At 36.6% G+C, this 121,237-nt stretch overlaps 4 protein-coding genes and 1 long non-coding RNA gene across 10 annotated transcripts; 4 read left to right on the top strand and 1 right to left on the bottom strand.

Annotated features, from left to right (window-relative positions):
• Positions 1–17,882: 17,882 nt before the first annotated feature.
• LOC141508639 (uncharacterized) lies at positions 17,883–82,581 on the bottom strand. 2 transcript variants are annotated; one of them, XR_012474469.1, is made up of 6 exons: positions 82,502–82,581; positions 81,880–81,950; positions 28,994–29,155; positions 24,122–24,279; positions 19,580–19,735; positions 17,883–18,491 (listed from the first exon to the last, which is right to left on the bottom strand). It is a non-coding gene; the product is annotated as an uncharacterized LOC141508639 (long non-coding RNA). The 2 variants fall into 2 exon arrangements; XR_012474470.1 differs by lacking the exon at positions 28,994–29,155.
• LOC141490173 (olfactory receptor 52H1-like) lies at positions 22,079–23,026 on the top strand. The gene has a single exon (XM_074190416.1). The coding sequence runs from the start codon at positions 22,079–22,081 to the stop codon at positions 23,024–23,026; it is 948 nt and encodes a 315-aa protein (XP_074046517.1).
• On the top strand, positions 39,616–40,589 carry LOC141508638 (olfactory receptor 52H1). The gene has a single exon (XM_074217433.1). The coding sequence runs from the start codon at positions 39,642–39,644 to the stop codon at positions 40,587–40,589; it is 948 nt and encodes a 315-aa protein (XP_074073534.1). The 5' UTR covers positions 39,616–39,641.
• On the top strand, positions 69,975–90,644 carry LOC141508637 (olfactomedin-4-like). 5 transcript variants are annotated; one of them, XM_074217430.1, is made up of 8 exons: positions 69,975–70,173; positions 71,812–71,979; positions 79,789–79,857; positions 80,307–80,459; positions 81,891–82,142; positions 83,817–83,970; positions 86,552–86,711; positions 89,436–90,642. In XM_074217430.1, exons 2-8 carry the CDS (start codon positions 71,959–71,961, stop codon positions 90,109–90,111), a joined length of 1,485 nt encoding a protein of 494 aa, XP_074073531.1. In that variant the 5' UTR covers positions 69,975–70,173; positions 71,812–71,958; the 3' UTR covers positions 90,112–90,642. The 5 variants fall into 5 exon arrangements, with proteins under 5 accessions (XP_074073531.1, XP_074073532.1, XP_074073530.1 ...); XM_074217431.1 differs by lacking the exon at positions 69,975–70,173 and having other exon boundaries at positions 71,944–72,005; positions 89,436–90,643; XM_074217429.1 differs by lacking the exons at positions 69,975–70,173; positions 71,812–71,979 and adding an exon at positions 73,437–73,596 and having other exon boundaries at positions 89,436–90,643.
• Positions 90,645–100,121: 9,477 nt separating this feature from the next.
• Positions 100,122–102,338, top strand: LOC141490162 (ubiquilin-1-like). Its single transcript, XM_074190411.1, has one exon. The coding sequence runs from the start codon at positions 100,393–100,395 to the stop codon at positions 102,199–102,201; it is 1,809 nt and encodes a 602-aa protein (XP_074046512.1). The 5' UTR covers positions 100,122–100,392; the 3' UTR covers positions 102,202–102,338.
• The last annotated feature ends 18,899 nt before the right edge of the window (positions 102,339–121,237 follow it).

The raw sequence follows: 121,237 nt of genomic DNA, 5'->3' as shown, positions 1-121,237 counted from the left end.
CCTTGACTGTAAAATATGGGCAATGAGAGCATCTACTTCCTATGATTCTAGTGAGAATCAAATGAGAAATTTACAGAACACTTAACACATTGCTTGAGATATATATAGTAGGCACCAGATAAATGCTAGCTAATATTGTTATTTTCATATTTGGCCTTGTGCATTAAAAATGTGAAGTATTAGTCCTTTTATTCTACCTAAACTCCAAATAATGACACATAAGACTTTTTAAAAATTTAGCCAGTATGTTATTTCACTTGGTGGTCTCATCAGCAATTCTGGTCTCATTGATCATCACTATTCAGATTATTGCCAGATCTATTTGTCTAGTGCTAACCACCTCCATATTTGCATCTCCAGCTACATATTGTGCATATCAAACTGGCTGTCCTATAGACATCTTGAACTCAACATGCCCCAGACTAGGGCAAAACCCTCTCTCTTCTCCTCTCCCAGTCATTAAGACTCACAACCTAGGTATACCATTCACTTCTCACTCTCATATCCAATCAGTTAACAAATTCCGCCATATTTAACTTCAAAATATCTTTTGTATATGCACTTCTTTCTTCTGAGTCTGCAATTACCCTGATCATCTTAATCACTTCATTTCAGGACATACTTGTAAAATTCAACTAGTTGTTTGCCCTATCTAGCCTTTCACCATTGACCCTCCACTCAGCTGTGAAGTTGATCTTAAAATTTAGGTATGATCCCATGTCACCTATTTTTAAAAAAAGTCCTAGTGGTTCCCCATTACCTCCAGGTTCAAATATAAAATCTGTTTCTTTTAAAGTCCTTTTTCTTTCCTAACACCACTTTTCTAAATTTTTATACTTTATCCCCAGTCACATAATCTTCAATTTAATAATAACTGTCTCATTGCTAATCCTTGTATATATGACATTCCATCTCTTGATCCTCATCATTTTCCTGTCTGTCTCCCACACCTGAATTATTCTCCCCTCTTATCTCTGCCTTTTAACATTAACATTCCTGGGTTCCTTCCCGTCTCAGTTAAACTCTCAACTTTGAAATCTCTTTTGATTAGAAAAATGTAAATTAAAAATGCTGTGTCACTTTTGATTAGAGAAATGCAAATAAAAACAACTCTAAGTTATCATCTCCCATCTATCAGACTGACTAATATCACACAAAAAAAGGAAAATAATAATTGTTGAATAAGATGTGGGAAAATTTGGCCACTAATGTGTTGTAGCTGGAGTTGTGGAAAACAATTTGAAACTCTGCCCAAAGAGCAACCAAACTGTGTATACACCCTTTAATTCAGCAATAACACTAGTAAGTCTGAATTACAAAGAGATCATACAAAAGGGGAAAGGACTTACAGGTAAAAAAATATTTATCACAACACTTTTCATGATAGAAAAAATATTAAAAATTGAGGGGAAACCTAACAATTCTGGATTGACTGAACAACTTGTGCCAAATTAATGTAATGGAGAACTAATATTCAATAAAGAATGAACAGCAGAGACTTACAGGGTTCAGTCAAGATGGTGGCATGAAACTAACATGCTCTAGCACTTTTCCCTAACAAAGATAAATGAAGCCTTATGTACTGACATTCAAGCTACATTCCTACCAAGAAAAAGAGAAGGTCCAAAGAAGTTATCAAGACTAGATATCGTGGGTGCAGATAGATGGTGCAGTGGATAGAGCACCAGTCCTGGAGTCAGGAGTACCTGAGTTCAAATCTGGCCTCAGACACTTAATAATTACCCAGCTGTGTGGCCTTGGGCAAACCACTTAACCCCATTTGCCTTGCAAAAACATAAAAAAAAAAGACTAGACATCATGAAGGATCTTCAGTGAAGGTCAGTCTCTTTGGGGCAAAAGGGGAAGTAAAGCCCATGAAGTGGGAAAGCCAGTGGGAGGCTTTTAGCCACAGTGCAGGCCAGGTTTTGACAGCTTGACAACAGCAGAGGACCCAGAAGTTAGATAGCAAGTCAATAGGGAGGATCCCAAACCCAAACAAACTAAACCTTGGGAATACCTGGGCAAACGACAAGACTGGGCCAGGAACAAACCACTGCATAAGCAAAACCTCACCATAAAGGAGGAAATAAACCTCTGCAAAGGCAAGGCCTGGACTGCATAGACAACATCTTGGCCAACAATAAGCCATGGATCAGACTCCAGGACCAGCATAAAAAGTTTGGATCTATAGTCCCTAAATCCCAAAAACAGAGTCAAAACAACAAAGATGAGCAAAAAAAAGAGCATTCACTATAGAAAATGACTCTACAGACAAAGTTGATAATAATGAAATGACAGAAGAAGAAATCAGTGAAAAATCACACAGGAGGTCTCAAAAGAGTCTATGAATTGGATTCAAATCTAAAAGCTCATCAAAGAGGTTTAAAAAAGAATTTAAAACCAAAGAGAGGAAGGGAAACAATGGAGTAAAAAAAAAGAAATAAGAGTCATGCAGGAAAATTATGAAAAATTGACCAGAGAATTCAACAACTTTAAAAAGGAACCACAAAAGGTAATTGAAGAAAATAAAATCCTAAAAATTAGAACTGAACAAATAGAAACCAATGAATCTACAAGACTTCAAGATTCCATCAAAAAAAATTTTAAAAGGCTGAAAAAAAAGAAGAAAACATAAAGTAACTTTTAGGAAAAACAAACCATCAGGGAAAAAAGGTCCAAGAGACATAATCTACTAATCATCGGACTACTAGAAAGCCTAGATCAGAAAAGAACCTGGGAAATATCATGCAGGGAGCTAATAAGGGAAAACTGTCCAAATCTACTACATCAAGAAGACAATATAACCATTGAAAGAATACACAGAATTCCTCCCAAAAGAGACCCCCCCAAGATTAAAAACTCCAAAGTCTATTATAGCCAAATTTCAGAACTCTCAAATAAAGGAGAGAATAATACTGCAAGTAGCAAAAAGAAAACAATTTAAATAGGAAGGATGCATAATCAGACTCACACAGGGCCTATCAGTCTCAACACTGAAGGACAAGAAGTTCTGGAATACCATATATTGGAGGGCAAAGGACCTGAGATTACAATCCAGAATTTACTACCCTGCAAAATTCAGCATATACCGTAAGGAGAAAAGATGGATGTTCAACAAAATAGAAGACTTCCAAACTTTCCTGATACAAAGACCAGAGCTGAGCAGAGAATTTAACCACCAAATATATGACTCAAGAGTAGCATAAAATAGGTAAATGAAAAGGGGAAGGAGGAAACAAAACAAAACAAATGTTGGTTTGCCTTAAAAGGGAAGATATAACACTGCTAGTTCTTGAGAACTTTAGTTCTCTTAGGATAATTAAAGGATTAGATATAATTGAAGAGATTGGACTTAAAGGATATGGGTACAATTGGGTCTTGTCACCCCATTTGAAGAGGCCCAAGATGATGACATTACTATGTTTGAAACAAAAAAGCCCTGATGAAAAGCAGGGGTGTTAACTCTAAAATTGTGTCTCATTATTCTTTGATGCACTTTAATTCTTCTGTGCTGACAATGTTTAGCACTTTCTCTGCTGAGGGCATCATGAACTGGGTGGTTCTACATCAGTGTCTCTCGTAACTTATAATCATTTGTAAAGATCTCAAGTGAGACCTTCAGAGACTCCTAGTATTTAGAGCCCTTGGAGATTTTTGTAGTTAATTAAATCATGCTTTTACTTAATCCTTGCTTCACTTAACAAGCAGTTAAGTACCCTGGGTGTGGAAGGGGGGGATAAAGTGTGAGAGAAAATAGAGCTGGGGGGGAAGGTACAAATAGTTCAGGAAATGATCAAGCTTCAGATGATACTTTGCCTCATGAGGAGGATTGGATGTCCTTGGAGGGTACTTGAAAAAGGGGTAAGATAACAAATAATAATAATTATAATTTGATGTAATTTGAAAATGTTGCATATTAAAACAACTATGAGATATTACTTCACACCTATTAAATTGGCTAAGATGAGAATAAAGGGAAAATATCAATGTTGGAATGGTTGTGGGAGGATTAGGACATTGATGAATTGTTGGTGGAGCTGTGAAATGATCCAACCATTCTGGAGAGAAATTTGAAACTATGCCCAAAGAGCAATAAAACTGTTCATTCCCTTTGACCCAGCAATTCCAATTCTAGGCCCATATCCAGAAGAAATTATAAAAAATGGAAAAAGTCCCACATGTTCCAAAATATTCATAGCAGCCCTTATTGTAGTAGCAATGAATTAGAAATTGAGGGGATGTCCATCAATTGGGGAATAGTTTAACATATTATGGTACATGAATATTATGGAATATTATTGTTCTATAAGAAACCATAAATGGTTGGACTCTAGAGAAACATGGAATAAGTTACAGGATCTGATGCTGAGTGAATGGAGCAGAACCAAGAGAGCAATGTACACATTAAGAACAACATTATGAGGTGATAAATCATGATGGAAGCAGCTCCTCTCAGCAGTTCAGGGACTTAAGACAACCATATTAGACCAGCTATGGAAAATGCCATCCCCATCCAGAGGAAGAAAAACAAAACAAAATATAAAACAGAAAAAAATGAAAAAACCCTTCAGAATGTGTTTAACATTTTAAAAATATCTCTTATGTATGTCTTTCCCTTAATCCTAATACCTCATACTGAAATGATTAATCTGGATAAGTGGTTATCAAAAATACGTGTGTACAATGTTAATGTGATTGTCACTAAGAGGAGGGGTTTGGGAAGGAAAAGCGGAAAGAAATTTTGTGACTTAAAACTGTATATATATACATATGGATGAATGTTGAAAAAACTTTCAAAGAATGTATTTGGAAAAATAAGATATCAATTAAAAAATGAATAACAGGAATATTTCAGAAAACACATGGAAAGTTGTATGAACTGATGCAAAGTGAAATGAAGAGAACCAGGAAAATATTTTACACAGAATCAGCACCACTGTGTAATGATCAGCTATGAATGACTCTCCTCAGCAATACAATGATCCAACATAAATACAAAGGATTCATGATAGAAAATACTATCCACATCCAGATAAAGAACTGTTGGACTGAAAGCAGGAAAAGCATCCTTTTTGGGTTTTTTTCCTTTTGATCTGTTTTTTTTTTCTTTCACAACTGTTTCTAATATGGAAATATGTCTTACATAATTATACATATAGCTACTATATCAAATTGCCTACCTTTTAGCAAAAGGGAAAAGAGGGAGAGAGAAAAATTTAGAACTTAAAATTTTGTAAAAGTGAATGATAAAAATTATCTTAACATATCATTGTGGTGGGAAATAAAATATTATTTAAAAAAATAAAATCTTCTGCAAAAACTCATTTTAAATACTACTTAACCTTTTCCTCTAAGACTATTTTCAATTTCCTGTATATTTCTTGTTTTAACAATCGTTTGTATGTTATTGGTGGACTTTCTTTATATCTCCAGTACTTAGCACAGTACCTGACAGAATACACTTAAATATTATTGTACTGAAAATTTATTTTTTAAATAAACAAAAATCTGTTTAATTCTCTTCCATTCCCTTCCTCTAAATTAAGAAACAAAAACAAAAATAAAAATCTCAGAATTGTTCTAACCCAAATTTTTCTATCAATAGTGAGGCCGTACATTTTAAAAAATTTAAATAGATTGCATTAATAACTTCATTTGAAAACTGTTCATATCTCATGATAATTTATCTATTGGGGAATGGCTCTTATTTTTTATAAATTTGTCTCAGTTCTCCATGTTTTAGAAATGAGGTCTTTAGCAGAAAATCTTGTTTCAATATTTTTTCCCACAATTGCTAATGCTAGTTGAATTTCTTTCCATCTGATTCTCCTGAACCTATTTGTTCTACTCTCTCTCCTTTCACCCTCAAAAGTGGATTGCATATGACTACCCTTTCCTACAATCTTCCCACCCTTCTATCACCTACATTCCCCTATCTCCCCAATACTGTCTCCTTTTACCATCCTTTTCCTCTCCTATTTACCTCTAGAGTAAGATAGAGTGCTATGTCCAATTGAGTGTATTTGTTATTCCCTCTGAGTCAATTCTGATGAGAATAAGGCTCACTCACCTTCCACTTTTCCTTTGCACTCAATTGCAAAACCTTTTTCTTGCCTCTTCCATATGAAATAACTTACCCCAGTCTACCTTTCCTTTCCCTTTCTCCCAGTATATTCCTTTCTCCCTATTAATTCCATCCTTTTTAAAAGATGTTTTATACCTTCAAATTCAACTCCCTCCTGTACCTTGTCTTTATATGTTCCTTCTAACTGCCCTAATAAATGAGAAGGTTCATATGAATTATCAGTATTATCTTCTCATGCATGAATACAAGCAGTCCAATATCATTAAGTCCCTCCTGGTTTGCCCTTCCTGTCTACCCACTCCATGCTTCACCTGAGTCCTATACTTGAAGATCTTTCTGTTCAACTTCGGTCTTTTCATCAAGAAAGTTTGAAAGTCCCCTGTTTCAAGGTGACACCATAGATAAATTAATAGATCAAGAAATATTCTATCAGATCTATGGAAAGGGGACAAATTTAAGAACAAACAAGAAATAGAGTACATTACAAGCTGCAGAATGAATGATTTTGACTATATTAAATTAAAACAGGTTTTGCACTAATAAAATCAATACTGCTAAAATTAGCAGGAAAGGCAAAAGTTGGGAAACAATCTTCACAACTAGAAGTTCTGATAAAAGTCTCAGTTCTAAAATATATAGAGAGAATTGCATCAAATTTGTAAGATTTTAAGTCACTCTCCAATTGATAAATGGTCAAAGGATGTGAATGGTTTTCAGATGAAGAAATTAAGGCTATATTAAGTCAAATAAAAAAATGTTCCAAATTAATATTGATTAGAGAAATATAAATTAAAACAACTCTGAGGTGTCACCTCACACTTATCAGATTGATTAAGAAGAAAAAAGGGGGAAAATTACAAATGCTGGAGAGATTGCAGGAGGATTGGAACATTATTGCATTGCTGGTAAAATCATCCCACCATTCTGGAGAGCAATATGGAATTATACCCAAAGAGTAATAAAACTTCATACCCTTTGACCCAGCAATTTCAATTCTAGGCCTAAATTCAGAAGAAATCATAAAAAAAATGGGGAAAGTCCCACATGTTCCAAAATATTCATAGCAGTTCTTTTTATAGTGGAAAAGTATTGGAAATTGAGGGGATGTCCATCAATTGGGGAATAGCTAAACAATTATGGTACATGAGTATATGGAACATTATTGTTCTATAAGAAATCATAAATAGTCGGACTCTAGAGAAGCATGGAATGACTTACAGTATCTGATGCTGAGTGAAGGGACCAGAAAGAAGGGAACAATATACACATTAACAAGAACTCTGTGAGATAGTTAACCTCGATGAATGCAGCTTCTCTCAGCAGCTCAGAGAGCTTGGACAATCATATTAGACCAGCTGTGGACAATGCTATCCCCATCCAGAAGAAAGAAAAAACAAAACAAAACAAAACAAAAAAAAACCTTTCAGAATCTGATAAACACTTTATAAAAGTATCTCTTATGTATCTCTTTCCCATAATCCTAATACTTCACACCAAAAAAACTAATCTGTAAACATGTTTATCAGAAATTTATAATGTACAATGTTAACCTGTTAGCCACCAAGGGGAGGGGGTGGGAAAGGAGGGTAGAAGGAAATATACATATGTATATGGATGAATGTTGAAATACTTTCATAACATTTATTTGTAAAAATAAAATAACAATTTAAAAATAGTCCCCTATTTCATTGAATGTCCATCATTTCCCCTGAAAGAATATGCTCAGTTTTGCTGGATAGTTGATTCTTGGTTTTAATCTAAGCTCTTTTGCTTTTGGAAATATTATATTTTAAAACCTAGGATCCCTTAACATAGAAGTTGTTAAATTTTGTGTTATTCTGACTGTAGTTCCACGATATTTGAATTGTGTCTTTCAGACTGCTTGTAATATTTTTCTCCTGACCTTGGGAGTTCTGAAATTTGGCTATAATATCCCAGGCATTTTTCATTTTGAGATCTCTTTCAGGAGGTGTGTGGTAGATTCTTTCGATTTCTATTTTATTCTCTGCTTCTAGGAATCAGGGCAGTTCAGTTTTCCTGAATTATTTCTTGAAAATGAAATCTAGGCTTCTTTTCTTATGGTCATGACTTTGAGATAGTCCAATAATTTTAAAATTATCTCTCCTGTTTTCCAGGTCAGGTGCTTTTCCAGTGAGATATTTCACATTTTCTTTTGGTTTTTCATTCTTTTGGTTTTGTTTTGTTTTTCTTGGTTTCTCACAAAGTCATCAGCTTCTCTTAGGTCCATTCTACATTTTAAGAAATTGACCAAATGAAAAAGAAGATACAAAAGGAGATTATTTTCTTCATATCTCCTTTTGGGGAATGGCTAAACAAATTATGGTACATGGATATATGGAACATTATTGTTCTATAAGAAATCATAAATAGTCAGATTCTAGAAAAAAATGGAATGACTTATAGGATCTGATGCTGAGTGAAGGGACCAGAACCAACAGAACAATCTACACATTAACAACAACATTGTTTTTTTTTTTCATTTGGTTAATTCTGATGTTTAAGGTATTCTTCTCCTCATTGGCCTTTAGACTACTTTTTTCCATTTGACCCTAACTGGTTTTTAAAATGTAATTTTCTTCAGGACTTTTTTTAATCTCTTTCACCAAGCTGTTGACTCAATTTTCATGATTTTCCTGCATCACTCTTATTTCTCTTCCCAATTTTCCCATTCCCTTACTAGATTTTCAAATTCTTTTTGAGCTCAACCATGTTCTGAGACCTATTCATCTTTTTCTTGAAGGCTTTGGATACAGAATCTTTGTCTTTATTAACTTCTTTTGAGTGTGTATTTTTTATGGTCATATTTTTTTTCTTCTGCTGTTTTTGCTCATTTCCCCATTCTATGACTTGATTTTAACTCTGTGAAATTTGGGCTCTGCTTCCAGGGTATAGGATACACTCCCAAGCTTCTGAGGGGGTTTTGGCAGATTTTTATAGGCATACCACTCAGAGACCTGCAAATTATCAAGTCCTTCAAGGTCTTATGATATGCTATGACTGTTCTTCTGACCTGTGCTCTAGTCTGTGGATGACCACAAACACTCCTTTCTGTCATGGAATCATGAGGAGAGTCCTTGCACCACAGCTGGCTATAAGCTCTGTTGTACCTTTGCTCCTTTTATGAGTCTGGGGCCCCAGAATGAGATTTGGATTTGAGTATGGGCAAACCACAGAGTCCTGTCTCAGGAATAGCAAAGAGACCTCTGCAATTTCCCCCAACCTACTCACCATGGGCTGAGCACTCTGGAAGCAGCTGCCTGGTTCTCTGGGGTTCAGTCTGCCCCAAAACCTACCCTAGACTGGTCTCTCTACTGTCACTCTGATGCAGCAGAGTTTTTGTATTGATCTTGCCAAGTGTTCTTGGCAATACCTGGCCTGAGAGGTCTGGAAACCACCACCACTTATACAAACCCAGTTGCCCCATGACTGTTCCTGGGTGGCTAGAGCTGGTTTGCTCTGCCATGAACTGGGCTATACTGTGGAACTTTTCTAATCTCAGTGCAACAGATCCTTCCCAGGGATCTTCCAATTTGCCTTAGGCTGGAAAATTATTTCACTAAGCCTTTTTGTGGGTTCTATACTTCTACAATTTGGTCAGAATCATTATTTATTTATTTGTTTGTTTGTTTGTTTTTGCAAGGAAAATGGGGTTAAGTGGCTTGCCCAAGGCCACACAGCTAGGTAATTATTAAGTTTCTGAGACTGGATTTGAACCCAGGTACTTCTGACTCCAGGACCAGTGCTTTATCCACTGCGCCACCTAGCTGCCCCTAGAATAGTTATTTAAAGGTATTTGGAGTGGTTTGGGAGCAAACTCATGGGAATTCCTGTCCTACCTTGCCCATCATTCTTATTGGAAAGAAGAGACTCAGTTCTCTGTTGATGTTTTTTTCTAATAGCATTTAATGTTGAAAGATGTGAACCTCAAATTGATTTCTAATAAATTTTAAGTACTGTATCTTAGAGTGAGTAACTTAAATTCCATTACTTAGATTCCATTCATTTTCCTTTTTAATCCATGTTTAATTCAATGTCAATCCAATGACTAGGGTTTTTTGCTTTGGATTTTATTTTGAGGATTATGAAATTCTAGAACAGGTAAGATCACAGAGTTAACCTGAATGTGTATATTTAGGATATTCCTATTAAATAATCTCTGGTTACTATTTGAATATTTTTCTCACTCCCTATTAGGGGAGGGTTGGGTCCTTTTCTATGGATTGATATAAATGGACTCTAACATTAACATGAGGCAACTGTGACAAAACAACATATAAATAAAGCTATTACAATAATAAATTCAACTAATAGAAGCAAAGTATTCAAAATAACAGTATTATGGTAGAGCTGTATCCTTCTCTGACCAGCAGGAAGCAATGAAAAGAATCATAAGAGAGGATTCACAAAGGACATGATTGCTGCCTCTATGTATGTTTAGGATTGTCATCTCAACGAATTAGAATTACCATTCTGGCCTTATCAAGATTTATGCCTTCAAAACCTTCTGAATGGAAGAACAGGAGCAAAAGAAATTTTAGAGGAGATATGGACTATATATAAAGAAGAAAATTCTTAAGAATTAATGCTATCTCTTATTTGAACAGATAGCTTCAGATATAATGAGTTACTCATCGTGGAAATCTCCAAACATGGACTAGATGATGACTTGCTAAGTATATGTTAGAGTCTTTTGTGTGGTTCTATTCTTAGGTATGGTTTGAAATAGATTATCTCTAAAGTTCCTTCTCACTTTGAGATACTATGATTCTTTGAGTACATGTTTTATCTGTAACTTGTGCTCAAAGCACGTTTGCTCAAAGTATATGCTTTTCTTTCTTTCCTTCCCTATTCATAAGATAAATTAAGGGGTTCAATTCACAAGAATTAAGTATTCCTTTAAGAATGGAAGGTCTTTCAGATAAAAAAATAAAAAAAAAGATCTGTCAAGACTGAAAAGTTGAATAAAAATTGATTAGACATCTGATTTTCTTTTCCTTTATTCAACTTTTCTTCCAGGGAATGAAGGGACAATAGACTATAAAATACAGAGTTAAATAGTTGAAGTAAAACTTTTTTCCCCTCATGAAAGGGTAAAGTGGACATCCGTAGGAAGAAATAATTGTTTTCATGTCAAGAAATGTTGAAATTTGGGACCACAGACAACATTATCCATTCTCTTTCATTTGCAATTGTTTCTGTACATATCTTTAAAAAATTATTTATAAGTTTTTTTGCGTATCTACATGGGTCTATTTGGACAATTTTCATTTTTCCTCATCAAGTTTCCATTTTTGTCTTCAGATTTTCACTTTTGAAATTTTCTTAATCCTCCTTAACTGTACTTCTATATAGAATTCTAGATGGGATTCTATCTCCACTTCTCTGAAGCCTTTGAAATCTGCTCTTTCCAAACACAGGTTGCTCTTACATCTGATTTTCTACTCCTTTACCATAAGCTCTTGAAGCACTATGGTAACTTCTTCCCAAGTTTCTCATTATTTCCACACAACAATACATTTTTTTTCAGTTGATGTAAATATGATTCAGTGCATAATTTTATTGTTGATTTCTCCATTTTTTGAAAGATGAAATTATTAACTAGTCTCTTTTGAAAAAAAAGTCATTTTTATCTATATCTTTTAATTTTATTTCACTAGAATTTCTTCTGAAAAGGCTATTCCCTCCCCTTTTAAAGCAAAGGGGGGAAAAAGAAAAGAGCAAGAGGAGAAAAAATAGTGAAGGCAATCAATACATCAATAGAGTCTCAAAATATATTCTATGTGATGCATCTGAGAACCCCTCTTCTTTGGAAAAGGAATGAGGTGAGGACGTTTTCTCATATCTTTTAAGTTGATGCTGTTCTTTGTAATTTTGAAAAGTTCAGTTTTAAATTTTTTGTGATTTGTCTTTTTACTTTCATTGCTTTAGTCATTATGGGTATTATTTCCTTGAGTCTGCTTACCGCATTGTGGACCACAACATCCCAATCTTTTCATAGTTCTCTGTAATCAGCATATCATTTGTTTCTCACAACACAGTAATATTCCATTTCATATAGGGACAATAATTTGTTTAACCATTTCCCAAACAACAGGCATCTACTTTGCCTCCTAATTCTTTGCTACCACAAAATAAATTTTTGTTACAAATATTTTGGAATATGTGGGAATATCCTTCTAATCAATGAATTTTTAAGAGAATTAGCCTAATAGTGAAGTCTCAAAGTAAAAGGGCATTTAAATTTTGGCCACTTTATTTACATAAATCCACTTTTTTTCCGAAGTGGTTTTACTGATTCATAACTCTATCAATAATACACTAGTATCCCTATCTTCCCACAACCTCTCTAAAATTGACAATTCAATCTTAGCGTTGTTTTGATGTATTTCTCTCAATATTAATGATTTGAAGATTTTAATACATAATTTTTTTAAAGAGAATGTAATGGAAGAAGGCTAAGGTGTGTTTTCCAGAGAATCATCAGATGTTTGGATTACTTCTTTATCCCTATCCCCAACACATCCATTCCAACCTTCTACTGGCTTTACAAAACACTTGTTAATTTCTAAACTACTTTCATGTATTGTTGTCTATTGAAGTAAATTGTGCTTATATTCATCCTGGATTAAATTTTGTGTGGCATTTGTATTTGCTTAGATTTATGGAACTTTTCATTCTATCTCCTTAAAGTTTTCAAGTAGAAAAGAAACACATATTAGTGGTTCTCCTTTAGTGAAAACCCTATGGGGGGGGGTTCTTTTTTTTAATTGGAGAATTGCAAATTTTAAATTTTACTTTATTTTTCCAATTCTATGCAAAGGTTGTTTTCAACATTAATCCATTTTTAAGTTTGACTTCCACATTTTTTTTCCTATCATCTTCCCGCCCCTCCCCTTTAGCATGGTGGTGAACAACCTTGTTAAAGTTGCACAGGTACATTCATGTCTAACATATTTCCATATTAGTCATGTTATGAAAGAGGAATTAAGACTAATGAGAAAGAAAGAAAAAATATGAAAGAAGTTTTAAAAAGTGAACATAGTATGCTTTGTTCTGAATTCAGAATTCATGGTTTTTTGTCTGGATGTGAATGGCATTGTTACCTATGGAGGTTATTGAAGATGATCCAAGGTGTTTAACAGCAACAATTCTTTGATGCCTTCTTAGGCAGCAAAAGCTGCCAAATCACATGCAAACATATTTTTTCACTGTGACAACAGGCATAAATATGTTTGCATTATAGGTTTATTTTGGTAATGATTCAAAACCATCATGATCTGACACACACTAATTTTGGCATTTGTGCAGTTACTATATCAGTTTGCTTCTGACTGAGCACATGTTCTTGCAATTTCTCAACATGGCATCAAATTGTTTTGACACATATTTGATAGGTGTATGACCCTGGGTAAGTCACTTTACCCTATTTGCAGTTTCTTCAGTTTTCTCATCTATAAAATTAGCCAGAACAGGAAACTCCACTCTATTAGCTTTGTCAGGAAAATCCCAAATGTAGTCACAAAGAATCAGATGTAACTGAAATGACTGAATAGCAATAATAGATTAATACAGCATTTGTAATAATCTAGTAGAGAAGTAAAAATATCATAACTAACTCTAAATTAGTTAAGTAGCTAAAGTTTTAAAAGTGAATTTTCATATCTCAGCGAGATAGTTTGTAAACTTCAGTCATTTTCCAGCTTTGTGTGAATAAATAAATTAGCTTTAGTTGTATTTTAAATCAAAATATACCAATGAAGAACCATATTTAATATTATTAGATTTGGAGTCAAAAATTGTAAACCTTTGTTCAAATGAAAAATTCACCATGAAAATTAAGTTTATGTCATTATTCCATTATGCGAATATTTTCCAAGTAGTAATTTATTTTATTAAATTTTATTTATATATTCAACATAATTTGTAAAATAAAAAATTAATGTGAAGTCTTGTAGATTATAGCAAACATGTCTTACTGATTGACTTCTTTTAATTCTTATGGAGCATACCACATAAAATATTTGCAATTATTTTATTTTTCTATTTTTAATTTTTATATAGTTTTAATAACCACAAAAAATAACATATAAATTTATAATTGTATGTTTTAAATCTCAATGTGCAAGTTGGGGGAGGAGCAAAAATTTATCATTGCACTTATTGTGAGTATTTAGTAAATGATCTAAAAGGATGTTATTAGTAATGCATTAAATTACCCCTGGGATTCATAACATATTCTTTGTTGTTGCAAGGGAATTGAAGAGCAAAAGCATGGGGAACGACAGAATCAGAGATCAAAATTTTCAAAACTTTTCAGAAATTTAAAGTGCACTATTTGTGTGACAAGAAGGCATTCTACTTAGATTAGAGAATTCAAAATTTCAGGATGTTGCACTATCTTCATTGACCACTAGATGGTAGCCTTACTTTTCTACATGACTCTTCAAAGCCTATTAAGATGTATATTTATGAACAAGTATTATTCCACATAAAGACTCAAATCCCATAACTTACACTGTTACACACTTTCTCAGTTACATACATAAGTATATATATATATTTATACTCTGAAATCCAATGACATAGAACCTGTACATGGGTCTGGGAAGGGATCTAGGAAGTATCTGAGATAACACTTTGTATTTTGGGACACCATGAGGTCTCTTTTTCTGGTACCTGGGACAGTCAGAGTAGTTCAGGTACTCATTCACCCTCAGCATTGCCAATTCTTGAGACTACTTGGGTAAGGAGCATCATATCATTTCCTAAGCAAGAAAGAGTTAACAAAGCTGATTTCATCTTTTCCACCAGGAACCAGGACCCCAGAGACCTTGATTGTTTTGAGATTTTTCCTCCTGAAACTCTAGGGAAAGGAATAAATGTTTTGTACTGTAATTTCTGATCTATTTATGCAATCTCTAACTCCTTTATCCTCTTGCCAAGGCCCTATGCCCATCTCAGAATCAGGGCTTAGTAAGTATTTGACTTCTGGGTGATTAAAGGGTACAGAAGCTGGAAAGAATTAATAGTGAACTTGACTTGTTTGAACTCAACCCTTCTATTCTCCCAGTCTAGGTCGCTATTTACTATACCTTCTAACTACTTCAGATTTACCCTCTGCTCAAAAATCTCCAGATTCCAGTCATTGGGAACCCATTAGGCTCTGGCAGAAAGGCTCCTCATGTTTAGATGATGAAGGAAATGAGACTAAATTACTTCAGAGTCATCGGTATCACTACTTTGTTTAGGAAGATCTAATTTTGCAGTCCAAGTATCTGGAAAGAGAATCCAATAATTAGACTTTAAAAGCAGTCCAAGTATCTGGAAAGAGAATCCAATAATTAGACTTTAAAAGAGTAGAAAAGCAGATGAAAGTTAAGAGATGTTGAAAGTCTGGATTAGAAGAGGGGGATGCTTAGAACATCATCAAAAGTCTGGCAAAGGATCCTGTGTCCACATCTGGATAGTGGCAATATGTGCGTGATCCTCACAAATTATGTCAATGTTATGATGGCTTTATGAATTGGAATAATATTGAGAATTTTAAATAATACACCATGAAGAAACCATAGGTTTTTCCTTTTCTAGTCTTAGAATCACTTCTCTTTTGACCATTGAGGATGTAGGGTGGATTTGATGATAAACCAAAGGCAGGAGGTACACAGGACTGATATGTTTGGACATGTAAACTCAATTATACATATTCATATGCAGACTAAACTAGGAGTCAATAACTTCATTAAAATTCCTGTCCAACTACCACTTCTCATTAGGTAAGTCAATGGCCTTGCTGCATTGATAGATACATAGATTGCTAAACCAGAAAGGAAAAGCAGAAATTTTGATACCCTATATTTTACAAGAGAAGAAAATGAGGTTTCAAATGATAAACTGACTCTTCTAGTGAAGGGAAAAAGAATGTTTGCTACATGCAGAGTTTCTCTCTTTTTTAAGTTTTTGCAGGACATTGGGGTTAAGTGACTTGCCCAAGGTCACATAGCTAAGTAATTACTATATGTCTGATACTGGATTTGAACTCAGACCTGCAGGCAGGAGGACCTCTACTGCATCACCTACCTACCCCAGAGTTCTCTTCTTGGAAAGAACTAATGAAACTGTTCTGCATCCTTCAAGTTTAGTCCCATTTTCCTGGGTTCCATATAAGAATCCCCTTCTATCATAGACATGTGTCAATTTTAGTTGCTCCATGAATGATACTATTCCATAGAAAGGCTGATAGAATAGACCTTGTCTCAACAATTCATTTTCTCATCACTTCTTAGTTGTGTTGAAATTGCAGGAGAAAAAATGATAGAGATAATTATGGGAATGTTAATTAATGCAGATCAGCCACTGAGCTCATTCATTTCAGGATAAGAGAAACTTAGACCTGGAATGGATTTCAGTTCATCTCATCCAACCTATACAAAGACAAGAATCTTTTCTGTAACAACCTTACAACTTACTCTGTAGCATTTGTTTAAAAATGATCTCTTGAGAAGGGGAGTCCACTACTTTCCAAATAGCTCTTTAACTCATTCTCTTGGATGGTTTTAATTATTAGGAAATAATTCTTTACATCAAAACCCAATTCCCACCTGTCTCTCCTAGTTTCATACTTTGGATCAAGCAGAATTAGGCTATTCTCCTTCCTACATGCCATCTATTCTTATAGTAGATGACTTTCATTTCACATTTATGTTCTGGTTTCAGACTAAGAGGGTGACATTTTCTTATGTTTACCCCAAATTCTGGGAAGATAACCTATTTGGAACTTATGAAATCATATATTTTAAGTCTTTTAAGTCATCATTTTACTTAGCAGAAGTGGGCTCTGGGCATCCCAGGTGGGAAGGGAACATTCACTGGTACATAGATGATTATGTTGAATGTATAAAAATGCTTGACCCTTTCAGAAATGAAAAAAAGAGCTCATAAAGACAGAAAGACAAAATACAGGAGAATAGTTAGATTTTTTCTACTGGAATAGAAGTTTGAAAGTTACTAAGAGGGTATTTTTATCTCTAAAAAAATTTCCTAAGTATCAGCACTATTTTTCAAAAAGGTAGAATTATTTGATAATGGGTTCCCCATGATTGGAATCTGGAGATTTTCTAAGCAGAGGGTAAATCTGAAGTAGTTAGAGGGTAACTCTAGATAATAAATAGAGATCTAGACTTAGAGAAAAGAAGGGTTGAGTTCAAATTCTGTTTCAAATACTGACCAACTGCCCAATCTTTGGGCAAGTCACTTAAACTTTCTCAGCCTCAGTTTTCTTATTTGTAACAAGAAATAATCGGGGTGTGCTGGGATCAGTTCAAAATGATCTAGAGACAATTATATGAGCATTTATACCATTCATTTTTGCCTGAACCAAATATATTTCTCTAAAATGAAAAATGCTTCCTTTTTTCTATATAGATAAGCAAAAATAAAGTGACAAATACCTTTCATTTATGTTGACCTTTTTGCATATTAAAAACTTCAAAAGTAAAATAAATTAGTTATTCCCAAATAAAGCTTATATTTTCCAAACAGCCTAGAAAAACCAGAGGGAGCAGAAATTTTAAGTGATTAATAAACAATGGAGAAATTTGACCCTCTCTCAAAAGAAAATAAGAATCATAATGATGATAACCAGCATTTATATAGTACTTTAAAGTTTGCAAAGCTCTATCTGGATATGATCTCAATTGAGCCTTTTTTCCAATAAGAGGAGAGAAGAAATGATTCAATTTAAAACTTCAATAAACATTTATTGTCAGGAACTGTGCAAAATGATATGAGAAAGAAAAAGAAAGTTACTTTCCTCAAGAAGCTTATGTATAGTGGGAGGAGATAGCATGCAAAAAAGGGAGAACAGATCACTGCCTTTTCCTTCCCTCAATCGCCTCCACTCCTCATTGAACTGCCTCTACTGGCTAAAATTCAATTGTCTGCTCTCCATAGTTCCACCATCATCTACCTCTTTTCTCTCTTGTTCCTTTGTTCCTAATTCTTCTGCCCACGAGTTCCTTGTTCAAAGGGTGATGAGAGGTGGATAAGTTTGGAAGTCTGGGTATTGTACAATAGATTATGACTCTCTCCTCAAGTCTCTTTGCCCATTCCATGTGTGAGCAAAGATAAAGTTGATTATGTTGGGGCATGACATGAAAAAAATGTAGAAAGTAAAAGTCAACACTCAGAGAAAGGGTGGCCTTGGAAGGAATCAATTTTTTTTATGCCTCCTCACTTTTCCTGACTCCACCCTGAGATGTCTCATTAGCATCCAAAGATCCAGAGCATGAGGAGCCAAGAAAAAAGTCCTGGAAATTGAGACCTATTTATATCCTGAAATCTTCCTGAAAATAGGTCCATTTGTGAAGTCAAAGAAAGTTTCAAGCTTCTGAGAAATATAAAAGGTGGGTTATTCACTCTTAAGATATAATTCTGCTCTCTCATCTCTAATGTCTCCATGAATTTCATGGCTTCTCATCACACTTGGGACTTTGCTTTACCAACCAATCCTTCTCTTAATAACGTGTGTGCATGTCTCTCTCTCTCTCTCTCTCTCTCTCTCTCTCTCTCTCTCTCTCTCTCTTGCTCTCTCTCCATATGCTGAATTTAAGCTAGTGCTTTAAGCTTTGTAAGGCACTTTATATAAGTAGGGAAACTAGATCTCTGATAGAATTGCTCTTGGAAAATCCTAAACGAGGAACCTCCTTCTCCCAAGGCAATTGGGAACTTTTTCTATAAGTTATTATTCTAAATACTGGCCTACTTAGATAATAAGCAATTTGCCAAAAGTCATATGACAAATTTGCAACTTAGGAAGGACTTGAACCCAAGATTTCCTAGTTTCCAGACTTGCTCTCTAGTCAAATTGCCTAAATTACAAAGATGTTCCTAAAATCTTTTAAAGTACATACTTCGAGTATTATTATGAAATTAAGAAACTGAGGCACATAAAGTGAAAGGATTTCCCTAGTTTTAGAAATGGAATTAGAATAAAAATCTCACTCTTTCCCATATCTAATATTTGTTTTCTTACATCATACTGTGTTTTACAATGATCTCTTCCTCTCTACTTATAAATTTGCTCAGTTTTTTTCTTAGCCTAAATTTTACTTTTCCTTAAACTTGCTTTAATCCATGATCCTATCTCTTCATCTTCACTGAAAAACTTCTAAAAATGTATTACAACCTCACTACTTTCATTTCCTCAACACTCATGTATAAATCTTTTGCAATCTGGTTTCCACTCTTTCTGTCTCTATAGGGTACTCTTTGCAAAGTCATTGTTCATCAATTATTGTCTAATCCAATGATTAGGCTCTCATTTTCCTTAGCCTTTCTAAACTCATCTTCCTTAACCTTTACATACTATTTGTTCCAGTTGGCTATAATCTGATTCTTGAGACTCTCCTATCTTTTGTTTCTTCTTGTGACTATCAGACCATTAGTCTATCTTCCTTTCCCCATATAAGTTTTCACCTTTCTCCTTCCTCCAAAGATCTGTCAACTTTTTGCTCTTCTTTTTCTGCTTGTTCTCATTTGACAATTACATTTATTTCCTTGGGTTCAGTCATCACCATTATTCAAATGACTTGCAAATTTTTATCTGTAGACACATCCTCTCTCACTTGAAGCCTAATTGGAAGGAAAAAGGGAAAAAGAGAGAGAGAGAGAGAGAGAGAGAGAGAGAGAGAGAGAGAGAGAGAGAAAGGATAAAAGAAATTAAGTATTTATTAAATACTGAAGATATTCCAGGGAATGTGCCAAATGATTTACAAATATTATTTTATTTGATCCTCCAAAAAGCATATTGTATTTATTTTGAAAAATATTTCCCTTTATTTTTAAAATTTTAAATTCCAAATTTTCAACTGCCATCACTCTTTCACCCCTTGAGAAGGTAAATATGTTAAATTAATTCTAGCTTCAGTTAGTTCCACCGAAGTACTTTATATTTTGACTAGACCCAAGTATTTAATGTTACTCTAATTTGTCCTGCCCTTTCTCACTTCCCTATTCATGTATACTGTTCCCCTCCCTTTCCTGGAACTCATTCCCTCCACATCACCTCACATAAAAATTCTTTCTTCCAGTTCCAACTCATTAAACTTTCTTTTATGCCCAAATTGCAAGTAATCTCTCTCTGCTCAGCTTTCTCAAAGAACTTTGACAGATCATCCTTATTATTGATCATATAGTAGAAGTTATTTGTGTATATGTCTTAACATTCTAAATTACAAATTCCTTGAAAGCAGGAATTGTGTATTTTTCACATGAGACAAAATATATAAATTGCTTTGTATCCCTCAAAATAGTAGTTTCTAGATATAAACTATTATTATTCATAAACAACACATTAATGTCTTCATTAAAAGAACCCTGTAAATTATTTAGAAATCTTTTGCCTATTTTTCAGAAAAGACATTTAGGTTGTTTGAAATTAAGTGACTTTCAAATGATCATGCTAATCAGTGTCTGAGTTAAGATTGAAGCCCAGCTCTCTTAAATCCAACACTATATCTACTGCCTTTATCTCAGTACTTCCTTTGTGTGGTACTTTGTATGGATTTATTAAATAATGAAATTTTGAATTTTATTGGCAGTAACTAGGCCAGTGAAATACTACATGCGATTAATAAAATATGCAGAAAGTTGTAGTTCACATAAAAATAACATCCTGATTGAATATTTTTATGCTTTTCCTATGTGTAGTCCTGTTGAACAAAAACTATAGACACTTTACTGGGTCATTTGAGTTACCATCACTAAAGGAATAAATATTGTGCCCTTTGGTCTCTCCCACAGTTCACCTCCTTGATGGGCCATAAACACATCTTCTATCCAGTCTTCTATTAAAGTTGCACAAATCTCTATCTACGTAGTGGGAACAAACTGGAAAATACATATAAGTCTTAAATGACTGGGATATAAATATGATCAGATTATGACGCTATAAAGTTCTGTAAGTTATGATTTAGCTAACTCTACAATCCCTTTCCCTTCCCTCATTATAATTTGCCAACTACTGCGTGGTCATACCACTTACTCTCAATCCCACAATCTATGGAATAAACATAAAACAGATAGGAACAAAAGATTCTTTTTGTTCTCTACAAAGAGGTTAGTGATATAGGCCTAGGAATAGGATAAAAGTTAAAACAACTCAATGGCATTATGCAAAAGAGTAAACTTGAAGCTCATGACCAAGAAAGAATAATTTAATGCTTTTAGGCTCTGCATGTATATATATATATATATATATATATATATATATATATATATATATATATACAGCACAACTATGACATTCAGCTATTTCCAGCTTTACAGATAAATATGACTTCTCAGTTCCATTTAGATCTTTTCTTTCAGATTTCTCTGACTTAAGAGTCTCAATTCTGCCTCATATCATCTGGGTAACCTTGGAAAAGTAATTTCATGTCTCTAGGCTTCAATTTTCTCCTCTATAACATGAAGGATTTAGACTAGATGATGTCTAAAGTTTCAGCTTTCAATCTAGGATCTTATAATCCTACACAAATTTAGCTTGAAATCAATGCCTCAGTTAAATTATTGTTAGGTTCCTCCCATCTCTAATATGATGTTATATCTAATAATGCAAAGTAATCTTGAAAAAAGCATCACTGCCTGATCATTATGTGAAATGGTTAAGTATAATGCATACTATCTATCTACAAATCTAACTAATCTATCACAAAATATTTTCGAAGAGCTCATCTGAAAAACCAAGGGGAATGCTAAGGGAAGAGACCCTGTAGTTGCTTTCCTAGGGTTAGTCAAGAGAGTTTATTCAGTGAATTTCTAGCTGATGTGGCAAATAGAATAGGTATAATTTACAGGGAAGGGCTTCTTTGGGAAAGGGAATAATTATGGAGAATGCTTAGTGGCTCAGTACATGCTAATGATCAGTAATCAATTTGTCCTTAGCATTCAAGAACCATCTGATTCCAGAAAACAATGACCCAAATCAACATGAGCAACTTCAATTCAGCCCCCTTCACTTTGATGGGCATTCCAGGGCTAGAAGAGTTTCATTTCTGGATTAGTATCCCTTTCTGTATCATATACCTTGTGGCCATTGCAGGTAACTCCATCTTGCTGTATCTCATCACCATGGAGCATAGCCTGCATGCACCCATGTTCTACTTTCTAGCTATGTTAGCAGTCACAGATCTTGTCTTATCTACCACATGTGTCCCCAAAACCCTCAGTATATTTTGGTTTGGCCCTCAGGAAATTGCCTTCCCCAGCTGCCTCACTCAGCTATTTTTCCTTCACTACAGCTTTGTCCTGGACTCAGCCATCTTGTTGGCAATGGCATTTGACCGCTATGTGGCAATCTGTTCCCCTCTCAGATATACAACTATTCTGACCCCCAAAGTTATTGTCAAGATTATGGTGGGCATCTCCTTCAGGAGCTTCTGTGTTTTTGTCCCATGTGTTTTTCTGGTAAAGAGACTGCCTTTCTGCCGGACACACATTATCCATCACACATACTGTGAACACATAGGGGTGGCCCGACTTTCTTGTGCTGACATCTCCATTAATATCTGGTATGGTTTTTCTGTGCCCATTATGACCGTAATTACAGATGTAGTATTCATTGGCATCTCCTACACACTTATTCTTAAAGCTGTTTTTCATCTCCCATCTCGCAATGCTCGTCAGAAGGCTCTAAGCACCTGTGGCTCCCATGTCTGTGTTATCCTTATGTTCTACATACCAGCCTTCTTCTCTATCCTAGCCCACCGCTTTGGGCACAATGTTTCTCTCACTTTCCACATTATGTTTGCCAACCTCTATGTGGTCATCCCACCTGCTCTCAACCCAATTGTTTATGGAGTGAAGACAAAACAGATAAGGGACAAAATCTTCCTCTTGTTCTCTACAAAGAGTACAGAGTAACATGGAATTGAGGGCAGAGAAAAGGTGGGGGGGAGGGAACGATGGAATCTATGTGTTAAAGTCAAAGACTCAGTTTGTGACTGGGAAATATAGAAGACATGTTTCCATGCTTCAAGAATCTATGATTTCATTGGTATGGTTACGCTTTCCACTCTTGCAGATCACAATTCTTTAGTAACTTAGAAGATGGTCTTTAACAGTGGTTGTGGTTGAAAGAATTGTTGTCTTACAAGCAATCTTCCATGAAATCAGACTGGTCCTAAAATGATAGATCCACAATCTACCATCAGTCTTTGCCCCTTCTTATGAACTCTCAGAAGATGTGCATTGCTAAAATAATCATCATGATCCAAAAGTCACCTCCATTTCATAATATATCATGAGAGTAATAATTTAAGGAGCCTCACAAGGAATGACAACAGAATACTTGATTTAAAATTTTAGATATCCCCTATAATGGACTTTGGGAGCAAGTCCATCTCCCTCATCAAACAAATGAGGAAACTAAGACACAGAGAATTTACGTAGTTTACACAGAGTCACAGAACTGGTAAAAGCATGGATAGATCACGACACTTGGAGTAAGGAAGATGGATTTACTTATTAACAATGGGACTTTAAGTTAATTGTATAATCTCTCTATGCTTTCCTTCTCCCTCCTTAAAAGAAAGACATTGTATTTGATAGTCTGAGAGTTCCCTTTTAACTTCATAACACATCACACACATGCCTCTGGTACATATATTTTGAGTAGTAATTCACTGAAAGGGTGGATATTTCTTAAATCTCTAAAGGAAAAATATTTAGGACTGGTTTCTCAGAAGAAATAAATTAATGGTTTTGATTCAAAAGTATTATACTATAGGAGACCTAATTAGTTCATTTATCTAGTCATTACAACAAAGTGTATAACTCTGTCACAATAGGAAAATATAATTGCGGTTTGCCTCATTTTGAAGACCAATAACATTACAGGATGTTGCCTTGACTTGTGCATTAATTAGATTTAAGGGAGACATAATTGCACAAAATGCTAGTATCACTGTCTCTTTCAGAGTTATCAATATACAATTGAAAGACAAAAAGTCAGGATACCTGGAAAAGGCCTGGGATGCAGTGGATGACCTTAGCATCTTTGATGCCTAGTCAAACTCAAAGCATTCCACAACACCTGCTTAGGAAACCTTGATGGTTGTTAGAATAGATTGTCTTCATTCACCCAATCTGACATCTCATAGTTCTTCATAATCAGTCTGAGAAATATAAAGAGACACAAATCTTGTCACCCAATCTGACATCTCATAGTTCTTCATAATCAGTCTGAGAAATATAAAGAGACACAAATCTTGCTTTAAAATCAACTTTTCTTGTTAATTATCCCCAATATGATACTAGCAAGATGATTTTTTAAATCCAAATATATGATTTTACATTTGATCTTGTCAAATTCACTAATAAATTTGGCTCAATTTTCTAGTTTACTAATATATTTTATGTATCTGATTATGTCTGATATACTAGCTATCCTAGTTTTGGCTGAAATTTTGGATAGGTATGTATCTTTAATAGTTTCATCTAAGTCACTAATTTCAAAAAATAAAAAGAATTAACAACAAAGAGCTACTCATAGATCTCTGGGACACTCCACTAAAGGCCTACATAATGTTGACATAGCCCCATAAGTGACTTACTCTGTGGATCAAACCATTCAATCAGTTCATTATACTGGCCAGATCTCTTCATCTTATTTATAAAGACAACATGAGAGACAATGTAAAAATGATTAACTGAAATCTAGGCAAATATATCTGAGCAGTTTCCTTTCCTACTATTCTGGTAACCATGTCAGAAGAGGAATCATGATTGATTTGTCGTAACTTGGTCTTGATATTTTTAATTTGAACCTCAGTTTTCTGATTCTGTATCTAATACACTTTCCGTCATGTTACATTAGTTCTTCTACATTATTCTCTACTTAGCAGCTTCTCTCTGAAGACATATGTCCTAAGGAAAACTTCCCTATGAAGAGAAATTAACAAAGTTCATTGTCAGACCTGGTTTTTGTACTTGATATTTTCTGAGAGATAAGAATAACACCTTTTTCATTGCATCTCATTATCAAAGAATAAATATGTTGAACTCTGAGACTTTGGTCTTGAATATCTTTTGTTCTTATTAAGCTATCTGACAATTTCTCATGGCCTCTATTCATCAGTGAAATAAGGAAGGAAAACTAGGTGATCTCGAAAGTGATTTTGACCTTCCATCTTGTAAATTTAAGAATCCTATGGGTGGATGACAGCTCTCTGGCATGAAAAAAAAAATTTGCTTTTGACCAACAAGATTCTGGATTTTAACTATTTGGAGTTTCATTCTAGAAGATAGAATTTTTATAAAGGGTTGGGAGTTGGGTTCAGTGCGGGGATGTTGAGGAATGTTATCTCTGATTTTTTTTTTCTGAGGCTACTATCATCCAATTAACCTGATTTGAAAATAAAATCTTCTGGAACCTAGATACAATAGATATCATTTATAACTCAACTCTCTATATAATACCTAAGTTCTACATTCTCCTATTTAGAATATTCATATGATTACAATTGCAGTGCCATATTGCCCAAAAATATTTAGAAAGCTATTTCAGGTTAGAGGCATTTTATAGGTCAGCAGTAATTCGCAACTATAGACCATGAGTTCCCATCACTGTGCTTTCTTTTGTTGCGCCTACTAGAGATCACAGTAATTCTAAGCAAAAGATGCTTAATAAAAATGCTTGATATTTTGGCATAATAGCAAAATAGGTGACAAGAAAGATTCCAGGATGTTACAAAAATGTTACTTCTGTTTTAAATTCTCTAAGTATAGCCAGTACACAAAGTACTAAACCTAAAGGTTTCCATGTTAGTGATCATACATACATGTAGGGAACACATGGCTAAGAAATATATGTGAAGTGATACAACACATAAGAGACAAATGTAGCCAGGGAACATACTACAGAGCTGCTAATATCATTGTATTGTTCTCTGCTGGGCTTTGTTCTCTACTATGCTTCCTTACTATTATTTTCTGTTCTTCAGATATGATATACTGCATAGCTTCCAATTTTATCACTCAATAGAAACTTGTCTCTACTGGGTCATTAAAAATATTTCAATTCACAGATTAGATGATCTTTCCTAAATCTAATCCTTCTCAGTCTCTCTATTTCATTTGACTTCTGTAGGGGACAAGGCATTGGATGAAAATTTAGCAAAAATTATCTTCAAGGCCCATCACAGACATTTCTAATGTTTGTGAAACCTAAACAAGATACTTAACCGTTCTGGGCCTCTATTTCCTTTTCCTTGAAATGAGAAGATTGGACTTGATGGACTATGGTTCCTTATAGGTCTAAAACTATGATTCTATAAGCCTAGAATCTTTTTATCCAGATACTATTTACTGCCTGGGTTTGGAGTTTTATCTGATTTTTGTTTGTTGGTTGGTTGGTTTTGTTTTGCTACTGTTTCTTCCCAACAAGTCATTTATTAGCCCATCAGAGTCTAGGCAGTATGGACATTTGCCATTTACCTTGACCTTATTAACTATACCCATCAGGAACAGCAATTGTTCAGACCTATACATCAACCCAAGGAAGTTAAAACAATTATTAAATTAATATCAAAGGGAATTTGACTTGACTTCAAGCATCTGTTTTCTGATGGTATGACTCCAATGAGAGATAGGGAAGTTTTGGGAATCCTAGATAGATAGCTGAGCCTGGAGTCAGGAGGATCTGAGTTTAAATCTATTCTCAAATGCTTACTGAACTTGTATGATCCTGGACAAGTACAATAATCTCCCTTTGCTTCACTTTTCACATTTACGAAATGAAGATAACAATATCACATGCCGCCCCCCCCCCAGGTTCAAATGAGATAATTGTCAAGTACGTAGAATAATGTATTATTGTTGTTGTCGTTATTGATTAGGATCTTCTTCTACTCTATGGATCAGATAGAAAAGCTTCAAGGATCTTCACCCTTGAGCTAATCATTTCTTTTCAATTTTTGATAAAGGAATTAGAGTCTCAAATCTTGTGAGTTTTGAAAGTTCAGGAGAGAGAGAGCATTCTGGGATTCTAAGAAACTGAGTTTTATAGATTGTTCAGTATCAGTTTTTAAAGGAGCAGGGAATGACTTTCAGTAATGAGTGTTAGGAGTCAGCCCAATAATGGTTGTGACAAGGATTCATCTGGCAACACTGAGGACTAATGTTATGTAGAAATTGAGCTAAGTTTAAGCTCACTCTCTCTAGAGACATAAGGGAGAATATGTTCCTAACATGTTGAGGGAAATTCTTACATCTGCTATTTCTATATTTTCAAAAGAAAAATCTCTTTGTAAAAGTTCATTTAATGCTTAGTTGGAATTAAAAACTGAAAACTAGTCACTGGCACCTAACAATCAACCGAGGCTCCAATTAGTTATGGTCTTTTTTTAAAATTTTATTTAAGGCAATGGAGTTCAGTGAGTTGTCCGAGGTCATACATCTAGGCAATTATTAAGTGTTTGTGCTCACATTTGAACTCAGGTATTCCTGGCTCTAGGGCTGGTGCTCTATCCAGTGCACCACCTAGCTGCCCTTTTTTTATGGTATTTTAGAACTGGGTGGGACAGATGAAAAAGCCTTTGTCTGGGAGAATGGACAAGAGCACATTTACTACATTCCTGCTTTCAAAATATGTACCATGGTGCATGCCGCTGCCCAGAGAAGAACTAGAAAAAATTTGCTATGAAGTGAGAAAAAAGTAAAACAAAAGCAATAAATTTCACAACATTTAGATCTGTCAAAAACTTAAGTGAGGTACCTCAAAGGGTAGTTATTGAAGGTCTTCTATAAAAGTATTATTCCTTATTCTTGAGTCTCCTAGAGGAGGGATATGAGTGATTCTGCTTCAGGTGGGGCTAAAACTAGATACATAATTATGTCTCTTCTCATTCTAGGATTCCATAATTCTAGATCTTTGGCTAGTGGGAGTAGTCAAGGGGAGAGGGCTGCTTCATGAAAGAGGTCAGACTTGAAATTAATTGTGAAGCAATACTCTGATTTAGGAAAATTGGAAAATTAGAGAAGAGAGAAGACTCAGTTTTGGAGAATAGTATCAGGAAAGAATATATATACATATATATATATATATATATATATATATATATACAGAGAGAGAGAGAGAGAGAGAGAGAGAGAGAGAGAGAGAGAGAGAGAGAGAGAGAGAGAAGAAAGAGAGAGAGATCATTTAGGCTAGAAGGTGAATAGAGGGGGTCATGTGGAAATGAAGCCAGAACAGACTCCCTTGGGTTGACTAATATGGAATTTCTTGCTCTCTCTCTAACTTTTGCCTCACAGCTGCCTAGATCAGTACTCAGATGGCCATAACTCACGGTCAATCATCCAAGGGCTCAAGTACGTGTTTTCCATTTTCCAGGAAATAGCTAATAGGGTATGTTTGGCTAAACATGTTTCATTGAATTATCTTTATATGTTTATCTATCTATCTGTGTATATATATATACATTTATATATATATGAATATATGGATGTGGATGTGTATAAGTGTAATTATATGTTCATATATATATATGTGTGTGTGTGTGTGTGTGTGTGTGTGTGTGTGACCTATTGTCCTATAGGATTTACACACGTAAATTTGGATAGTCTACCCCCAAAACATCATCATCATCATCATCATCATCATCATCATCATTATCATCTTATCACATAATCTCCAAACCCCATGAAAAAGAGATTTTCCAAATACAGAGAATTAACTGGTCAGAGCAAAGTGTGGGGGAAAAGAATGAGGTTTCAATAATCTCAGTGTGCCACTGAGGATCTTGAATGAAAGAATGAAACATAAACACTTTACCAAGCATTGAGGACATCGATAGGAAAATGAGATAATCCCTGCTCTTAAGGAGCTCTCACCTTAACCAGGAAGACAAAACACATAGAAGGTGTCAGCTACAAGTCAGATAGAGAAATCCCATGGATCTTGGGCTGCAGCAGCAAAGCAGGCGTGAATTCAGATGTCTTCAGTGAGACCAACTTCTAAAAGCAATTATTTTCTCTACAATAATCCACATAACACTGAATGAAAATAAAAAAATGAAAATAAGAATACCAGCTTTTCCCAGGATTGTTCCTGTCTGAAGGCCACTGAAAAAACTTAAAAGAATAAGATGATGGTGGGAATAATGATGATGACAATGATGAAATAATAATAAAGTGGCTTATATTTATACAGTGCATTAAGGTTTGCAGTGTACTTTTATTTATTACTTTAATTCTCATAGCAACTCTATTAGGCAGGTGCTCATGTACATAAATACATAGAGGAAACATGCAAATGAACACACTAACATAAACATATGCATGGAAATATTTCATTTACATATTGCCACATATAAACTCAAATACAAATCACACACCAGCACATGAAAACATATTACACATACCCTCAAAAACAGGAACGAGCCCTGAGTTTGAAGTCAGAAATACTGAGTTTGAATTATGACTCTTGTGTTATCTGGGACAAGATGTCTTACCTCAGAACACCTAGGTGGCAGAGTGAATAGGGCACTGACTCTGTAGTCAGGAGAATCTGAGTTCAAATACAGACTACGATATTTGACACTTCCTAAGTGTTTGACTCTGGGCAAGTTATATAACTTTATCTTTAAAATGAGAAGATTTGGGGGAATGGCTAAACAGGTTGTAGTATATATGATCATACTGGAAAACTACTGTACTATAAGAAATTCCAAGTAGACTAATTTCAGGAAATCTGGAATGATACATACTGATACGAAAGTTAAGTGAGTAGAATTGAGAGAATGTTATGCATACTAAAAACGATAATATACTATGATCAACTATAAATGATTTAGCTATTCTTAGCAATACAAGGATCCAAGACTTCTAAAGGAATCATAACGAAAAATGCTATCCACTTCCAGAGAAAGAACTGATGAATTTTGAATGTAGATTTGAATGTAGATTTATGCATATCTTTTTTTTCACTTTATTTATGTGGGGGGGTTTGATGTCTTCTTTTACAATATTACTAATGTAGAAATATGTTTTGCATGATGGCACACATAAACGATGTCAAATTGTTCACAATTTCAAGGAAGGAGATGAGGGGAGGGAGAGAATTTGGAACTTAAATTATTAAAAAATGAAGAGTTTTGTGCAAGATGTCAGTTTATTATCTAAATCCTTGACTCTTTTGGAAATATACTGCTATGCTTTCTGATACTGATGCCCAAACATAATTTTGGAGTCTAAGGAAAAGTCAAAATATTTAGTCAGCACCCACAATTTAGGAATATCTAAAGCAGTTTCTTCAGGATGTTGATGACAGATTCTGCTCCAACCAATCCATCTCAGTGATGCAGTTATTTCTACCCTTTGGTTCCTTTAAGCCATAATAGATGTAGCATCTATTTAGGCAACAAAACAGTTAATTTTTTCTGATTTCATATGGTCTAAACTCCCTGGGGTGTCAAGGGACATAATTGACTCTGCACTAATGAATCCATTTTCATATTTCATGGAATAATAAAGGATAAACAGCTCATATCTGCCCACTCATTCAAGTATAGATATCTGCTCCATCCACATACACATTCTCTGAGTTTGTACTACGACTAGGTCCTAGTGGGTAAGTGCTATTAGATAGTACAAAAGTCTAAAAGCAGAGTAAGACAGTTTTAAGAACAACTTTGAGTGACTAAAGTATTTTGACTATTATAAATGCCAAAATGAACTAGAGAGGACATATGAAGGAAGACACTATCTGAATCCAGAGAAAGAATTGATAGTAGTATGAATAGAATGATTTTTGTACTTGTATCAAATGATAGGTTTTTTTTTTTTCTGGAAGGGAAGGAAAGAAGAAAAGGAATAAAAGAAAATCACATGATAACTATTTTATACTTAAAGGGAATAGCAAGTTACACATAATAATTTGCTGTTTCATATAGAATCATCTTTTTTCTTCTATGTTTTTGAAATGTTTTATTTTTTAAGTTCAAAAAAAAATAAACACATTTAAAAAAAGAGCTACCATTTAGGCTAGTTTGGGGGCAAGTCCCTGTGGGGATGAGAGGGAAATGAGAGGAGATAGAACTTGAAGGTTAACTTCAAGTTCAACTGATCTTGACTTCTTTTTTGAGATCAGTATTCCAGAGAAACATCTGTGTCATGAGCAAAGAGAACAGAGAAGAGAACAAGGAAGTCCCACTGAAAGGAGACTCAGACTCTTAACTATATACTAAGAAGGAGCCAGGATTGAACAGGATAAGGAGAGATCCAACTCACTTGGCATTAGTCCAGTGGACTGGGATGACAACTTTATTCTGCTATTAGTTCTCTGCCTAACTTTGAACAAATTTCATCTGTAAAATGAAGCAATTAAATTAATTTTTTTGATCCCTTCTATTAGCTCTAAACTATATATGCATATATATATATATTATATCCGTGTGTTCATATGTGTGTGTATGTATGATGTGTGCAAGGGAATAAGGGAATGCTGGTAAATTTTTAACAGTTCCCAAAGAAAAATAATTGCACATCCAGTACAACTTTAATTTGCACTAATTTTTCCCTCCATGGTTTTCTGAAGTCTAGTAATCAATAAAACAGTAAATCAAGTCCTTCTGATTTCTGAGAATTTTAACCACTGGTTCTCTTAAACAGGTTAGAAGGGCATCCAGTATGCCCTTTCAGATGCCTAACTGACACATTCTAGCTGGGTAACCTCAGATTGGGCACAACCTCTCATGAATCTAGATGATTTTCTCATGAACATAAACCATAGAGTAGGTGACAATGTTGATAGCACTTACTGGGATCTTTCCCATCTCAAAGGTCTAATCCTTCTCCTTTTTGTAACATTATCCCTGAGCAGAGGGTAATGAAAAGAATTTAAAGATCATTTAATCCAATTGTTTTTCCTGTAGGGGCAAAAAGCAAAAAATAAAGAGGAAACCTATGGAGTTGAAATAATTTACTTAAGGTCACTAAGGCATTAATTAGCAGAGCCATGAGTCAAAATGAGTATCTTTTATTCAGGATCAAGTTCTCTTTTTGCTATTTCGTGAGACTCCTTCTAAATCAAGATGTCCTAATTCACCCAAAGAAGAGCAATAAGCATGTTTATCCAGTTCCAAGACCTGGAAAACAAGTCATTATCTTCCTCCAAAATCACTTTCCTTTTCTTAACATCCCTATTACTGCTCAGGGTACTATAATTTTTCCATCACCGAGTATCACAACCTATTGATCCTATCACCCTTATATTATTTCATCCCCCAAAGTATTTTTAATCAGTTGTCATATCATAGAGATCTTTCTTCAGAATTTCTCTTATATCCCCATATTCCTCCTTCTCTCGAATTTTGCCACAACTTTGGTGCAGGCCATCATTGCTTCATGAGCTATTGTACTTCAGTAGTTCTGGTAACCTCTTACTCAAACCCAATTCATGTACATGTCATGACAGCATCTCTCTTATGTCATGATCTTCTTTGAGAACAAAGGACAAACAACTTCAGAACCCTTCATGATGACTTGCCTTTCCTAAATCTCCTGACTCCAGTCCATCCTTCTCCCAGATATCAGAATTAACTTCTTAAAAACCAGGTCTGACCTTATCACTCTCCCCCTCTCAAGCCATTCAATAAGCTCCAGTGTCTCCCTATTATCTATAGGATCAATCATAAACTCCTCCCTTTGTTATTAAAACCCAGACTCTTTCTTTCCTTCTTCCCTTCCATATACTATTCATACAATCTGGTAATACTTTCCTTCCTTGCACAAGACATCACATCTCTAGTTATGCTTCATGACTGTAATGTTTTTTCTTATTTCTACTTCTTATTTTAAAGACATTCTTCAAGACACAGATTAAATTCCACTTTATACAAGAAGTCTTTCCCACTCATCCTTAATAATGCAATATGTTTTCCCTCAGTTGATAATTTTCCATTGATCCTATATATGTATGTGTGAGTGTGTGTGTGTGTGTACATATAATTTCTATTTCAAGGTTGTCTGTATGTTGTCTATTCCATTAGATTTTTGAACTCCTTGAGAGTACATGGGACATAATTGGTCTTTAATAAATACTTACTGAACTGGCTTAAAGGTTGATTGAATGCATCAGAGATATTTAGTCTGGGGAAGAGATTAAGGAGAAATGCTAGAGCTGTGATATTTTAAACACTTGAAGAAATGTCATTAAGAACAACGATTAAATTTGTTCTTCTAGGAACAAGTTGAGGGCAGGAAAAAGAGAGGAGTTAAAGAGACAGAAAGATTAAAATGGGGGGGGGACATCCTATTAAATCATGTTATCCAAAGATGGAATGGATTGCGTAAGGAAATTATGAGTTTCGTATTACTGGAGGGCTGATAGCTATGACTGGATAAGCATTTATTAAGAGCATTTTAATGGGGAGCCTAGATGGTGCAGTGGATAGAACACCAGGTCTGGAGTCAAGAGGACCTGAATTCAAATCCAGCCTCAGATACTTAACAATTACCTAGCTATGTGACCTTGGGCAAGTCACTTAAGCCTCCCAATGCCTTGAAAAGACCAAAAAATGAAAAAACAGAGTATTTTAAGTAGCTTTTCAGGGTTGGATTAAATTACCTCCAAGAAGGCTTCCAACTCTTTAAAAAATGTTTAGCATTTTATTTCTCCCAAATTGTATGTAAAACCAATTTTTACACATTTTAAAAACTTTTAGATCCAGATTCTTGCCCTCCCTCCCTCCCCATCCCTCCCTCCCCATCTCTCTTATTGAGAAGTAAAAAATTCAACATAGGTTATAAATGTGTACTCATGCAAAACTTATTTCTATAATAGTTATGGTTGTGAAAGAAAACAGACAAAAACCAAACAACTCAAGAAAAATAAAGGAATAAAATATGCTTTAATCTGTATACAATCAATAACAGTTCTTTAGGGATGAATAACATTTTTCATAATGATTTCTTCTGGATGAGACTTGGATCACTGTATTACTGAGAACAGATGACATCCCAGCTAATCGTCTTGCTATATTGCTATTACTTTGTACATGATCCATTTCATTTTGCATCATCCCATGGAAGACTTTTCAGGATTTTCTGAGAGAACCTTACTCATAAATCCTTATAAAACAATAGTATTCTATCACAATCAAATAGCATAATTTTTTTCAGCTCAAAATGATGGGCAAAGCCTTAATTGCCAAAGCTTTCCCACTAGAAAATAACTGCTATAAACATTTGTGTGTGTGTGTGTGTGTGTGTGTGTGTGTGTGTGTGTGTGTGTGTGTATGCCTTTTTTTCCTCTTTTTTGGGTACAGAACTAGTAGTGGATTTCCAGATTGCTCAAAAGAATACTTGAATCAATTCACAACTCTACCAATAATGCATTAATCTCTCATTTTTCCTACATTTCATCTAACATTGATTGTTTCTCCTTTCTGTCCTATTGGCCAATCCAATGGGTATGATATAGTACTTCAGAATTGTTTTAATTTGTTTTTCTCTAATCAATAATTATTTAGTGTATTTTTATATGGCTATAGGGAGTTTTGATTGCTTCATGTGAAAACTGTTCATATTTTTGATAATTAATCTGGGAGTTTTCATTTTGAAATGGAAAGGTGGTGATCAGTGGATACTTTATTTTGCCCTCTGGGTCTAATATATCAGGGCAGTTTTCTTTAATAATTTCTTAATATATTTAGTATTAGATTTTTCTTATTATCATGGCTTTCAGGTAATAAAATAATACTTATCTCTTCTGGATCAATTGTCTCAAGTCAGTTGGTTTTCCAAAGGGAAATTTAACATTTTCTTCTATTTTTAAAAAAAAATGTTTTGATTTTGCTTTATAATATCTTATTGTATCATAGTTATTAACTTCAACTTGCACAGCAGCTAGGTGGTGCATTGAATAGAGCACTGACCTTATAGTCAGGAGGACAGGTGTTCAATTTAGTTTCAGACACTTGACATTAGCTCTTTGACCTTAGACAAGTCACTTAACCCTGACTGCCTCCAATCCAGGGTTAACTCCAGTCATCCTGATTCTTATGTGGTCACTGGATCCAGATGGCTCTAGAAGAGAAAGTGAGACTGGTGACTTAGCGTATTATTCTCCTCACTGAAGTCCAATTCAAATGCTTGTAATGTTAGTAATGTTATAAAGTTCTCTGATGTCAAGATCTTTGAGAATGCAGGTCAAACATCATCATTATCATCCACTCACACAATTCCAAATTTTAAGGAATTATTTTCTTCAATAAGTTTTTGTATTTCCTTTTCTTTTGGCAAACTCTTTTTCAGGGAGTTATTTTCCTTAGTAAATATTTATATAAATTTTCCCTACATTTGATGATTTTTTTCATTTCAATTCTTTACTCAATTTTTCTTCTCTGTTTTTTTTTTGTTTTTGCAAGGCAATTGCCCAAGATCACATAGCTAGGTAATTATTAATTGTCTAAGGCAGGATTTGAACTTAGGTCCTTCTGACTCTAGTTTGGTGCTGTATCCACTGCATTACTTAGCTATCCTGTATTCACATTTCTGTTACCTGCTATGACTTACAAAGTACCTTGTATCCATCATTTCCATTGATTTTCCCAATAACCTTGTGAGATAATTAATCCATTTTATTAATGAGCAAATAGAGTGTGAAAGATTTAAAGGGCTTGACAAAGGTCAATGAACTAGTAAATATCTGAGGCAAGATTTGAACCTAGGCCTTAGCTAAGTATTAAGTGTCTGAAACGACACTTGAACTCAGGTCTCCTGACTCCAGGACCAGTGCCCTATCTACTGTGCCACCTAAGTGGACCCTTCTGATTTAGGTTTTAAACTACTTTAAAAAGCTCTTCCAAGAATTCTACTTGAACTTCAGACAAAATTACATTTTTCTTTGAGGTTTCATATAAAGTCATTTTATCATTATTGTCCTCTTCTAAATTTATCCCTTGGTTCTCCTTGTCATTATAGAACCTTTCTGTATTCAGTGTTTTTTTTTTTTTGCAGGTCTGTTTTTTGCTCTTTTTTTAGGTTTTTTTTTTTTTTTTTTTTGCAAGGCAAATGGGGTTAAGTGGCTTGCTCAAGGCCACACAGCTAGGTAATTATTAAGTGTCAGAGACCTGATTTGAACCCCAGGTACTCCTGACTCCAAGGCCAGTGCTTTATCCACTACGCCACCTAGCCGCCCCTCATTTTTTTAACTTTTTTGTGCCATACTTTTTTGTGACTTGCTATTCTTATGTCCTGGTCCTATACTGTTTCAAACTTTTTGTGCTGGGACTCAAGGTCTTAATAGTGACTTTTACTGGGCTTCAAGGCTTAGCTGCTTGTTTTCTCAGGCATGTACTGTAGTGGGAGGTCTCACAGTTGGCTTTTCCTAAGTGTGGGCTTTAACTGCTGCCTTACTCCAGAGATGAGACCTTTCTGTTGGGCTGCTAATGGAAACAGGGCTTTTCTGCTAGCAGACCCTGGAAAAGTAATCTAGTTGCTGATCTGCCCAAGGGTGGGCCCCTGCTGCTTAGTTGCTATGGAAATGGGGTCTCTTTGCTATCAAGGGTCCCCCTATTGGTTAAGCTCAGGGAGGGGCAATGGGGTCAAGGCCTTGCTGGTGACTTGTGCTGAAAGTGGAGTCACTGAAGTGCTATGCTGCCCAGACTGCTCACTTCCCTGGGGGACCTCACTGGTGGGTTACTTTAGGTTTGGAACCTTGCTACTGGCCTCCTGTTGTGAGACTGGTTGCTGATTCTGCTCTTGGGCCTCCCTTCTTCCAACCCCAGTAAGTCAGACTTTTTCTGTGGTACTGGTAAGCTGCCTCACTGCTCTTAATTATGAGGCAGTCTTAAAGTTATTTGGAGGGGGATTTTTGAGGGCTTCAGTGTGTTCCTTCCTCACTCTACCAAACCTGGCATCTGGAAGTCTCAATTCTGCTTCTCTTTAAGGGACTTTTATTTCTTTTTTACCATTTGATCAATTTTGGTTTTTATGGTATTATTTCTTGAGTATTTTTTACCAACTTCTTCACCATTCTTGCATTGCTCTCATTTTCATCTCCAATTTTTCCTCAACTTCTCTGATTTCCAAAATCATTTATTAAACTCTTCCAGGAATTGTTTTTGGGCCTAAGACCAATTCATATTTTTCTTTCAGGTTTTGGACATAATCATTTTGACATTTTGTCCTCTTCTGAATGTTTTTCCCCTTGCCTGTTACCATAGCAACTTACCATGATTTATTTATGTTTTGTTGTGTGCTCATTTTCCTGCCTGTTTTGTGACTTTTATCTATGTTAAAGTTGGGCATTGCTCTTAGGGTGAAAAATTCATGGTCCCTGGGGCCAAGTTTTTCCATAGTTTTTTCAGAGTTTCAGGGTTTATACAAGTTTTCAGTTCTGGAGGTAATATATATGTGTGTGTGTATGTGTGTGTGTGTGTGTGTGTGTGTGTGTGTGTGTATGTATACAGACAGATAGATAGCTATAGATATATCTACTTAAGATATAGATATATCTACTTATCTATCTAAAAGTTTTCAGCTCTTACAAGCTGGTATGAACCAATAAGATATATGATCACTGCTTTCCTCTTCTGTCCTCTGATATATGAGGAACCACAAGTACTTTTTATTTCCTGGCACTGTAACAAGGGTCCTTCCTCCCTGTGTCCTCAATCTCTGGTGTGCTAGTGCTCTTACTCACTCTGGGACTGAGGCCCAGAACTGTGACCCAATTCTACAGATTGGCAATCCATCAGTGCCACTGGTCCCAGTGCTTAGCAGAGAGACTCCTGTAGTCTCTTTCTGACCACTTGTTCCACTCCTTTTACTAGCTGTGGGCTGACACTCCCAAAGCATCTGCTGCTGATTCAGTGACTCCCAAAGCCTGCTTCTGGTTTGCTGGGGCTTGGGGTTGTGCTGGTTCTATCTGTTCTGAACTATGTGTTTGCTTCACTCCTCACTCACATGCTACAGATTTTTCCTGCCAGTTTTCTAAGTTTTCTTTGCCTGGAAAATTTCACCCTTTCTTTTTAGGGTACTGCCATTCTAAAAAGATGCTTATATCATTATTTAATGATACTCAGGGGGATTTTTTTCCTCCAGTTTGACTCTGCCCCACCCTTACAATTTATAAGCAATACTTCCTTGTATATTGAGGTAAAAAAGGTGGTCTGTCATTATCACTTCTCTCTCCAGTGTCTGTCTGTCTTTGTCTCTCTCTCTCTCTCTCTCTCTCTCTCTCTCTCTCTCTCTCTCTCTCTCTCTCTCTCTCTCTCTCTGTGTGTCAATATCCCCCCCCCCAGATATTTAGTATATTTAGTAATGGAAGTGCCATTTGAGGGGGGGGATAAGAAAATTAAATCATTCCCTAGTTGATAAATGGTCAAGGTATGCACAGGCAGTTTTCAGATAAACAAAATAAAGCTATCCATAGCTCATCTAAAAAAGTGCAATAAATCATTATTGATTAGAGCAAGTACAAATTAAAGCAACTCAGAGATACCTCCCTACAAATTAGTCAATATGACTAAAAAGGAAAATGATCAATGTTGAAGGAGGGGATATAGGAAAACTGGGACACTAATGCACTGTTGGTGAAGTTGTAAACTGATTCAATCATTATGGAGAGCAATTTGTAACTATGCCCAAAGGGCAATGAAACTGTGCATAACCTTTGATCCATGCTACTACTAGGTCTGTATCTCAGAGCTCATAAAAAAAGGGGGGCAAAACTCAGATATGCAAAAATATTTATAGCGATTCTTTTTGTAGTGGCAAAGAATTGGAAAATTGGGGGGATGGTGCCCATCCATTCAGGAATTGATGAACAAAATTATGATAAATGGCTGTAATGGAGTACTATTGTTCTATAAGAAATCATGAGTGAGCTGACTTCATAAAAGACTAAAGAATTGTCTGAACTGATGCTGAGTGAAGTGACAGAACACTGTATCTATTAACAGCTACACTACATGATAATCAACTGTGATGGACTTAAGTCCTCTTTTAGCAGTTCAGTGATCAAGGACAATTATAAAAAAACTGACAAAAATACCATCCACAGCCTGGGGGGGAACCCAAAATATGGAATCTGAATGCAGGCAAAAGCATACTATTTTCTCTTTTTTAAACATTTTTATATTTTCTTTCTCATGATTTTCCCAATTTAATTTTAATTCTTCTTTCAGAACATAACTAACATGGAATTATTTTAAACATGATTGTACATGTATAACCTAAAAAATTACTTCTTGAATTAATTCATTATTAATCACATCACCTAATTATTGTGTGATAGCCCTGCCAAATAACAAGCCCCCCCCTTTTTTTCAAGGGCATGGGGAAAAGAAGGTATGGATATCAGGGACATTTTTGTCTTGCTAATGTATTTACAACAACAATAATAATAATAAATAATAATTATAACAAAAAAACTCAAGGTAAATTTGGAGGATTTGGCATTAACAATTAAGTTGGTCCTAATGATTGGTAATCATGTTTGTTTCCAGCACCTCTGATTCAAAATCAAATCACAATGGTCACATTTAATTTGAGTGGATTTAATCCAGACATATTCATCCTAGTGGGCATTCCAGGCCTGGAGCAGTTCCACATATGGATTGGTATTCCTTTCTGCATTATTTACCTTGTGGCTGTAGTGGGAAACTCAGTCTTGCTGTATCTCATCATCACGGAGCGTAGTCTTCATGAGCCCATGTTCTTCTTCCTCTCCTTGTTGGCTTCCACTGACCTGGTGCTGTCCACAGCTGGTGTTCCCAAAACCCTCAGCATCTTCTGGCTGGGAGCCAGGGAGATCACTTTCACTGGCTGTCTCACCCAGATGTTCTTTCTTCACTACAGCTTTGTTTTAGACTCAGCCATTCTGTTAGCTATGGCATTTGATCGCTATGTGGCCATCTGTTCCCCACTGAGATATACCACCATTCTGACTCCACGAGCCATTATCAAGATCATAATAGGCATCTGCTTTCGTAGCTTCTGCATCATTCTTCCTGATGTTTTCTTATTGAAACGTCTGCCTTTCTGTCAAAAAAGGATCATCCCTCACACTTATTGTGAGCATATTGGTGTGGCCCGCCTCTCCTGTGCTGACATCTCTATCAACATCTGGTATGGCTTTGCTGTGCCCATTATGACTGTAATTTCAGATGTACTGTTGATTGCTGTCTCTTACACACTTATCCTCCATGCTGTCTTCCGGCTCCCATCTCGTGATGCCCGTCAGAAGGCACTAGGAACCTGCGGTTCCCATGTCTGTGTCATTCTTATGTTCTACACACCAGCCTTCTTTTCTATCCTTGCCCACCGATTTGGACACAATGTTTCCCGAACCTTCCACATCATGTTTGCCAATCTCTACATAGTCATTCCACCTGCCCTCAATCCCATTGTCTATGGAGTTAAGACAAAGCAAATAAGGGACAAGGTCATAATCTTGTTCTCTCCAAAGGAAACTCAGTGATATGGCACTGAGAATCAGGAAAGTATATGTAAGGAACTACTAATATTCAATTATGATGCAGAATAGTCATTTGTTAGTTGTTTGATCTCACCTGCAGATAATGAGGTTTTAATTTAAACATATTTTAAATCTTCATTTTAACCTGCATTTTCCCTGAAGGAAGGGATTCCATCCAATCCAATTCCCTTAATCCAACAAGCATCTTTTATTCATCTTGGTATCTTCTCCACAGCAGAGTCAATAAATAATAATAATATAATAATCACATAATAAATACCCAATAAATTATGCATTAAAACTTTTGGAGTCAATAAATGATTGAGAAAAATGTGGACCTTCAGAAGTGAAAATTTCATTTCTATGGAATTTCAAATTGATATGACAAACTACAGAGAATCTGGAATTAACCAAACCTTAACATGAAGAGAAATCTGACTGCTTCCTGGGTTCTGCTTCTCCCTCTTCACTATGGCTAATTCCTAGCCCTAGGTTCTTCTCTTTAAATCATATAATCTTTTAGTTAAATATGAATATATGCATAAGTATATATCTATGCATGTCTATTGTGTGTACATATATGTGTATGTCTATATATGTTGTCAGTACCAATCCATTTTGAGGACTTAGATTGATCTTTATAAAAATACCTTTCAATTTGTATCTCTAGCCATATCTCATTTTCATTCCATTACCATTGCTCCATTTTGGACAAGATATAAAATCAAAAGTATGCCTTAATGGGAATCAAACAAATATTGGATTAATGGTTAAGAAACAAACAAAACCACTGAACTTCAGCTCAATGCCTGACTCTGTTAATTATTTTTTAACTTTTCTTAATACTTTATTTTATTTTCCACATTTATATAAAGTTTTAACATTTTTTAAACTTTGGGTTTCAAATTATTTCCCTTCCCATCCCATTCCTCCACATTAAGAAACAAGAAATTTTTTATAGTTAAAAATGTGAGGTAATGCAAAAACTAACCATAATAGTCATAATTTTTGGAAAATTAAACAGCTCCTACCACAGAAAATAAAGAGAAACCTCAAGAAAAATAAATTTTGAAAAGTATTCTTCAATCTGTATTCAGACACAATCAATTCTGTCTTTGGAGATGAATATCATAAGACTTCAGAGTTGCCTTAGGCAACAGCATTGCTGATCTTCCAGAAATGTTGTTATTTTGCATACAATTACATTTCCCATTGCAATTGTTCATTAAACTACTTCTAGGTTTTACTGAGAGCATCCTATTTATCATTTTTTATAATAGAATAGTATTCCACCATAATCATATACCATAATTTGTTCAGCCATTCTCCAACTGATGAATATCCCCTCAAATTCCAATTCCTTGACACCAGAAAAGAGTTGCTATAAACATCCTGATACATATAGTTCATTTTCCTTCCTGTTTTTCATCTCTTCTGGAACATAGTCCTGGAACATAGTGGCATTACTATATCAAAGTGTAGGTATGGATTTATTGCAGCCCTTAGATCATATTTTCAAATTTCTCTACAGAATTGTTGAATTATTTCACAATTCCTCCAACAGTGCATCAATGTCTTATTTTCCCTACATCCTCTCCAATATTTGACATTTTCTCTTTCTCACATACTGACCAATAATCTTCACAGAATTGCTCTAATTTGCATTTCTCCAATCAATAGTAATTTTGGATCATTTTTTAAATTATGACTATAGCTAACATCGATAGCTTCATCTGAAAATTATTCATATCCTTTGATTATCAATTGGGGAATGTTCTTTTTTTCATAAATTTAACTCAATTTTCTATATTTGAGAAATAATGAGAAATAATTGAGAAATATCAACTGTTGAAAAAATATTGAAATAAGTTTCCCTGATAAAGACCTCATTATTTTTCCAACAGTTGATATTGCTAACTGTATTTCCCTCCATCCTATTTCCCCCTATCCCCATTGTTCATCCTGTCCCTCTTCAAAAGTATTTTGCACATAATTTCTCCGTCCCGAATCTATTTTTCTATCACCTCCCCTGACCCTTTCTCCCACTCCCTTCCCCTCCTACTTTTCTCTGGGGTAAGATAGATTTCTATATCCAGTTGAGTGTGTATTATTCTTTCTCTGAATCAATTCCAAGGAAAGGAAGGCTCACTCACTTCCCCTCACCTCCCTCCTCCACTCCTCTGCAAAATCTTTTTCTTAGCTCTCTCTCTCTCTCTCTATCTCTCATCCCTTAACTTCATCTTAATATATTATCACTTCATATTCAACTCGTACATGTGCCTTGTATACAAGCTCCTTCTAATAGCCCTTATAAATGAAAACGTTCATAGAATATAAGCAGTTCAACATCATTAGGTTCCTTATGATTTGTCTTTCCTGTTTACTTTTTTATGATTCACTTAGATTAAATTTTCTATTCAGTTTTACTCTTTTCATCGGAAAAGTTTAAAAGTCCCACCTATGTCATTGAATGTTCATCTTTTTTTCCTGAAAGAAAATGTTCAATTTTGCTGAATTGTTGATTCCTTATTGTAATCCAAGTCCTATGATCCACTAATGTAGAAAATATTAAATCTTGGGTTATCCTGACTGGGGCTTCACAGTGATTATATTGTTTGTTTCTGACTGCTTGCAATATTTTCTAGTCAACCTGGGAGACAACCTAGTATTGGCTTCTGATTGTAAGAGAATGACAATTGGTGGGTTGGTTTGGGTCATTCAGAAAATTCCAGACCTTCTTAGGATACCCAATGAATGCCCACCACCAGATTCTTGTTTATGTGTGAAGCAAAGAAAATGTCTCCTTTTTCATTTAACATATCAGCATTTCAGTTACTATAGACTTCAAAGATTTGGTTTTCTTGACAACAATGAGATCATTCAATTATCATATCACTTCCTTAGAAGGGAAAAGATTAGAGAAAAGTTGAAAGATTTGGTTTATTACCTATTATCCATTTGCTTGGGGGAAGGGATGGGAAAATGTGAAGATGTCAACAATTCTACTTGTCTAAATGATTATATTCAAACTCTAGAGGCTAAGTAGAGACTAAGTGGCATGAATTTAGAGGACCAAAACTACAAAATTTCAGATGAAGAGACTGAGGACTACCTATAGAAAGGAAATGACTTGCTCAAGATTGTAGATATTTTGTTATTAGAATTCTGTTTCAGAAATGACTTTCTTCTACCCTAAAAAACTTTTCTTAATCCCAAAACCAAGTTAAACTTTATTTACTTCCTTTTCTTCCAAGTTGACCTGGGCAATGGCAGGGGAGTAGCTACAGCAGTGGCTAGGTGGTACAGTAGATAGAGTACTGGCCCTGGAGTCAGGAGGACTTGATTTCAAATGTGGCCTCAGATACTTAATAATGACCTAGCTGTGTGACCCTGGGAAAGTCACTTAACTCCACTGCCTTGCAAAAAAATACCCCAACAAACCCCAAAACCAAGTTGACCTGGTGTTCTCTCAATTAATCAAGTAGAATAGGATAAGGTTTGGCTTTTCTCAGATAATTAGACTGAAATCTCCTCTAAAAGGTCTAATTCCACATCTTATCCAAACCTAAGCAAATAGTCTTCTTTACTAATCCAAGGCAGGTCTGAATTTCCCTACATTATTCCATTTTCTAGACGATTATATCAAAGGCCTGTGTCAACATAAATGTGTTCTTGGGGAGAAAAAAATACTATTATCCATTGAAAACTTTTCACCTTAGCTGTCTTTCCTGACAGCAACCCTGAGAGAAAGACGGTACAAGTATTGGTGTTGAATTTTATACATGAAGAAACTAAAGTTTAAAGGGTTAAGGGACTGGCCCAAAATCATGAGGCTCATAATTGTCAGGGTTGGATTCAAACAAACTAACTGGGACAATTCAGAGTCTCTTATATTCCTTAAGAACCTGTTTAAGTATCATATTATAGAGGTAAAAGATTTTCTGTCACACTGTCCTTATTGCTGTGAATGGATATGGATGTGGATGGATGTTCTTATAGCCAGAGTAGACAGTGTTCTATGTAGAATTAAATGAGGGGTTCTGCTACTGCCACCAAATTTCTTTCCTTTTAACTTGGTACAATCTTGAAATTTTCAAATTGTTCAGTCTTTTAGATAAAGGAAGTCAAGGACTATCTTAAAATGGAAATATCACCTTTTTATGCTTACAGTCTGATATTTGAAAGTCAAATTTACAATAGCTCTAGTCTTTTGATCTATTTCATTAAATATCCACATTTCCCCTAAAGTATTGTATCAATATTGCTGGATGGGTGATTCTTGGATGTAATCCTAGTTCCTTTGTCCATTGGCATATCATACTCCAAACCTTCCTTTTCTTTAATAGTAGAAGGTGATAAATCTTGTGTTAGTTATCCTGACTTTGGCTTCATGATATTTGAATTTTTTTCCTGGCTGTTTGCAATATTTTCTCCTTGACCTGGGAGTTCTGGAATTAGCTATAGTACTCCTGGAAATTTTCATTTTGGGATCTCTTTCAGGAAGTGGCCTGTGGATTTTTTTGATTTCTATTTTATACTCTGGTTCTAGAATATCAGAGAACATTTTGCTTGATAATTTCTTGAAAGATCCATTAAAAATCTCTCCTGGATCTAATTTCCAGGTCAGTTGTTTTCCATTGAGACATTTCAGTCTTCTATTTTTCCATTCTTTTTACTTTGTTTTATTTCTCATAAAGTTCTTATCTCCCATTTTGTTCAATTCTAATTTTTAAGGAATTATTTTCTTCAGTGAACTTTGTACTTCATTTTTCATTTGATCATTTCTTCAGGGGAATTTTTAAGCCTCTTTTCCAATTGTTCAATTCTTTTTGAAGCATTCCTCTCTTCACTGGAACCATAAGGAGAGTTTTCCCTCCTCTGCAGCCTCAAGCACTGGTGTTCTACTGTCCCTCCTGGATGAGGGAGTTCCAGGGCAAGGATACTGTGACCAGTATTCATATACAGTCAAAGCACAGAATTCTGCTTCAATGAAAGCAAATAAACTCCTGTAAGCTGCTTCTAACTGGTTTTATCACCACCTCACTGACAGTGAGTTGAGAGCTCTGGAAGCAGCTACTGCAATTGCTGATTCATTCACTCCCGAGCCTGCTTCTGGTTTACTGGATCTGGGACTGCTCCACTTGTCTGGCATCTGTGGGATGAAAGATCTGGAAGCAGCAACTGTTGCCACTGATTCAGTTACCCCAAAATCTGCTCCCAGTTTACTGGGGCTCAGTCTATCCTGGAGAAGCTTCCTCTGGACTGAGTTCCTCTCTTACCCTAGTGCAAGACTAGTCTGGCTTACCTTCTAAGTTATCTTGGGCTAAATAATTCTTTTACTCAGTCTTTTTGTAGGTTCTGTCACTCTATAATTGGCATATAGTCACTATTTAAAGATATTTGGTTTAAAGATATTCAGGTTCTGTCTTTATTTGGTCATCTTGAGCAATCCCTTGAGATGTCTTTTCATATCTTTTATTTGGGGATGAACTTAGTCATCATAACTTCAACATGTTCAGTTTTCATTATTGTTGGATCATTTACAGAATTGTAATCATTATCAATATTGTCCTCCTGGTTCAACTTACCTATTTTCATTCTTTACACTGATTATATTGTTTCATATAATAAAACTTTTATTATAGAGTTGTAGGGAAAATAACATTCCATTATATTTATGTACCACAATTTGATGGGCATTTACTCTGTTTCAAGTTGTTTACTACCACTAAAAGTGCTACCATAAATAGATTAGTTACTTCCTGGGGGTATGGTTAGAATCACTGGGCTAGAATGCATGGACATTTTAATCATTTCATTTGAATAATTCAGACTTTTAAAGTATGGTTGTACCAATTCATAGCTCTACTGTTTTTTGTTGTTAGTAGTGGTGCCTGTCCTTTGTTCTCAAAGAGGATCATGACATTAGGGAGTTGATGGCATGACATGCCCATGAATTGGATTTGAGTGAGGGGCTGCTGTGCTAAGTCACCAGCCTCGCTTTCACCTCTGGAGCAACCCGAGTCCAGTGACCAGATATGAATAAGGATGACTAGAGATAGCCCTGGGTGCAAGGCAATTGGGATTAAGTGACTTGCTCAAGGACATACAACTAGTAAGCATCAAGTATCTGAAGTCACATTTTGAACTCAGCTCCACCTGACTCCAGGGTAAATGCTTTCTTCACTTATCAGTCCACTAATAGACAACTCCACTATAAAACCTTGGTGTGCCTCTTTTTTCCTCCGGTACGATACTGATTATTTCCATCTATTGGCATTTTTTTCCAAATTGTTAGTTGGCACATAAATACACATAAAAAGAATCAGGAGGTTATCTCCTGATTTGGAACATTTTCCTCAATGGTTGTCAATAGCTGCAATGTAATTCTACTTTTGAGAAATGTTTGTTTATATCATTTGATCAGGTTTGTTTATATCATTTGATCACTTATCTATTGTGGGGAAAATATATTTATTGCTTTTCTGTCCTCTTAGTAATTAGGTCCTTATACGTAATATATCACATAAAAATAAGGGAATTTGATATAGAACATAAGAGTTGCATTATATTTGTTTATAATAATTAGTAACTTAATTTTATATAGCACCTACTGCATTCCTGATATTGTGTTGAATACCTAAAAAATATCTCTCTTGATCCTCACACCTGAGGAAGTAGTTATGATTTAACCTACATTTTACAGATGAAGAAACTGAGACAGACTAAATGATGCCCAGGATCACACAGCTTTAACTTCAGGACTTTCATTGTACCACCTAGGTGCTGTTGCAAAAACTCTTCAAATTAATTTATCAAAATCACCTTTAATGTTAAGTCAATATTAAGACTCCAAACTCTTCAACCAACTGTGAGCAGCAGAGTTCTTAGTTTGTTTTATGATCTTACTATTCAGTTACAAATTTATTTTGAGTTTATTGTTGGAATAAGGAATCAGGTGAAACCTAATTTCTACCAAAAGATCTTATAAAATAAAAATTTTTTATCCTAGGCAATTTCTGGTTTGAGATCTATTGAACTTTGTGTTAATTTATTCAGTTTTTCAAGTTTTTCTGGTATGTAGAAGTAGAAAGAGTTCTAGGTACCTCTGTAGTTAGAAAGTTGTTTTGAGGATCTCAATTCAAATCCAGCTTCAGACTTAATTGTGAAATCTTTAGCAAATTTATTTAACTTCTAATTGCCTCAACTGTGAAATTATCAACTGTGAAATACCTATCTTCCACCAGGGTTGTCAGAATTAAAGAATTATAACTGCATTTGTAAATCATTCAATTCAGTACCTAATAAAAGTCATTCCTATCTATATTCTATTGACCTTATTTGTTTTAAACCATGTTGAGTCCCTTCCTGCAGTCTCTTATCCTTTCCCCAGGCGAATATAGAAGGGGCTTGAGGCAAGAGAGACAAGTTCTCCTTGTACACCAAGATCTCAGTTTATTTACCAAAATACAAGTGCTTAAATATCCTCCTTATTTCCTGGTCCATGCTTGCTCTGGTGCTCAAGGACACCAGATGATGAAGATTCACAGCACTCCCACACACAACAGTCCCTAACATATCCCCCATTTGTCTTTTTTGAAGCAAAATTTCTTAATTCAATTACATCTCAGGTATAAGTGGACAGGTTCAGATCCAACTACATGAGCAATTAAATTCAAAATTCAAAGTAACATTTAATTTTACGTATCTCAAACTTATCAAAGTAAGATTGTTGGACAGTTGGCCGAAAATCTCAAAGTTTTCCCACCTCTCCAGGCCAGTGGGGAGATGTAAAAATGTCCTATTGATGATTAAATACACATATACACATAGCATATCAATTAAAACTGGTCAACAAAAAATATGAACTTTAGGCATAGGCTTCATTCAAAAGACAAAATCTAAATTTCCCAATCCCAGAAAAAGGTCTTCCACTTTTTTCTTAACTAATTGATCAAGAAGCTTCCAATCAATAGTCTGTTGCCCAACCCCTCCTCCCCAAACCAGGAAGAAGGCATTGGGGTCCCTTGAGACATAGGTTTGAGTTTCAAAGTTCCAAAAAAGGAAGATTTCTCTTCTCCTTCCCCCCTCCTCTGCAGAGGGGTGGGGACAGCAGAGAATGAGAGAGAGCATCTGCAATTACTCGAGTTGCTGACAACAGTACAATTTGGAGTTATTGCATTTTCTGAACTGTAGTCAACACCATTACAAACTGTCCAATACCATGTGACATTTTTTACTTTCAACACAGGAGGTGCAGTTAGTACACACCTCACAGCTTTCTCCTTGTGGCTTCTGGAGTGAAATTCCTGGTAGGGGTTAGAGTCTGCATGAAGGTCTGCATCAGGGTCTGTGGCAATGAGGAGAAGTCTCTAAAGTTGCCCATAGATTTAAGGGTTTGGGTCATGCTTAACACACAGTGCAATCAGGCCGGCAGTTGCGGCCAAAAGGAATAGTAAGCAGGTCCTCCGCATCCCTTCATGGTGCTGGTATGGACTGCTGCTGAGGAAGAAACTCTGTCCCCTGTGGTTCTGCCTCCGAGATTCCATTTCCCACTGGCTCCTCAATGCCAAATACTTAATTTGTTTCTTCTCACTTTTGCTTTACACATCCTTGTTCCAACTTAAAAATCAGCCTCGTGCAAGAAATCTATTACTTTCTCTGGAGTCCTCTGCTCCAGGTTATCACCTGGATTCTCTTGTTTGTATCTGCTGGTCCTTATTCTGGCCTTCACTCAGATAGCTCTGCTTTTATGTCCCTGTTCAGGTGCCATAGTCCCTTTCTGGACTTGCTCATCCTTTCCCCAGGCAAACATTGTAGGTGTGGGAGACAAGAGAGTAAGTTCTCCTTGTACACCAAGATCTCAGTTTATTTACCAAAATGCAAGTGCTTAAGTATCCTCCCCAGTCCCTGGTCAACTCCCACTCCTAGGGTACTTAGTAAAATAAGGCACCAGTGTTCAAGGATATCAGGTGATGAAGGTTCACAGCACTCCCACATACAACAGTCCCTAACAAAACCATCTTAAGTGTTTATGATAACTGTGGTTTCATAACATAAGTCTGAGATCTGGAAAATGTGATTTATCTTTTTTCCATATTTTCCTGGACATTCTTAGGCTTTTGTTTTTCCTTACAAATTTTGTTATTAAGTTAATATTGGTAGTATTTACATTGGTATGATCCAGTCCAAAACACAGAAAAAAAACTGCACAAAGTTCCTAAGCAGCTTAGGAACTTTGTGCAGTTTTTTTCTCCTTCTATTTGGAGAGTTTCACTACCAGGTATTTTATATATTTCATATTATTTTTGAATCTACCTTCATTTTATTTTTGTTATTATAATAATATAGATATTAATTTAGAGGGGTTGGCTTTATAGTCTGAAATACTACAAAAGCTATTCAGTTTGTCTAAGATTTTCCAAATAAACTAAACTGTCATCAAGGAAATAGGGATGTGTTTGTCTCCTCTGCCTACCAGCATTCCTCTAGCTTCTTTCTTTTATTTTATTGCTAACATTTATAGACCTTTCCCCAATAATAATCAAGAAGGGGGGGTGAAATCCTTATTTTAATTCCTAACTTTAGGAAAGGCAGAGTTTTTACTGCTCAATAAAATGGACTCAACTTTATTATTTACAAATTTTTGAAAAAAATATTTAAAGGGAATCAGAAAACTGGGAAATAATTTTATAGAAAATATTTCTGATAAAGGTCACATTTCTAAAATATATAGAGAACTGAGTCAAATTTATAAGGTACCAAGTCATTTCCCAACTGAAAAATAGTAAAATTAGATTAACAAAACAGTTTTCAGTTAAAGAAATTAAAATTATTTTAGTTAAATAATTCACTATTGATTAGAATATGTAAATTTAAATGAGTCTGAAGTACTATCTCACACCTATCAGATTGGTTATTATGACAGAAAACAAAAATGATCAACATTACAGGGGATATGGGAAAACTGGGGCACTAATTTACTTTTGGTGGAGTTGTACATTGATGCAACATGTACAACTCCACCAAGAGAGCAATTTGGAACTATGCTCAAAGGTTAACTAAACTATGCATACCCTTTGATCTAGCAATGCCACTGCTAGGTCTATATCCCAAAGAAATCATAATAAGGGAAAAGGAACCACATGTACCAAAAATTGTATTTTGTTCAAGTATTTTGTACACTTTTGTATAGCAGTTCTTTTTGTAATGGTGAAAATTGGAATATGAGGGGATGTCTATCAACTGGGGAATGGCTGAACAAGTTGTGATATGAATATAATGGAATATTATTGTTCTTTAAGAAATGATGAGCAGGCAGTTTTCAGAAATAACTGGAAAGATTTACATGAACTAATGATGAATTAAGGGAGCAGAACTCATAAAAAGCAGTGCTGATCAGATCAACTATGGTAGACTTACCTCTTCTCAGCAATACAGTAATTTAAGATATTTCAAAAGACTTCTGACAGAAAATGCTGTCTACATCCATAGAAAGAACTATGGAGTCTGAATACAGATCCAAGCATACTATTCACTTTTTCTTATTCTCATTTTTCAATTTTGTTCTGATTCTTTCATAACATGTATAATCTATATCATATTATTTGATGTCTTGGATGGGGGAAGGAAGGAAAACTTGGAATTCAAAATTTTCATTTTCAAAATCTTCCAAAAATGCACGTTAAAAACTATCTTCACATGCCATTGGGAAAAATAAGACTGGAAAATTTGACTGGAAATTTAAAAATATATATTTAGATAACTATTTCCTATCATGCCTTCTTTTGAATTCAATGGATTCCATTTTATGCATTGTAAAACAACATACTGAAGAGTCCTTAGATTTCACTTACCACCAGAAAAGTTCATGATATGCACACAAAAGAGGATGCATCTTTCTCTATATCTATACTTTCTATTATTTTAGAATATTTGTGTGATGTACTGTCTCAAAGAATTTTTCAAAGAATTTTTCATCATCTCTTAAAACAATCATATTGTTCTGTAAACAATCATATTGTTCCGTATGTTATTGCTCTTAACATAGTTAAATTGCTTATGTGGAATCAACCTTGTATAAATTCAAATAATTTTTTAAAAATTTATTTAGTCACCTGTTCATTTATTTATTGTTAAATTGCTGTTGATATGTCTTTTTTAAAATTTGCTTTGTTTTGGGAAAAGAGAATTTTCTTTAAAAGTATTTAATTTTATTCTTAGGAATCTAGTAGATATTTTCCTTTTTAAAAAATAAAGGTCCTAATTTTTTCATTGAATTCTTGCTGACAAGACTTTTTATGCTATAATTTTTTTTGTCTGGGATTGTATTATTTATGACTAGCAGTAATTATAGTGTTTTCAGTTTTATAAGTTCTGATAATTTTTTTTCACTTTTACTGAGTTTGCTATAATTTAACTGTTCAATTTTAAAATTTGTTAATTTATTTACACTATTTTACATTCTCTTTTTGTGCTTATTTTGGGTTCGCTCATTTCTTGAGTATCTAATTTTTTTAATATTCATTTCATTTCAAATTATATTCATTTCATTAAATTTTATTTTCTATTTTTTACGAATATAATTTTTCTGCTGACACTGCTATGGGTACATTCCTACAATATTTTTTCTTATTCATCTTCTTTGTCTTTCTCATAGTTACTATTTACATAATATGTTCATTGATTGACTTGTTTTTTATAATGGGAGACTACCAATATAAAGTATCTTCAGAGCACTTTACTATCCACTGAAAGGGGTATCTCAGGTTTCATAATTATAGCATCCTTCGATTTTCATTTAAAGAAATTATAATTGGAAGACCTTAGTTATTATCTACTTCAACCTCCTCATTTTAAAGAAGAGGCAACTGAGAATAATTGATTTGCTTTACATTATACAGCTGATTATAATCAGGATTTGGATCCCAGCCTCAGAATCTAATCCTTGTTCTCCTTTTACTTTAGCACTATACAGGTGAGGCCAATAGAAATCAGTGAAAGAACAGTTTTCTCTTCTTTCCAAATATCCTACACAGAATTCCCTTGGAACTGATTACCATATTTCTAGGAAAGAAATATATACATTTTGAAGTCCCTAATTGCTCACAATTATGAGACACACAGCCCACACTTGGAGCATCAAGTCCATGTTCCAAATAGCCTACTCTCTCCAGTTCTCTGGAAAGGTTGTTTTATGCTTCCTAATCGTGGAACATCTCTTTCCTCCAGATATGCCATGTGTTTCCCAATCTATGAAGGAAGGGTTTTTTTTTTTTTTTCCTGGAGATAATTACCCACTTCACAGTATTCAGGTTCTATCATTTCTCTTGGCATATTTTTCATCATAAATTCTTGGCATATTATTCATCATAAATTCTTGAAGGTTCTTTGGATCCTTGTATTTCTGAGACTAGCTAAAATATTCACAGTTGACCATCTTACAATGTTGCTATTGCTGTTTACAATGTATTCTTTTTTCTGCTCATTACACTTTTCATCAGTTCTTATCTTTCCACGCCCAAGAACATCTTAATTACCATTTTCTTATTACTCAATAGTATTTCATGACAATCATAAACCACAAATTGTTCAGTCATTCCCCAATGGATACACATCCCCCTCAAATTCCCTTTCATTCATTCAAATTCCTACAAAATGGTCCTTTTCCTTTCTGTTTTTAATATCTTTTGAGATACAAATCTAGTAACATGTTTCTGAGAAAAGTTCCAAATTGTTTTATGTAATGATTGAATCAGTTCACAGCTCCACCAACAGTGCATTGTCTCAATTTTCCCATACCTCTTACAACATTTGCCATTTTTTTAGTCTATTAGCCAATCTCAGAGATGTGGGATAATACTTCAAAATTCAAATCATGTTAAAGGTTTTTCTCCATTTTTTCTTGTTCCCTTGTCATTACTCTAACACTAAAGCTAACAGAATCTAGACCAATTTTTTTTCTGGCAGCACCATCAGTTAACTAAGAACCACAATTAAAACTGAGAAGGCAACTTGGTATAGCAGATAGAGTCTGGGACTTGGAATCAGAAGAGACATTAGTTTGAATCTTTCTCTACTAGATAATCATGCATAATTCAGGTAATCAACCTGAGTTTCAGTTCCCTCATCCATAAAAGGGCTATAACTCATTTATAACTTACAATTGTTTGGCATTATTGGTTCCAAGCTTATAAGTTTTTAAGAAGCTGTCCTTAGTATACCTAGTCTCACAGAAGACTCAGAGCCAAAATGGGGGCCAAAAGTTAGGAAGCTTCCAGAGTTTTTCCAAAAAAATATAACTTTAAATGAAATCTCTACACAGACTTCAAAGCTACACATCCCACCAAAAAATAGAGTGAAACAAGTTCTCAACTCAAAATATCATGGAAGAATTTCAGTGCCTTCTGAGTAAAAAGGAGCTATAACCTAGTATAGGCAGGAGAGTTGGAAAGTCAGTGGGAAATTTTTAGCCAGAGTGCAACTAAAGTTCAGCAAGTCAATATTGCAAGCAGGTCTTCAGTGAGGGCCCCAACTGTGGGGGTGGCAGGGCAAGATGGCAACAGGAGAAAAGCCTCTCCTAGGTGTTCTTTCCATAATATTTCAAAACTCTTAAAATTATAACTCTAACTAAATTTTTGAGAGACAGTACCCACAGAAAGATCCAGTGAAGCAATTCTCCAGACCAAGGTAACCTGGAAAATAGTGGAAAGGTTCTGCACTACGAGGTTAGAGTGGCAGCCCACCAGAGTAAAAAACTTCAGCCTCCTGGAGGCAGCCCCAGGGCACCTGGGTGCCACAGCTCACAGAAGCAGGGGCAGTTTCCTGATCTACACCCCAGGGAGCACTGGGCACAAATTGGAGGAACAGTGGAGGGGACCTCTGCCAGAGGAGCACACAAAGCCCAGGCCTTCAGGGCAGTTGCAGCAGTCAGCAAGATCAGTACAGCAGCCCAGATCCAGGAAACAGAAGCAGGCCTGGAGCCAATAAGCAGGAGCCCCCAGGCAACTGAGCCTTGAGTGCTCAGCCTACCAAAAGTAGGGGAGTGGAAAAAAACTTCAGAGGTATGTCCTTTGTACTTGGAACAGGACTCTGGGCCTCTGACCACATGCAGATCCTGACTGCAGTCTAGGACCCCCATATAACAGGGCTCCCTCCCCACCTCAGCCCCATGGCAGAGGGGTGCTCTTGTGGTCATTCACAGACCAGGAGGAAAGTCAGAGCTTTACACACTGAGAGCCTGGGGGGGGGGGTCCCAATAATACTCAAAAGCTCAGGAAGTACCCTAAAACCAGTCATAGGCTGGGGAAATGAGTAAACAGAGAAAAAAGAGGAACACCATTGAGAAATATATTTTGAACCTTCTTGGGATCAAAATACTCAGTCTGAAGATGAGGAAGTACAAGCTCCTTCATCTAAAGACTCCAAGAAAAATAGAAATTGAGCTCAGGCTATGATAGAGCTCAAAAAAGATTTTGAAAATCAAGTAAGGGAGATAGAAGAAAAATTGGGAAAAGAAATGAGAGAGAGAGATGCAGGAAAAACATGAAAAGTCAGCAGCTTAGTCAAGGAGATCCAAAAACATGCTGAAGAAAATAACATGTTAAAAACCAGCAAAGGTCAAATGGATAAAACAGTTCAAAACAAGCAAAGGTCAAATGGATAAAACAGTTCAAAACCAGCAAAGGTCAAATGGATAAAATAGTTCAAAAAGTTATTGAGGAGAAGAATGCTTTAAAAAGCAGAATTGATCAGATGGAAAAAGAGATAAGAAAGCTCTCTGAGTAAAACACATCCTTGAGATGTAGAATGGAGCTAAAAGAAGCTAATTACTTTACAAGAAGTCAAGACACAATACTTCAACATCAAAAGAATGAAAAATTAGAAGAAAATATGAAACATCTCATTGAAAAAAAAACAACTGATCTGGAAAAAAATTCAGGAAAGATAATTTAAAAATTATTGGGATACCTGAAAGTCATGATCAGGAAAATATTTTTAAAGAATTCCTACAGGAAAATTGCCCTGATATCGGAAACAGAGGGAAAAATAAAAATTGAGAGAATCCACCAATCTCCCCTGGAAAGAGATCCACAAAACAACCCCCAGGAATATTATAGCCAAGTACCAGAACTCCCAGGTCAAAGAGAAAATATTACAAGCAGCCAGAAGAACACAATTCAAATATCATGGAGCTGCAGTCAGGATCACACAGGACTTAGCAGCAACTACATTAAGGACTCGTAGGGCTTGAAATATAATATTCTGGAAGGCAAAAGAGTTTAGAATGCAACCGAGAATCAATTTCCCAGAAAAACTGAACATCCTCTTCCAGGGGAATTTCATTTGTTCCTGTTGAAACAACCAGAGCTAAACAGAAAGTTTGATCTTCAAATACAGGGCTCAAGTGAAGCATAGAGAATGGAGGAGAAGGGTAAAATATGTGGGACTTAATGATGATGAGCTGCATGTATTCCTGAATAGAAAAATGATACTGATAATATTCATATAAAACTTCTCATTTAATAGAGCAGGTAGAAGGATCTTTTATAGATGAAGTACAGGAGAGAGCTGAATTTGAAGATATAATATATTGTAAAAATGTAGTCAATGGCTAAAAGGGAAATGTAATGGGAGTAAGAGAAAGGAGAGGTAGAATAGGTTAAGATATTTCATGTAATAAGATTTATTTTTATTGCAGTGAGCTATTGCAATGATATGGAAGGAGGGAAGGCACAAGGGAATGAGGGAACCTTCCCTTTCATCAGAGGCGGCTCAGAGAGGAAACAGCATACACACTCAATGTGGTATAGACATCTAGACTAAAAAGGAGAGAAAGGTGACAGGGGGAAGGGGAAGAGACTGATCAGATGTAACACATTTTCTTTTTTACTTCTTGCAAGGGGCTGGGATTGGGTGGCCTGTCCAGGACCATGGGCTGGGTGGCTTGCAGGCTCGGGAAAGGGCCAGTGATCAGTCTACTGCACCACTCAGCTACTCTACAGCACATTTTAGATGAAAGAAGAGAAAAAATATAGTATATGGTAGTGGGGAGGTATGAATGAAGGGAGTTGTGATCAGCAACGGCAATGGCGGAAAAATATTGAAGTAGCTTTTGTGATGGATTTATCATAAAGATGTGATCCACCTGCTGGTGTTCTTGGAACACAGACTGAAGCACATTTTTTTCTCTTTCCTTTACTTTATTTCTCATGAGGGTCTATATTTTGGGGGGAAAGGGGGTATTATGCTTACTCTTAAACAAGAAAATTTTAGTAATGCATCAAAAAAATCACTTGTACAAAAATAAAAAAGATATATATAAATAATTTTTAAAAAAAGAAAACATAGTTTGAGACCTAGGAACAATGGTGCAGTAGATGGCCCTGGGTTAGGCCATAGTAATTCAGGGAACAAATCCATGCATAAGCAGTTCCTTGGCATAAAGGAGAGAACAAATGTGCATAAGCAATGCCTTGGCAAGCAGAAAAACAGGGCTACCCTAAAGTAAGGAACAAATTGCTATGTGGGGAGTCCATAGGCAAGCAATAAGACAGGGACCAGATCCCAGTCTCAGTACAGTTCCCCAGAGCACAGAGTTCAACTAACAAAGTGAGTAAAAAAAAAAAAGGAAATCAAGAAAATGCTAACCACAGAAAGCTACCATTCTGATAGTGATGATAAAAATTCTATCTCAGAAGAGGAAACAGTGACAAACTGTCTACATGAGAAGCCTAAAAGAAGTTTATGAATTGACCTCAAATTGGAAGAGCCCAAAAAATAATTTAAAAACTAAAGAAAAGAGAAAAAAAATGGAGAAAAGAAATGAGAAGCATGCAGGGGAATTATGGGGGAAAATTTACTGAAGAAATCAACTCCTTTAAAAATAAAAATGACAACTTGCAAAAAGAATGTAACTCATTAAAAAAGTAAAATTAATTCACTTGAAAAGTAAATACAAAAACTAAGCAAAGAAAATAAAACCCTAAAAATTAAAATTGGACCAACAGAAACCTATAACTCTATGATTCACCAAGATTCCATTGAACAAATTCAAAAGGCTGAAAGCATATGAGAAAATGTAAAAATGACATTAAAAAAACAACAAACTTAGAAAATAGTTCCTGAAGAGATAGTCTATGAATTATTGGTCTACCTTAAAGCCTTGATTAAAAAAAAACCCTGAAAATATGTTTCAGGAAATTGTCATGGAAAACTGCCCAAATATCCTTGAACAAGAATATCAAATAGTCCTTGAAAGAATCCAATGATCTCCTTCAGAAAGTGATCCCAAAGTAAAAACTCCAAGAAATCCTTATAGCCAAATTTCAGAATTTTCAGCTAAAAGAGGAAATACTGCAAGTAGCCAAAAAAAATTTAAATACTGGGGCAGCTAGGTGGTGTAGTGGATAAAGCACTGGCCCTGGAGTCAGGAGTACCTGGATTCAAATCCAGTCTCAGACATTTAATAATTACCTAGCTGTGTGGCCTTGGGCAAGCCACTTAACCCCGTTTGCCTTGCAAAAAAACCTAAAAAAAAAAATTTAAATACCAAGGAACTGGAGTCAGGATTATGCAGGACTTACCTGGGTCAGTGAAGGATCAAAGGGTCTAGAATATGACATCCCAGAGAGCAAAGTTACCTTGGAGTACAACCAAGAATCAACTATACTGCAAAATTCAGCATATTCTTTCAGGGAAAAAGGTGAACTTTCCATGAAATACAGAAATTTCAAAATTATCTCACAAAAGGATAAGAACTGAACAGAAAATTTGATCTTCAAATTCAAGACACAAGAGATACATAAAAAGTAAATGAAGGGGTGGCTAGGTGGAGTAGTGGAAAAAGCACCAGCCTTGGAGTCAGGAGTACCTGGGTTCAAATCTGGTCTCAGACACTTAATAATTACCTAGCTGTGTGGCCTTGGGCAAGCCACTTAACCCCATTTGCCTTGCAAAAACCTAAAAAAAAAAGTAAGTGGAAAGGGGGAAAACTATTAACCAAAAATATTAAACTGTATGCAACCCTACATAAGAACTCTTTGAGAATTATATTTCTCTTAGGATAGTTAAAAGGAGAATGCTTAGAGAGAGGGTTTAGGTATAGATTAACAATGAAAGTGAAGATGCTTTAGCTGATACTTTAGATCATGCATGTTAAATGTTAGAAGGGGTATACTTAGAGGGTGTGGTATAAACGGATCATGAAGTGATTTTGCTTTACATGACACTTTAGCTCATGATGATTGTATTTCTTTCTATAGAGGGTATTTAGAAAGAGGATATGGTATTAATTGATTATAATTTGATGATGTTTATGGGTTTTGAGAATTGTATTTCTAATAGGACAGTTGAGGTGAGTTGGACAGAGGCTGTAAGTGACTGAGGTGTAATATACCTTATAGATCACTCAATAAATCAACCCTTGAGAAGTATACTATTAGAGGACAGATAAAAGGAATATATCCTGATAGAAATTGTGGGTACTAGATAATTTTAAAACTATAAAGATATAAAAAGGATTTTTTCTAGGAGAAGGCAAGACATTAGACATGCTATTTCTCTAACACCACATGAAGAGGCAAAAAGATTTATTATAGTGGAGAGAAAAAAGGAAGGGTATGATCATTGAGTAAATTTACTCTCAACAGATTTGCCCCAAAGAAGGATAATATACTTCTCAATTGGGTTTAAAAATTTATCCTACCTTACAGGGAAATGGAAGGAAAAGGTAAAAGGGAGGGCAAAAAAGTGAAAGAAGAGACTGGTAAAAGGGAAGGCAAAAGTAAAGGTAAAGGTAAATGTAAAGGGAAAGGAAGAAGGAAAGAGAAAGGCACTGATAAAAAAAGGGCTGACTGAGAGGCAACAATCAGAAGTAAAACATTGGTGAAGAGGAGAGTTAAGGGCAAAGGAAAAAGAAAAGAGCAAATGGGAATATTTCTTGGAGGGAAATATAGTTAATAATTATGAATATAAAAGTCAACAGGATAAACTCTCCCATAAAATGGAAAGGAATAGCAGAGTGGAGTAAAAATCAGAATCCTACAATACATTATTTTAAAAAATTCATTTGAAGCAGAGAGATACATAGAGGGTAAAAGTAAAAGACTGGGCAGAATATATTATGCTTCATCTGAAGTAAAGCAGGGATAGCAATCCTGATCCCAAACAAAGCAAAAGCATAGATTTCATTAAATGGGTTAAGGAAAGAAACCACAACTTCCTAAAATGTAACATAGACAATGAACTAATGTCATTCTTAAACATATATGCATCATATATTAAATTCTAAGAGGAAAAGATAAATGAGTTAAAGAGAGACATAGTCAGCAAAACTATAATAGAAAGAGGCCTCAACCTCCCTCTCTCAAAATTAGATAAATCTAACCACAAAATTAATAAGAATTAAGTTAAGGAGAATAGAATTTTAGAAAACTTAGATATGATATACCTCTAGAGAAAACTGAATGGGGTAAGAAAAAAATAAACATTATTCTGTGTGGCACATGATACCCCAAAAGCAACCATGTACTCAGGCATAAAACTTTCACAATCAAAGACAGAAATGACAACTGCACCTTTTCCAGATAATGATACAATAAAAATTATATGAGAGAAAAGGCAATGGAAAGATAAACTAAAAATTAATTTGAAACTAAATGATCTAATTTTAAAGAAAGAGTAGATCAAGGAATGGATCATACAAATTTTCATCCAAGACAATGATAATGATGAACCACCAAAGAGAATGAAACTAAAGTAATAATTCCAAAAATTCCAGGGCCAAATGGATTTACATATGAATTCTATGAAACATTTAAAGAATACTAAATTGTAATTCTATATACTTTTTTAAAAAAAATAGTTCTGTCAAATTTCTTTTATGAACCAATATGGTGCTAATACCTAAAGCAGGAAGAGCTAAAAGATTCAAAATTATAGTTCAGTCGCCCTAATAAATTGAGGTAAAAATTTTAAATAAAATTTTATCAGAGATTACAAGAAGGTACATCATGATCTGACAGGATTTATACCAGGTAGACAGGGAAGGTCTCAATATTAGGAAAACAATGACCATTTTGATAACCAAATTAACAGAAATCATATGATTATCTCAATAGAAGCTGAAAAAAAAAAACCTTTGACAAAATATAGCACCCATTCTTTTTTTTTTTAGGTTTTTGCAAGGCAAATGGGGTTAAGTGGCTTGCCCAAGGCCACACAGCTAGGTAATTATTAAGTGTCTGAGACCAGATTTAAACCCAGGTACTCCTGACTCCAGGGCCGGTGCTTTATCCACTATGCCACCTAGCCACCCCTTTATAGCACCCATTCTTATCAAAAACATTAAAGAACACAGGAATAGAGTTTTCCTTAAAATGATAAGTAATATCTATATTAAACCATCAGCAAGAATTATATATCATGGGAATAAACTATTAGTATTTCTAATAAGATCAGGGATGAAACAAGGATGCCCATCATCACCACTACTATTCAATATTATATTAGAAATGCTAGCTTTTTTCAATAAGAGAAGAAAAAGAAATAGAAATAATTAGAATGAGCAATGACGAAACAAAACTTTCAATCTTTCAGGACAATATGATAGCATAATTAGAGAACCTTAGAAATTCAACTAAAAGCTGTTGCAACTATTAAAAATTTTAGCAAAATAGCATGTAACTGGAAATATACAATAAAATTAAAAAAAGAAACATTCACCAAGAATGGTGAGTATAATGGACTTGACAAGAGCAAGAGAGAGGAATCTCTTTTGTCTTCCTTGAGTCTTCTTCAAATAGGTTTTGAGTGGATCTAGGCTCTACAGGTCCACCAGGAGAAGCTGGATTTTAGCTTTGAGAGAGATAAAGCAGTTAGCTTTAATCCAGGTTGCTGAAGGAAAAGATTCTAGGAAGACATGAGAAAGGTTGGCTGTCTCCATTGGATCCCTGAACCCCAAGCTCGAGACTTTTAGGAAATTTCCCCCACTGAGATCTAGCATTCTCTCTCAGTTGAGTTGAATAATTTCACCCTCAAAGGAAGAACTCTTTAACTCTATATTTTCTGCTTCTCTTCTGTATAATTTCTATGGTTTGGGTTTTATTACAATGTAAATAAATGAATTTCTTTGCTAAACTGAAGAAAAAAAAGAAGAAAAAGTTGTTCTAAGGTAGTTTGTATAATTTAGTTCTATTATATCAAATGATAGGACAAGGAAAGGTACAATAGAAGAGACTTGGAGCTCCTTTCTAACTCCCTCAAAAATCATTGGAAAATGTTGTTGTGGAGGGTCTGGAGTCAACAAAGGAGAAAAGTCTAGATTCACCATGTGCTACTAAGAAGCATTCTTATACACCTTTGAAAATCTCTTTTATGTGAATAGTGTAGTAATGGGATCTGAATTAAAGGCAAAATATTGTTTAAATAAGCAACAAGTCCTGGTTACTACAGAAAAATAGGATAGAGTTCAAAGCTGAGCACAGGCAAGACTCTGTTGGCATCTTTCCATATTCCACTGATTTAATGGCACATGGAAAGATGGATTGCAGTTTTTAATGTTGTCGTTTTGCCTCTGGTAATGAAATGTCATCTAGTAGCTGTTCATTGATTTGGTTACCAAGAGCATTACAGAAATAGGTTTCATATAGACATTGTCTTGAGAACTATGTATGATTTGTCTACCAAAATGCCTGACTCATAGTAAAATTCAAGTACCATCTAGGTGAATGAAGACAGGAAAATATAGCTAAAAGCTAGATATGTATACATATTGATCATGTTAGGTATTTCAATGTTGCTTGAGAAATGTAGCCTAGAGGAGAGTCTCTCAGGAGTGTATTGGTAAATGTTTAAACAACTAGCTAACTTTTGGGAGAAACATCATTACAGACTACACACTTTTAATCTTAATTACAAACTACACACTTTTAATCCTAATCTGTAAAATTGAAAATTTCTTCATTACTTTCTCAAGTCTGTACATTCAACAAAACAGTAAATCAAGCCCTGATTTGAAGAATATCATTTTTAGGTATAAATGCTCACACTAAAAAAAAAAAAAAAGAAAAAAGAAAAGAAAACCTTTAACAAGTCGATTCCAATTGACTACAACATATTGCTGCTATATTCCCTTCTTGCAAAGGTAAGAGAGAGACTAGAGAAGTGGACTGTCACATATGGTGCCAAACATTATTGATGCATCGTTTGACTTTGCTGAACTTTTTTCTCTTTATTTGTTAATCTATTTTTAAGACACATTGATCTGGATGGGAGAAGGATATTGTTCAGAAATGTGAGTGATAGAAAACTTAAAGAAATCAACACAAATGAAAAAAAAATTTTCAATTCAATATTGTTTGAATTTAATTGAGTAAGTTTTATTCTTGCTTGTAAGTCTCTGTATTCTGCCTTTGGCAATACTTTATTCTGTTCTCTCTGCCATTATTGAATCTGAACGTTTTCTTTAAATTTAACTGTATAACGTATTTTATATTTTATCTGAAAGTTTTGGCTTATGACTGTTATTCTTGAGAGTATCTTTCAAGAAGTTTAATGGTATATTCTTTAGATTTTCACTTTATCCTCTGGTTTTTGTATATTTTGTGAGCATTTATGAAACAGGGTATCTAAATTCTTTTTTATCTGGTCTTAGTTTATAGATAATCCTTAAATTTTCAATCCTTGATCTGGTAAAAAAAAAAACAGGGCTTTTTTTTTATTTGAGATATACTACATTTTCTTCTGTCCAATCTCCTGATCTTCTTTTAATATGAGACAACCCTGTGTTGTCTCATAGGGTCCACTCTAATTTTGGGGTAGTTTATTCTTTGGGTAAAGCCTTATATCTCTTGTACTAAACTGTTCAATCTTCTATTAATTCTTTTCTCTCATTTCTTTAATTCTTTCATTTTTTTTCAGGAACTGTAGTTGAAGTTAAATTCAAGCTGTGCTTTTCTTTGAGGCTTTACTTACAGCTATTTTTGAGCTATTCTCTTCTGGGTTGGTTTGTGAGCTTCTTGTTCACTATAATAGCTCTTTGTGGTGGAAGTACTTTTTTTGGTTTCCTCTTTCTTCTAACATTAAATATGGACTTTGGGTTACCCCCTACATGGATGTCCCCTCCTCTGTCCACACTAATTCCTGTTCCTGCTTCCTCTGCAGAGACAAACCCCTCCCTCTTGGATCTAGGACTGTTTCATGTGATTCCATCTCCATAAGGAAAAATTCTGGATGATCCCTTCCTGATTAGCTCCTATACCCAGTTGTCACAAGACTTTACTTGTCTCTTTAAAAATCCTAGGCTGGAGAAATGATTCCATACTTTTGTATCTCCTCATTGCTATTTAGTCTGGTGTTTTGTCGAGGTCTTTGATAGAGCAGTTTTGGGAATGAGCCAGATGTGAAGAACAGCAAGAATGCAGCAATGGGAGGCTGAAGAGAAAAGAATTGTTAATGGAGAGTAATAAAGCACAGAGTGGTGAAACACTATTATGAAAATAAAACATTTCATCTTTCTGGTGCCACACTCTGTGTATCAAGAAGCTTCAGTTTGGAATAAACCTCCTATTCTATCCTATACAGGGACAAGAAATGGAAGAAAGGAGTGAAGGATGAATAATGGGAAGGAGAGGAGGAGGAGAAAGGGAAGGAAGAAGAAAAGTGAGTGAGGGAGAGAGAGAGGAGAGGAGAGGAGAGGAGAGGAGAGGAGAGGAGAGGAGAGGAGAGGAGAGGAGAGGAGAGGAGAGGAGAGGAGAGGAGAGAGAGGAGAGGAGAGGAGAGGAGAGGAGAGGAGAGGAGGGGAGAGGAGAGGAGAAAGAGAGGAGAGGGGGAGGGGAGGGGAGAGGATAGAGGAGGAGAAAAATCCACTACAAGAATAGTCAATTTAACTTTTAGGTGGCTATTATAAGAAAGTTTTTAAGTATATCCAGTCATAATTCACCTAAATCAAATTTTTATCTATCACAACATGATGTGGTGGTAGAGTATCTAGTCTAGGAAACAAAAACTCCACCTCATATACTTACTAAATGTTAAGTTACTAGACAAATCATTTAATCTTCCTCTCAATTTCTGTTTCTTAATTTGTACAATGAAGATAAAATTCATACGAATCTCCTAGATTTGTCATGAGGTTCAAATGAAATACTGTTTATAAAACAGATGAAAAATTTTGAAGAACTGCATAAACTAGTTCTTCTCCCTGGAACAAAGCAGAAATAAATCTCCAATATAGTCCTTCAAAATACTTGAAGATAATTATCATGCTTTTCTCCTTTTTTTCTCTTCATCAACCTTAATATCCAAGTTCTTTCACATGATTCTGATTTGATATGAACTGCACCATTCTACCTGTCCTCTTTTGTCTATATTTTTCCTAAAGTTGCCATGACCAGAATTGAGCATAATACTTCAGGTATGGCCTGACCAAAGCAGAGTCTCATCAACTCCTATAGTCAAAAATTACTTAGCTTCTTTAGTTACTACATCTCATTGCCCAGTCATATTATCTTTTTCAAACAACCTGTTATGTAGTTATGTCTTTCCCATTTTAAGATATGTAAAGTAGATCTTTGAACCCTTGAAGGACCTAGTGTAATTTATCTCATTTAATTTTATATTTTTAAATTTCTCCCAATATTCTAGCATAATAGGGGTTGAATATATAGGTACCAGGATTTGTCTGGGCATGGCCAGATTGCTTAACTTCAACAAAGACTTTCATACTGGGAGATCTAGCCATGGCTAAACTAATCCTGTTATACATGAAATATCAAACCTGAACACTGGTCATTTCAGGGAAAATAGCACTTCCATCATCTTCTCTTTCCTTTATTATTTTCCTCCTTTAGTTTTCTTCAAAAAAAATTATTTACTAGTCATGATACTGGGCTAATTCTGGATATATAAGAAAAATATAAAACAATCCTTCCCCTAATTCATTTCCAATTCATTCTATCGAAAGAACCAAGGCCATGTATGTGTCAGTATATGCAAAATATATTGAAAATAAATACAAGGAAATTCTATAGGGTTGAATATTGTAACTAGGTGTGGGGGGGGTGGGGTAGGCAGGGAAGAGCCTCAAATAGGTGGCATTTGTGTTAGGCATTGAAGGAAACTAGGAGCTGTAAAATGTAGAGAAGGAGATGGCATACAATGCAGATATGGGTAGCAGCCTGTTCAGTCATTGGATTGGGAGGTCTAATTCTATATTAAGAAATGAGAAGGCCAAAATGACTAGACCAGAGTATTCATGAAGAGGAATAATAGGTAAACTGGAACTAGATTGCAAAGGGTTAAAATGTCAAACAATGGAGTTTGAGTTTGATGAAGGAGATGAAAAGGAACCAATGTAGCAAGTAAAGGAAATATTCTCACTTCCTTATTTCCTTCTTCAGATATATCCTGAGCCATATATATATAATATATATATATAATATATATATGTATATATGTCTATGTTAGGGGAGAAGGAAATACAAAATCAACAGTCCTTGCCTTCCTAGAGTTTACAGTCTAGCTGGGTAGAGATAGTTGATCATATGATAGTGATTCTGGATATAAAATCTATAAATCATTGGATGCTGATTTGGAGACATTAATGAGTCTTATTTCCACTATTATTTACACAGTTCTTCAAATCCCTCCTCCCTAAGGAAGGTGAGGAATAACTACTGAATTGATTGTTCTTCTCTCTCTCTCATTGATTGATTGCTCTTCTCTCTCTCTCACTGTTCATTAGCTGCCACTACTGCCTGTCTCTTGTGGTTCCAGGGTCCATACTTTTGGTTTTACCACATACGTTTCATCAAGATCCTAAATAAGAGAGCCTGGGGAGGATGGCTTAGCCTCTGAGAGATAATCCCTCATTAGCCATCACACCTGAGCTAAGCAGAGCCTTAGCCCCATAGCAGGGACCCTCTAGTACAGCCTTCTTTCACATCCCCTCATCAGTCTTCTGGGATCTGAAAAAGTAACTGAAATCCCCCTTATAATTCCTCCCCAACTGGTGGTTGCCATAAATCTACAGTGACCCTATAACTCGACAGAGAGACAGTAAAGGAAAAAGATCTTCCAGGGAGAGGACTATCTCTGGACAGCACCTTAGGCTTTCAGGTAAGAATCTGAGCCCACTTTCAGATCATAAATTGTAAAGGATTTTTGAGATGATCTAGTCCAGAGGTCAGCAAACTGCAGTCAGCAAGTCAAATCTGGAAGGTTGCTTTTTTGGCAAAGTGGATAAAGGACTGAACCTGGAGATAGGAAGACTTGAGTTCAAATGTGGTCTCATACACTTACTAGCCATGTGATCCTGGACAAGTCATTTAACCTCTGACTGCCTTAACTTTCTCAGTAATAAAATAATGATATATAATATCACCTATATTGCAGGCATGTTGGGAGGATCAAATGATTTATCACAATTACTTAACACAGGGACTGACACAGGGTAAGAACAATTTAGATGCTTATTCCCTTTTTTCTCTCTTTTCTTTTTTATAGCCCATGACCTAAGAATGATTTTTAAATTTTTATAACTGAGGGGCAGCTAGGTGGCGCAGTGGATAAAGCACTGGCCCTGGAGTCAGGAGTACCTGAGTTCAAATCCAGTCTCAGACACTTAATAATTACCTAGTTGTGTGGCCTTGGGCAAGCCACTTAACCCCATTTGCCTTGCCAAAAAAAAAAAATTATAGCTGTAAAAGCAACACAAAAGCAGGTTTTAATCAGAATGTGGACCTTTGATTAAGGTTTGCCAGACCCCTTGATATAACTAGTTCAATCCAGTCTAATAGTTGAAAAAATTGATACCCAACACAGTAAAGTGACTGCATCAAGATCATATATGTAGATAGCAATAAGCAGAATTCAGAAATAAAACCAGGTCTCTCAAATTCATTGACCCTATTTCAGAGTTGAAGATATATAGTCAAGAATTATTAAATATCCAGATGAACCAGAGGGCCTTTCTCACAAGCTCTCTAACAGGAATAATCTCAGATGACTGAGATAGAGACAAATAAGAAGTTCCTAAGGCATATAAGTGAACCCTTTTCAGACACTCATGAGTCAAAGTGATATTTGTACTTTATTATTCTTTCCCTTTGAAATCCTTATACCAAGGAAACGTCAGAAATAGACTATTCTTGGAAAGCTTTAGGATTGGCAAGAGGGAGGGATGTATTTGATTGTTTTTTCTTCTAGTGGAAACAAACAAGCAAATAAAAATTTAATCAAGCCTCTTATTTACACACAGCTAAGTGCTTAATGGTTTTTTAATTAAATTAGGGACACATTTAACCAATTTCTTAGTGGGACCCAGGATTATCCCTAACTACTGATACTTTCTTCAATTGCCTTCCAGGTTTCCTGGGTCCAAAAGAATCTATTTGTCTAATGAAAAGTTACTCAATTCAATCATTGGACCTGGGTTTAAATAATGCTGGTCTTTGGGACAAAAGAGAAGAAATGAGCCAAGGAGCTGTGAGAGATCAGAGGTAGCTTTAAAGACACACCACACTCATTCCAGAGTATTTCTGTATCTTACTCTGCCCAGACCCCATTTGGAGAATTTGTGTTCGATTCTGAGGCCACATTTAGGAAGGATAAAAATAAAATGGAGCAAATTCAGAAGAGAGTGATAAGGATGGTTAGGAGACTAGAGACCCCATCATATGAGGGTTGATTAAAGAAATTGGAAGAGTATGGTGGGGAGAGTTTTTCCTGGGGTACAAGATTGTCTTCTAGTATTTGAAAGCTGACTCTAGTTCCCAATAAGTTCAAAATATTATTCTGGTTTGTTCCTCAAAAACAGAACTGAGACCTGGTTGGTGACTGTGTAGTCAGGCAACTCAAAGGTTGTCTTGGACTTGTACATAGAGAGATCAGGCCAAGAAGGTAAGGCCTGGGCAAAGCAGATATAGCAAGAAGTAGTAAAGCTAAGTTTCTGACTCTCCTGAGATGTTACAACTCTTTATTTGCTCTGAGTTAAGTGGAATCCCTTACAAAGGAACATGATCTCTTGTGAGGGAGTAAAGAGTAGAGAGGAAGTTTGCAGACTGTATGGCAGAATAAACAGAGCTTAAATGAATCTCGGAGGAAATAATAATAATAATGAACATTTATTTAGTGATTTAATATTTGCAATGATATTTATACCTATTATCTCATTTGACCTACACAATATCCTTGTGAGGTAGGTGATATCATTGTTGCCATTTGAAAGAGGAAACTGGGATTTAGGGAGATTAAGTGACTTGCCCAGGGGTCCCTCCACTAATAAGTGCTATGTTGTCTAACTGTTCGATGGAAAATTATCTCTGCAACATCCCCCAACAAGATGCCATCTAACTTTAACTTGCAGGTCTAAAGGAAGGGGAAAAACTCATTACCTCTTAAAGCAAACCATCCCATTTTTTAACGGGAGTAATTGTTAGGAAGTTGTTTTGCTTTGTTTTCTTTTCTGTCATATCTATTATAAATCTGCCTCTCAACTTCCAACTGTGGCTCTTAGTTTGACCTCTTGGGCCAATCAGAACAAATTTAACATAACCACTATAAAGCAACTTATTCCTAAGAGGAGACTAGAATTTGGAAACCAGAATAATGTTCCATTATCCTAGAAGAGTATGTTAGAAGTAGATTGTGGCGGGGGGGGGGGGGGGGGGGGGGGGGGGGGGGGGGGCTCAAACCTTAGGATAAAGAGTCTTCTTGAATTAATGACATACCAAAGGGTTATGTGTATGGAAGTTCAGAACTATATCTTGGGAAAATCTCAGTTGCTGCTTAGAGTCAGGAAGGTAATTAAACTACACAAGATCAAATTAGCTAATATTTGTAAAGTGTTTCTCACAATTGCTAGCATATAGGAGACAATAAATTCTGACTTTCTTCCATTTGCAAGAGGCAGAAAAGGAGAAAAAGAGAATAAATTAAAGATGTGTTGCAAAGGTACATTTGATAAGAATTGGTCATCGATTGAATATGAAGTCAAGGATGACTCTTAGGTTCTGAACCTGAGTATATGGAAGTATGGCAGTATCCTCAATAGAAATAGGAAAATCAGGAAGAAGAGCAGGTTTAATGGGAAAGATGATGAGTTCCATTTTGGTCTTCTTGAGTTTGAGATATCTATGACAGATCTAGAAATGTCCAGCAGATAATAAGTGGATCAAGGAAAGAGATTAGGGTTGTTAATATGGATTTTGGTGTCTTCTGTGAAGAGAAGGTAAGAGAACAATTGGCTGAGATCTTCAAAGAAGAAAATATAGGGAGAGAAGAGAAGAGAGTTTGGGATGGTCCTTTGAAACATCCATCCTTGGGAGGCAGAAGATGAAAGACCCACAAAGAAAATTGCAAAGAAAGAACTGGAGAGCTGGATATTCCTTCTCTTTCATTGTTCCCCAGAGTCCCTTATAACCTCCCAGGTCTTGGAATGAGAGGAGCTTGATCAGGTGAGGGAGGGGCAATGAAATGGAATCTGGGGCCCCAGACCAGACCCAATCCCCTGGACTCTTGCCAGAAGAAAATGTGTTCTTCAGCATTCTTCCACGCCTTCCTTGGTACACACTATGCCTTCTCTGTGGTGAGTTGGGCCCCTCTGTTTCTGTACTTAAGGGTTTGGCATACCAGGGAATAGAAGGGTTGGCCCCCCATATGGTGGTAGGTTGGGGGAACTGGGTGTCTCCTGATTCAGTCAAGGTCTCTTCCTTGTAACAAGCCTCTCAAATTTCTAAGTCTTACTGTGGAATGCAAGTAGAGATAGGGGTGGGAGGCAGGAAGTAAGTGGGATTGTGTATCTATAAGCCTTGAGAGGGGGAAAATGTGAGGCAAGGAATAGCCAGGGGGTAATGTGTAGTCAAACAAAGCAAAGAACAAGCTAATGACAGTGACAAAAACATGTTCGTGACTACCTGGGTTCCTTTCAAGGAGAATTCACCCGGACCAGAGGAATTGTTCATCTGACCCTCTCCCTTGCCTTTTCTTGCTCAGACCAGAGAAGCTAGGTTTAGCTAATGAGTTTCATAGATATGAAATATTTTGCAAACCTTAGTGTATGCATGAAAACTATTTTCATTATAGTTATTATCAATAGAAAATCCAGGAATGATCTAGGAATCTTTTCTTGGATAATGGTAAAAAAAATGGTGGTCATTTAGACAGTGGTGAAGTGGAAATATGGATCTGGAGAACTAAGATCCTAACATCAGTCATTTTGTTTGAGTAAAAGAAAGCTTGGTGTATCAGAGCAAATCATACAATAACAGAATTGAAAGGGACCTCAAAGATCATAGAGTCACGACATCTTAGAACTAGAAAGGACTCTAATCTGTCCCTGAAAAAAAATCCCTCAATAATTTATTCAAAAAAATCATCATCCAAATTTTGCTTAAGTGAGGCAAAATCTTACCAAGGCAGTACATTCCATTTTTAGATGACTTACATCAATGTAAATCTGTTTTTTTCCACTATTAGCTCCTAATTCTGATCTTCAGGACCAAACAGAACTTGGCTAACTCCTTTTCACTATATCTTATCATTCAGTCCTATGCTGGGTGACTCCATTTAGGGTTTTCTTCCAGAGTGATTTGGCATTTCCTTTTTTCCAATTCATTTTACAGATAAGGAAATTGAGTCAAACATGGATAAGTGGCTTGCTGGGTGACAGTGTCTGATGCCACATTTGAACTCAAGATCTTCCTGACCCCAGCCTAGTAGCTATTCTAGATGCCCCTCCCCACCTTCAATATGACAGACCTTCATGTACAGATGAGTAAATAGAAACATAGAAATTAAGTTACTTGTCCGTAGTTACCTCTTTAGTGTCAGAGGAAGGCTTCAGACCCAAATCTTCCTGAATGCAGTTTGGACTCTCTAACCATTTGAGCAAAGTGCCTCAGTGGCATATGGAAAGATAAGAAAAGTTGGTGTGAGAGCCGGAGTCTTCAGTATGATAGAGGTTTGGCCAAACTTTGAACCTAGGGAGCAAACCTGACTTAGGGAACAGGAAGGTCAGGAGGTTTAGAGATGATGGATTTAGATCAAGATGTCAGGAAAACCTGAGACAGGTTCAGGGTCCTCTAGGTTGGGTCAGTAAAGGATCTAATATTGGATTCAGGATCAGAGTTTCTGGTATATAGAGAAGAAACAACAAATACCAATTTCTAGGGTAGACTATCTCCTACAATCCATTTAATGTTGACCTCTTATCTCTACCCTCTAGCTCTTCAACTATCCATTCTTTCTGTCTTCCTGCTTCAGCCAGCAGTTGTCCCATTCATCTGCTGAGGAATCTTAGCCTCTTCAATCAAGCCTGCTGTGGCTGAGTAAAAGCAAACTTTTCCTCAAGAAAGCAACAAAAGGGCTCTCCATGGGCAGAAGAAACAAACAGGTAGATCAGGATATCATCTACACCAGGTAACAGTAAGAGAGCATGTTAGGGCCTACTCTTAATATAGAACCCTAAGAATGGATGGGTAGGTGAATGGATTGGGCATTAAGGGTGATGAAAGATAGAAAAGGAAAAAGTGGATTGGGGGATTGAGGTAAGGGAGTAAGAGTGGGAATAATCAAATTTTCAGAGATGGAATAGGGACCCAGAGATAATCAAAGTGGGAAAGGGAAGATAGAGGACTGAGCTGCAGAAGAGGGACAATTTCTGAAGGATCAGTCTTTCATAGGATCACAAATTACTAGAGAGCAAGGGCAGAAAGGATGGGCTATTTTCAATAGGAGGAATTGTAGTTAGATGAAACATCAGGAAAACATTCCCCACAATGGTGGGTGCTGAGAGGATATAGGAAAAGATCAATAAATGTGACGGAGGAAACTCTCAGAGCAAGGCAGAAAATACTTCTCCAAATCTCATTCTACTTCTTTTGCCAGTACAAAAAGGAAAAGGAAAGAAAATTTCAGTAATCCCTCTTTCCTCAAGGTCTTCAAAGAACTGTTCTTCCTAAGTCCCCTGATTCAACCACTAGAGGAACAAAGCCCAATCAAGGTAGACAATGGAACCAGGCTATACACCAATCCTTTTCAATCACACAAACATCACCCTGGATGTGAGCTCTGGTCCTGGACCTTTTGTCCTCCTGGGCATCCCAGGACTAGAAGCAGCACATATGTGGCTTTCTGTGCCTGTGTGCCTCTTGTATCTGACTGCAGTGATTGGGAATTCCCTGCTGTTGGCCCTGGTGGCAGCTGACCCAGCCCTTCAGGCCCCCATGTACCAGTTATTAGGGCTGCTGGCTGCAGCTGATCTGGTCCTGTCCACAGCCATAGTACCCAAAGCTCTGACTGTGTTATGGGGCTTCTCTGGAGAGATTTCTTTTGGGGCCTGCCTGACTCAACTCTTCTTTGCCCATGTGGCCTTTGTAGCAGAGTCCTCAGTATTACTGACCATGGCATTAGATCGCTATTTGGCCATCTGTCGACCACTGCATTATGGTACTCTCCTCACTCCCCGGGTGGTGGGAGCTGCTGGAGGGATTGCCTTAGCTCGAGGAACCTGTGTGATGGCACCACCTATATTCTTGCTTCAGCAGTTACCTTACTGTGGGAGGAAAGCCATACCACATACCTACTGTGAGCATATGGGTGTGGCTCGGTTGTCATGTGGAGATATCCAAGCCAACATCTGGTATGGGCTTGCCACTACATTGCTGTCACCAGTCCTGGATGCTGTGCTCATCATCATCTCCTATGCTTTCATCCTCCATGCTGTCTTCCACCTACCATCCAGGGGTGCTCGCCACAAAGCCCTTAGTACTTGTGGGGCCCATGCTAGTGTCATCATCTTCTTCTATGTACCTGCTTTCTTCTCTTTCCTTGTCCACCGTTTTGGTAGACACACTGTCCCAGGACATGTCCACATCCTCCTGGCCAATCTCTATGTGGTGATCCCACCTGCTCTCAACCCCATTGTCTATGGGGTTAGGACCCAATGTATTGCTGGGAGAATCCTGCATTTGCTGACACCCAGTCGAGTTGGGATGGGAAGGAAATAGAGGTCAGCTGGAGATTCACTATCAAGATAAGTAAAGATAAGAGCCCAATCAGGTGGATAGTTTGTCCTCTGAATCTTCTTTGAATATATGATCTCTTCCCCAATATGCCTACTTTGCATCAATATAGTCATACTCACATACATGCACACTCACACACAACACATGTACACACACATACATACACCTCTATCTTTTATAGAGAAGTCCTCATCTTAATCCCAGTTCTCTAAATCTGAATTGCTCTCAACTTTCTCTATACCAACCCATACATGATATAAATATATCGTTACCTAGGTATCTCATTACAAAGATAAATATCTCATATCTAGGTTTGTCTAGACTTACATTTTTCTTCATTTGTCTTTGTGCCCTTTTATTACCTGCCTATGCCCATAAATCTGCTTTGGAAACCTAAGAGAATTGTTTCTATCTATGTGGGTATCAGACCAGGAACACCATGAGGTTAGGATCTGAGTGTCTATGTCACAGTAGGAACTCTGAAGGGGGAATCTGTGTATCTGTGTCAATCTAGGAACCCCAAAGGGCAGGGTCTTTGTATCTGAATCAGACCGGGGTCCTGAAAGTAGTCTCTTCCTTTCCAAAGTTTATAAACTACTCTGATCTCTGAAATGGAACTTACCTCCTCTGGAGTAATTCATTCTCTTGTATCCTTAAAATGAATATAGGTATCATTTACCTAGGAAACCTCTAACTGATGACAAAAATTTATTCATTGGGGGCACTGGATGCACTCATTTATTCATTCATTCTCTAATCTTCAACTGACCTTTGACATTCAGGAAGCCTGACTATGTAGAGAGTGTTGGATGATAATAGGTTTTGTACAGATCCTAAAGTTTTCAAAGCACTTTATGTATAGGTTATCTCATTTGAGCCTCACAACAACCCCAGGATGTAGGTAGCATTATTTTTCCATTTTACGACTGAGGAAACTGAGGCAGACATAAGATAATTAACTTTCCTAGAGTCACACAGTTTATATCTGAAGCTATTTTTTATTCCTTTAAAAAGATTTGTTTTAGTTTAAACATACAGAAAATGTATTTCCATAACATAGTATATAATAAAAAGATGATTGAATGTGAAACTGTGAATCTATTATGTACAGCTTGCTATTCCTTTTAAATATAAAATGAAGTTGTCATGTAACTTTTGTCTCCCCAAGATAGCAATCATTCAACAAACAGGTGTGTTCACATATCTATAAATATATATATATATGTACACATGTGTAAAATCATTCTATGTATACTTCTATTTATCAGTACTTTTATCCAGATGCAGATAGCATCTTTATATGTCTTTTGAAGTTAATTTGGATATTTATAACAGTCAAAATGACTTATTTGTTCAAAGTTCTTGAAACAATATTACTAATTCTGTATACAATGCTATATTGATTCTGCTCATTTTGCTCTTCGTTATTTTATGCAAGTCTATCTATACTATATTTGAGCTCAGTTCTTCCTGACTCCAGATGCTCTATCCACTGTGACACTTAGCTGCCATATTATCAGGTAACCACTTAGACAATGCAATTCCCTTTCCCCTATAACTAAATGACAGTTTTTCCATCTTCTAAAAAGCTAAGTTATACCAGCTGCCAAAAATGCTTTCCCCAGCTTCACAAAAGCTTCCTGCATCAGGAAGTTCATACAATCATACAGTTGAAGGTAATAGGAATCAAGTTCAAGGGGCCATGAAGCCCCCCCCCATCTTTTAATGAGGAAACAATGCATAGACAGGTGTGCAAGGTGTAATCACATTGTTAATTAAGTACCTGAGGCAGGATTCAAACCCACACAATTTCAGGGACAGCATTCTTATCCGCCACGCCAGCTAGTTATTTTGAAAGTTGAGCATGGATGAATTTCCTTGGTATAGAGCAGGATAACCTCTCTATAATCCATTCTAAAGTTCTTCTGAGATGAAAGACCTAGAGTCCCATGTTTGAGTTGATGATAGACAATTAGATCCTATAATCACCACTGTCTTACTAAAAGCCCATCTTCCAGAAGGGAGAGGGTAAAGAGCTAGGAGAGAAGAAAACTGCCAAAAAGTATCTCCCTGGAGGAAAGAAAAAAGAGGCAAAGGACAGGGCCAAAGCTGATTTCCCAAAAAAGCCATAAACTAAAGTATGAGAAAAGGTGGGATACAAAGCTTCTCTCATTTTAAATTACAAGAGAGACTAGTTACTATTAGGCTTTGAATACTTATAGTGTTTTTATAAGATTTACTATTATTTAAAATTCCTATAGTAACCAGAAACAAAATCCTTTAGAAAATCTAATGAAGGCTTTACACAGTGACATAAAAGCAAGAGAAGCAGATTTAAAGAAAAAATATTCCTAACAGTGAAAGCTGCTCCCACATGCAAAAAAGCCACTGCTCCCCTTCCCAAATCTCCATAATCCTGGGTAGGAGCTTCTGTGATAGTGTAGAGTGAATTCTCATTAGCTGCTAACCAGTTGAAAATCCACAAACTACTATGAAGGGTTCCAGGTGAGGAGGAACCTGGAAAAGTGAAGTAATTTCAAAAATAAAGACTTGTTGACTTGAAGTGGGAGAACCAGTGAACCCAATTTAGGTAGATTAGGCAGAGAGAGTACACTGGTTCAGGAAGTAGACCTGGTTCTAAGAAGTGTGGGGGCAGAGTTGAAGAAAAGATTATATGTCTTTGGGAGACCTTATGTGATCCTCCCATCTTCCCAACCTTTCTCTCCCAGAATTAAAGGTTTATAAATAAACTCTTCAGGATTGAGTTTCTAAGAGAGTCGCTGCTACTTTAAAAGTTGAGTGAGACATGGTAGGAAAATAAAACAATTTCTTAATCTCAGTGCCCTCTCCCCTTTTCTTGGCCATCCTAAAGACATGCTGAGACTTGCCATAGATTTTACCTCCCTTCTCCCTCCCATTGATATCTGGATGATGATAACTGAGTGCTAACACATAATCCCTGATATTCATGTTAAGTTTAACTGGCAGGAAAGATAGCACGCCTGTATCAGCCTAAGGTTTTGAGGAGTCTCTCTTCACTGATTTCTATACAATTCTTTACTGGATTTTGAATGACCTAGGTTCTAGAAGGAAAGTAGGTTGGGAAGGGGCAGAAATGAATGAAAAAGCATTTATTAAGGAACTACTATGTATCAGGTACTATGTGAAATGCTTGGGATATAAATGAAGGCAAAAATAAGAACTCATAATTTACTGGTGGAACTAGCACACAAACAACTGTGTACAAGCAAGCTATATAAAGGATAAATCGGAAATAGAAGGAAGGCATTACATTAAGGGGGGAAAGGAAATAAGTCTTATAGAAGGCAGGATTTTATCAGTTTCTTGAAGGATGCCAAAGAAACCAGAAGACAGATCAAGGAGAGAATTTTAGGGATAGGGGAAAGATAGTGAAAATATTCTGGATTGGGTGATAGATAATGTATCCTGTTATAAGAATAGTAAGGAGGCAGCATTAGTTTATTACTGAGTATAGATGGTGATGATGATAATGTTTGTCCTTTATTCTCAAAGATGTCATAGACAAGTACATGAGTTGAGTTTGGGAGTGGGGCACTATGCTCAATCACCAGCCTCCTGTTTTCCTCCAGTGGACAAATAGGAATCAGGATGACTGGAGATGCCCTGGATGCAAGGCAATCAGGAATAAGTGCCTTGCCCAAGGTCACACAGCTAATTAGTGTTTGAGTTCAGATTTAAACTCAGGTCTTTCTGACTTCAGGGTTGGTTGCTGTACCCACTGTGCTATCTGAAAATGAAAAGACCAGGATAAGAAGAAATTTACAAGACTTATTTGACTCTGGAAATAATAGTGCATTTAATTTCCTAGAGGACCTTTGTTTAAGAAGGTCAATTTGACAGCAGAGAGGAGAATAGACTGGAGCATATAAGGTGATCAGGGCCTGCCCCAGAGTAATGTCAGTGTCTCCTGAATGAACATGAAATGATTCTTGGTCAGCAACTCTATCTGGAGCCCACTCCTACATCAGAACCAGGGAGAAAGGGTGGAGACTTACATAAGAGCAATATATCAGGTGCACAGGACTGCCAGAATTATGAAGGGATTCTGGGAAAGGTTGGTGAATTTAGAGAGAGACCTAGCAAAGTGGTGTCCAGAGAAATTACTTCAGACTTGAAGAGAACTGAGCAACTTAAGAGTGGAAGCTGAGGGTCATGTGGGGAATATAGAGGAATGGTAAATGAGGGAGCCAAAGTCAGACAGAATACCCAAAGAATCAAGGCCTAGATAGAAATGACATTCCAATATATACTGAAGAAATGCTCCCAAGGACATAGCAGGACATTTCCCCAAGCCCCCCCCACACACACACACCTCATACTCATCTCCATCCTGATTCAGGTAGTGAGAACACACTTGCTTCAGAGATACAGATAGGGTTGCAATTCAGCTATTGGGGCCTCATTCTGGTTCTAATCCCCTATGAAAAGACTACTCCCAAGTAGGGTAGGGCAAAGAGGTAGCTCAGGTTCACTTTAATCTGTTTAGCCAGAGGGGTAGGATTAGAATGTCATGACAGATAAGACCCTAATATGTTAAGAAAGTTTGCTAATTGCTTGGGGCCCACGTCACCTTGGCCCCATAGTTTCATACCTGGGCCCTAGATGTCTGAGAAGAAAGTCTAAGCCTGTCACTCACTCCACACCCTGTTCTCCTCTAATGACTATTCTGACCTCAAGGATCAGTCTGCCTTCCTCCTCCTCCTCCCCCAGACCAGAATAAAAGACATCTTAGTGGTCCATGTTTCAACATAGCCACTTGGCCCATATACCCAGAGCCCAGATGCATAGCTGCTCAGCTTTCTTCCTAGGGCTGCTGTTGCCCATTGTGCTATCCAACCATCCCCAGGTAAGGAGAAGGGGAGAACAGATGGGGTAGGACAGGGGAGGGAGAGAATCTTTGAATCATGAAATGTCAGGGCTAGGAGAAGCTTAGAGATGTTCTAGAAAGAGTAAGGCAGGATGCAAAACCAAATCTCTCCTCCTTCCTACTCCAAGGATCTATCATTCTTGGTTTACTTAATGAGTTCTAGTGACTGGTAGCCTCCTCCTGAGAAAGTACACAGACTGGATAAGAATAGATTCTAGAATGAATTAGAAAATAATGCAGGACAAGAAGGAATTTGTAAGGATTGATGCTTTGTTCTGTAGAAATGATCCCTTGCTGTAGTCTAAGGACCCCATCAGAACAACTGATCCTGAGAGATATTTCAAGCTTTCTCATTCAAATGCAGGTGTGGGACACAGCCCCAATAGTCTAATCCTCAAATACTCATGTTGCCTTTGAAGAGCTCTTTCTTTGCTCTCCCTACCTTCAAATTATCTTTGTAGTTTTTGTTTGTTTGTTTTAGGTTTTTGCAAGGCAATGGGGTTAAGAGACTTGCTAGGTAATTAGTAAGTGTCTGAGATAGGATCTGAGACTTCAGAACTGGTGCTCTGTTCCCTGGGACACCCAGTTATCCCTATCTCTGTAGTTTTTATTTCCTCCCCTATCACTGCTGAAATGGGTGGATACATTGAAGTCTACTATCTACAAGCACTCAGAGGCCTTCACAGTCTCTTCTTCATTATAGTCTATATCCTTCAGCATCATTAAATTCCCAACCCTTGTCTCTATCCTATCATCTTGGGGAAGAAGTAGTATGCTTTGATGAAAAATTTCAACTTACCACCCCTGGAATCTTGAGCAAAACATTCAAACTCTCTAGATCTTAGATTCCTCATATAAAAAATGAAGGAAATTGGTTTAGATCAAGAGTATCTTAGCTGGATCAGTGGAGTAATAGGCAATATTTTGATAACTGAATTTTCATTTAATTAGTTTCCTTTGTAATTCTATGTACCAACTTTTTCACTTAAAAAATATTCTGAGTTGTCTATAGGATCTAACAGACTCCTAGGGGAGTCCATATACTTAAAGTTAAGAATCCTCATCTAGATTTAAGTATACGCTTCCTTCCAACTCAAAATTTTGTGTTCTTAATATATAAATGAATACATTTTTGTATTTTTGAGGGGTTGGGGATTTATCCTTCAGATTAGAGGGAAACAGAAAATTGGAATTCCCTTTTAAAGAAGGGGAGGTTCTACTCATTTCTTTAAAAAAAACAGTTTTCAGATAATGTTCTTCTTTGCAGGTGAAGCCTGTTAGAATCATTCACAATGAAACAGCCTATAGTCTGGAACAGCTCCAGGCAGTATACAAGGTAAAGGAAATCTCCTACAGGGAGGAATTATTGCTCCTTCCATTCCCAGAATCCTTATTCCACCTTCCAACTATGGAAGGATATCTAGATTGATAGATGAAAGACTGAAAGAGAAACAGTGCATCCTCAGGGGTCCTGTGGTGGACCTTGGAAATTAGGGACAGCCCAAATGCCCCCATTCAAATCATGCTCTATCTCATTCCCATTATTCCTTATTTATTATCATTATGCCTCCTCAGGCCCTCAAAAAATTCATTCATATCCTCTGAAACCTTGACATTTCTTTTTAAATTTTTTAACTTTTAATTTTAGTGTATGGAATTATATAAATATTTCCATAGCAATGTAATAAAATGATTTCACATGAAACTATAAATCTATTATTTACAATTTGTCATTCCTTTTAAAATCTATAATGAACTCATGCAATAAGGTCTTTGTCATTTCAGATGGTGAGCAATGTGGCAGGATCCATGGATGAACAAGGCAACTGTGTCTGTGTGTTCTATCTACCCAATAGCTTCATCCCTCTGGAACAACTAAAGAAGCTACAGAATGCTGCAGAAAAACTTGTGGAGAAATATGAATTGGAGCTTTCTGAAGTAAGTATCCTATAGTGAGAGAAGGATTTCCAGGAGGAGGGACTGATATGGTGGGGATGAGGAATGACAAGGGTTTTAGAAATCATAAAGCTCAAATCCTTCATCCAATGAGTGAAGAAACTGAGGTGTCAAAAAATGAAATTACATGCTGGTACTAAGTAGTATAACTGTGATTGAAACACAGGCTTCTTGGTTCCAGATTCATTGGTCTTTCCACTAAACTGAGATGAGTATCATATGAAATTGTGTGATATGGAGTATATTATATGAGGATTAGAAGAGTTGGGAGAAGTATAATATGTGAACATGTGATATAGGAAGTGTGTTATTTTTGGGGTATGATGTATAGAGTGATATCAGTGTATACAATTTTGGGGTGATGTCAAGGATGTTGAGTGTATAAAGTATTTAATTGAAACAGAAGTATTTGAAATGGGAGAGAAGGAAGTGATATAGACAGTATATATCTGATAAGGAACCTAGAAGAAAAAACAGTCTCACCTTCCATGAAACTGAACTGGACTAAAAGTAAGAGCCTAAAAGGGGAGACACAAAAAAATGGAGAAGAAACATGTTGGTCCTTAGTGGGTGCTCCTAGTCTGGAGGATTCAGGGAATCCTGGACCCAGGAGGAGGAGACAGGACCCTACCTTTAGGGATATCCCAGTCTGATCAGCAATACTAATCTAAGATTTAATTTTGGAATTTATTCATTGAGCCCAAAGCTTAGAGAGATGAATCTTTTAGTTGAAATTTTTGGAGAAGATCCTTGGGGAAAGATGTTTGAATGCTGAGATATAGACTTTGTGCCTGAGAAGGGGGGGACAAAGGGCAAACAGCTTCCAGTTAAACTTTGTAGACTGCAGATTTCAGAAAATGTTGATAGGGGAATCAGGGACTGACCTTTGGGGAGTTGAATCTTATTGGGAAAACAGATGTTCTTTGAATTTAATTAAAAGGGACCTTAGACATTCTTTGCCACACTAACATGAAGTATCATGTACAGGGGTATAGGCTGTTTCTGTATCAGTAGGATATAAAATTGGGAAAATAGTTTTTAATACCACTTTATTCTGTTGGTGATAGGAAGGAAGCCAATGAAGGATGTTGAGACAAAAGGGACAGAATGAGTTGAACTTAGATTCTAAAAATAGATTTTAGTATTATACCTTGTTTTTACATCATCTAAAATGTTTCCTTGTATTATTTTCCCCTCTTGGATATACAGAACTTGTAACTGACTTTTTTAAAAAGAGGAAGAAGAGAAAAAAACATTCAGTAAAAGCAATCAGTTTTTGACAGTAAAGTTAGAGAGAAGTCTATGATGTCAGGAAAAGAGAGGATAGTACTAACCTACATTCTTCTCAATCCCATATTTTTCTCCATTTCTTCTTCTCATACTCTTGCCATCCCTTCCTTACCTTTTTGTCAGGTGAATGAGTACACACCCATCAGGGTCCAGGAGAAGGCAATGCTAGAACTTATGCAGCATCTGAAGTGGAGGCAACAGGACTCTGGATCAGGTTCTGGGTCTGGTCACACTTCCTACTCTACTGATTATGAATGGGAAGCTCTTCATCGGGAGCTGCTGGGAGTTTCTAGACTGCTGAGTCAACTCAAGGCTAGAGTGATAGGAGGCAAAGACAGCAGCACTGAAGGAATTCTCCAAAGGATCCAGGAACAGGTGAGGCAAGCCCTATTCTCAGCAACCTTTTTAGACCCTATTGTCTCTTCTAAGGGTATTATCAGATATCTACTTTGTCCTCCCTAATTTTACATCCATATCACTTGTATACTTTATATACTCAAAATTCTTGACATCATCCCAATATTGTACACACTCTCTACAGCCTACCTCCCTATATGACACACCCCCTATATCACATACTCCAATATTATACCTCTCCTGACACACCCTCCTAATGTACTCCACATCAATTAATTCCAAATGACACCCATTTGAGTGTAGTGGAAATATCAATGGATTTGGAACCAAGAAACCTGTGTTTCAATCATAGATATACCACTTAGTATCAGCATGACCTTAGACAAGTTATTTCATTTCCTCAAATCTCAGTTTCTACACTTGTTGAGAGAAGGATTTAAGCTCTATGATTTCTAAAGTCCCTTCCATTTGCCAATTCATGGTTCCTTGACTCCTTGTGACCCCTACCCTATCATATCTGGGACTAAATTATGATGTCAATCACCCTTTATTACATTTGCTAGTATCATATATACCCCATGTGTCCCCCCTTCATATTATATGTCATAATATCATATGTCTTACTCTCATATTAACCAATTTCTATAACATAACACCCTCCATTTTACTATTCCTTTGCCTCCATTCATATCATATCACCCTAATGCATACATATTTAGACTTCCTACTTCACCATGTCCTCCTGTGGGTGTGGGTGTAAGAAAGCTGTTTGGAATGTCTCAATCTCTCTATTACTTAGAGAATTAGGGTATCCCAGGAAGGGGAAACAATCTAATTAAACAAATCCTTTTCTCTAGGAGAAGTAGGCCAGTTATCATAGCAGAATCAAGAAACAATAAACAGATAAAGTACATTGAGACAATTTGATCTTATAAAGCCATAGGTAGATAAGAGTCTATACCCTCTCTTCAAGCTTCAATGGTAGGGAGCAGAAAAACTGTGCCCAACTTGGCTTGAGGTAGTCAGGGTGTTGACTTGCCCTTCACTAAACCCACAACTACCTCTCCCCATCCTAGAGTGTGCTAGAAAATAATTAATGTAAGTCAACCTGGGTCAGAGATAAGAGATCCATCATAGTGTCTACTCCTGCCTAATTCATTATCTCACTGTCTAGTTGAGAAGCTTGACATAATCAATCAGATAGAATCAATTGTTAAATGTATATTAGGAGGAAAGAAATCTGAGAGCAATAATTGTAATAAAAAGTAAATGTAAATTGTGACCTTGAAAAAGTAACTGGGCCTCTCTGGGCCTCTTCAGTTTATCTAACTATATGTCAAGATGATTTTCTGACCAGGTAAGATCTATATTTTCACATTCTACTGTTCATAATATAGAACTTTTGAGCTAAAAGGGACCTTAGGGACTACCTGGTTTTACCCCCCCTCATTTTATGTGTGAGGAAACTGAGGCACAGAGCTCAGAATACAACTTGCTCAAGTTCACACAAGTAAATGTTAGAAGCTAGTAATAATTATAGTACTAATTAATACTAGTAAATGTTATTATAACTTGGATCTTATTCTAATTCCAATATTTTTTTCCAAATACATCATATTCTTCTTTGCCCAGATGGAAGATTGGAATAACCAGGGAATATTTCTCATCTCTCTCTCTTCCTCTCCTGTACAGGTGCAAAATGCCAGCATCATACTACAACATTTGGCCAACTCACAGCAAGAAAACTTAAAAATCACTCAGCAGAAGGTGAGTGCCTTGGAAAACCAGTTGATTGACTGTGAACGATATCAGAGTCCTGGCGAACAAGTCCAGAATCTTCCTCCTGGTGAGTGCCCCATCATATTCATATTCAGCCCTATCTTGAAATTCAGGGCCTTATTCTCTTCTACCTTCCCCTTCATAAAAAAGAATGTCTTTGAATGTTACACAACCTGAAATTTTAATTATATATTTATTAGTTCTATATTATGTGCTATGATGGGGTAGAGTTCTATAGGATCTCATATATTTTTGTTTCTGTTCACTAATTTATTCACCCATCTATGTGTTCATTCATTAGTTACTAGACCTGTGATTTTACTCATGTATTTTTATCTTAATATTTTCCCCAATTACATGTAAAAATAGTTTTCTGCATTCATGTTTGTAAAATTCTGAGTTCCATATTTTTCTTCTTCCCTTCCTTTCCCCCTTCCCAAGCAGCAAGTTTGATATAGATTTGATATAGTTTTTATATGCACAGTCATGTTAAACACATTTCCATATTAGTCATGTTATGAAAGAAAAATCAGGAAAAAAAGGGGAGAAAACATTAGAAAATATAAGGAAAAATTGGGAAAAGGGGGAGAAATCATAAGAGGGAGAAATCATAAGAAAGTAAAAGAACAGATTTTAAAAAGTGAAAATAGTGTGCTTTGACCAGTATTCATACTCTAGTTCTTCCTCTGGATGTGAATGGTATTTTCCAGCACAAGTCTTTTAGAACTATCTTTAATCACTGTCTTACTGAAAACAGTTACATCTATCATAGTTGATCATCATACTACATTGATGATACTGTATACAATGTTCTCCATGTTCTGCTCACTTCACTTAACATCAGTTCATGTAGGTCTTTCCAGGAGTTTCTGAAATCTGCCTGCTCATTCATTATTTCTTATAGAAGAATAGTATTACATTACATTCATCATCACAACTTGTTCAGTCATTCTCCAATTGATGGGCAACCCCTCAGTTTCCAATTTTTTGCCACCACAAAAAAACTGCTCTAAATATTTTTGTACATGTATGTCCTTTTCCATTTTTTAATTTCTTTGGGATACCGTCTCTTAGTAATGGCTAGACCATAGAGTATGTACAGATTGTTTACCTTCAGCATAGTTTCAAGTTCCAAATAGATTTTTAAAATCCAGAATAGTTGTATCAGTTCACAACTTCACCAGTAATGCATTAGAGTTCCAGTTTTCCTGAATCCACTTCAGCATTTATCATTTTCCTTTTCTGACATATTAGCCAATCTTATTGGTAAGAAGTGATATCTTAGTTACTCGTGCATTGATCTGTTGATCTTACAATTCTCCATTTTCTCTACAACTTCAAGCCTTAGAAGCCTTGGAATGCTGAGAGGTTGTGATTAGTCATGAAGTCAATATGGGTCAAAGACAAGACTTGAATCCCTGTCTATCTGATTTCCAGGTCACTTCTCTAAAGTGACACTATATGCTTACACATTCACGGCCACAGTCATCCCAACATACACATATACAGGCATATAGCTCCATATGTTTTCCCAAGAAAAAATAATTTTAAAAAGCTACTTTAAAGGGGACTAGGAGAATGAAATAAACATTTATTAATCATCTACCATTCATTAGCAACTGTGCTAAGCACTTTACAAATACTATCTCAGTTGATCTTTATAATAACCCTGTTAAGTCTGTGACATTATTATGATTTCACCTTTTAATGGTTGAGGAAATTAAGGGTGGACAAACATTAAGCTACTTTTCCAGGGTCACACAGCTAATAATTACTGAGGATAGATTTGAACTTTGTTCTTCCTACTAAAGGTCCAGTATTCTCTCCACTAACCCATATAGCTTTCATGTAGGTGGTTCAGAAACTATATAAATGTACAGACACATATACTGACTTTACACAGTCTAGTCAAATGGCATTTATTTTCAATTTGTATCTGTTAAGTGTTTATTGTATGGAAAGCATTGTGCTAGGTGCTGGGGATACATATTATCTAATAACAATACGCACACTGGCACAAACATATAGTCACAGTACTACTATCACAGATACTCGCATGCAAATTTATTATTTAGACACTCATTCTTACATCAACAAAGTGCATAAAATGGATCTCCAAAAAATAGTAGAAGCAACTCCTTTCTTCGCTAGTTTATGTTTCACAAAGTGCTTCCCTTACAGTCCCCTTACAAGTTATGCAGCTGGATATTTATTATTTCCATTTTGCAGGTGAAGAAATTGAGGCTCATAAATTATTGACCAGCCATAGGCAATCAGGAAAAAAATCTAAGAGTCAGACTGAGATTCTGAGCCAGGACTGGCCTATCTTTCAATATAGTGCACTTTCCATCTTCTACCTATTATCCTACCTACCTTGCAAGCATGTGATGGGAAAAGTAATTCTGTAAATCTAAAGTCTATATATGTGAGTAAGGATTTTGATAGTTACAAATACAAACACACACACACACACATACTGAGGAGTCCTCCCCCAGCATCTGAGTCTTGGTTGTCAAAGGAAATCAGTGTCAATCCCCACCCATCATCAGATTCCCCCAAGATGTTGGCAGAGGAAGCATATGAAACTAATATCTCTGCCCAGTCTGTGCCATCTTTAGGAGTCCACATAATGCTCTCCATTTTCCTAGGTTCTTGTGCCCATGGCACTCTGCTCAGTGTCAGTCATCCCCTTGTGGTTCAACTCAACTGGCGTGGCTTCCATTATAAGGCTGGTGCCTGGGGTCGTGACACAGGACTCAACCTCACATCTTCTCTATACTGGGTTGCTCCTCTTCGATCTGATGGCAGGTAAGACACCCAGAAGCTACAACACTTCACCACACCACTCCATGTTCTGTCTCTGTCTCTGTCTCTGTCTCTCTGTCTCTCTCTCTCTCTCTCTCTCTCTCTCTCTTTCCCTCTCTGTCTAGTTATCTCTCATCTCTGTCTCTATCTCTCTGTCCCTCTTTGTCTCTGTCTCTATCTCTTTCTATTTCTCTACCTTTGTCTTTCTATCCCTGTCTTTGTCTCTCCCTGTCTCTCCACCCCCTCTATCTATATCTCTATCTTTCTCTGTCTTTCTTTGTCTTTTCTCTATCTCTGTCTCCCTCTCCCTCTCTGTGTCTGTCCCTATCTGTCTCTTTCTCTCTCCTTGTCTGTCTCTATCTCTATCCCTTTCGCTTTGGCTCTCTTTCTTTGTCTCTATCTCTCTATGTCTCTCTCTCTCTCTCTCTCTCTCTCTCTCTCTCTCTCTCTCTCTCTCTCTCTCTCTCTCTCTCTCAGATGTGTGTGTGTGTGTGTGTGTGTGGTCCCAAGAGATGTATGGCCCAGGCTGGGTCCTAGGACTAAAACAGCCTAGACTGACATTGCATTTTTTGAACTTCACCAGGACTTTCATCACAACAGCCCTGTGATCTAGGCAATCTTATAAGTTACTGAAGAGTACCCTGGAGTCATGCATGCTTTCAAGTGTGAGGGTGTTTCATTTCAATTATTCAAATCACACCCTTTCTCTCTTAAATATACTATTATTGTATGTTGCCATACATAATAACTATAAGAACCAATATTTTGTAGCACTCTGAGGCCTATAAAGTTCTTTACAAATATTATCTCATTTTGTTCTCATAACACTGGGAGGTGAGTGCTATTATTGCCATTTTACTGATAAAGAAAATAAGACAGACAAAGGTTAGTTGACTTTACCAGGGTCACAGAGCCTATGTCCGAGGTTGTATTTGAAATCAGCTTTCCCTGACTCCATCTATCAAACTGTGCCACCTTGCTGCCAAGGGTCAACTTCCTTTTGCAGTAGTAGTTCAATGATGTCTTTTTCACGTTAGGGTAAGGAACAATGTCTTTGGAGTCAGATCTCCAATCCTACCTGAAACTATTTATCTATGTCTGAAAACCTGGACAATTAATCAGTTACTTAATACTCAAAAGTATTTATTAAGATTATTCCAGGTTCCAAGCACCATTTTAATACTGGGATATTTTAATAAGGACAAAAAGAAAAACAAACAATCCCTCTCCTCAAGAAATTGATATTCTAATAGGAGAATTAAGCTATCCATCTCTAATTATGCTACATAATATCATCTGTTTCCAGTGTTCAGGAGACCTCCACAGTTTGGAGAACATATCATTCCCTTCTTTTCTTAAACTGGGATTCTCTTTTCCCTTCTCTGTCTGTCTCTGTTTCTCCAGGCCAAAAATTCTAATCTTGGTGACCTGACCCTAAACCTCTCTCAACCTCATCCCCTGGATTAGATAAAAATTGCTTCTTTAGCATTTTAAAGTTTGTTTAAAAAGTTCCATCACTATAATCCTGTTAGGTGGTTTAAATGTTATTTTTCTCCACTTTACAGATTAGGAACCTGAGACTTAAAGAGAAAGGACATATTTAAAATCACACTTGGATTAGAACCTGCTACAGATATGAAATTCTTTGCATCACAGTTGTCTATTTAATATATACATAGCCTTGTTGGAGATAGATATAAGGCAAAAAGACAACTAAGTGATCCAGTGGATTGATTTTTGGACCTAGAATCAGATAGTTCTAATCCTATTTTAATTCCTTACAAACTCTGTGATTAGTTGTGAACAAGCACAATTCATCTATGCTTGAATTTCTTCATATGTAAAGTGAAAGGGTCATGCTCAGTATCCTGTTAGATCCCTTCCAGATCTAAATCTTATAACCCCATGAAGTCAATTAAGTCAATTAACTATCCTGAGTCTCAATATCTATAAAATGAGAGTGTTATTTTAATTGACCTCTATGGTTCTTTTTTCCCTCTTCCTCCCTTTCTACCCTACCTCAGTGAGAAGGCTAGCAATATGATGTTATACATATGTAGTCAAGCAATGTATTTCCACAATAGTCATGTTGTAAAAGAAAACATATGTAAAAAAATCTCAAGAAAAACAAAGTTAAAAATTATGATACCATCAGTTCCCTCCCTAGGGATGGATATCATTTTTCATCAGAGGTCCTTCAGAGTTGTTTTGAATTATTGATTATATTGCTGACAACAGTCAAGTCATTCACAGCTGATCATCCTACAATAGTGTTCTTACCCTGTACACTATACACTTTATATTAGTTCATGTAAGTCTGGGTTTTTCTGAGAGTATCCTGCTAATCATTTTTCACAGCAGAATAGCATTCCTTCACTATTACAGATTTGTTTAGCCATTCCTCAACTGATGGGCATTCCTCAACTGATGGGCATTCCATCTCACCACCTTCTATGGTTCTTGCTTATTCTCAGTCTTATGATTCTAGAGTTATAGGTGATGTACATTTCAAACTTTGTAGGAAGGTGTTCTGGAAAAGAGAGATTTGTGTGTGCTAGAATATTTAATCAAGAATGACTTCTTTGAGGTGCTAGGTCTCTAGATGAGTCTTAGAGAATGGAAAGGATTCAGTGGGCCTCAAAAGAGACATAAAATCCAGACAGACAGACATAGAGTGCTTTTACCCAACAGCAGTGATTTTTATTTTTACTTTGTACCCTTCCCAAGGTATTTTGATTACTACCGGCTACACAAGTCCTTTGATGACCTAGTACTGTTCACAAACTATAAGGAACGGAAAATGGGCTATGGGGATGGAAGTGGCAACACTGTCTACAAGAATTCCATGTATTTCAACTACTATGGCACTGGTGACATGGCCAAGGTGGACCTGGCAACCAACACCCTGATGCTTCGCCAGCCCCTGCCTGGAGCTACCTTCAACAATCGTTTCTCTTATGCTGGTGTGCCTTGGAAGGATTTGGACTTTGCTGGGGATGAGAAGGGGTTATGGGTGGTGTACTCAACAGAGGAGAACAAAGGTAACCTGGTGGTGAGCCGAATCAATGCCAGCACCCTGGCTGTGGAGAAGACATGGCAGACGGGACAATATAAACCAGGTGTATCAGGAACCTTCATGGCTTGTGGTGTCCTCTATGCTCTGCGTTCCTTGAGCACACGCCAGGAGGAGATATTCTATGCTTTTGACACTAACACTGGGCAAGAGCACCACCTCAGCATCTTGTTGGACAAGATGCTTGAGACATTGCAGAGCATCAACTATAGCCCCTTGGATCACAAACTTTATGTCTATAATGATGGCTATCTTGTCATGTATGACCTTGTCTTCCAGAGGCAATCTGCCAAAAGTACAAAAACAGGGCCCAAGGGCATAAAGGCCTAGACCCCATAGCTTAGGAGTGGGGATCAGGGTCAGTCACAGGAGATCTTAGTCTTCCCATCCCTTTCTTGGTTCTTATCTCTCACTACCTCTTGGTGATTGAGGCAATATTGATCAAATCAATCAACCTATTCATAATCAGATAATCAATTGACATAGCAATTAGTTAACAAGATTAGTGATCTAAGTGTATCCTACTGGCTACTTTTAGCCCTAGTCTAAACCCTTTAATATAAAAGGTGCTGTAACTGATACTAGGAAGTCTCCTTTTCACTCAGGCATTGCTATTTACTATCTTGGTGAATACCTCCATTTCCTCATCTGTCAGAAGGAAATAATGCATATTAGACTACTTATGTTTCATAACTGATGAGATGAGAGAATTCTGTAAACTTTAAAGCTCACCATAACTGATGAGATGAGAGAATTCTGTAAACTTTAAAGCTAAATAAAATTTGAGCCATTATTTTTCACTGATCAATATGATTAGCTTCTCTGCAATTTTTTGAGCTGTAATTTTAGGATCTGTGAATCTAAGAGTCTGTCATTCTTGGATTCAAAATTCTAGAGTCTAGGCTGCTGTGAGTGAAGATAAGGTAGGTCAAGTCACTTCTGGGGGGTTAGAGTAACAACCATAACCCAGAGTTCTATCATGACTATTCCATGCTGACAGACTATGGTTGCTTTCATACAATAATATTGTAGCATTCATTGTGTGGAAGGGAGTGACATGATTCATCATTTCCACTTTACAAATGAGGAAACTGATTCTCTGAGAATAATTCTGGGGCAGTACTACATAGGAAATAACTCATTATGCTATAATTGTTTATTGCCCAGTGATTCCAAGACTGCCTGCTATACATATAGAAATTCATTTTAACCTTATTTGAATAGGAAGGGAGAATGCCAGATCTATTTTGTCTAAGAATTTCTAATTTTGTCCTTCATTCTTGAAGAAGACCATGACATCAGGGAGGTGGTTCCATGTGATGAAGGTGAATTAGATTTGAGTGAGGGGGTGCTGTACTAAGTCACCAGCCTTGCTTTCACTTTTTCCTCAGGAGCCATCTTGGTCCATTGACCGGCTATGGATTAGGATGACTGGAGATGGCCCTAGAATTGAGGCAGTAAGGGTTTGTTGACTTGCCCAAGGTCACACAGCTAGCAAGTCACACAGCTAGTATCTGAGCCTGAATTTGAGTTCCTCCTGACTTCAGGACCAGCTCTACCCACTGCATCATCTAGCTGCCCACAAATTCAAAGATAGTTAAGTATCCCATGGAAGCTCCCTCTTAGATATTCATGTCTGAATTCTGGGTAAAGAAAGTAATACTTGTGCTAATAGTCTCCTGATCTGAAAAGAGAGAAAATTTAGCATGCTTTTCCATTCACTTATGATTTCCTGGTTTTTGCCACCCCAATAGAAACATTTTATTAAAATATATAAGCATCCATTAAATGATTGCTATATTTGTAATAATAATAATAATAATAATAATAATAAAATAGCAAAATTCAAAGAAAATGGATTTTTTCATTGATCTTCCATATTTACCAACTATTACCTAATTCGATCCTTGTTCTAACTCTATAATTGGACAGAAATAGAACTTTTATTTCTTCCTAAACTTGTTGCCCAAGTTTTATCCATGGTTCTCAACACTTTACAGGTTTCCTGTAATGATTAAAATGATATTCTGGTGATTTCTATTTACTCCTTGATCTCATTGGAAGAAGAATGACTGTCTAGATCTATATATGTCTCTTCAATTAAAAAAAAATCTCTCTCTGGTCTTAGAAATGCCACATCACACTAAATTGTTCCTATCATCATCAAAATGCTAAACTGGGCTTTTTCTTTTATTAGTCAGTAGCAAATTATTTATCCTGACAAACCAGGTCTTAACTAGTTTTACTGAATTAACTGAATTACTGTACTATGAAAATAGGTGACTTTATGTCAAATGAATATCTAGTAGCCCTTGTTAAGGCAGATTAAAGTAGTCAGTTTTTTAACAAATGATTTGAAGTTATACAATCTCCCAACTATGTAGAGAGCTTAAATTTCTGTTTGTTTTCATTTTGTTTTTAATTAATATGAACCCAGAATTGAATGTCTAATGGACAGAAAAGTAACTGTTCTTAGAATCAGGAAGATTCCAAGATGGGTAAAAATTCCATTTCAGACATTCATTAACTGTGTGATTGAGAGTGACCTCCATTTACCTCAGTTTCCTCAACTGTTAAATGGGAATATTAAGAGCAACCTATTTTGCAGGCTATTGTGAAGATTAATATGTAAAGTGCTTAGCATTGTGTATGACACATGACTGGCACTACATGAATGATTATTCCTTTTCTTTCCCTTTTCCTTTCCAAATCTCAATCTATTATCTTATGTTCCTATGTAGTCTCATTAGTTTGGGAGGCAGAACAGACTGACCTATTTGAACAAGGAGAGATATTAGGATAGGAACAACACAACACAATACTATAAAACTATACAATACAATACTGTAAAATGGCAAAATACAACACTGAAAAGCTACACAATACAATAAAGTAAGACTATACAACACAATTCAAAGCTAAAAAGCAATACACTATATTAATAATTATATTAAGGGGCAGCTAGGTGGCGCAGTGGATAAAGCACCAGCCCTGGAATCAGAAGTACCTGGGTTCGAATCCAGTCTCAGACACTTAATAATTATCTAGTTGTGTGGCCTTGGGCAAGCTACTTAACCCCATTTGCCTTGCAAAAACCTTAAAAGAGTAATTAAATTAAGTGTAAGAAACATTTTATCATTTTGGGTTCCAAATTCTCTCCCACTTTTCCTTCTCTTCTCCCTCATGGAGAAAACAAGCAATTTGTTGGAGGTTATATGCATGCCATCAGGCAAAACATATTTCCATATTTGTCATACTGTGGAAGAAAACACAGATCAAATAATTGTAAATTTAAAAAATATGCCTTGGGTTACATTCATACTCTAAATTTTTTTCTCAGGAGGTGGATAGCATTTTTCAATATGTCTTAGGAATTGTCTTAGATTATTGTATTACTAAGAATAACTAAGTCATTCACAGTTAATGGTTGTACAATATTAATGTAACTATAATATTCTCCTGGTTCATTTTACATCAGTTCTTATAAGTCTTTCCAGGTATTTCTGAAGGCATCCAAAGCATATCCTACTCATCCTCTCTTATAGTACAGTAAAATCCTATTTTGATCATAATCAACAGCTTGTTTAGTCATTCAGCAATTGATAAACATCCCTTTATTTCCAATTCTTTGCCACATCAAAATAGACATTCTAAAAATATTTTTGTACATATAAGTCTTTTTTTCATCTCTTTAGGATAAAGACTAATAGTGGTATTGATGGGTCAAATGGCACATGCAATTGTATAATTCTTTAGGCATAGTTCCAAATTGTACTCCAAAATGGTTCCATCAGTTCACAATTTTTCCAACAGTGCATGAGTGTCAATTTTTCTACATCCTCTCCAACATTTGTCATTTCCCTTTTCTGTCATAGTAGTCAATCTGATAGGTGTGGTATGATATCTCAGGTTTTATTTTTCATTTCCCTAATCAATATGATTTAGAGAATTTTTACATGACTATAGATAACTTTGATTGTTTCACTATAAATTATCTATTCATGTCATCTGATCATTTACTAACTAAATTTGACTCAGTTCTCTTTCTCTCTATTTATATATGTGTGTGTGTGTGTGTGTGTGTGAAGTGAAGCTTTTGTCAAAGAAATTTGAAAGACATTTTTTCACAATTAAGATTAAAATGCATTTCCCTCAATCCTATTTTCCTCTTCTTTATCTTATTCTCTTCTCTCCTTAATCCTGTCCTTCTTCAATGTTGTTTTGCTTCTGACTGCCATCTCCCTCAATCCACCCTCCCTTCTATCAATCCCATTTCTTCTCTAAATACTTCCCCTTCTACATTTCTGCAGGGCAAGATAGAGTTCTGTATTCAACTGAGTGTGTATGTTTTAACTTATTTATAAGTTTCAGTATATATTTAGTGTTGTATTTACAAGACTTCTTGTTTATAGAAATTTAGGGGGATTGAAGGATTATATTCAGTTTTGCTGGATAGGTTATTATTGGTTTAATCCTAGCTCTTTTGTCCTCTGGAATATGATATTCTGAACTCTCTGCTTCTTTAATGTTGAAGGTGTTAAATCTTGTTTTATGCCAACTATGGCACAATTATATTTGAATTGTTTCTTTCTGGATGCTTGCAATATTTTCTTCTTGTCCTGAGAGCTCTGTAATTTAGTTATAATATTCTTGAGTATGTTCATTTTGGGATCTCTTTCAGGAAATGATCAGTGGATTCTTTCAATTCCTATTTTCCTCTCTGGTTCTAAAACATGAATTTCAGGTACTCTGATAATTCTTAAATTATCTCTTCTTGATCTATTTTTCCAATCACTTTGCCAATGAGATGTTTCACTTTTCATTCTTTTAATTTTGTTTTATTGTTTCTTGATGTGTCATAGTCATTTGTTTCTACTTTGTCAATTCTAAATTTTAAGGAATTGTTTTCTTCATTAAGCTTTTGTACCTCCTTTTCCATTTGGCTAATTCTGTTTTTTAAACAGTTCTTTTTTCTGGAATTTTTATATATCTTTTTCTACTTGACCAATTCTGCTTTCATAGAATTCTCTTCAATGAATTTTTCTGCTCCTTTTACCATTTGGCCTATTCTGGTTTTAGGAGGTAATTTTCTTCATTATTTTTATACCTCCTTTAACAAAAAACTGTTGACTATTTTTAATGATTTTTTTTACATCACTGTCATTTATTTTTCAATGTTTTCTCTACCTCTAGTATTTGATTTTTTCATTCTTTTGAGATCTTCCAGGAATTTCTTTTGAGTATGAGTCTAATTCACATTTCTCTTTGAGGCTTTAGATGTAGAAATTTTGACTATGTTGTATTCTTCTGATTTTGTGTTTTAGTCATTTCTTATTGCCATAGTAACTTTAGTCATTCCTTATTGCCATAGTAACTTTCTATGGCCATGTTCTTTTTTTAATTTTTTTTTATTTAAGGCAATGGGGTTAAGTGACTTGCCCAAAGTCACACAGCTAGGCAATTTTTAAGTGTCTGAGACTGGATTTAAACTCAGGTGCTCCTGACTCCAGGGTCGGTGCTCTATCCACTGTACCACCTAGCTGTCCCTGTGACCATATTCTTTTATGATTGTTCTTCATATTGTTTGCTTATTTTCAGCCTATTTCTTGACTTTTATCTTTATGTTGAAATTGTGTTCTGCTCCTGGGGTTTAGAGGGCACTGGCCGAAGCTTCAGGTTTTTTGTGCAGCTGTTTTCATAGTTAATTTGGGGACCTGTAATTCCTCTAAGGTGATAAGATCTAAGGAGAGGTGTGTTTATTAGTCTCTGTACACAAGCCCCTTTTTCTGGTCTGGAACTGTGAGCAAGACCCTGAGGAAGCAAGCTCTGGTATCTTATTTCTCCTCTACAATCTGGGACTATGACTTTTACCTGGATCTAATTATGAGCAATGCAATAGAATCCCACACTCCATACCAGTAAAGGGAATCCCTATAATAATCCTTTCTGACTCATTGTCCAACTTCCTTACTGTTTGTTGGTTGAGGATTCAGAAGGCCACACCATCACAGCTAATTCAGTCACTCCCAAGACCTGCTGCTAGTTTGGGGGTAGGGCCCCATAATGCACTGATACAGCTTAAGATGGCATGTGCTCTACTCTCAATTTATGTGAAAGACCTTTTGTATTTTTTATTTTTTTCCAATCACTTGTAAGAATTAATGTTTTTCAGTCTCCTCACTTCCCTCTTCCTCCTATGACAGTGAATAATCTGACATAGGTGATACATGTACATCATGTTAAACATATTTGTGAAATAAGAATCAGAACAAAAGTGGAAAAGAAAAAAAACCAAATTTTTAAAAAGTGAAGATAGCATGTTTTGTTCTGTAATCAGATTCTATAGTTCTTTCTCTGAATGTGAATAACATTTTCCATCATGACTTTTAGAATTATCTTTTAATCATTTTATTGATGAGAAAAACTTAATTCTATATTGCTGTTAGTATGTATAATATTAACCTGATCCTTATCACTCAGCATCAGTTCATGTAAGTCCAGGTTTTTGTAACAAACCTTTTCCTACCAAGTTTTTAAGTTGTCTTAGGCTAGAAAAATCCCGTTGGGGGGTTCTTTTGGGGTTTTGATGGGTTCTGTTGTTCCAGACTTCAGTTTAAGGTTGTCAGACTTGTTTGTAGGGGAATTTGGGTGACCTCAGGAATAACCCTCATTCTGCCTTTTATTTGCTACCTTGGCTCTGCACTATCCTCAACCTGAAACAAACTACTATCAAACTTCACAATAAATACTGGAAGGGTATGAAATACAAAATGATATTGTATGATACTAAAGACCTGGAAACCTTTTTCAATGTTCCAAAAGAAGACAAGCTTATAATTCTGAGTGACTTTAATACTAGTGCAGGCTGAGATTACCAGACATGACAGGGAGTCCTTGGGAGGAATCGAATTGGAAACAGCAACAGCAGCACCATCTACTGAAGACTCTTCTGTTTACTTAAATGCAATAAAACTTCCTATATATATTCTCATAGCAAACACTGGCATCTATTAGACCATGTGATTGTAAGGAGAAGAGACAGATAGGATTGAAAGTGACAAAGGCAATGGTGTAGAGTGCTGGACTTATCACAGACTCATACCCTCCAAGTTAAATATTTACATTCAACCAAAGTAGCCACCCCAGTCAAAATGAATACTAAAATAATTAATGTCAAGAGATTAAAGTGTGTCTCAGAGTGGGAACAGTTTGTTGCTAATTTGGAGGGGAAACTGAGTCAATACACAGGTGTCAACAATGGAGCAAAAAAAGAGTAGTCAGCTTTCAGAGATCTGGTATACAGCATTGCATTTGTTCATTGAGCCAGAACACTTGCAAATACCAAGACTGGTTTGATGAAAATGATGGGGAAATACAGAATCTGATAAATGAAAAAAAAAAATGAGAACTCCAGGGTTTACTAGCAGGAAAGCTCAAACATTTCTAAGACAGCATTTAATTCCATCAAAAATAAAAGTACAATAGAGGTTTAGAGAGATACAGGACTCTTGACTTAGTAAGAAAGTAGATAAAATTCAATTTTATGCAGACAGTAACAAACCAAAATGCTTTTATGATGCTCTGAAGGCTATGGGTCAAAAACATATAGTACATCTCAATTACCCAATGCTGATGGATCCATATTGATTAATGATAGGGACATGATCCTAGAGAGATAGTCTGAACTCTTCCACAGTGTTCTTAACAGACCATCATCAATCAATGCAGAAGCCATTGACCACTTACCTCAATCAAGTTGAAGTCAATCAGTCTCTAGCTGAAGTTCTAACTGAAGAGGTTTTGAATGACATTAGGTTCCTTTCAAGCAACAAAGACCTGATGCTGATTATATTCCAGCTGAGACCTATAAGTTTAGGGGTCCATTGTTCATGCAAAAGCTGACTGAAATTTTCCAGGTTCGTTGTCCATCTCTATAAAGGTAAAGGGAATATACTGTCCTGTGACAATCACAGAGGTATTTCTCTTTCAGTCATGACTGGTAAGATTCTTGTCAAGAGTCCTTCTCAAAAGGCTAATCCTTCACCTGGACAATGATCGCCTCCCTGAGAGCCAGTGTGGCTTCAGAAAGGGTCAAGGAACAGTTGATAGGGTGTTTGCTGCCTGACAACTCCAGGGAAAATGCCAGAAACAGAAGTCTGTATGCAACATTTGTAGATCTGACCAAGGTCTTTGATACCATCAGTCATAAGGGTTTATGGAAAATTATGTCAAAATTTGGTTGCCCAGAAAAGTTCATCAGTATTGTATGTCAATTTCTTGACATGTTTGACTGGGTCTGGATAGTGGATGATGCTCTCCAGATTTTCCAGTCACCAATGCAATGAAACAAGGATATGTCCTTGCTCCTATACTTTTTAGCATGATGTTTTCAGCCTTCTTATTAAACACCTTCACTAAGAATGAACATAGCCTCAAAGTCAGCCACTGCATTGATGGAAAATTCTTCAACTTGAAAAGGCTACAAGCTGAGACCAAAGTGGAGGGAGTGTTAGTGCATGATCTTCTGTTTACACATGATTGTACACTCAATGCAGCCTCTGAAGCTCAGATGCAACAAATTATGCATCAGTTCTCTGGTACTTGTGTTGATTTTGGTCTAACAATTAACACCAAGAAAACACAGGTGCTCCATCAGCCAGCATCATGCCATCCATATGTGGAACTATTGATTACAGCAAATGGAGAAGTTTTGAGTACAGTGAACAAGTGCAATTACTTTGGCAGTAGGGTACATATTGACACTAAGGCTGACATACATTGCCATAGCTAGCTCAGTATTTTGGAGTCTCCAAAAGAAAGTATGGGAGAGAAGATGTATTAAACTGACCACTAAACTGAAGGTCTACAGGGCCATTGTGCTGACCTCATTGCTATATGCCTGTAAAACCTGAATAGTATACCAGTGCTACTGCCAGTGCCATGTCAGGAAACTGAATTGCTTCCATTTAAGTTGTCTTAGAAAGATTCTGAAGATCACCAGGCAGGAGAAGATACCAGACACTGAGGTCCTACCTCAAGCTAAACAGCCTAACGTTCCAATATTGCTCCAGAGAGTGTAACTACAATGGGCTGGACAAGTTGTTAGAATGCTAGATGTATGGTTCTCAAAAAAACTATTTTATGGAGAACTCACACAGGGTAAGTGCTCACAAGGGGGTCAGAAGAAGGGATACCAAGACACCCTGAAGGTCTCATTGAAAAACTTTAGAATTGATTGTACAACATGGGAGACACTGGCACAGAACCACTCAACATGGTGTTCCCTCATCAGTGAGGGTGCTGCACTCTATGTAGAAGGCAGAATGGAAGTAGTTCAAAGGAAATGTGGAATCTGTAAGTTTAGGGTACCTAAACCAGGTGTTCATGTGGACTATTTGAGCCCAACATGTAGTAGAACATTCTGAGTTCATATTGGTTTGATTGGACACACTGTAATTTGCCTCAAACATTGTGATATCATTTTGGTCTTCTTTGATAGCAAAGGACAAGAACCAACCATAATGTAGTACTCTAAAACCATGCAATACAATACAATTCCATAAAGAAATGTAATACAAAACCATGGATTACTCTAAAAAATGCACAATATTACATTACTGCAAAGCAAGGTAAGGTTCTTTAACAAAATACTGTCAAATATAATAAATTACTATTATATATATATATATATATTTTAATATATTACTGCAAAACAATACAATATAATCATGAAAGGCAAAGCAATGCAACACTATAATAGTTATGCAATACAATAAATTACTCTAAAGCAAATGTAATACGATACTATAAAGCAATATAATGCAACAATAAAATATACATTTATTCATCCAAAGCACTGATAATGCCTGAGGAAACACAAAGTTCCAATAATATATAGTGCCTGTATTGAAGAAAATTACAGGGTTATAGGGAGTAAAAGGCATAAATCAAATAATTATAAGAAAATCTGCAAGAAATGCATTAGCGGTAAAAAATGTTGTATATAAGGGGTAAGGAAGAATGAGAATGGGCCAAGAGAAACTTTACTAAATCAAAAGATTAGGGAAGGGTTTATAGAGGAGGTGGCATATGAGTTTGGCTTTTTAAGGATAGGTGGAAACTCAATAGAGACAGACTCTCATTTAGATCAGAGTGAGAGATTTTCTTTTGAGTTATCTGATTGTTGCCTTACTTTAAATAGACTGAGGAGTGGTCAAGGCTCTTTCCCTTTGCGTTCTTCCTATAAGTATCTCTTTATCCTGCCCCTCCCTTGCTGGAACTATGAGGTCAAAGATGATTTCACAATGCCCCTGGAATGGGGAGACTCTGCCCTGGGGGGGGGAGGGGGCAGGGCATGAACAGGGGGGGAAAAATAACCAGACTCACTTTGTACCAAGTATGAGCCAGTAGCAGCCCAGGCAACATCTGGAGAGCTGGGGTGGATGGCAGAACATCTCATCAACACCCAGCCCACACCCCGTCCCTAATACTCGGGGGACCCAGTGACACCCAGACCTAGCAGCCTGAGTAGTAATCAACTGAAACGGGGTCAGTTGCCACGCTCACCCACCCCTTCCCCTTTCACCCCTGCCTGCCTATCTACCAGCCCTCATGCCCCACACTGCCTCCAACTCCCAAGCTCCAGTGCCTATGCAGATGGCCCAGAACGGGCAAACTTCTCGTCAGATCACAGGCAAAAATATTGCCCCAAGCATCATCAGGGTGTTGGTGAAGACGCCTAATGCTCAGGAGGAATTTGTGGTGTCCGACGATACTACTGTGAGTCAATTCAAAGAGGCCATCTCAGCCCAGTTCAAGTGCAGTGCTGACCAGCTAGTGCTGGTCTTTGTGGGCCGCATTCTGAAAGATCAGGACACTTTATACCAGAGAGGTATCTTGGATGGCTACACAATCCATCTGGTTATCAAGTCCAAGAGTGGTCCCCAGTCTCAGTCCTCTGGGCCCCATGGGCCATTTGCCCTGGAATCTTGCCCTAGAGAGGGAACAGGGAAGGTAGGCAGTGGTGGGCGACAGCACACCAGCCCTACCCGACACCCACTGCCCCCTGTATCCCCTGTTGAATCTGAGAAGCACAAAGTCCCTCAGGTTCCACAGCCACACACTGCACACACTCCAGAGAGGATGGCTCAGATGCTTGAGAGTCCAGTCATTCAACATCTCCTTTCCAACACTGAGTTGATGAGGCAGTTGATAATGGACCACCCTGAGGTACAGCAACTGATGAAACAGAATCCTGAGGTAGGTCACATCCTTGACAACTCAGAGATTCTGCAGCATACCCTTAACCTGGCCCGGAATCCAGCTGTGATGCAGGAGATGATTCAGAGACCAGATATGCAAAGAAACCCAGATGGGCTCTGGAGTAATGAGACAAACCCTGGAGGGGACAATGCCCTGGGGCGGAACTATACAGACCACCCTGATTCATTGTTTGGTGGTCTCCAGGATCCTTTGAGAGAGAATATTTTCTCGGAGCTCATGCACGCGGCTTCATCCTTTGGATGCACCTCCAAAAGTAAGAATTCAGAGAAGCACAATTCAGCCCGTTTTTTGCATACTACCTCCCAGGCCCAGAGCCCTCTCTTCAGTGGCCCTACTCCTGCCCCTGCTCCTCCTGCCTCTGTTCCTACTCCTGCTCCTGCTCCTGCTGCCATGGCCAGTTCCCCAGGTACCACCTCCAAGAGTCTAGGCCGAGCATGTTCCTGTGGCATCCAAGGGACCTCTGCTCTGAACAACTCAGGGCTTACTGATCAGAGCAAGATAGATAAGTCCTTCCAAAACCAGGCAGATGACTCCCAGAAGCTAGAAGAGATGAACAGTGGGAATCGATTTACAGGAAATATGCTGCAGCTGCTGGTGCAGAATCCACACCTAGCAGCTCAGATGATGATGTTCATGGGATCACCTCAGATCTATGAGCAGATGCGACAACAACTGCCCACCATTCTGCAGCAGATGCAGCTATCAGACCTGCTGCTGGCCCTGGCAAACCCCAAAGCATCTCAGGCCCTGCTTCAGATTGAGCAGGGGCTCCAGAAGCTATCCACAGAAGCTCCAGCCTTGTTGCCATGGCTCACCCCATACCTATGGGGCTTGGGGCGGAATGCCTTCCCTGAGACAGTTACAACAGGGGCTCAGAGCAAGCAGACTTCTAGCCTCCCAGGCAGAGGCAAGATTGATACACACTACCAGCCAATTGCCATCCTGCAGCGTCTTCAGGCTCTTGCTGGAGGCTATAACCAGCAGATACAGCCTCCTGAAGTCCGCTTCCGCCCACAGATGGAGCGTCTGAGAGCTATGGGTTTCCGGAACCAAAATGCCAACCTTCAGGCTCTGATTGCTACTGAAGGGGACACTAGTGCTGCTGTCCGGAGGCTCAAGCGGTCCCAAGCATCTTAGTTGTTCTGTTTCCCTTCTCATGTATCCTGCCCTTTCCCCTGGGCTTGCCTGTTCTGGGACAAAACAGTTAGATCCTTTCCCTATGAAACAACTGAATATTGGCTCAGTGGAAATAAAGTGTGGATGGTTACTTGTGACTTATTGTCTCTGGAAGCTTTTGTTTCCCTGTTTGGCTCAGAATTTTCCCTGCAAACTGACTCTGTAACAGTGGTCATAGAATCACAGATAGAAAGATGGAAAGTAATTGAGAAATTATTTTGTCCAATTCATTTAAAGGAAATTGAGATCTGATATTAATTGACTTGGCCAAAGTCAAGACAGTCAGGACTCAAAATTAGTGCCTCTGAATGCAAGTTAGATATGATTTTCATATTGCTTCTTGCTTAGAAGAAAGTGAGGTATTAAATTACTGCCCAGGACTAACATTTCTTCTCTTCCCCTTCCTAATCATCTATCTTGCATTCTCCCTCCCTAAACTACCAAGTATTTATTTAGTTTATATTTAACATTTAAGTGGCTACAAAGTGTCACCATTGTGACAAGAAAGGCAAAAATTAATCGTTGCTTTCGAGGAGCTCACAGTGCAATAATGTGATGATGTTTGTTCTTACTTCTTGAAGAAGACCATGAGATTAGGGAGGTGATGCCATGACAAGACCATGAATTGGATTTGAGTGAGGGGGTGCTGTGCTAAATTACCAGCCTTACTTCCTCCTGCAGAGTCATTTGGGTCTGGTAGCCAGATATGAATCAGGATGACTGGAGATAGCCCTGGATGTGAGACAGAGTTAAGTGACTTACCCAAGGTCACAAAGCTAGTACGTGTCTGAGAACTAATTTGAAGTCCTCCTCACTTCACGGTCAGCACTTTACCCACTGTACCAGATTATGTAAGTTTGTTGAGAGCAGGGGTCAAGTTTCACTTTTGCCTTTGTATCTTCCCTGTACCTGTTTGAAAGGCAAAGGGGTCAAGTGACTTGTCCAAGGTCACATAGGTAATTATTAAATTTCTGAGTCCTTATTTGAACTCAGGTCCTCCTGACTCCAGGGCCGGTGCTCTATCTACTGCACCACCTAGCTGTGTCTACAGTAAGTTCTTAATGAATGTTTATCTTCAATTTACATTCTGTTTGATGTTTTAATTAACCCAGGATGTTCATTTCCATCTGTCCCAGCCCCATAATTGACTTTTTTTAATGTGCAGATGACTAAAGAATGAGAGAAGACAGGAATGATATTAATAAATGATAGTTCTATAATATCTTGTTAAGTAGTTTGAATTTCTTTATAGTCATTGCTTCAAGCTCAGTAAAAATGAGATGAAGTGAATTCTGCCCATGGCCACAAAACTTTTAAATGACAGAAAAGAGAATGGAACCAGGTTTCTCCTGAGTTCAGGTATAGGACTCTTTTCTTATATTCCTAATATATTTCTATGCTTTGGCTGAAGGGCACAATGGTGGAACTCTCTACTACTCTTATCCCCACCTCCAATGATAGCACCCAATTATCTTAAATAATTATATGTAATAAGTATAAAAATATATATAACATTCCCCTGAACCTGAAAATTCAGACATGGTTTATAGTTGGTTTTGTCACCAACTTATTATGTGTTTGGACAAGTTACTAATACTTCTGAATTTTATTTCTTCCTCTTATCTGTAGAAAGAGCTGAACTCTTCTTAATAAGTTCTAATATCCCCTTGAATTTGATATTCTTTCATTTTAAGAAGAAGGACAAAGATGGGAAGATCTGGGGCTTTGGAGAAATGATGGAGATAAATGAGCTTAAAGATTCTTGTTCTAGAGTGCAGGGGTATATCTGTGGGACACACACACACACACACAGAGACCTTTTCAGGAAAGATCCTATGATTCCTCTTATTCTTGTCTCCTATCTAGCTTAAGAGACAGTGGGGGAGGGGGCGTGTTGCAGGAGGAGATGCAATTTTTTCATAGCTACCTCTATTTTGACCACTCTTCTGACACAGTCTGAGGTCCACATGCTTAAAGATGAGTTGGGTAGCCTGCTCCACTCTTCCCACTTTTCTCTCCCTCTTTTCTCTCCCCTGAGAACATTCAATTTCTCAACCATTCAAAAGCTATTAGAGGAATCACTTCCTCTCAGAACTAGAAGAAATGCTAGACCTCATATTATCTACAACCCTGATCTAGTCAACCCTCCTCCCCTTATTGACATCCCTGACAAATGTTCAAGATATGCAGATGGGCAGGGGCCCACTACTTCCAGTGGAGGTTCATTTCATTTTCAGGAAGCTCTAATTGACAGAAAGTGCTCCCTGTATTTTGAATCCAAAGCTATCTCTTTGCATCTTTCTCCAGCTCAATTATTTCTGCCTCTGGTACAAAACTGAACAAGGACAGAGAAAGGCAACCATGATGTCAAGATCACAGCATATCAACTTAGTCAAGAGATTTAGAGAAGGAATGATTTAGGAGAGATCAGTCAGTCCTCTTCAAGTATGTGGAAGGGAAATTAAGTTGTTCTGTGAGGTTTCAGATGACAAAGAGAACTATGAGAAAGTGCAGGCATTAGAGAGGCAGATTCAGGGGCAGCTAGGTGGCACAGTGGAAGGGGCAGCTAGGTGGCACAGTGGAAAGAGCACCGTCCCTGGAGTCAGGAGTACCTGAGTTCAAATCCAGCCTCAGACACTTTAATAATTACCTAGTTGTGTGGCCTTGGGCAAGCCACTTAACCCCATTGCCTTGCAAAATCTTAAAAAAAAATAGAGAGGCAGATTTTCACCTCTAGGGAAGGAAAAACAAAACAATTTCCTTACAATTAGAATTATTCAAAAATGGAGGAGACAGCTTTGGGATTCACTTCCTTACCCAATCCTACTAAAATCCTAATGAATGACATCTTGTCAAATTATATTAATAGACAAATTAGCATTAATATAGCTGCCTTAAGGGCTTGCAAAATGCATTTGATTCTCCTAGTCCTGTAAAAAGTTTTTATTACTTTGATTTTTAGATGAAGAAACTGATAGAAGTAAAATAGTTTGACCCCACTCACAAAACTAATCAATGTCTAAGTCATGATTCTAGCTTAGATTTTTCTGACTCCAAATCCATATCTCTAACATTTAAAAGGAACATTTGTCCAAGTACAGGCTGAATTAGATAGCCTCTTCCTCACAGCATCTCTTAAAATATTTTCCTCTGTGAAGACAACCCTGATTACCTCCTCCTCCTCCTCCTCCTCCTCCTCCTCCTCCTCCTCCTTCTTCTTCTTCTCTTATCTCTCTCTCTCTCATCTCCAATTCTTCAGATGATATTTGAATAGTTTCAATCATCAGAGGTTTCTCTTAATTCTGTGATTCTATGAATGAATAATGATTACTTATTAAGACACAGTTGAGAAGGGCAATCCTATTAAAGATCTGGGTTCTAATCTTAACTCTTTAGATCATTAGTTTTATCATCAGACAAATTGATTCTCCTGCACTCATTTAGATGATTAGGAGGCAGTAAAATAAAAAGAGTTTGGAGTTTGGACTCAGAGCATCCCAGTTCTACAACTATCTCTACTTTCATACAAGGATACTCACTTAAAAAACACAAATTAATATTATTCATGTTGTATTGCATTTTCATGTATTTTGTTAAACATTTCCCAACTACATTGTTATGTGGTTCTGACTTCACCTGAGAGTTTTAGGGATCAAATTCAGTCAGTATTGTATTGCATTATCTTTTGACAATAATTGGAGACCTTTAAGCAGAACCTAAATTACTATTTATTTGTAGGGGATATTGTAAAGATCACTATTTAGATATGAATTACTGATTTGGGTTCCTGGAAGAAATTCTCCTGGCAGGAGTTCCTTACACTGATGAAACTACAGGTCTGAATGTAAGGCAGATGGAACATGAAATAGAATGATTACCAACCTTGGAGGACCTGAGTTCAAGTCTTCCCTGAACACATAATGGTAGTATAACCCTAGGAAAGTCACTTAATGCCTCAGTGCTCTAGGTAAATAAAGAAATTTCAAAGCAAGTAATGATTTGCACTGGTGAGTGGATTTCCTCACTGATTTGTGTTCATGAAATTAGGGGTCTATTAAAAGGGGGGAGGAGGTCATTGGACCAAATGAAAGTTCTTTCTATATCAGAAAGCCTATGAATCTATGATTTCTAAACTGTCAGATTACCATATTCTGTGTGATCCAGTTTCCTTTCTAAGCAGTAGATTTGAGAGAAACCTCTATCCCCAAAGAATGTCAATAAACTCATTCGAGAACTGATATAGACAATAAAAGAAACTAGGAAAATCCATCCAAGATGAAGGTGAGAGGAGAGAAGGGGAATATAAGGATAGGTAGGGAAGAGTGAGGAGGACATGGAAGTGTCAAGAGGGGATGGAGGAAGAAATGGACAGTAATGGAGAGAAAGAGTTGTATGGGACTTTGATAGATGTGAAAAAGAGGGAAGGCTTCCAAATGCAAGGGGAGAATTTTTTTTACTGATCTATGGAGTGGTTCACAATTTAGGAGTTGGAAAGCTAGAGACAGACAGAGAAGTAACAAATGGAAAGTTGTAGAAGGTTGACTAGTAGAATAGAGCTCAAGAAAATAGGTGATAGGGCTGAATATCCATGAAAGAGATTCATTGGAAGATTTTGTGATAAAGGAAGGCATAAAAAAGGGCAAAGTTAGGATTATTCTTATATTTTTTTCTACCTCTGGTCCAAAATGAATTTATAAGCAGTTTATTGGTGATTCTTTAGGGAAAGATTAGCATGTGGGAGGAAGAATGTTTTATTCTTGCTAACAAATAACGTAGAGAGTGATTCAAAGTTTATATATTATTTTACAAATATTATCTTATTTTTTTCCTCACAACAACTCTGAGAGTTAAGAATTCTGATTCAAATCATCTCAAAGTTCATTGATCTGGAATTTTCTCCTTTGAGTAGATGAAGGTTCTACCTTATGTGAAGAGCAGAACAGAGTGAGTAAGAGGCAGGAGAACCTTCACTAATCTCTTTTGGGACTCTGAAAGTGAGAATTCCCTTTGAGTCCCTATTTGGGATTCTTCAGGACCTGTGGGATTAGTCAAGTTTCAAGTCTTCTTCAAATATTGTGACACTTCAGTCACTTCTGACTTCCAGCTTTGTGAGAGAAAATGGAAGAGCCCAACCCCACTTCAAGTTGCTAAAGGTAAAGACTCTCAGAAGACGAGAAAAAAACTGGCAATCTCCATCCTATTCCTGTCCCCAGCTTGATGTGTTCTAGAGACTGGGGAGTTTCTCCTTCAGATTAAGTGCGCTCTCTCTCTCTCTCTCTCTGAGTCACTTCACTACGAATGAGAGAGGTCCTTCATTCTGTATTGTCTGGTCTCCTATTTATCCTTTCTCATTTATGTTCTGCCACACTTTGAATAAGTAGGTTTCCTTGTTACTATTCATTGTGGAATTGGTAGCATATAGAGAAAGGATCAAGTCTTGAATATAGAGCTCAGAGTCCTTCTTCCTCAAAAAAAAACCACAACAAAGTGATCAGAAATTAGATGTAATTTGACAATATACTGTAGACTAATGATATTTAAGTGATCATATAGATATACTTTTAGCCTGGTACTTTCTCTGTCTGAGGGAGAGCAAAGTAATAACCTGTCTCCAGTATCCTCCAGCTTCTCCTTCTAGCAAGAATGAAAGCCTCACTTGGAAAAAGGCAGAAGGAGAAGAGACTAGAAATGTGAATTCTGCCACATAATGACAACCCTCGCTATATATGAGTCACTCTCTATACATGGGAATCATCACTATCACTATTCTCTCATTTACCCTTATTAACACCATTTTATAGATGAAATTAAAACAGATTAAGGTTACATGATTTGTCCATGTTCACATAGCTTTTAAGTGTCTGGAGACTAGATGTGAACTCAGATCTTCTAGGCAAAATGCTCTATCCATAGCACCACTAGCTCTCATTAGGAGGGATAGGCTGGAACTGCGAAGAGGCAAGTTTAGACTGGAAATAAAGAAAAAAATTTGGAGACAAGGTTAAGTGACTAGGGTCACTTAACTAACAAGTGGCTGAGACTAGATTGGAACTCAAGTCCTCAAGCTGATGAACTATCCACTGTACCATTTAGCTGCCTCTTGAATTTTTTTTTCTGCAATTAGAACTGCACAAAAGGGAACAAGCTACCTTAGTTAATAAAGTAATCCCCCTTATTGGAGCTCTTCAAGCAAAGACTGCATACTATTTTGACATCTGTATGTTGCAGAGGTACATAGTCATATACTATTTTGGGGCTGGAATAGATGACCCCTGAGGATCCATCAGCTTTCAAATTCTTTGGTTCTGCCTTAAATCCTAACTCTCTTTGACTTTAATATGGGAATGGCTGGAGGTGAAACAGAACAGGCCCAACACAGGGGTGCTAATATTCAAATACTATTTTATTAATTTCAAAGTGAGGAATGTGGTTTGCAAACCAAAATTCTTCTGAGAACTCCCCCTGGTGCATCAAAGGCAGAGGTTATATACATAAAGCAAAGTGGGAATGGGGCAGGGAGATAATGCAGGGCTTGAGTGGTCTCTTATAACAATGAGCCAATGAGTATAGGACAATATAAATATTTTAGAGTCCTATGAGAACAGTTGTTGACTGTTTCAAGTCTTGATGATTGTGATTGCTTATGAAATACAGAATCAGAGTTCTGTTACAGAAATAAGTTCTGCAGTCTTTGATTTCCTTCACTTATCATACAGGCATAGGATTGTGATAGTGAGAGCATTGTGAAGAATTGATCACTTTAAATTGAATTGTGAGGGGGTGGAGCCAAGATGGCAACATGAAGGGATCCAGTCTTAGGAGCTCTCTGATAAAAACTCATAAACTAAGGACTCTAACTAAACTTTCGAGAGACAGAACCCACAAAGGGACCCAGTGAGGCAGTTCTCCTATTCAAGGTAACCTGGAAAAGAGCAGAAAGGCTCTGCTCCCCGGGGCCTGGAGGGGCGGCCCGCCAGAGGGGTGTCCCACCAGAGTCAAAGAACTTCAGCCTCCAGGAGGCAGCCCCAGGGCCCTGGGAGCCTCAGCTCACAGCAGCGGGGGAGTCTCCTGAGCTGCACCCCAGGGAGCACCGGCACAAAGTGGGGGAACAGCGGGGGACCTCTGCCAGAGCAAGCACGTGGAGCCCAGCCCTCAGGGCACATAGCCAGCAGCCTGGTCTTTCCACAGCCTAGACCAGGAAACAGAAGCAGATGGAGCTGGTAAGCAGGAGCCCCCAGGGCATGAGCCTATTGAACTGAGGGAGGGGAGTGAAGAGAGAGAGAGACTGCCTAGCTCTGTCCTCTGCCCCTGGAACAGGACTCTGGAGCTCTGACCACATTCAGATCCTGATCCCAGTCTAGGCCCACCCATAGAATAGCAGGGCCCCCCCACCTCAGCCCCATGGCAGAGGGGGACACTTACGGTCATTCACAGACCAGGAGGGAGGACAGAACCTCACACACTGAGACCCTTGTGGGACTGTCCCAAAAGCTCAGGAAGCACCCCCAAAAAACAGGCTTAGGCTGGGAAAATGAACAAAGAAACAAGAGGAAGACCATTGAGAAATATTTTGCAAATGAGCCCAAGAAGGATCAAAATACTCAGTCTGAAGATGAGGAAGCACAAGCTCCTGCATCTAAAGACTCCAAGAAAAACAGAAATTGGGCTCAGGCTATGATAGAGCTCAAAAAATACTTTGAAAATCAAATGAGGGAGTTAGAAGAAAAACTGGGAAAAGAAAGGAGAGAGATGCAGGAAAAATATGAAAATGAAGTCAGCAGCTTAGTCAAGGAAATCCAAAAATATGCTGAAGAAAATAGCATGCTAAAGACCAGCTTAGGTCAAATGGATAAAACAGTTCAAAAAGTTATTGAGGAGAAGAATGCTTTAAAAAGCAAAATTGGCCAGATGGAAAAAGAGATAAGAAAACTCTTTGAGGAGATTAAATCCTTCAGACAAAGAATAGAATTCAGGGAGATTGATGAATTTACCAGAAATCAGGAATCAATACTTCAAAACCAAAAAAATGAAAAATTAGAAGAAAATGTGAAATATCTCATTGAAAAAACAACTGTTATATAAAACAGACTTAGGAAAGATAATTTGAAAATTATTGGAATACCTGAAAGTCATGATCAGGAAAAGAGCCTTGACATCATTTTCAAAGAATTACTACAGGAAAATTTGCCCTGATATTCTAGAAGCAGAGGGCAAAATAGAAATGGAGAGAATCCACCGATCCCCCCGAGAAAGAGATCCCAAAAAACCAACCGCCAGGAATATTATAGCCAAGTTCCAAAACTCCCAAGTCAAAGAGAAAATATTACAAGCAGCCAGAAGGACACAGTTCAAATATCGTGGAGCTGCAGTCAGGATCACACAGGACTTAGCAGCAGCTACAATGGAAGTTTGTAGGGCTTGGAATACAATATACCAGAAGGCAAAAGAGCTTAGAATGCAGCCAAGAATGAACTACCCAGCAAGGCTGAATGTCCTCTTCTAGGGAAAAAGATGGACTTTCAATGAACTAGGGGAATTTCAAAGGTTCCTTTTGGAATGGCCAGAGCTAAACAGAAGGTTTGATCTTCAGATACAGGACTCAGGTGAAGCATGGAGATTGGAGGAGAGGTGGGGGGGAATATGAGGGACTTAATGAGGATGAATTGCATGTATAGAAAAATGATACTGATAATATTCATATGAACCATCTCAGTTAATAGAGCAGATAGAGGGAGCTTTTATAGTTGAAGCACAGGAGAAAGCTGAATTTGAAGATAAAATATGATGTAAAAATGGAGTCAATAAGAAAAAAAAAGGGAAATGGAATGGGAGAAAGAAAAAGGAGAGGGGGAATAGGCCAAGCTATTTCACATAATAAGGTTTTTTTTATTACAATGAGCTGTTGCAATGATATGGAAGGGGGGAGGCAAGGGGGAATGAGGGAACCTTTGCGCTCATCAGAGATCGCTAGGAGAGGAAACAGCAAATATACTCAATGGGGTATAGACAACTGGAGTAAGAAGGAAGGGGGAGCAGGGGGAAGGGGTGGGGATGTGAATAAAGGAGGAGAGGATGGACCATGGGGGGACAGTGGTCAGATATAACACATTTTCTTTTTTTACTTCTTGCAAGGGGCTGGGATTGGATGGCCTGCCCAGGACCATAGGGCCAGGTGGATTCTGGGCCTAAGGGGTGGTATGGGGGCTCAGGGCTTCTTGGCCTCAGGACCAGGGATCTGTCTGCTGCGCCACTCAGCAACCCTACAGCAGAGTCAGAGTGAAAGGAGAGAGAAAATATAGTACATAGTAGTGGAGAAATAAGAAAGGAGGGAGTTGCGATCAGCAATGGCAACGTTGGAAAAATATGGAAGTAACTTTTGTGATGGACTTATCATAAAGAATGTGATCCACCCATGACAGAGTTGTTGGTGTTGGAACAAAGACTGAAACACAGTTTTTGTTATTATTATTTGGGGGAGGGTGCAGGGCAAGTGGGGCTGGGTGGCCTGCCTGGGGCCACATAGCAGGGTGATCTTTGGGTGTCTGGGGCCGGATTCGGACCCAGGTGCTCCTGGCTCAAGGGCCAATGCTCTGTCTGCCACCCAGCCACCCCTACTATTATTACTATTTTATTTTATTTTGGGTCTTTTTTTTTTCTTTTTGGTTTTTGCAGGGCAGTGGGGATCAGGTGGCTTGCATGTCACATGGCTGGGTGATTATTGGGTTTATGAGGCTGGATATTGACTCGGGTGCTAGTGGCTCCAGGACTGATGCTCCGTCCATTGCACCACCTGGCCATACCTACAATTACTATTATTTTTTTTAATTTTAATTTTTTTTCTCCCCCCTTTACTTTTTTGCCCAAGCAAGTCTATCTATATTCATGGGGCGAGTGGTATTTTGTTTACTTATAAACAAGTATATTTTATTAATGTAAAGAAAAACATTTGTACAAAATGAGAATTAAAACAATAAATAAATAAATAATTGGATTGTGAGACTTTGACTCCCAAACCAGAGTCTACTGTTGAAATAAGAGCTGAGAACTCTAAATTATATTTATTATATTCATCACACATATCCTGTTTCATATCATTTTATCAATATGAAAATCATAAGTTTCTTCACATTCTCTTCCTTTCTATCAAAGATCAGAACAACCCTGAAGATTAATGAGGGGCATTCATCTGAAACTTGATTTTGATTTTATGTAAAAATAGGTGAGTTACAAAATAAATGCCTAGAAAGGCAAATAAAGAAGAGAAACATCATACTAGGGAGTAACAGATATGTTTCAGTATATATTTAGTGTTGTATTTATAAAACTTCTTGTTTATAAAAATTTTAGAAAATTGTAGAAAAAGAGAGATATATTTATCATATAACAAGAGGGAAAAACTCCCTTAGCTGTTTGATTCTAGCATGAGTCATATCTGATAGCAATTAATATAGTTACAGAGTACTAAAGGCAAGGGTCAGGATTATCCAGGTGGGGAATTTTCTTTTCCAGCAAGGAAGTAATACAATGGGATAATAGAATCAGTAGGATACCAGCCAGGCCATATCCTAAATTGTCCCCACAACTCTTCCCAAGCATAGACATCTACCTTTGTAGTCTACAGACTGCTGCAAATGACATTTTCTACTTTTGGCTTTATGACAATTCAGACCAAAATCCTGGTAATCAAAACTCAAAATTACAGTCCCAGAAATTTTTATCTTAAAAACCAAAATTTCATTAACCTCAACTTGGGGCTTTAATACCTTTAGGCAGCTAGGGATCTTAAAATACTACTACTTCCATGAACAATGAGAACAGAGGGCAGTAGCAAGGGGAAAGGAAAGCCTTAATTTATAGAGGGAGTAACTGCACATACAACTTGGGCCAATGGTCTGCATCTGCTGTCTTTTACTTCTCAGCCTGGGGATCTTGGTAACAGCTATTTACCTCAGATATCACTGCTTCAGACCCTGTTTGATTTTCAAGGTCAGGTTACCTCTGGATTCCATAATGAAAGAGGATGGTACCCTTTTGAAATGTGACAAGTGGATTCAGCTCTTTACCCCTCTGGACTCTAGTGGGAATGAAGATAATGAGTAGGACTTCAAAGGGACCTTTCTACCCTGGTTTCAAGGAATGTTTTCCAAGATGGTGTTTCCAATAAACTCAGTCACTAGGTTGAATGCTGGTGGTCTCAATTGGAATTTCTAAAGAATGGGACTGTGAGACAAGTTGGTACATCTGATATTTTCTGAGTCAACTCATCACACTATTGTAGAGGAAAGCCTTTGGCTGCTATGATTCCCAACCTCAGATACAGTGGTATTGGGCTTTCTGTTACTATCTCATAGGAACTGAGCTTATGGGAACTAAATGGTCTAAATCTAAGGTCTAGCAGGGCTACAGGAAGGACTTCGGGAATACCAAAAGAAAATGCCAGGGAATACCTAGCAGCAGGGTGGGGAAGGGGCTCTCCTCAGAATTCTGGTTTGCAAATCACATTCCTCACTCTGAAATTAATTAAACTACTACTTGATTGCTGGCATCCCTGTCTCTGATCTACACTGTTTTACTTCTAACCATTCCCAGGTTAAAAACTGGTTCAATAAAATTCAGTTAGGTAATGGCAGTGGTGGAAACCCTATGCTATCCAGTACCTGGATAATACTTCAGATATTTTATTGGCTCTCTCTGGGATTGTTTCTTCATTCATAAAATGAGTGATTGGACTAGAAGTTTATTCTTTGGTCTTTTTGCCTCTGGAGATATATGATCCTACATAGTCAAGTTATCTATATTTTTGTTTTATCTTTCTACCATACTACTGTACCTTTTTAATAAAGATCATTCAACTTTTACAAGCATTGTCTCCTTCCCGTTTTCTTCCCTTTGGGAAAAAGGGATCCAGGTTCCATAGGGTTCATGCCTCAGTTTACATAACCAACTATTTGTGAACCATATTGGAACATCATTTCCTTCTCCATGTCAGAAAACTGAGACAAATAGAGTTAAGTGACTTGCCCAAAATAAAACAGCTAATAAATGTCTGTCAGATTCAAACCCAAGTCTTCCTGACTCCAGAACCGGAACTCTACTGTTCCCCCTACCTGTCCCAAAAAACTAGTTGCTACCTATTGCTTTCAGGATCAAATACTAAATGCTCTATTTAGTATTCAAAGTCCCTCTCACCTTAGTCCCCTCTTAGCCACATTTCAACTTTTCTTACAGTTCATTTCCCAAAACAATATTCGTCAATCCAATGACAGATGCCTCCTGACTCTTCACTACCCCAGAATTTTCTCTGACAGTCCCCAGTACATTTTCTCCCAAACTCTTAACTACTGACCTCCCAGACATCTTCTGCATACCAACTAAAATGGCACTTTTCACAGGGAGTCTTCTCCAAATCCTCTTAGTTCCATTGCTTTTATTAATTATGTTCCATCTATCCTGTATATATAGCTTGCATTTTATATATTTGTTTTCTCCCTTTAGAGTGCAAGGTACTTGAAGTCAGGAACTGTCTTTTTAAAAAAAAAGAAGTATTTTATTATTTCTAATTATATAGCAAATAGTTTCCAACATTCATTTTTGTATAATTTTGAGTTCCAAATTTTTCTCTTTCCTCCTTTTCTCTCACCATTTCCCAAGACAGCTGACATAGTTCATACATGTACATTAACGTGAAGCATATTTTCATATTAGTCATGTTGTAAAAGAAGAATCAGAAAAAGAAGAACTATAAGAAAAAAGAAAAATAACTATAAAGAAGGGGAAAAAATGCTGTTTCAATCTACATTCATACTCCATAAAAGTCTTTCTCTGGGTGTGTGGTGAGCTTTTTCCACCACAGGTCATTTGGAATTATCTTTGATTATAGTATTGCTAAAAAAAGAACTAAGTCTATCATAGTTGATCATCACACTCTGTTGTTGTTACTGTGTAGAATATTTTGTTTCTTCATGCAGCATCACTTCATTCAGCATCAGCTCATGAAACTCTTTCCAGGTTTTTCTGAAATCCACCTACTCACCATTTCTTTTTAGCATAATAGTATTCCATTACATTCATATACTATGGATATATTTATAACCATATACATTCATATGTCCAGCCATAGCCCATTTAATTGGCATTCCCTCAGTTTCCATTTCCTTGCCACCACAAAAAGAGCTACTATAAATATTTTTGTACATGTGGGTCTTTTCCCCTTTTTTACGACCTCTTAGGGATACAGACCTAGTAATGGTATTGTTGGATTAAAAGGTATTTACAGCCCTTTGGGCATAATTCCAAATTGTTCTCTTGAATCAATGTTTGTTTTCCCACATCCCTTTCATCATTTATCTTTTTTTCTTTCCTGTCATATTAACCAATCTGATAAGTGGGGAGTGCTATCTCAGAGTTGTTTTAATTTGCATGCTCTAATAGTGATTTAGACCATTTCTTCATAATACTATAGATAACTTTAATTTCCCATCTGAAAACTTCCAGTTCATATCACTTGATCATTTATCAATTGGATAATGACCTGTATTTTTATAAATCTGAGTATACATATATATATATATATATATATACATATATATATATATATATATATATTTAAAATGAGGCCTTTATCAGAAGCACTGGTTATAAAAATTCTTTCCCAGCTCTCTACTTTCCTTGTAATCTTGGCTGAGTTGGTTTCTTTGTGCAAAACCTTTCAATTACTAATCAAAATTATCCATTTTGAATTTTAGAATGTTTTTTATTTCTGGTTATAAATTCTTCCCTTCTCCATGAATTCAACAGATAAACTATTCCTTGCTCTCCCAACTTGGTTATGGGGTCATATACTCACCTTCTTATCTCGACCTTATCCTGGTATAGGATGTAAGATGTTGGTCTATGCCTAGTATCTGTTATGTTATTTTCCAGTTTTCCCAGCAATTTTTGTTGAATAGTGAGTTCTTATCTCAGAACCTGGAGTCTTGGAATTTATCTAACAGCAGAATATTATAGCCTTTTACAACTGCTTTTTTATACCTAATCTTTTCTACTGATCCATCACTCTATTTCTTAGTCAGTACCAAATAGTTTTGATAATTTCTGCTTTAAAACATGGTGACCTCTTTCTTTGCATTTTTTTCAGTAATTCCCTTGATATTTTCAACCTTTTCTTCTTCCAGATGAATTCTGTTCTTTTTTCTATCTCTATAAAAATTTTTTGGAATTTGATTGTATGGCACTGAATAAATAGCTTAATTTAGGTAGAACTGTCATTCTTTACATTAGCTTAGTCCTGAGTCATTGACATTTATCCAGTTGTTTAGATCTAATTTTATTTGTGTGAAAACCACTTTATGTTTGTATTCATATATTTCCTAATTTATCTTGGTAGATAAAATTTTATTTGTCTATTGTTATTTTAATGGAATTTCTCTATCACTTGCTGATGGACTTTATTGATAATATATAGAGATGATTATGATTTATGTGGATTTATTTTATATCCCACAACTTTGCTCATTGTCTCAAGCAGTTTTTAATTGATTCTCTTGAATTGAATTCTCTAAGAAAAGCATCAGATCACCTATAAGAGTGATAGTTTTATTTCCTCATTGCCTGTTCTAATTCTTTTAATTTTCTTTTCTTCTCATTGCTAAAACTAAAATTTCTAGTACAATATTAAATAATAGTGGTGATAACAGGCAGCCTTGTTTCACTCCTGATGCTAATAGGAATGCTTCTAGCTTATTCTCATTACTTAAGATGCTTGCTAATGGTTTTAGATAGATACTGTTTATCATTTTTAGGAATACCTTTATTCCTATGCTTGATAGTGTTTTAAAAGAAATGTGCTGTATTTTTTCAAAAACTTTTTCAATATCTATTGAAATTATATGATTTCTGTTAAGTTTTGTTATTGATATAGTGAATTATACAGTTTTTCTAATATTGAACAAACCTTCCATTCCTATTATAAATTCCACCTAGTCAAAGTGCATTATCTTCATTCTGTTTTCTTTGCTAATATTTTATTTAAATTTTAACTGCTATTCACTGAGGAAAAAAACTACTATAATTTTTTTTTCTGTTTTAGCTCTTCCTGGTTTAGATATCAGCATATTTGTGATATAAAAGAAATTTGGCAGGACTCCATCTATTTTTTTCAAATAGTTTGTAAAATGTTGGAATTATTCCTTAAATGCTCGTTAGAATTCACTTGTAAATCCATCTGGAGATTTTTTTCTTAGGGATTTCATTGTAGGCTTGTTCAATTTCTTTTGTCTAAAATTGGTTGTTTAAATATTTTATTTCCTCTTCTGCTAATCTGAGCAACTGTGTTTTCACAAATATTCATTTCAATTTCAATTTCACTTAAATTGACAGATTTCTTTTTGACATACAGTTGCAAAAAGACCTGAATTGTTGCTTTAATTTCCTCTTTATTGGAAAATTCACCCTTTTTATTTTCAGTGCTGCTAATATGGTTTTCTAGAAAGGTTTATCTATTTCATTGTTTTTCTCATAAAATCAATTCATTAATTTTGCTATAGTTGATAGTTTTCTTACTTTCAATGTTGTTAACCTCTCCTTTGATTTTTTAGGATTTCTAATTGGGTATTTAAATGACAATCTTTAATTTGAACTCTTTCTAACTTTTTTAAATTGCATGCTTACTTCATTGATTTGCTCTTTCTCTCATTAATTCATGTGTGAATTAGAGACATAAATTTTCCGCCCTAAAACTGCTTTGGTTACAACATATGAATTATGGCAAGCTGTCTTATTATTCTCTTTGATGAAATTTCTTCCATGATTTGTTGCTTGAACTATTTATTCTTAAGAATTGGATTATCTAGTTTTGAATTAATCTTCTCTTTCCAGGGTTCTTTATTATATGTATTTTATTGTTTCATGATATTAAAAGAATACATCTAACATTTCTGCCTTTTGAATTTGATTGTGAGATTTTTATGCTCTAATGTATGGTCAAGTTTTGTGTAGGTGCCATGTATCACTGAGATCTCCTATCTTCTATCTCCTTTCAATTTTCTACAGAGATCCATCATATCTAACTTTTCCAAAATTCTATTCACTTACTTAACTTCATTCTTGTTTATTTTGTACTTTAAGATTTATCTCTTCTGAGATCGAGGTTGGGTTTGTTAGTTTGATTTTGCTATCTATTACATTTCTTTTAAGAATTTGGATGCTAGGGGTGGCTAGGTGGCACAGTGGATAGAGTGCAGGCCCTGGAGTCAGGAGTACCTAAGTTCAAATCTGGCCTCAGATACTTAATAATTACCTAGCTGTGTAGCCTTGAGCAAGCCACTTAACCCCATTTGTCTTGCAAAAACCTAAAAGAAAAAAAAAGAATTTGGATGCTATATCACTAGGCATATATAGAAAGATTGATTTTACTTGTCTGTGGTATTTTGATCTTTTTTTTTTTACTTCAGCTGAATCATAATATATTTTGTGCTATGCTGCATGCCTGCCAGCTAACTTATCTGTTACTCATAACTAATACTTGTCTCAGACTAATGTTGAAGATGGAAGACAAAGATGACAAGTAATCCATGTATTTTACCAAATGCTCCCAATTTATACAGTGTTCTCCAATTAGCAAATCAAACAAAGTTTTCATACTAGTGGACAGCAGGTGATAAAGTTTACTTCCTCAGGATAGTACTTCTCACACAAAGTTGCTGTCAATGGCTTAGTGTTTAACACAATGCTCCAGGAAGTGCCAAAACATAAGTAACAAATAAGAAGATCCAGAGAGCCAAACCCAGAAAATTAGGCCAAGGGTGTATCTAGGCAAGAGGACTGGTAGGCCATTCCCAGTCAGGCAATGACCTCTCTGTGACCCTCAACAGTTTACCTTTATAACTCTGTGTATTTCTCCTCTTCAAATATATTTCTTAGAAGCAACAATTTTTTATTTTATGGGAGAATTCATCCCATTTACATTCACAGTTATGATTACTATTTTCCCCTATCACTCATCACCAGTGTTTTGCTTCTTTTGCTTTTTACCACCACCTCCCTCAATCTGCCCTTTTTTCTTCCCCCTTCCCTCTCCTACTTCTGTGTTCTTTAATGCTCAACCTTCTATCAAATTCCTTTTCTTTCCTTTCCTTTCCCTTTTCCCTTATTAGTTACCTATAGGAGAAGATAAATTCTTAACCCAACTCAGTGTTTGTCATTCCCTCTGGCTCAATCAATTCTCACCTTCTCCATTCTTTACCTTTTATTGTTAACAGGTCTTTTTGATCTCTTCCTGTAATGTGATTTTACTTTATTCTACCTCCCTCTTTCCTTTTCTCCCAGTAAAATTATTTTCCCCAATAATATTTATTTATATCACATGACAATCAATAGCCATATCCTGACTATATATATATATATATATATATTCCTTGTTAACTGCTTTAACAGATACAGCTTTCAAGAGTCACAAGTATCAACTTTCACGTTAATATTATTGAATAACATGATTTTTTCCTTTCCTGTTTCCCTTTATATCCTTCTTTTGAGTATTGTATTTGAAAATCTGATTTTCTGTTCAGCTCTCATCTTTTCAAAAGGAAAGCATAAAAGTTACTTATTTCATTGAATGTTCATGTATTGTCCTGAAAAATTATGCTCAATTTTTCTGTGTAGTTGATTCTAGGTGGTAGTCAAAGCTCCTTAATCTTCCAGAAAATCATATTTCAAGCCCTCTGCTAAGTCCTGTATAATCCTGACTCTGGTTCTGATAATTTTGAAATTTGGCTACAATATTCCTTGGAGCTTTCAGGAGGTGATAGGTAGATTTTTCCTGGATATCAAGGATATCAAGTTTATCTAGACTTTTTTTTCAAGTCTTTCAGTTAGTCCAATAATTAATTCTAGGTCACCTGTTTTATGAGGTATCAGAATCATTAGCTTCTATTTGCCAAATGCTAATTTTCAAGGAATTATTTTTTCAGTCAATTTTTGTTTCGTTTTCCAATTTTTTATAATTTTCCTGCATAACTCATTTCTTTACCTAATTTTTCTTTTGCCTCTAATTTTAAAATATTTTTGAGTCTTACAAAAGGATTTGAGATCAACTCTTATTTCCCTTTGAGACTTCACATGTAGGCATTTTGCCATTTCTTTCCTCTTTTGAGTTTGTTTTCATCTTCTCCATCACCATGGTAACTTGCTATGATTTGGTCCCTTTTTTTTGGTTAATTTTTAAAATATTGAACTCTGCTCCTGGGACACAGGGGGGCGGTGCTGCCCCAAACTTCTTTTTCTGGGGGCCATAGGCCTGCTCATTAATTTTCTGCTCTGGGGCTTCAGGTGCTGGTGGCTTGCTCCCTGCACTAGGGTACTCCAGTCTGTCACACCTGTTGTATCAGTTTCCAGGGCTCATAAATTTTCCTTCTGCACTGGGATTGAAGGTCTTATAGCTGATCTGCTATGCCTCTGGCCTCTTGAGCCAGGCCCAAGGTGCCTGGCTAACATATCTGTGCTATGACTGTGAACCTCCCACTGGCTTTCCCAAATTCTGCCTCTGTTGGGCTGCACTCCCCTTTTGCCCAAGTGAAACAGTGGAAAATTGTGGGTCCATTTAGAGGTTTGAGTTTACATTCTTTTCTGAGAGAAACTGAAAAGAACTCAAGCAATTTTTTGACTCATTTCCTCCAGGGACTATTCTTTTTTTTTGCATCCCCAGCTATTTTTAATGATATTTGTTCTCCATTCTTGAAGAAGACCATGTCATCAGGGAGGTGGTGTCATAACAAGCACATGAACTGGATTTGAGTCAAGAGGGTTGCTGTGCTAAATCACCAGTCTTACTTTCCTCCTAGAGAGCCATTTGGATCCAGTGGCCAGATATGAATCAGGATGACTGGAGATGTCTCTGGATGTGAAACAATCAGGGATTAAATGTCACACAGCTAGTAAGTGTCAAGTGTCTGAGCCTGAATTCAAACTCCAGTCCTCCTGACTCCAAGGCCAGTGCTCTATT

Source organism: Macrotis lagotis, chromosome 1, assembly GCF_037893015.1.
Source record: "Macrotis lagotis isolate mMagLag1 chromosome 1, bilby.v1.9.chrom.fasta, whole genome shotgun sequence".
In the NCBI taxonomy this organism is placed as follows: domain Eukaryota; kingdom Metazoa; phylum Chordata; class Mammalia; order Peramelemorphia; family Peramelidae; genus Macrotis; species Macrotis lagotis.
This window is presented reverse-complemented; position numbering and strand designations above follow the sequence as displayed.

Excerpts from the sequence above, each read along its gene's own strand:
- LOC141508637 (XM_074217428.1), top strand. The coding sequence starts at position 78,393 with ATGTTTCAACATAGCCACTTGGCCCATATACCCAGAGCCCAGATGCAT. Across the intron at positions 78,501-79,788 it reads TGCTATCCAACCATCCCCAG|GTGAAGCCTGTTAGAATCAT; the intron begins GTAAGGAGAAGG and ends TCTTCTTTGCAG. Across the intron at positions 83,971-86,551 it reads AGTCCAGAATCTTCCTCCTG|GTTCTTGTGCCCATGGCACT; the intron begins GTGAGTGCCCCA and ends CCATTTTCCTAG.
- LOC141490173 (XM_074190416.1), top strand. The coding sequence starts at position 22,079 with ATGACCCAAATCAACATGAGCAACTTCAATTCAGCCCCCTTCACTTTG.
- LOC141490162 (XM_074190411.1), top strand. The coding sequence starts at position 100,393 with ATGCCCCACACTGCCTCCAACTCCCAAGCTCCAGTGCCTATGCAGATG.
- LOC141508638 (XM_074217433.1), top strand. The coding sequence starts at position 39,642 with ATGGTCACATTTAATTTGAGTGGATTTAATCCAGACATATTCATCCTA.